Source organism: Aplidium turbinatum, chromosome 11 (genome assembly GCF_918807975.1).
Source record: "Aplidium turbinatum chromosome 11, kaAplTurb1.1, whole genome shotgun sequence".
NCBI lineage: Eukaryota > Metazoa > Chordata > Ascidiacea > Aplousobranchia > Polyclinidae > Aplidium > Aplidium turbinatum.
In genome coordinates this window covers 9,038,618-9,182,796 of record NC_137482.1, presented here as the reverse complement: position 1 = coordinate 9,182,796, position 144,179 = coordinate 9,038,618, and the positions used below count along the sequence as shown (strand labels likewise).

The window sequence follows — 144,179 nt, the reverse complement described above, 5'->3', positions numbered from 1 at the left end:
GTTAGAGACATGACATTCATGATTTCTCTATAATCTTGAGTTTTCTGTAGTGTGTTTGCCAATGACGGTTTTATGATTCACCGAGGTTTGTATATGCTTGTACAAGTCATTATACTATACTTTTTAGTCAAGGGTGGCTCTATAGCTTATTTGACAACACTCTACCTCAACACATAGAAAAAATATTTGTTTAAATTGAAAAGCCCAAATTACTCCACTTTTTCTCGCTTGATTTTCCAATTTATGTCTTTTGGACTTTTTCTATGTTGGTGTTGTTAGGGAGAGTGATGCTATTCTAATGCAGAATGTGCTGCTGTGTTATCGCATCGCGTCATTGCAGCTTATATGTGGATTGGTATACATGGAAAAGTGTTTGGAGCCGATAGCTTACGTGTTTGTTTTCACTTTTAATTTGTTCTGACTCATTGATGTAATAATTCTGGTCAATAGAACTGTTCCTTTACAAATATATTGAAACGCCTTATCAGTTTTTAAGGTTTTCTCTGTTAAATTGTGAATGTGGACCTATATGGTCTGATGCAGAGGTGTTCAGAGTCAAGTTTTCTGGACTCTTGCTCTACACCGACTCCAAAGTCTGAAACTCCGAATTCATTCCTGCCATAAATATTTTGTAAATATTGACTTTAAAGTCCATTACGACTCCAAACGCAAACATAAATCACAATCAATTTTTATTGTCTACAACCTATCACTTCTCCTATCATACTTTCCTATAATTACTATATCACATTTATCTAAACTATATCATTATTATATCCAAATATAACACTTTTTTTTATAATACTTTTCCTATTTCTAGCCATGAAAAGAAAAGTATATTTTTAAATGAAAACTACTGCTTGGAAAGTAAAACCATAGAAGTTCACAAAAATAACAACTAAGCCAAGTGCAGCACAAATATTTGTACTTTAAAAGTATCAACTGGCAAAAAAATCAAGCTTCAGATCCAATCCGACTCCTGTTTTGGTCAAGAATTTCAGACTCCGGCTCCACTTCGACTTCGTAAACCGAGACTTCGGCTCTTAAATACTCTAAAACTCCTGCTCTTGTATACCTCTGGTCTGATGTAAACAAATAATAAACAGCTCACGAACAAATGAATATAAACTTAGGAAAATAGGTGCTTTAACTAAGTCATGCTTATGTTTTGTTTTAACATTGTACTCAAGAATGAAGCTTTGTCCAACTAAAATCTTTGAGAGTTGTATTCTATTCTAAGTAGGCTGCAGGCTACATGTGGCCTCAACTGCTTCTAATAGCACGTCAGCTGACGTATTCTTTGCTACTCTCCTGCCCTGCCCTGTTTGCTAGACGCTATGTTTGCGGGTCTCATTTCTAAGGTATTCTGCTCAACTGACGTTAATTATTGAGCTAAAACCACTTGAGGTAACAAATTGATTAAAGATTATTACATGGCCATTACTGTACACAAACTTTGGTAAGCGATAACCTACTGTAGATAAGTTGTCGACAAAAACCAACTAACTTTCGTTTTACTGTGGCATGTGTAAATAAATTTTGCTCCACGAATAAATCATTTTCAATTCCTACTCCTACTCTGAAATTAATCATATAAAACATGCTAAATATTCTCGTAATTACATAATAGTGTTGTGCTAAGACAAGCCCTGCTTTTGGGTGGAATAAACTTCTTTACAAAAAATCCAATTTGAAACGCAACTACATTGTGACCAGTATTTTGTGTGCGTAAGTAATAGGCGACTCCGACAAATTTTTGTGCTGAAGACTGGCAAGCCCGAATAATAATTTAATCATCAAACCGTTCCTTTTCAAATTCACATAGAAAACAAAACTGCCTTTCTGTCGAAACGATTCCAAGATGAAGAGTTTTGCGTAGAAACTAGACGAAATATTTTTACAGTAAATATTATTATTTCGAGCATCGCCTTGTGCACTATTACGCTATGATGTGTCCATCTTAGCCTAAGTAAGAAAATTTTGGCTACAGTCTGCTTTACTATTCGTTTAACACTTAACGAGGTTTCTTATGTACTAAGAAGATTCTAAAATCAACGTTTGTTGCTTGAGCAGGCCAGACAATGTCAACAAACAATTAAAAAAAATAAGCAAAGTCATTTGTTTTTAGGGTGTAATACTCAAACTTTTTGCTTCGCAAAGCACAGTATTTCTTTGGTCTTGAGACGCACCATCAATGAATTTGTTAAGACTCATATATTGACAAGTGCTACTTATTAAACTACAGCAAAGCAAAGAGCACACTGAAAGGATGCGATGTGTAAGCTCCCTTTGTTGTAATAAAGTTATTAGATCTTAACGGAAGTTGCAAGACTGCCACTCACATTTGCTTTTGAGATACAATTCTTAGCGACTTTTCGCTTCATACACAGCCACAACAAAAGATCCTTCTTTGCATAAATTTTACAAAAGGAAACTATATTTAGCGCTGTTTTAGCCAGAAAGGTCTTAGCGAGTAACTGACTATTGAGTGTGGCGTGCTGTGAAATACTTAAAGTTGGTTTCTGATAATGTTGCTCTACTTCCACCTAGCAGGTGCATATCCCGCGAAGGAATGCTCAAAAAGAAGCCACATTTTGCAACAAACCTTTATGGCTGTATTTTTCGTTTGTCTAGCAACCTAATTAAGAAAGAGGGCAGCATATGATTATTATTGAATATTAATCGTTAAATTGTCTTGACAAAATTACATTTTTATTGACGCAACAGTTTTATTTTTTCTTTAACATCCGATAAAAATGCGTGACGTCTCTAGAAATTTTAAACGACGCACCAGAGCATCGCAACGCACAGTTTGAGAACCACTGCTCAAACAAAAGAGAGTGTCTAGCTAGAAATCAACCTACATAGCTTCATTTTGTTTAAAATGACTTTTTCCTAAATCACTGGTTGACGGTTCTGTGTTTAGTTGTCACCCACTTGGTCTCCACCAAACCGACAACAACTTGCATTTATTCAGGTCTGCACAATTTCTTGCTCTCTCAATCATATTTCATTTATTTCACCATTGACATGAGGAAACGCGTGTTTTCTGTCAGTAGAGTATTTAAGGGGAGGAACAAGACTTTGATTACCTACCCTTCAGACCAGCTCAATGACCGAGTGGTTTCGCCTTCAGCTCAAGTGCTGATAGATCTGAGGTCGATTCCAGGTCGGGTCAAACCGAAGACTTTAAGAAAAGCCCGGTACCGATTGTGTTCTTTTTTGCATATTGCAGTGAGATAAGTGGGGTAATAATGTGATGACATCGTAAACCTGATATAAATTAAAAATGAACCCTGTCGCTAAAAGACCTTAGCTGTTGCAGAGCGACAATAAATAAAACCGTAACATTATTATTACTTGCCCTTCAAAAATCGAGAAAAGATATAAATTTTCTTTATGAAAAACCTTTTTAGCTCATAGCAAAGCAAGAAACAAAAACAGCTGAGCCGTTATTACTTATGCAGGTAAACATAGGTCTACTGCATCCATAGTACAAACAACTTGATCTTAAACAACTTCAGGGCAATTGCGCTGGATTATTATAACTCAGTATCATATTTCTCGGCAGATTGTCAAACTTAGGTGCCCAATTTTATCCTGGCAAAATTTATTATCCCAAATGGATGGTGCAAGCGAGTGAAGCGACACGTTTCGTCAAGCACTGATGTTCCAACTAGACCATCGTACCACTGGCAGACAGCAAACACAGCCCAGAATACCTAGTCGGTTGCTACATATGAACTTTTTTGTGAGGGTTAACAGTAACGACTTGTAGCCTATAGCTGTAATTTATTTATACAAACAGCCTACTTCGTAAGACCTATTGTTTACTAAAGATTTAACGACGTACGCTTTTGTGAGAAGTAGCTCACAGCTTTTAAGGCTTACTCAAGACATCTGTGATGGCACCTGTCCCAGATTCTTTGAAGTTTTGCACTGTTTGCCAGCAGAGTCATTAAAATCTATAAAAGAGGTATAGTTTCATTGTGTAACAAATTATCTTTGATACGAAGATCGTCTCACTAGGCACGCGAGTTATGCTACCTGATGATATTGTTGAGAGAAAGCTGGTAGGTTTTTGCATAATTTGCAACTAAACGATTACAGGGTTCACTATACTTGAACTAGAAAGATGCTTCTTTACCATTTGTGTTAAGAGATGCAAAAAATAATCATAGGAAATACAAAATGTGAGCGTAGGAGATAAAAACTTGGGCATAGGGGACTCAAAACATAGGCATAGATGATACAGAGTATGGGCCTTGGAAATCGAAAACATGGGTATACGACATCCAAAATATAGCATAGATTAAAAGCTTGGGCATAGGGGATTAAAACTATGAGTAAGGGAAATCCAAAGTACGGGCATAGGAAATCCAAACCATGGGCAAAGGAGTTCCACCAAAACTAGGGTATACGAGATCTAAACCATGGGTATAGAAGATCCAAAACATTAGCATTGGAGATTCAAAAATATTGGCATACTAGATCCGAAACATTGGGGATGGGAGATTCAAAACTTGGGACATAGGAGATCCAAAACTAGGGCATAGGAGATTCAAAGCTTGGACAAATGAGTTAGCAATGCCAATTACCTTTAACCAGGTTCCATATACAGTGGTAAGATTTGTTTGTTGTTTTTTACAACATCATTTATCAAAAACTGCATTTTTTCAATTAGCCTACACAAAAATAATCATGATCTTCAGAATCACGTTGTTTTGGTAATATGATCTTGATCTTCAAGATCACATATTCTTGGCGATCCTGAAGACCAATTGATCAAAAGTGGTGATCTTCCCTATCTCTGAGCACGTCTATGATTTTTTTGGATACCGACTTCTCTCCGCATCAAGGTTAAACTCTTGTATGCTTCTTCGAATAATGAAAGATGAACATTTTATGTTTCCATTCTTACAGAAACCATGGACAGAATTTTCTGCAGTGGTTTGCTTTTGTTGCTTTAACTCGCCATCACACAATAAACGATAAAAAATCGGATTCTATTTAAACTCTATTCTAGCTTATAACTACAAATGGACTAACGGTATGTTAGATTAGCTCAGTGCGCACACTGTCACATTGACTTTTTGGTTGGTTTTCAATAAAATATTGACTTACAAAAAATTGACAAGTTTTTGATGCAATCGGTTACCTTTGTACTGTAGGCTACCTCGTGCTTAATTTAATTATATACGATATAATTAAAAAGGAATGCTATTTAGATTCCAATTTAATATTTTATAAAAACTTCTCCATCAGTTATTTTAATAAGTTATTTCGTCTCTAATTGATATTCTAAATTAGAAACAATAAGCTTTCACTTCGAGGATATATGTGTAAATCTTTGCACAATTTTTATTATATGTATGAAAACATGAAAACAGTCTGCGTTTGGATGATGACCAAGCAATGCAATGATGGCACGATACCTTCGTTGACGTTAGGTCTAAGTCTCGACTCCTGTCTTATTGGTGGTAAAAAACAAAGCCCGTCCATTCTTGGACTGGCAACAGCGGGATTAAACGACAACGAAGAAGCAAAAATGTTAAACTACGCTGCATAAATGAAAAATTGAAATATGTGTTAATTTATTTGACAAATTACGGTAAAACCTTAACAACTATGCTGTACATTAGCCACAAGTGTTAACTATTAGCCTACCGAGGCACATCGGTCTATTTTACAAGGTTGTTATGGAGCAGCAGTGCTAAATCTGTGATTGCTGGTTTTATAGAGAGCTGTTAGTTGTACGTATGTTTTGCTCTCAAGCTCTGAATTGAATTCAAAAATAGAACTACAATAAAACCGGAATTTCACGTTAAAATTCAGCCAGATTTGCGTCACCATTTCGATAGGCAACCTATCACAATATAAGCCCATTTCAAGCGCTCCATATTGAATGTTACGTAAAAGAAATCCGTGCAAATTTTAATAATGCTTCGCCGTGAATTTACATACTAAGGAATATGGATTGCACTTAACATTGACTATTTTGCACCAATATGCGTTGAAGCTATATGCTGAAATAAAGCAATCTACTTTCTCTTGAAGATATCGAACTGAACTTTTATCGAACTTAAACAGCTGTGAACATTGCTGGGCACCTTACATACTGGATGATGGCACCCAGTCATGGCGATCTATACTACTGGCCATCCCAACGTGGCAACAGCCAAATAATGTGGGGGCCTATACAAAAATTCAATTTACCAACTGAGATAAGTGTTACAACATATAATTAGCAATTTTCGTTGGTCAAGTAATGTTTTTTAGCCTAAAAATTGATACTGTGTACCTAAATCCATTATTCTATAAATACAGTGCCAAAACGTAATTAAGATGTAATATTATTAAATAAGTGGCAAGAAAGCAGGACAATAGCTACATGTTAAGAATACAATGAGAATCAAGATATCAACAGAATCAAGATACACGAAATCAAAAGTGACCCAATTGCACATGACATGTGGCCCACAATAACCAAATAATGTAATGCGAAATGCACTTGGTTGACAGCAATTTCATAATTTATTTATGACAGCTTTAAAATTTTCAGAGCTGGTTCCTTTGTGGAACGAGGTGTAAAATTTTTGCAGAAGTTATTAAAAAATATGTTGGATAGCGTGTATCCATGGGAGCGTTTCATCTGAAAATCATAATATTCAGAAATAAACATTACTGCATTTGTTAATGATGTACGGCAAACATCTGCCTTAATTGCATTAAACAAAATGAAGGAAAAAATGGTCCATTGCACAACATTATCAGTAGGAATATTTAAACCCCCTCTATCCATGGATTCAGTAGTAGTAGTCCAGTTTTAATCCGGTGATGTCCCCGTTACCGAGGGTGGCCGGATTCACCTCCAAGTGCCGCAATCGTCTTCACACCCTGCCTCCACATCGATCTGTCTAGCGCGTCCTCTCTTGTCAAGCCCACCTTGCTGCTTTCTTCCTCAACTTGCTTTTTCCATGTTTTTCAGTGTATTGGCCATATTTTTCAAAATAAAAGCTTGTTTCGTACATTAACTGCACTTCATCTATGGCTTGGTCATAGCGCGTCACATATCCTGATATATAAATCAAGGCCATGACTGTCTCAATCGGCACTGACTTCTCAAGTTCGGGCAACGAGTCAAATATCTCAACACTATATTCATCAAGATTATAGTTACATTTATCACACAAGTGACCAGAAGCAAAGCTAAACTCCGACATGTCAACGTCCCTTGAAAGTATGAGAGCAGCTTTACTGATGTTGCTTTTTTCGATGATTTGTTGAACTGTGATGAAGTAAGTTCCACCACAGCCTTGGCGAAGTTTTCCGAATTCTTTCTCAAGCGGATCTGTAGTGAACTGACCTAGTGAAACATATGACTTTGAATGAGAACCATTTAACAAAGACTTGCACAATTCCACCAACCCATAGCATGTATGGTGTATGGAAAACGCAGTATCCTTGGTCAGTTGTTTTGTTCTTCTGCCTTGCTTGCCTGCCATCTTAAGAGCCATATCACCAAACTTCAAAATGACGTCGAGTCGTTGATCACAAGCATCCCTAAAAACAGCTTTCATTTCATCATTAGAGCGAACATCGAGATACGGTCCTTTCACATTTACAATGTTCCACCATGTAAGAACAATATAAATAAATTCTGCTGTATCTTCTTTTCCTTCGATTCTATCCATACCGGGATGCTTCAACAGGGCAGTATAAGTTTTTTCACAGAACACCCTTAGACATGTCGAAGTTCTCTGCCGTTCTATTGGTTTGGGGTAGACTGCTGTAGCATTTAAGCTTGATAGTTGGACCAGATTTCCACTTTCAAGTTTATGCAACTCTTGTAAATGGGACCACTTAGCAACTTTTTCTTTTCCATCAACGTAAAATTTGAGCTCAGCAGTTGGTTCAGTAAGCCAGTTGTTTCTGATATTTTTTAACAAATGCACAAAGTCGTACAGCAAAAAAGTTCCAGATTGAGTTAGCCAAGGTTTTTGTGAAACTGTGTCGTATAATTTAAAAAATGCTTGATTATTTCTATTTCCGTCACAAACAATAGCTTTAACATGACCAGAAGATTCTTCGATTGACTTTAAGGTTGGTTCAATTTGGGATTGCAAAAATCGCGAGTTCAACCTGCTGATGGGCAACATTTTTGTGATGAATTTTGGTCCTCCATACAAGCAATTTACCATTATTCCCAACACTGTTTTTGCGAGTGCTGTAGGATCATCCACAGCTTTACCAAACAAGCTACCACCATGATACAGCAGCATTTTCTTCACATAAATCTCATCATGTAATAATATGCAAATCTTTTGGTTTTCATCAAGTGATTCAAATATCTTTTTTATGAAACTTTTTTCATCAACTTTTGACACTTTTGATGTGATACGTGTAAGAGTATTTCTGGAGGGCAACTTATAATCAACGCGCAAACGTTGATACAAAGCTCGTGAAGTTGCAAAATATTCAAACGCTCTTACTGTAGTTTCTGAGGTATACATTGGCAAACCAACTTTTACTGGACCTAGTTCAGCAATGTGTTGGAGGATCACATTTTTGAAATGGTTAGGTTCTAAAGTGCTTAAAAAATTAATCATTTCTTCCAGGAGAGACCATGTCTTCACTTTTCTAACTCGATTTCCGCCTAATGCCGGTACTGCACATTTGATTCCAAAATGGAAGGGTTCAAAAGTGAGATCAGAGTGAAGTTTTATGACGAAATGTGGAACGCCATTTTCAAAACTTTGTGCTTGGATGTATAAATCAAAGTCCTTCATAAAACATGTCAAGGGAACTTTAAACTTTTTATCCCCCTTTGTCAATGTTTCCTTCATAGAGTCAAAAGTCACATCGTCATTGGCAAGAAAAGTAGACATCTGGTCAATATCTGGATTGCGACTAGAGCTTGTAGCCCGTTGAGTACTTCGTGGAGTCGCAACAGCTGTAGGTGTTTGACTTGTCGGTATACCAGGCCATACTGAAGGGGGATGCCTTGGGTGAAGTCTTCCTTTAATAGATTCTGTTTCATAACCAGGCGGCCAGTGCAACTCACAGACAACAGTTTCATTATTAACAGTTAAGTTTGCATTCGGAATGGCTTGTTTCCACCTCTGTCTTTCTTTTGGATTTTTCGGAAACCGAAAAACAGAAACCTTGTTTCTACTTTCTCTTTTTTTTTCAGACAAATAATTAACTTTGCAATGATACACGCAGCACTTTTTACCCATTATTTAATGTTTAACACCTGTTATGTGATTGCAGTAAGATTTATACTTTAGTAGTAATAGGCTAGTAGTAACTTCTTAAAACTTAGCCACTGATTCAGTTACTACTGGTACTACTAGACTTTGCTTTAAGCAAGCACCTTCAATTTTAGTTGCATGAGTTTACAACAAATTTTATACCCTATAGGTTAAGTAAATGTCCATTCGCATAATTTGAAACCTGTTCATTTCTGGATGTTATGTAAAGCCTTTTCCTTAACTTGTATCACAAACTAATCTCAAAACTATCAAGTTTACAATGCTAACTTATCCACACAGCAACTCTTAACACCATACTGCAGTAGTAGCCTATACACAAATGAAACAATGCAAGGCATCTAACAGTTAAACATTTGTGCGAGATCTCTGCTTCAATTCTACACAGTACACAGCCCACCATGTTGAATTGCCAGCGGTACATTTCAGTTCTAAAAAACTAACCTGGCCATGGCCTGTCTAGCAATGCTCACATGGTATGTGCTGACTAAAAATAACTTTGTAGTGTTGCCAGAACAATAAATAAACTTCAAGAAAAAAATATATAACTGACAAAACACTAAACTAACAAATAGAGTAGACAAAAATCATTGTGAATAAATGCAAGCAAAAGTTACCGGTACTTAAAAACTTCAAGCTTGCCATAAACCATTACTTGATTTCTTTAACAACTAATCTGCAACAAAACTTAAGCGAAAGTAAAACTACACAAGTGGCAACACTGAACAGCATCTTTGTAGTTTAATCAGTATGTAACTTTCAAAACACTCAGTATGTTAAAAAATTCATTTTCTAATCCAAAAGTATTTGTTTGTTAGTAATAATTCATGCAAATACACCTTGTTGTGCGCCTAATACCTGTTAGTTGCCAAAATTTAGTAGGCCCCCAGATTATTTGGCTGTTGCCACGTTGGGATGGCCAGTAGTATAGATCGCCATGCACCCAGTGAAATAATAATTTCAAGCTACAGTTTGTCTAGTTATTCAATAATTTTGCAATTTCAAATGTTTTGCGATTTTTGTGTTTCAATTCTCCCATGATTGAACGTGATTTTTCATTGGAAACGTATCGTGAACCGGGCTCAATGATTTTCCTCCCAAGCCTTCTTCGAATGGAGTCGGTGTAATATTCTCCCTAAAAATAAAAACAAAAATGACAGTGCGATTTTTTTCTAAGACTTGTCTTAATATCTGACTAATTGGTCGCACTTGTCATATTGTTCTGATTTATGTAAATGTGGTTCGTTTATCTTAGAAATATTACTAGTAGAGCTTTGGTAGAGAGTTTGTCTTGTTGAACTATAGGCATGCGAAGCCAAGTAACGCAATCACATTTAATATACGTTTATTATACAAAAGTCACATTTACAGAGAACAAACAAAATTACATTGAAACAAATTTCGAACGTTGTCGACATCACATGATATCTTTTTCAGGAATAACATGCAGTAATTTTATCAACATCTAAACAAAATATAGCCTAATAGTTAAATATTAAATTTATCAACAGGAAAAAAAGCAAAAACTGCACAGTGCTTCTGCTGTTTAACGCCGTTTAATGCAGTTACCTTTGAGATTCTCGTGTTTATTGTTGAGCGTTGAGCTAATCAGAACTCAGAAGAACTGTGCACTGTGCAGTTTTTGTTTTTGTCTTGTTGATAGATTTAATATTTAACCATTGTATTTTGATTAGATGTAGAATTATTGTATGTTATTCCTGAAGAGGACATCATATGATGTTGAAAACGTTCGAAATTTGTTTCAATGTAGTTTTTTCTTCTGGTGCAAAATGGTAGCCTACTACTGTAGCCTACGATAAACTTAAATATGTTAAATCTGATTGAGTTACTCGGCTTCGTATGCCTATGATCTTAATAATTACTGAATTCTCACAAGAATTGACTGCTTCCATTTGAGTTTGCACAAGTCAAGATTGGCTCCTATTAATGTGCCGAAGTGAAACAAACCAAAGTGACTAAGTCATTGATGAATGGGCTATTTGACGTATAAGGCATCAAATGCATAGTATATCAGCATTTGACGAAGCTGCCATGACCTGGCTTTCCAACAATCTGACACCTGCTAAAAATGTTTAAAAATTTGTCTCATATGAAAGAAGAGTTTGGATACATATTTTTGTGTTTTCCTGTGTGGCATAACATCTGTGCCGTTTGTTGTTTGACGTTGAGCTGTGCTTGGTAATGTCAAGAGAGTTGGTTAAAATGCTTTGTATGACTAAAATGTATATTTTACAACTGCACTTCATCTTATGCTTCTCTACATTTTTTTATGAATGACGAGGGTTGCATAAAAGCCGACACCATTCTATTTAAACTTAGTGTTTTACAGCGATAATAAAATCCGTGATGTAGTGCTGTCAAGGCTTGGGATTCGCTCTTTTCACCTTTTCACTGAAAATTCGAAAAGAGCCTGACAACACAGATGCTAGTGAAAATTTTGGCATCTTTTACACGTTAAGACTAAATTTTCCAACAAATCTCAGTTGGTGAAACGACAATGTTATGCACAAAAAAATTTCAAAGTCAAGCGGCGCTGGTTCGGCTCTCGGCGTGCGCGCTTGAGGAACGCATTTCAATGACTACTTTCCATTAAGCGGCACTTTGTGGTTGTTAACCAGCCAGTTATTGTTAACCAGCCAGTTTGTATATTGAAGCTATTATCAATCGTCCGTGAACTACAAAAATTTTGTGCTTACAGGTGTTTTCTTTCAAATGTGTAAATTTTTCAATTTTTTTTTAGTTTTTTTTATAGTTTACACACAGTACAGTAGGCTACAACCGAATCCTGGTGTGTTGCTTTTCGTTCTGCACTTTTTGGAAAAAACTTTGTTTTGTCCAAATAAAATGCGCTTCATGCAGGCCGTACCTTGTAGCTACAATTCACAGATTTTAAGCCGAAAACGTTCTACTGTTAAAACTTTTTGTAAATAAGTAAAATATATTGTTATAATGCTCAACCTTGTTGTATTGTTGTGTCTTGCCTGTCTTTGGTACAGGAAAGCAAACTCTCTCCTAAAACTATTTTGTTATGTAAACGTAAATCGTACAACTGGCATTTAAATAGTAAATATTTGTGCAACATAAATGGTCCATACCTGTCGGTTGCCTGGTGTAAACGTTGTTGATTTTTGCTGACAACTCTAATCTCACTCTTCATGTCGTCAACAGGCGGTTTTGGTAATGGCTTCCCGATCACTGTGGTGGATTGTAGCATCCCCGTTGATGTCGTGTTGCTTGAACTAGGGTCTCTGAACACGTATCACATTGGTTGGAAAGCAATGAAACTTAACGCAAGGAAAAATTGCACAAGATAATGACACTTATTGTTTTATTAAATCATATCTTTACCTTGCCCCATATTCAATTAAATGATTAACTTTTGGAATAAGATTAAAGTTCAGAGTAGCAGTAGCGTAGCGTCTAAGGGAGCGGGATTGGGGGGACGTGCCTCCCTATCATTTGATTGGTGAAGTACATTTTTTATTTTTGTTTAAAAAAAATTGCAGTTATAGCCATAGACGACATCCTCATTATATCAAAAAAAGCTTTTAAGAAATTTTCAACTAAAAAACGTAACGTCGATCAAATATCTTGAGCAATCTTGTTCCTCCGATCATGAGCATAGTAATCCTACAAACCTACATTTTGTAAGTATTTTGAGCCCAGTTTGTTTCTGCCATTGAGTAAAACTGGATTAGCATAGCTTCTAGCAGTTTTTTTAACCGCTCCATTAAAATTTTCTGCGTAGGCCTACGCTGCTAGTGATTCAAATAAAAAAATTGTTAAGGTTTATAGTGTAGGCTACATACGACTACCGGTGAGTTTAATGTTCTGTTAGCCTACATAATCTTCATGACTATGTAGCAACAGAACCGTTGAGAAGACAATTTGGGCCCAGTTCCAATGAGATCTCGGGCCCTAAATCAATATACTACGTAGAAAAAACATTCTATGTCCAATATATACAAATTGGTTTCTTCAAAGTCTCTACCAATCGAATGAGTCACGCTGCGCTATTGCAGAGTAATAGCCTACAATTTTTAAATTCATTGATAAAAAGATTTTGAATTTTTCAAGTACTGTTTATATTGCTAAAACTTTAAAGCTTTAGCGAACGAACAATTTTGATGTTTTAAATGTCTCAAGTAAAAAATTATATTTTCAATACCAAGTTAAATTTTGCTATTTTTGGTCCTTGTCCTACATTCAATCCGCAGCTTCAAATGTTACGTAGTATTCTTCCAATGACTAGAAGTAGCGCACTAGGGAATATTATTTCAGTTGGCAGAGGTTTCAGAATTGTGAAAGTTTTCTATTTTACTGTCGTCTCAAAAAAACCAGAAAAACTAGTTTAATATAATCTGTTGTGTGATGCCAGAAAGTTAATACAAAAAAAGTATACTCTCATCTACTGTAATAAGTAAAAGACGTACTTAGGTTTTGTTGTTGGCATCACTGAAGTGACCTTTTGAGTAAAAGTGCTCAGTAATCCTTGTCGTACAATGTACATCAGAAACAAGAGGCAACCTGTGAATAATAACACGATTAGATAAATGCAGCAATTTAAACACGTTTCAGAAAAACAAACATTGCATTTTACTAATATTCTGGGTAGGCTAAGTGCTAGTCCATAAAAATTCTAGAAAATACTAAAATTGCAAGTTTTAGTGCAAATTGAATGTTTTTTACACTTCACATACTTTTGTTGACATATCGACGAACAAGAAAGCTACCACAACCATTGTGTTTACAAAGCAGGCAAATAGCTAAAATACACGCTGCAACAAAATAAAAAGTGATGCTCGGCGTAATTTTTCTTGCTTCTTATTTAAGGTTTTACCTTGCAGTGAATTCAAGACGGTAAACACGTACGAAAATGCCAGTTGTACGTCTGGAGAGACGTCAGCAGCAAACACAGCAAAGCCGAATATCCACGTCCCTCCGACGGTGAGGAAAAGTGTCCAAGTAAATATGACGTTTCGTTTGACGTCAGACCTGTGCGTGGAGCTCTAAGCCAATTTCAACAATAAGATACTAACACTAACAACGCTGTAGCCTACAATACATTAGGCTAGACCAAAACCAAACTTCAAACCTCATTTTCAAAATGCAAATTCAACTTTTCGTGTTCTAAAGCAGGGATCACCAAACTACAGCCCGCAAGCCAGAACCGGCCCGCGAACTGATTTCTTCCGGCCCGCCACGTACTGCGGAAATTACAGCTGCACTACAACTTTGTACATGTGCTTCCCTTGGCATTAGCAACCGTCTTTGGCTTTGCCTTTTTGTGTAATAGAGACTTCTTTCTTTGTTAAAATTTTTCGCTCTTGTAGCTCGTTGTTGTATGTTGAATTTGTACATTTTTCCACCAGGCAGCCTACATGTTGGTGTTCTGTTTTTATCATTAAGCCACCACAAATGGGGACAGCTTAGGCCAAATTTGGAAAAATGTAATGTTTTTTTCAAGAGCACGATGCCCTGTAGTGTATCACAGCAGGGGATAACTTTTCCAGCAACCTTTCAATTTTCATCACAACTTTGCTCTTTGCTATTCCACCGCTGACTTTGTTATTTATTGTGTTCAATTCAAGTCAATGGAGATTCTAAATAGTTGTACATCTTTTCGCAATTTGCATCCGGCCGCAGCTGTTAATCTCGCAGCAATCCGGCCCTCAAATAAAAAAGTTTGGTGACCCCTGTTCTAAAGTAAAGCGAAACTGTTTGTTATTTTTTCAAAACTACCATGTTGCAAAAAATTTTGCAATGTTTACAAGACACGCGTCAGTTCATCCCAAGAAAACTAAATTAATTTAAAGACTACGGTAATGTCACAGGTTTTGACTTTTACTTGTGTTTTTTCGAATTACTTTCATTTTTCAAAAACAACCAATCTATAAAAGCGAGATGCAGACATACTGTTTCTTACTTTTGTAATGCTTGAGCGACCAAATATCACTTTATACGTTGCAAGTACAGAGACAATGAGGTTGACACCCAACAGGATGGAGCTTGGTATAACTATCAAGTACTGAATCAAATCAAGAGACACCCAGCATCTGTCAGAGCACCATTGTTAATTTAATTTCTAACATTTAAACTTAAAGTGTGGTTTTCTGTATGCTCTATGCAGTATGCAAGCTATTTTTATTTATGAAAAATGGTGCAAAAATGTTGAACAGTTGAAAGAGGCAGAAAACACTCTTGTGTTCTTTAGCTGAGGAAGTTCTAAAGTTTGACAGTACGAAGCTCTTGAAAAAATTGTAGTAAGCAACAACAAACCTATAAGTAGGCTGATGCTATATTTCGTCGAACCTTCCTAACCTTCCTAAGTGTTTGAAAACTAATATTGCAATTCATGAAGCTTGTTACAATAATAATAATGTGTCTCATTCTCAATATAGTTCAGTATTCATTCCAGATATGCGTAGCTCTCAGGGCTATGCAAAGCAGACATTGTACGCCCAGGCGCAAACAGGCTCACCCGAGCATATTATTAGCCTAAATCCATTTCTTTGCTGGGTGCCAAGCAAAAATAAAGTGCAATGTTACTTTTGAAATGTCTTTGGTATGGCTCAGAAAGGTATCGAACCCACGTTTACTGATTTCTAAGCGAACACTCTAACCAACATGCCACGGATTTATGTGGCATGGACCAATTGAACACATATTTTTGGAGACCATTTTTTGTTTAGGTTAAGTCTTGTTTTTGTAAATTACAAAATTTAAAAAACTAACGGCTATACTGTATACGTACTGCTCATCCTCTCTTGAATAGTTATCAACATCCACTCCAACTACTATGGAAACGAACACAGCTGGCATTAACCAACCAAACAGAGTAGAGGTGGTCACTACCATCCGATTGGTGACGTTAGCTCTGGTGTAAATCACCTGGAAATACCGTCAAAGGTGACAAAATTTGCTTGCTTATTGTTAGCTAAACCACAGTTACATTTGATATCACGAGAAAAAATGTAAGTGTAAGCTAAATAACCAAATAGAAATTTGAATGTGGTTTTGAGCTAAATCAAGAAAATGAAATATCTTCTGAGAGGTGTCTAGACCACTACAATGCTTGATATGAACGACTCGGTTACATGTCTTCTAATACAAACGAATTTATATTCACACGAGTCAGTTAAATCATAAGCAGCTAAAAATTGATTTCGATCTGCTAGTAGCTAGATGCTAGATCAGTGGTTCTCAACCTTTTTGTTTTGGCGGACCCCTTTTGGTACCTTCGAAGCGGTCGCGGACCCCCAAAAAAATTTTATCTGAAATTTTGGTATATCGCTTTTCCTGTAATTATAATGAAATCAAATATTTTATGAGTTTCAAAACGACTTAAAAGAATTTGGTGAACTCGCGACACACTTATGACGATTGATGACATTAGAGAAATTATGTTATGAGCTTTATGTTGGCACATTAAAAATCAGTAGGCTATATAATCTATAATGATGTTGATTTGATGTTTCTCTATAAATTTTATCAAAAACCAATAGAATTTTGCGACCGTTACAAACAATTTCTTCCTTTTTTCGTTTCTAATCAATATTAATTCGTTATAATCTTTGTCATCGCAAAACTGTGAGTGGTGATAGACTGCTGACCAACGTTTGTATTTCTAAGTTAAGCATTGACCAATAGACTACTGTCTCAAAAAAATTAAGTTGAACATAGCCTTATTAAAAAATTAATTCATTTATATATATGATATTTTTTTAGTTAGAAACCAAACCTTTGAACTTTCAAAGGACATCGCACCGGTTCGTTGGGAAGTACAGTTTGAAAATCAAGGTAGCCTAATACACAAATAAAGTACAACCAACCTGTTGTATTTCCAGACGTTTAATATAAAATAAACAATAATAATTGTAGCGATAGCCAACCAAGTGAGAAAACCATTTACCTCTTGTTACTTACTCATTCAGTGTATAAAATCAACGCAATATATAGTAAGAAAGAAACGCAAAACAATCAACTAAGGAACGTGGTACAGAACGCTCAATTGATTACACGCGCAGTGCGGTGGTAATCAATTCCAACGTCTGTACCAGAAAACGCTGAACGGTGATTATGTAGTGACGCTGGTCACGAGTTACATATATTCAACGTAGATGACGACTATAACACCTCCCCGATAATTTTTATACACAAACATAAAAAATGAACAAGACACCGAATTAACAATAAAACTCAAAGTCCGAAACGAGCCGGAGGTCTGCGGCGACGGCTCGACCTTCGTGGGTTGTGTGGCCCGAATTCCGGTACAGTCGGTGTGTCGTCCGAATTCGTTCGGGCTGAGGTGGGGACAGCGGAAGAGTCGATTGTTGGTGCAGGAGTATCTCCCGGCTCCTGGTCCTCCGATGATGCATAGCGAGGTTGCAGTTGGTCCATATGGCGCCTCCACGTCGGACCATGTGGCAGCAGACGTACCAGGAAGATTCGGCTACCCTGTCGCTTGATCACCTCGGCTGGAACCCAACGAGGATCCTGGCTCCGTCGTGGAGTGAATGATAGCGCGTAACAGGGATCTCCCGGTTTGAAATGTCGTTTGGTACCTTCGGAGGCGTCGGTGTTGTGAGGGTTTTGTCGGGGTACCACTTGAGACGGTGTAGGGAGAAGCGTGTCGATCTTGGTTCGAATCTGACGATTGTTGAGTAATTGGCTTGGAGAGTAGCCACTCGGAGTGGGCGTGCGTCGATATTGCTGTAGGAATTCCAAGACGGCCTGCTTCGGGGGTAGGGAAGATTTGCGAAGTGCTTGCTTGAACGTACGTACGAGGCGCTCCGCCGCTCCATTGGTTTCCGGATGGTAGGGTGCACCCGTGATGTGTACCATACCCCTCTCCTTACAGAAAGTTTGAAATTCTGTGGATTTAAAAGTAGTAGCATTATCGGTAACTATAGTATGGGGATAGCCGAAATGAGCAAAATCTTCTTCTAGCAGGTTGATAGTAGCTGTTGAAGATAAGGAAGTAGTAGCATGAATACAAGGGTATTTAGAAAAAGCATCAATGCTGAGTAACCAATGGTAACCCATGAATTCTACCGCATGATCTATGTGCAAGCGACTCCACGGTGCTTCTGGAACCGTCCATGATTGGACCTGGGTTTTAGATTGCGGTTGATATTCGCCACAGGTACTGCACTTGTGACAAAGTTCCGCTATGTCTCGGTCAATGTTTGGCCAGTAGACGGACGTTCTTGCCAACTGCTTCATTCTCTCAATGCCGAAATGTCCTTCATGAAGCAATTGAAGGACGGAAGGACGAAGTTTGGACGGGATGACCACTCCGGAACCGTAAAGTAGACATCCGTAACAAGTAGAAAGAGAGTCTGCGTACTTACGAAACGGTTCGACCGGGTCTTGTGGAGAAGACTTGGCCGGCCATCCTTCATGAATGAAACGCATTACCGTGGAAATGGTAGGATCTTTAGAAGATTCTTTACGCAGTGAGGCAGCATTTGGGGTCTGGACCTGTAAATCCAAAGCATCGATAGCGCAGACGATATCAATGTCATCCGCACTTTCCTCTTCATCGAAGACTTTATCCCCTCCTGCTGGTAAGCGACTCAAAGCATCAGCGTTTTGATGATCCTTCGTCTTCCTGTACTCAATAGTGTATGTAAATAGCGACAAAAAGAGTGCCCAACGAGCCAAACGATTTGCTGCCAAAGAAGGTGTCGATTTAGTCGGGCCAAAAAGACTAAGCAATGGTTTATGATCTGTGACCAAAATGAATGATCTACCAAAAAGATATTGATAGAATTTCTTTAGCGCAAAAATTATCGACAAAGCCTCTTTCTGAATTTGACTATAGTTTCTCTGCGAAGCTGTTAATATCTTTGAAACGTTTGCTATAGGCCGTTCTGTGCCATCTGGGTAACGGTGAAACAAAGTAGCACCGATGCCCACACTAGAAGCATCACATGCGATACCTACCGGAAGTGACGCATTGAAATGTGTAAGAACCTCATCAGTAGATAGATGATGCTTCAGCTGAGCAAAAGAGTTTTCCTCTTGTTTTCCCCATCTCCAAGGAATGTCCTTTTTCGTGAGATGGTATAGTGGTTCTGCTACAGTAGAAGCGTTCAACGGTAGAAACTTCGAATAAAATTGTAAGGAACCTAAAAACGAACGAAGAGAAGATACGTCAGTGGGGGCAGACATCTCCAGTACGGCGTTTACCTTGGGACCTTTGGAGATGCCCTGCCTGGACAAAATGTGTCCGAGATACTCTACCTGAGGTTGTGCAAACTTACACTTGTCTTTCCTACACCTCAGGCCTTTTGAGTGAAGTCGATCGAGGAGCCGTCTAAGATTCTGGAGATGCTCCTCAGCAGTAGTGCCACTGACAAGAATGTCGTCTAGGTAGACTGCGACCCCTGGAAGGTCGGCTGTAAGGTCGTCCATGATCTTCTGAAAATAACCTGGAGCAGAAGATATGCCAAAAGGTAAAACATTTTGTAAAAGTACGCCACGGTGAGTGCTTAATGCGAGTCGTTTTCGACTGTCAGGACCAAGTCGAATCTGATTGTAGGCATCAGCCAAGTCTATCTTGCTGAAACCATACCCACCACCCAACTTTTGCATTAAGTCTTCTGGTAAGGGTAACGGGTGACGATGGGTCTCCAGGGAAGGGTTCACCGTGACTGAATAATCGCCACATATGCGTAACTTGGCCTTCGCTTCTGAAGAGTTTGAAGGCTTACGGACTGGAACAACCGGTGTGCCCCAATCGCAAAACTGAACTGGTGTCCATACACCACGTGCAATTCCCGAATCATAGGCTTGCGCTAAGTCCTCCTTTAGCGCGAAAGGTACAGGCCTAGGTTTGAGAAAAACAGGTTTAGCATCAGACTTAAAATCTATGTCTAGTTCATAATCTCGTAAGCACCCGAGTTCAGGCTTAAAAACATCTTTGAACTCGTCACATAAGAGGGAGCATGCTTTCTCCAGACTCTTATCAGGCTTGTCGTATGACTGGATACTCTGTAAAGTAGAATAGTTAGACAGAAGGAATTTATCGATAGAAATTCCTAAAGACGAGATTGCATCACGACCTAGCAAGTTCAGTCCTTTGACTGTCGTGACTACAAAAGGAATATTATCTGACCTTCCCGTGGAAGGACAAGTTACCTGGGCCGTGAAAGAACCCGTGATTGGTACTAGATGCTTGGTAGCAGATTGGAACTGCGACACTGGTGCTTGCAATTGAGGTGCGCCTACCCGAGTCCAGACGTCGCTGGAAAGGAAATTTCCATTTGTAGCAGTGTCCAGTTCTAAGTGTGTGGTTACCGAATTAATGGAGATCGGTACTTCCAACTTTGAATTTTGAGGTTTTCTGCAAGAACTAGAAAGCATGTTAATTTCCTTAATACAATTTACCTTAGAAGGTTTGAACTGTCTAGCTTTCTTTCGACAAACACTCTGTAAGTGTCCCGTAATATTGCAGAAATGGCAAGTGGCTTTCTTAAACCTACAGTCATTGGCGTTGTGGTTGGAATTACCACAGCGATAGCATTCTTTATTTTTAGAAGAAAAGAAAGTACCTGTAAGTTGCCTAGTTTTTGGAGGTTTGCTGATGGTCCTTACTTTCGCAACTGGTGCTGGTGGAGTGCCGTAAACAGTTTCTTTGGCCACCTTGGCTGCCTCTTCGGTTTCTGATGCAACCTCCACCGCACGTTTGAAAGTAAGTTCATCAGCTCTGATTTTGAATAACGCCTTAAGCACCGCCTCGTTACCTATTGAACAAATAAAACGAGTACGTAAAGCTTCGTCCAATGGATTTGAAATGGACGAGAAGTCACAGGTGGCAGCTGCCTGGCGTATGCGGATGGCTAGTTCTTGAGCTGTTTCACCGGGCTTGCGCTTCATTTCGCTCCAGAAACGGAATCGCTCCCTCACGATGAAGCGTTTTGGGTCGAATTGTTGAGCCATGTAATTTGTAATTTCCGTCATGGTGAGATCGTTGACTTCTTTTGGGTTTGTTTCCTGCGCAGCCAAATTTGTTAACATTTTGTAGATTGTAGGTGATTGATTGGTGAGAAAAACCTGCGGCATTTTGTCTTGTGCGACTGAATGTGCTGCCACAAAGGTGTTAAACCTCTTCCAATAGTCTGCCCACAGTTCAGTGGTGGCATCGAACGTTACGAACTTAGGTAAAGATACCTGTTGTTGTATTGTTGTTGGTTGTGGTCTTGAAGTTTGGGCTCGTATTTCTCGTAGTTGTTCAAGGTGGCGCTTTTCTTGGTTGGCAATTTGATCTTGATGACGTTGTTCTTGTTCTTGGTGACGTTGTACTTGTTCTTGGTGACGTTGTACTTGTTCTTGGTGACGTTCTTCTTGCCTGGCAATTTGCTCCTTCGTCTGGGGTTCTTGGTTGGCAATTTGTTGTTGCAGGACTTCGATCAGTTTCTCCATGTTTCTAAAATCCTGTAGAAATTCTGTAAAGATCCTGCCGACGACGCCAGTTAAATGTCTGTTGTATTTCCAGACGTTTAATATAAAATAAACAATAATAATTGTAGCGATAGCCAACCAAGTGAGAAAACCATTTACCTCTTGTTACTTACTCATTCAGTGTATAAAATCAACGCAATATATAGTAAGAAAGAAACGCAAAACAATCAACTAAGGAACGTGGTACAGAACGCTCAATTGATTACACGCGCAGTGCGGTGGTAATCAATTCCAACGTCTGTACCAGAAAACGCTAAACGGTGATTATGTAGTGACGCTGGTCACGAGTTACATATATTCAACGTAGATGACGACTATAACACAACCAATTTTTACATTTCGTAACTTATCAATCATGCTGCAAACTCGCAAGCTTTCACGGACCCCCTGAAATCGCTTCGCGGACCCCAAGGGGTCCGCGGACCCCCAGTTGAGAACCACTGTGCTAGATCATCATCAGTTATAGAATATTCCATATCAAAAAGCTTAATTAAAGATGATTTAGCTGCTAATCTAGCTGCTGATCTAGCTGACAGATCAAAATCAAGTTTTAAGTGTTTATGATTAAACTGACTTGAGTGAAAATAAATTTTTATGTGGTTTTGAGTACATCAACAAGTTTCTCTTCACTTGTTTTAATCCTTCCTTTTACGACCTAGGTTACGGTCACAACATGTTATCTCAATGCTTTTCTGAGAATATGGATTCACAATTATTTGAAGGAGAATGGGAAATTTTATCTAGTAGTTACCTCAAAAATAAGATAGCCTACACATTTACAAGTAGACTACAATAAACTTACGTGAGCAATTGCCATGTAGATGTTTAGCGCTTCAACTGTCATCCAAGCCATCACGCTGAGAAAAAAGAAATGCAACAGTACAGCGACCGCAATGCAGCCACCTTCAGAAGACACAACAAAACCTTGCTCACTAATAATGAGAAGGATGTTGAGGCAAAGCAACGCCAAGCATAAATTGGCCAGCAAGAAAGATGATCGAAACTTTGGTCCAGAGGATGATGACCTGAAAATTTTATCATTATAATATGTCATGATTGAGGTATAACTCATTTAGTATGGTAAAGAATAGAAAAAAAACCTGCAGAATTTTTCAAGGGTGAAAATGTATTGACTGTTTTGGGTGATGAACGCAACAGCCGTAAACCATGAGAGCAGAGACGTAGTCACGGAGAGGGAGCTCGGCCCCCAAAATTCTATCATATCTGTCCCAAAAAATGTGTCTTAATATTATTACAACGTTTTAATACCATTATAATTCATGTTGAATGACGTTTGCTCCAGCAACCGTTGCTTTTGCCTCCCTAATATTTTCTTTCTAGCAACGTCTTTGCATGAAAATTTAATTATTTACTCATATGCAATTATGCAATGACTATATTTCTTACCTTACAAAAATGTATATGATCAGAGTCAACACTAAGCAAGCGATTGATATTGAAGAACCAATCAAAGTAATCCAGTTCAATGTGGAGGTATTGACAGCATCACCTGGTGACTGAGTGAAAAATATAGAGACTAACATTTACTTGGTTCGTTTACCTCACGTCACGATGTATTCCATAATTGCACCACGAAAACAGATCTTTTATGATAACGTGAAAACGTATCTTGCCATCCTAATGAATGTTGAAGAAAAATATTTCTCACTATCGACCTTGAAATAGCATTAGCCTACCGTAGCACAATTCACACATGAACTAGTCCAAGATGGATAGGGATAAAAGTCTAAAGATACAGCAGCTCCAAATGGGTTAAACTTCTAAAGAAGAAGACTGTAATACAATCGAATTGCAATGAGATACGTTTGTGTCACTCATTAATATTTGCCACAGTGTTCCGTGGCGTACGCAAGGAAGACATTGAGCAATGCTCCGATTTCCCAATGTTTTTTAAACGGTATGAGTTTCAATTTACGATTAGTTTGGTTTTTGGGTAGCAGCAGTGAAAATACTGATTACAAAATCATAACAAAAGCTAAAGTCATGACCCAATAGGCTACTATGGAGCACTATATGACAGGCATATAAACTGGAGTGAGTGTTTTTTAATCACATTTGATGTGTAACTGGTTAAGGTCAATCATTTTACTGTTTCCAACCATGTTACGGTACACTTCTGATAGTCAAACCTACCACTTCTGCACTGAATAAATGTTGTTAGATATTGAAATAACGTAAAAATAGCTGATTTTACTATAGGTTGTGTAATGCTCAAAAAGCATGCGATATTGCAATTTATCAGCCAAATGTAAATGAAAAAACTTAAAGTTTACCAACACGAAAAGAAATGACCTGAACACAATTTAACAATATTCATTAACAGATAGTTAGTGATATGCTGTATGAGAATGGAATTTCAGCAACATATATTTGAATTCTACATTGCCAAATAATAAATTGTCACAACTCGCAATCTACCCAAGTGAAGTCACCTAGCAAGCAATAATTCATTTTCATTCAAAGTTTGACTTGGAAATACAATAGGCTTATCATTAAAATGAATATTAATCAACCCTTGATAACAGAAACAATGCCCATTTTTTGTATCCCTCATGTTGTTGAAAAACAAATTCAAAATCTACTTACAAATAATGTAGCAAAGTTAGTGAGATGATCAAAACTGCAACGAACGCCTGTTTTAGAAGCAGTTGTTTCTCCTCCTTCGGTCAACCACATTTGCTTTGCTTCATTCCAAAACACGCATTTTGTATCGGAAATCTCATCATAACTGTCGTTCTGACAAAATTTTAAATAATACTAAAATTTTCTCCAAGTGGTAAAAAGTCTATCGTTACATCACCAAGATGGGCCACAACCATCACTTTATTGCCGCAAAATTTGAAATTAAAAGGCTAGCAGTTGAAACAAGTTTCGTTTCCCAGGTTGGTACTTGCTGGGACGACAACGTGGAGGTAGCTACTTGCTTTAGTCCCACTAAACTTATTAAGAATTAAAAAATTTGATTCCTACGCATTTGAATTTAGTGTTAAAACGAATTTGAAATTCAGAGTGTACCTTACCTGAAGTAAGAAATATAGCTCGATGGGGGTTTCAAGATTATTTACATTATCATTTCCAACCACTGATGCTGCCAGTATAACTTTGGAGTTTACAGTTTTGTTTTCAGACTGCTGGATTTCCGAATCGAAAAGAGAATCGTCAGCAAAAGCGTGAAAACTGACTCGACCTTCTGTTGATCAAAGAAAAGGTGTAAGTTATCATCGGTTTAGCGATTGCCAAAGCTGGAGTGTTGCTGTGTGAGCAGTGCGGCGATACACTACGGTGCTTGATAACCATAATGTACATATTTGCCCGTTGTTACATTTGACAGATGTTGCATCAAAAACAACAGCATTTGCATGAAAATACTATCTGATTGAAAATATTTCAGATACGTTTACTCTCCCAACACAAAGTTACAGCTACGCCGCAGATTAACAAATTATTCGAAAATGAACACAAGATTTGAGCAAAACTCTTCTTCTACATTATCAAACTGCAAAAAAATGCTTTTTCTTTGTACATTACTACATATCACAATCACTACATAATAATCAGTATGCGTGAATCTTAGTTTAGACACTGAGAAAACAGTTTAGGAGCATATATATGACGCTGTACTAGAAAGCACTTCATCAAAATAATACCTGGACTTTTTTTGACAGCCTCTTCTGGTAAAAATAGAAACGAAGTCAAATTTCCGGTTGCAGATATATTTGTGAAAGTTTCCAACTGATCCTGACGGAAACCAAGGTCATTTGGTGTCAACAAAGCATTGTACATGTAGCCTATACCCGTGGGAGATTCTGCAACATGTCAAACACAAATGTAGGCAACATACAACTTAGTGAATTTGGAGCCTAAAATGATGAAAGTTGTCGGATTAGATTGGACTCTGGTTTCATGGAGTAGGAGTGGAGCGGGAGTCTCAAAAATCACACTTCGCCCAACACTGCTCGGCCGCAACAATAAAGGGCGCCACACTAAGAGTCAGTGACCACGAAACCTCATATACCCATACGGTATGACAAAAAAGTGTTCGATGTAACAAAAATAATCGTGCATGAAAATTTGTATCACCAACAATGACTTCGACACAACCATTTAAAAACCGATAAAATTGAATGTGAGAAATAGCTCGCGACATCCCAGAGAATTATAAATGGCACCCGGGTTGGGAACCACTGGGCTGCGCAATAGAATACGTTGTTACAGGTGCAATAGGTAATTTTGTGCAAAATTCAAAGCCGGGCTATCGTCGATTTGTTTATATTTTATTCAAATGTTCAAGTAGCCTGAAGTTGTTTATGAAGACGACGACGGTAAAATGATTTCTCTAAAATATTATGGCTACTGTGTGGTTGTTCATGCCTCTTATTTTGATTAGGATAGGACGCCAACAAATATATATTATTCTGATGGCATTTATTCATGCCATCTGGTAGGGTTGGAGAAGACGAGATCTGCCAACCGTAAATCTTCCCAGATGATGTGGAGCCACAGCATTTTTATTTTTATAAACCTTGAAATTCTGAATTTTCTTGGACTACTCGACTTTTTCCATGCGTAACAGGTATCCACATCAACGCAACTCTTCTTGAGGATAATTTCATTAAAGTTATGGTATATATTGCTTTGTTCTACCTGTCAAATCGAATTGCACAACTGCGACGCCAACTGTGGTTGCAACCTCTTCGAATTCTTCTCCGTTGTCTAACTTCACGTTTTCTTCAACGGCATCAAGTATTTCCAGTATACTAAACAATGGAATGAATTAATAGTGTATCTCTAGGAAAGTCATGTAGCCTAAGCTTATATGTCAGATTTGGATTTGTAAAATGGAATTAGGGCACTCAACTGGTACAATCGAAGCTTAAGATTACAAAAACCAAAAAAGATTCTTGTTAAATATCAGCATTGATAACATTACTTTCTAGTGTAGACTGTTAATTACATGATCACTTGAATATTTTTCTCTTGGGATATCTCTAACTCAACCTACACGTTAGACTAACAAAACACCTATCTGTTGGATCAATGAATGATATTCACTCTATGCTTACAGGCAAAGCAAAATTTAAATTGTTATTCATTGGTTTCAAATAGTCAGGTCGTATAACACTACCCAAGCTAGAGTGAATCCTTCAAAAGATTGTTAGGTGGTTTAGGCCCAACATTGCACTCACTTCATGAATAATCTGAGATCAAGGCGAACTTTACTACTTAAGTTCGTAACTTTACTAGTAAAGTTCGCCTTGGCTAAGATATAACGGTTTACTTTTTTGAGTGCTGCTCCAAAAGCGTTTAAATTTATATTGTTTCTTGGTTTCGTTGTTTAATTCACCAAATAGGATACAAGAGTTTGTGCAGAACTTTGTGATTGATTAGTTTCACTGCCTTTACAAGCTTTTTCATACAGTTATCAGGGCAGGATTTCCCGAACTGTGTGCCGTGGCGCACTGGCGTGCCGCAGGAAGGTCGAAGGTTTGCCGCCAAAGTCCGGTGATTTGAAAGTTGTAGCCGTAGCGCAAAGGTGCGAAATGTCAAATTAGTAATGTTTAGAAAAGAGCATTTGCTTTAATGTTACAGAAGACCGAAATTAGCTGCGTCAATCGCTTGATCATCAAACAACTCCCACCTGACGTGAAGCCACAAATCAAGACTATTTGTGAGCGAAAACAGGCACAGCCTTTACATTGCATCAGTGAAAGAAGATGACTACTGGTTTATGTGTTCATTAAAGTAAACCTAACTTTAAATACTGTAACTTTTATCGTGTATAGTTTATTCAACCTAGCAGTTTCAATGAAAAAGCTAGTGAAAAGCAACATTTCGAAAAATAATTGACGGAGTAATTAAGTCAAAGTGTGGCGATAGATTCTGAAATTCTTTGATGTGCCGTGGTTCAAGAAAGTTGAAACCACTGCCTGTGCGATGACTTTTGATGGCATACCTTATTATATTGCAATGCAATGGAATAGTTTAGTTTTTATTCAAAACAAAATAATAAAATAATGTGTACTTGCTGGATTCTTGGCTTGTTTGCAATTCCTGTTCAGGTACTTGGAGCAAATTTCCCACCGTTTGCACTACAGAGGAAGCAGTCTAAGAAAAAATAACGGTTTAAACAAATCTAATTGTTTTCCAAACTTTTTTGTCAAACATAGATCTACAACTACATTTAAAGATTTACTGCTGCTTGTGATCAAGCCCATAGATTTACACACGAGTTATCATACGCTGCATATCATAGCCTTATATACAGAGAAAGACTGTTCATCAGGAATTTGCATTCTTGTGGTGAGTTAGACGTAGGTATAGTCACCAGAAGAACGAAAGTCATTTTGTTTGTCAAGGTGCATATCATGTTACGTTTCAGATTTTTATTTAATATAATCTATTTTTTCGGTAGGCATTTAATCATTCATTAATTTCAATATTGTTCTTGCTGTTATGTGGCTCAATTTGCCTGATTCGAAAACACTGATCATAATTTTGCAAAAATTACATTTTCTCTTCTTCCTATATCTGATAGTCTAATATTGTAAAAACAGATTATGCTGCGCGGGAGAGACAAGAAAAGATTAAGAAATGTAATTTATAGAAAATTCAATCAGACTGTGAGCAAGTGGTTAGCAATCTGGCCGAAGTTTTCTAAAAATCAATTTCTATTTATATCTCTCATCTCTTGGATATTGAATATCACCGTATGTCATCTACGGGAGGGAGTAAAGGATGACAAAACAAGATTTTTAGACAAGTTTAGACAGATTGGTTGCATCTTTATCCTCGGACTTCGAACATCTCATTGAAGGCTCAATTTTCGCAATTTTGCGATCTAGTAAAATATTTAATCAATGACATAAGGCCAGTTATTGAAATTAAAACCATAAAGTTTCACTTATCGTTGAAGTGTTTCTGCTTGTGAGTTACTTCATTTACTGTCTCACTGAATAAAAAGTTGTTCTTGAAATGCGTTGCTCAAACGCGCACCCTAAGAATTTAATTTCCGTTTGATCCTTCAATTTTTTTTCTATGCACTGTCTGTTGCATATCCAACAGCTATTGCGGCGTTTTATTTATTTGTTTATTTTTAATTGCGGCGAACAACTACCCAGACAGCAAAGCAACCGTTAGTAAAAATCAATGAATCAATGTAAAAACTGTTCATTTGCTGTCTGGCTATACGCAACATATTGTCTAACTCTGTAAAAAGTTACACAACAAGCCGTATTTCCAGAGAGACAGGAAAATAAGCTACTGTATAGCTTACTAAAACACATAATAACTAATAAAACTTAGAAATTGAAGTTAATCAGCTCAAGGAGATTGTGACACCCTCCCCACTTGTGTACGTCACTTATGTTTGTAAACTTTCCTATTTAGAGTGGTTTTCTAGTTCTGGTTCCGGTTCTTCACTCCTTGAATTATGTTTTGCTTTTACAATTTCGCAAAACGCAACCTTGGTTGACTTTCCCCAAAAAGTAGCCTACCTCTTGCTGCAAATTAGACGTATTGACGATTACTTCCAGTGCACGCACAACTGAAGATATATTCTCTGCGGTTAGAGATTTTGGTTCAGATGTGAGAATTTGTAAATCGTTTGCCAGCTCCAGGCGATCTTCCGGAGTTGATATTGTGACGTTTTCAAAATCCTGTTTCAATTTAAAAAAAGCTATTTTTGTTATTTATTTACAGAAAGAAAAGGAAGTTGTAGAAATGTTGAAATATGGACAGTAGCTGAATAATATTTAGTTGAGCCGATGATCCAATTAGATGAAATCCAATCGTATTAGTTGATGGGAATTTTAGAATCACAAAGAAGTTCAAAGTGCAGCTCTCCATAGCTGAAAATCTCATTAAAAAAATTGGTGTATATTGGAATTATGATGTTAGGCAGAATGAAGAATAAAAAACTGGCTATGCCTTGAGAGAAAGATTACAAGCGACAAGGTACTTCTGTTAAACCAACTCGTTTTAGACATTAACATTGATGCATTATATTATAAGAACACCTGTAATGTTGCTGTGCAAGATGATAGCCAAACAGGATCACCCCAACTTCTGTTTAGAAAGCACGTCCGTGACCCATAGGGCGTTCCAGCTGCAATCAAATTGTAATACAACATTGAATTCTACGTTCAAAATGATAACAATGCCTACCATACTTTTTTTGTATGAAAACTATAGGCCTACTGTGGTAAAGAAATTTGTTACCGTATACGATTAATTTTCCAAACGGTTTATCAAAGCTAGAGTAGGCTATATGGCATCTCAAGGAAGGTAAGAAAAAAATTTGTGTTAGTTCTTCAAAGGCTACTAAATAATAGCTACTGGTTCAGGCAGACTTGTGGTATCAGATCAAGTATGGGTGCGTTTATCATTTTGTCAGAAAAGCTACATCTTTTTTTACATAAGAATAGCCTAGAAGAGACATATCGCAACTGCACTATCGTATGTAAAATAGTTTTCATAGTCAACCTACATTTTTCTCTCTAAACAACTTGTTTTGTACTGTACAGTAGATTTAGGCTATGTCTTTAACCATGGAATGCAAGCATCAAGCTGTTTTGCATGGTTTCTCTCCATCATGCAAACAGTTGGCAAATAACTAAAGTCATTTCTGTTGGCTCACAATGAAACAACAACTTCTAGCTCAACAAACTAAGGATTTGCAGTAGACTTAGGCCATTGCGAGAGACTACGGTCCAGCTTTTCACATATTGGAGATGAAACGTAGATGCTTCTAAAAAATGAAACTGGTTTGCAAATTACCAAACTGCTAAGACATTTGTCTTTATCGTGCCAACGATCGCAATCTAATTTATCTGACAAATTTTGAATCTTTATCTTCTACACCAGGGGTGTGCAACGTGCGGCCCGCGGGCCAAATGTGGCCCGCGAAGAAAAATTGTGCGGCCCGCGAAGATGTACCAATTTTGAATTGTGTGCGGCCCGCAAAACGTGTTTATAATTTAGTTTAGTCTGGTACATGTGAACAATTCATTGTGGAGTGGATTATTGTAATTTCGCACCTTCTGTTAACCATTTTAGAAATTTCCCACCGGCCACCGCTAATCCGTTGTATTTAATTATTTGGAACGTCAGAAGATCAGAGGTGGAGCCCTGCTATTGTCTCTGGCTTTGTGGCGTTTTTATTTGATCTCTTGCTTTAGACCTTTTGTAGAGCCGGCTTGCGTCAAATTTAGCAGTTGCCTAATGTAGGCCTAGCCTATAGGCCTACAAGCAGTTGGATCAGAACAACTTCAGCCTAGCGGCCCATTCCTTGCCAAATTTGTTGAACCAGTCAAAATAGAAAATTTGTTAAAATTAGAAGTAAAAAAGTAGAAAAAAAAATTGAAAAAGTGGCAATTGAAAAGGGCAAAACAAAACAATTGAATGAACTCAATGCAAGACTGCAGCAAAAAAACAGTATGCGAATGAGATGTATGGTCACATAAAAGGCTTTATGAACAAATTACGACTTTGGAAAGCCACATACAGACAGGAAATCTTTTTCAACTTTCCAACTTTGAGAGACCATGGAATGCATCCTGAGAAGAGAACTGAATTTGCAGACCAACTTGAAAAATTGTTGTAGGCCTATGAATTTTTGCCTCGTTTCAAGGACTTTAAATCTCATGAACATTTGTTTGGTATATTCTCTTCGGCATTCAACACAGACATTGACAAAGCACCAGGTGATATCCAACTTGAACTGATTGATCTTCAAGAGAAAACGGATTTGAAAGCAAAGTATTTAGAAATGAATCTTGGCGATTTTTACCGAAAACATCTCAACCAAGATGACTTTCCACATTTGAAAAAGTGCATGGCTTCAAAAATGGCTCTTTTTAGCTCAACGTATTTGTGCGAACAATTTTTTCTAAAATGGGCGTCATAAAATCTCCCTATCGATCGGTTCTGACAGACGAACACTTGGAAAATGGACCAGGGCCTCCGAGAGAAGTCAGCACTGGTCGGGAAACAATACGAAAAATGGGCTCCATGATATTTTTTAGCAAATATTGCGCTGCATGTTCGTGTTAAGCTGAAATTAGCCTACTTTCCTCATGAAACGAAGATGAACTTCGCATGAAAAGAACTTCGTTCAATGTAAAATCATAATAATTACTGGATTACACTTGCAGCAAAAACGCCATTGTGGCTAACCATTTTGTCTAGAAAGCTTTGTAAACACACAATAGGCCTACAGGCAACGAAAATAGTTCAACCAAGCATTTAATTCAGAAGTGTCCAAGCTTTTTCCCACGCGAGCCAGATTTGATAACAAGTGTTCGCTGGCCAACAGCCACAATAATTTTTCTGAAAAGTGCAAGTTGAATTTATATGATTTTTGTGTGTCTGCAGGCCAAAAATAACACATTGGACAACAACAGGCGCGGGCCATAAAAAAACGTCTCGTGGGCTGGAGTTGGCCCGCGGGCCAGACTTTGGGCATCCCTGATTTAATTCAACCCTTTTTGGACTTTTTGCAATGCAAAGTTACGGATCACAGCATCAAATGATAAAATTTTGCGGCGTCTGAATTGATGCACAACATGTATAGTTAGGCTTTTCAATCGGTTTTGAGTCATAGGCCTACTGGAGCGCAAACAAATTTGTGGCAGAATACGGTGCGATACTGATGAGCCCAGCCTCATGGGCGAAACACGTGTCTATCGCTGTCAATTCTTGCTACAAATCGGCTGCCGAGAAACATATTGTTGATTGGAAAGTCTGAATGGCTAGCGTGGAAGCTACACCGTTATGGTTGGCGAATCGCAGTTGCTCGCTGTACTAGTGAGTGCTCAGCCTTGTGCTGATAGCCGGGAAGAACGCCCCTTTCTTCACAATGTCCTCTGCCCTGGCGCCTGCTGGTTTTGTTAGCTCTTTCTTTGTTTCCACAAAGATAAGAGTTAAACTGACTGCTAAAGCGGTGGTCGAATAAATTTGTGGCAGAATACGGTGCGATACTGATAAGCCCAGCCTCATGGGCGAAACACGTGTCTATCGCTGTCAATTCTTGCTACAAATCGGCTGCCGAGAAACATATTGTTGATTGGAAAGTCTGAATGGCTAGCGTGGAAGCTACACCGTTATGGTTGGCGAATCGCAGTTGCTCGCTGTACTAGTGAGTGCTCAGCCTTGTGCTGATAGCCGGGAAGAACGCCCCTTTCTTCACAATGTCCTCTGCCCTGGCGCCTGCTGGTTTTGTTAGCTCTTTCTTTGTTTCCACAAAGATAAGAGTTAAACTGACTGCTAAAGCGGTGGTCGAATAAATTTGTGGCAGAATACGGTGCGATACTGATAAGCCCAGCCTCATGGGCGAAACACGTGTCTATCGCTGTCAATTCTTGCTACAAATCGGCTGCCGAGAAACAAATTCTTTACAAATTTCAGTAATTGCTAAAACCACGTTCTCAAAGCGCAACCGTTGGAGGTAGCTACCGGAACACAAAAAAATCATAACAAAATTATTTGGAAAAACCTTTCGAAAGTTGCAATCAATGATCCCTTGCGTAGAGATTATGGGGTGGTTCGTTCTGCTTTGCAGCTGAAGTTTTCTGTGTGGCTTTCTGTCAAAAGTACCAACTCATCCAAAATGTCTTGAAAAATGTCATTGTTGTAGCCTACAAATGGTTTAAATTTGTCCCACATGCCCGCAACTGCACAACAGACATACGATGAAATTTTCATGGAACTTTAAACTCATCGACGATATGTTTGAGTTTGTTGATACATTTGTCAATTCCAACAACTATCGAATCCTTTGCAATGTACGGTAGAATACATTTCCTTCGAATGATTCAGCTAGTTACAGTAAGTGGAGTTATAAAAACGTTCTGTCTTCAGGAAAAGAAAATCATTTTCTTTTAAATTTATATTTGCCACTGCAACTTTAGCTTGCGAGTAGTAGCCTACTCTTCTCAGCTTTCTCTTACTTAGATTACATCTTCCTTTAATTTCATTAAATTCATCAGTGAATCTTGTTTAGGACCGTAATCCACATAATGCAAAGCAGTTACAAATTTAAAACTGCTAGTTGTAGGCTACTTTAGCATTGACTCAGCTTCCGATCAAGCTCTTGTTGGTTCCAACTTGATGCATTTAAGAAACGTCTTTAGAGCTTCAATTGCAAAAGGGTAATGTAAAGCATTGGGTTTGACTGCACCACGCCTTGATTACCCTCTCGAAGTCAATTTTCTTTGCAAGATGATAGGACAGCTTTTAGATTTTTCAGAATTTTTCCTCTGACTGGGCTATAACTTTACAGATGCCACAAGCTTACAGATAATCAATTACTCCAAAAATGATAAGACATTTGAACAACGCTGTCTGTAGGCAACATTATGAATTCCAACTAGATTTAAGCAACAACATCCATAAACAAAAAACTCAAATAAAGAAAAAACTCACTACCTTCCAAAATCACATCATGAGAAGCATGACCAACAAAAGGCTACTTGGCCACACGAAAACAGATCTTTTAAAACTATGACAAAATTACATCCAATTGCAGCAATAAGTTAATAAAATCAAAAGTTTTAAAACTGTTCGGCCACACTAAAAGATCACAATTCGGAATCAGCAAAGTTTGCACAGAAGGCAAAGTAGAAGGAAAAAGAAAACGTGGCAGACAACCAATACGATGACAAGACAACATCCAATCATGGACCGGACTCAACTTGACGACACTGGGCTAGCTGGCTCAAAATCGCCTCTCTTGGAAGCAAATAACTCACGTTGATGCGCAATGTGCTGCAGGCGGAGATGATGACTGATGATGATGATGATCCATAAACAAAAAATATACAGGATTTACTTTCTTTAATCGTGCTTGGACTGATACCTTTAACTTTTCCAGATAACTTATGTTGGATACAACATCCTATGCCTGGCCAACGCAGATTTTGAAGTTAAGGTTCAGTTGTCAAGCAAAAATAGTTCCCGCTTAGCTAAAACAGCACCAGTTTTCAAGTTGACACTATCAATACAATCGAAACCGTTCAGTGACACAGAAATCATTTCAGCTTCAGATTTTACGTCTTGAAGCTGTTCAACATCGCCTACCTTAACACGAAAATGATTTGTTCTTGATGAGAAGCATCGAGAGTGACATTTACAATGATTGAGAAATACTTGAAACTACGCACTTCATTTAAGAATTTGTTGATTATTTAGTTGGTACATTTTTACTTTAGTACTAAAAATGGGCCCCCCTCAAAAGTGCAAAAACAAAAAACTACTCGTTTTTCCTTTACAATGTTTTGCTAGGGGGGAAACTGGCCCGACTTCCCCCCCCTCTCGGAGCCACTGAAATGGACTTCGAATAATTCGCTTTATTGCTAGCACTTCCATTGAAGTAAATTTGGAAAAATCCGTGGGGAAAAGAAGCCAGCTGCAAACTTCTCAATGAACTCGTTTTAAAGACTGTGTGACAATAGATTTAAATTGCAGTTTTCTTCAGAAATTTATACGTCTTAACTTATTATTTCTGCAAGGAGATCCCCTAATAATACCATATGAATAACAAAAAACTACTTTTTTGTGCCTTCAACTACTAGAAATCATATGTCAAATAAACATGCGGCCCGCGGTTTCACCCAGTTGTTTATATCTGGCCCTCCTGTAAAAAAGGTTGCACACCCCTGTTCTACACTGACTGAATAGGTTGTTCATGGCAGTTTCGCATACTTGTAGAGGCTTTTCACGCAAGGCCGGATACCGAGTGAAATTTTCGATTGTTGAAATGTTGTTGTCCGTAAATTGTTGCATTCACTAGATCCCTCTGAATGGAGAGCAGTCCTGAAATGCGTTGCACAAGTGCACACCCCGAGAGCCGAACCAGCGCCGCTTGATCTTGAGTCGGGCGCTTAACCATTGAGCTTACGGGGCGGACTTACAAATTCTTTTGTTAAAGTTAATTCCTAAAAAAATTGTGGGCTTACTGTGGCATTAGTAAGCTAATTAGCACATCTGCTGATAGTCAAACTGTTGGGTTTGTATGAAATAGATTTAGATACAGTATACAAATTTAGCACTCACCCCTAGGTGTGTCAGTTCCACAAGTCGTCACAGATTTTGCTGAATATCCTAATTGTGTTGTTGGAAAGACAACTAAGATCGAATTGTTGAAGAGATATGGCACAGTGTCTTCAGGGCACGCAGCTATGTCAACAAAGTAGGTTTAAGCTTCAAAGTTTGTCTATTTGAGTATTTTCATTAGGAAAACGAATCTTTCATAATACCCAAATGTCGTTAATCAGCAAACATAAAGTTAAGAGAGTTTACTGTTTATTTTGCTTGATCATAAATGTCTTTAGCAAACAACCACAAGAGTATGATGCACTGCTATGGTTTACTTTCAGCCAGGGAGTCGAACCGTTTGATTTTTCCGGTTCGGGTCCGGTTCTGGTTCAAAGACTGTTTCAAAATTTGGTTCAGTTCCGGTTCAGGTTCGAAGAAACTTAAAACCGGTTTTATAAGTTCCGGTTCGGGTCCGATAAAATTAGGCCTAGGCCTACTATTGCCCAACTACTAACTAGCCCAATTGGGCGTGAAAACCGCAAGGTTGGCAACACTGATCTCAACACTGCTTAGCTCAATTAACTTGCCTTTGTTGTTTGTTGCACAAGTTACAATCAAACTATATTGTCTATGATGTCACAGAACAGAAGTTGTTTACCTCAAGAAATTCCTCTCCAAAGCATCGATGATAGTGGATCTTGTATTACGGAATAGGCTATAATTCATCCGTACAATGTGGCCTCCAAGATAACAACATGCTACGTACAACTTCACTTACCACAATGCGAACAATGACGTAATGCTGGAGTGAACCGCTTTTTTCAACCGGTTCGGGTTCGGTTAGGGTTTAAGCTAACTCAAATTTTCGGTTCAGTTCCGGTTAAGGTTCAGACAAAATCGCACCAAAACCGGTTTACAAAAATCCGGTTCGGGTTCGGTTCGACTCCCTGCTTTCAGCACAGAAAGAGAAACAGTTTTTCTCTTAAAGCGAAAAAGTACAGCATTGCTCCTATCATAATTGGTTCTGGTTATACTGATGATGGAAATTGACAATCATTTCCAATATCAAAGCAATTTGAAATTACAATTCCACAACTAAAAGCATCTAGCTGGTCATGTGTTATCCTCACTGTACTCACAATAAGACTGAAGTTGTGAGAACAGTGTCGATGAATAGCAAACACGCCATAGCCTACTAAAAATTATTGTTAAACATTTAGAGACATGATTTACTTCCTCTGATTTGAACCATAGGCATACGAAGCCGAGCAACGTTATCAAGTTTAACATCTTCAAGTTTATTACATACAGAAACACAAAACTACGCAACAAATTAAGTATCGAACGTTTTCGACATCATAAGATGTTCTCTTCAGGAATAATATACATATAACTTAGGCCTAACTACATCTGAATAAAATACAATGATTAACTAAATCTATAAACAGGAAAAGACAAAAACTGCACAGTACATCTGACTAGCTCAAACTCAACGATAGGCTCCACGAGAATCAAAGGTAACTGCGTCAAAAGGTGTTAAACAGATCACATGATATGGTAAAAAGGCAAGGTGCGAAAAAAATAATTTTAAAATACAGAGAGCAAGAAAGACGAGCCGCAAGCATACAATTGTCTGTTCAAAAGTTTGTGTTTCTATATGTAATAAACTTGAAGATGTTAAACTTGATCACGTTACTCGGCTTCGCATGCCTATGGACGGTTTAACAAGACAAACTCTTTACCGAAGCTCTATCATTCCTCTGATTTATCGAGTAAATGCTTTTCAGATAGCCTTTCTTTGAAAAATTTTTAACCACCAGCACTAATTTGAACACTTGAATATTACAACTTTATTCACTGTACTGTAGAAAACTATAAACATGAAGTAAAAGCAACACACCTGGAAAACAAAACAACTTATCCTGATCCTGCCATTGAGCATTGAATAAACAAGTAGTCTCTTTGGACGTTGGCTGGCTTGAGTCTTCATAAAACAATGTTTCTCCGTTGACACATGAAAAGGTTCCTGTGTCATTGTATTTGGATGATTCAGATAGCACCGTAAGGTTGTTATGAAGTGTCTTTCCACAGTCTAAAGAGAAGATAATAATTTTTTATTAAAAAATTACTGAAAGAATGGTGTAAGTATTGAAAAATCCGAGAAAACTTAAAATGTTAAAAGCTTTTAATGATAAGAAAATATGAGCTATTCAGCTATCTATAACACTCGTCGTCGTCGTGTGAGCCTCTGGGGCCGAATGTCTATCCTTTTACCACCCCAGATTCACGATGTTCCCGGATTACACTGGAAAGCTACTGGAGAGCAGCCAGTCTTTGGTTTCATCATTAATGACACGCAGACCTTCTACTTCATTAGGTGGCTTGAACTAGTACAGTCATTGATGATGTGGTCTGCGGCCTGTTCCTCGGTACTACATTCACAGGAGGAGGAAGAGGCCATTCCCCATTGGTGCATGGTTGAGCGAAAAGCCCGACGCCCGTACGAAGACGGTTGAGGCGCGCCCATGCCTGTCTTGGTAGTGTCAACCCGATGGGGCGTGTGTCGTCGTTGGAGACGAACGAATGGAGTCTGGTGGTACTTGACTTCCATTCAGAATTCTATTTAAGATCCGCCCAAGTAGCCGCAGAGCTGTCTTGTTCATCAGCTTCGTTTATCACAAGTTGAGCGGCTGGCACGAATGGGTGTTTTTATTTCAATCGACGGGGGTGCTCGTTTGGGAGAGCAGAGATCTTGTGTTGGAGAAGGTGGTTAGGCTCCAATGCCCGTCGACCGAGGGACAGAGTGGCTTCTTCTCGACGAAGCTCAGAGGGTTGGATGCCAGCGAAAATGGGAAGATTGTCTAATGATGTGGGACGCAGGCATCCGGTCACTGTGCGCAGGGCGCTGTTTATGGCAGTGTCGATGTTATGGCAGTGAGCACTGTGGCACCAAACAGGTGCACAATACTCTGCTGAAGAGTTGACAAGGGCTAAGGCTGCTATACGCAAAGGGTCAGCCCTCGCTCCCCCCAGCTAAAGCCTGCCAGGCGCTTGAGTAGAGCAATGCGCGGGATGTCAGTTTCTTGCGCAGTGACACCAAATCTATAACACTGATGAACACAAAATTTGTTGCCTAGGATTTTAGGCCTTTGTTGGGGTACATTCGTGCCGCTGATTCCGAAAACGCAATATACGTTTTTCCATTGGCTCTAGTTTTCAAATATGGTATACCTACTGGGACACCAATTTTTATCTAATTACCATGTACATCAACGAGACCAGCATTCTTTTAAACTTTTTAAAGGTATGTTGTTTGCAATGGATCAAAGTAGTTATGTGACAGAAGCAGGCTACTTTAGACAATAATAACCAATCGAAGACATTATAGTGTAAATGTAATAATGCAAGAAATTTGTAAAAATATCAGTTCTTAAAAGTCTATACAACATCAAAGCTGTTTTTTTTAGACTTGTTTGAGGACATAGGATCAGAGAAATTTATTTGCTTCTTTAACAGTAACTAGCCATCATTATGACATTGAACTTTTCCTGGTACCTTCCCAGAAAACTACATTATATGGTCCAGACCTTTACCAGATCATGTACGGATCTGACCAGATCTTTACGATCTAAACCAGATAAAGTGGCTGTCTGAGTTCCTTTTACGTTGATATCCTGAAAATAAAACTTTTACCTTGTTCTTCACTCAATCTTTAACTTATCAAAAATCTTTTAAAAGTGATGATGATGGCGTATGAGCGATCTTTCCAGGCTAGATTGGAGGGCAGGAAATCTTCAGCCACTCAGTAGTCTCGTCGTCCAGGACTCTCAGACCACGCGCGCATCGTGTGGAGGCCGGTGGGTTAGGCAGTGGTGGATGACATGGTCTGCGGTTTGTTCCGTAGCACCACACTCGCATTCTGATGAAGGAGCCAGGCCCCACTTGTGCATGTCCGAACGAAAGCGGCCGACGCCAGTTCGCAGGCGGTTAAGTCTGACCCACGCAAGCCTTGCGAAGGACATTACTGGTGGACGGGGATCGGCGTCGGGTATGAAGTCACGGAGCGTGGAGGTGAGCCATTTTGCCACTTCGTGTTCCACATGTGGTTTGTCCGGTACCCGGTCAGTTGGTCGACAGGACGTTAGGTCGACAGAACGATTCATTTTAGGGTTAAGGTTAGTTAACTAACCTTAACCCTAACCTAACCCTAACCCTAAAATAAATCGTTCTGTCCACCTAACGTCCTGTCGACCAAACGTCCTGTCGACCCAATGTCTGTCGACCAATCGACCGTTCACCGTTCGTCCAGTGTGCTGCACTTAAACCAAGTTCTTCTGCGTTCTTAAGTAGTTGTTGTGCGGCAGGCACAAAGGGGCGTCTTGATGTCAGCCGCTGCTTTATATGTGGTGGTCGCTTGAATGTTGCATGGAGGAGATGGTCGGGGTCCAGAGCGCGGCGAGCGAGAGAAATTGTGGCTCTTTTATGGCATAGCTCAGCGGGTTTGGATGCCTGCTAGGATGGGTAGGCAGTCCGTTGGAGTGGGACGCAGGCATCCAGTCACAGTACGCAGTGCGTCGTTGATGGCGGTATCAATCTGGTGGGTGTGAGAAATACGACACCAGACCAGCGCGCAGTAGGCTACTCAGCGGTGGAATGAAAAAGGGCTAGGGTAGCTGTACAAAGAGTTTTAGCACCAGCTCCCCAGCCGGAACCCGCCAATCGCCTCAAAAGTGCGACGCGTGTAGATAGTTTTTTACGCAGTGCCTTCAAGTGCCGGTGGTACGTGAGTGACGTGTCCAGGGTTATGCCGAGGTATGTAGGTTCGGCACAGTAGGGCAGGCGTTCCCCATCAATGTTGATGTTTATCTCACGCTGTGCCTTCCGGCTGTTAAAGTGGAAGGCCGCCGACACTGTCGTTGACTTGCTGAGCTGTAGCTTTCATTTCTGGAGGTATGCTGATAGTGTTTGCATGTCTTGGCTGAGGTTTCACTCCACTGACTGCCAGTTTCCTGCTGAGTGCAGGAGTGCCAGGTCGTCTGCGTAAGCATATTTCCTGGAGATGATGGGGGCAAGTCGTAGGTGTGTATGTCGAACAGGAGAGGAGCCAAGACTAAGCCCTGTGGGACGCCTTCAATCACCTACTGTCCTAGCTGATCCTTTGCTTGTTCAACACAATTGGCTGAACAGATGTCAAAAGCATGAATTTCCGCTCTGTTAACTCAGCGGTTAAGTCGGGGACTTAGAGAGCTTTAAGTCGGGGACTTAGAGTAACGCTCTCTATGTCCCCGGGTTAAGTGCACGACTCAAGATCACTCGGCGGTGGTTCAGTTTTGGGGGTGTGCGCTTGAGCAACGCATTTCAGTACTGCTCTCGATTCAGCGGCACTTAGTGGATAGAATAATTCCCTGGCAACAACATTTTAACAACTATCGGAAACTTCATTCTTTCAATCTCGGTGTCCAGCTGTGCATCAGTAGTTCAGAGTTTCTACAAGCATGCTAAATTAACTGCCAGGAATACCCTACTGCATTAAGGCTTTGTCAGTCCGAGGATAAAAATTCAAAACCAAACAATCAACCCTGTTTTTCGAATTGAAATATTTCTTTTAAGGCTATTATCAAGTTTGACATGGAGTGAGAGTGAAATGTTGACGATTTTTTCTCTTGATGAACAAAGTCTTACTTGTCTACTTTCGTTTCTAAAGACTCACCGTTTTGCTGTGCCTTATTTACATTATATGGTTAGCTACGGCAAAAAAAAAACAGAAAACGCAGCATGAGTAATTTGTGTTTTCGTGTTGATTAGGAATAACCAAAATAAGGTCTACCATTATTTTTTGAATTTACACATATTCTCCACCTGTCGCCTACTCATTGTTCGGTGTAATAACTTTTCAAAAATTTGCGTTATTGATTATATTCTTTCTTTATACTGTCTTGTTTAATGGTTGTTGTCCTCTAAATTTCATATTTACAGCTACCCCTCCACGTTTTTAAATTAAAAAAGGCAGGTTTATCAGATACTGTTGTTAGTTCTGGCAGGTTGTTAAAAATATAAAAACAGAAACTTCAACTGAATGAGCAAGAGGACCTCTTGCCGATTCTACGCCAGGGTATGCACATTTTTCTAGTAATTGCGATTGATTGCATTTTGCATTGACCAAACATAACTACTAGTCGCCATAATGGATTTTCGATCCAATAATAGCCGCTTATTGCTGAGGCTTTATAGATAGCAATTGACCTAAATCTATATACGCGAAAATGCCTCCTAAAATACTTTTTTGGTGACGTACGGTACGCCTACAGACCTTATAAAACTGATACTTTTACATATTTCTTGCGTTAATGAATTCCTTCACTGCTTTGAGTTGTTAATATGTTATTGCTGTAAGATGTTGACATTACGCCAATAACCTGCCTGAAAAGCTTAAATGCATTCTGGTGTTGTTGAGATGAATGAAAACAAGGCAAACAGGGCAGGCGCGGATTTAGGAGTTTTTTTCGGGGGGGGAGGGGGCAGAAAGTTGGAAAATCAATTAAAAAGAAAGAAAAAGATGAAACAAATATGAACAATGATAACTTACTACGACATTATACGATATGCTGTAAAATAGACATTAAAATAGCCATTTTTATGAATAGTGAATGTTTAAAAAATAAATTTTGATTGAATAAAAATTGCTAAGCATGCAAAGTAAACTTGAAATCTGATTTAAAACCCAGTATGCAGTGTCCATGACCAATTGAATATTTGTATGTTTGCAGGCATATACGGTAATTGATTGAAATTAGCCTATAATGAAGACTAAAAAAACGGAGTCTGATCGATGGATAATTTAAACCATAATAATAACAAAAAATTATTCTCCCCCCCTCCCCCAGGATAAGTTAAGTCCGCCGTGGGAGTAATATCAGCTGTTTAGAAGCATATCAAATCATTTGATGCGGAAAAAGGCAATTTCAACAATTCCTCACAAAATTTCGGGGAGGAGGGCCGGGCCCCCTGGGCCCCTCCCATAAATCCGCGCCTGACACAGGGGTATATCATATCTGAAAAACTGGAGGACGTAAGAAAAAAATTGACGACATTTTGCAATCAGCGTCCCAAATATACCCTAAAATAGGTCTAACATTCCAGGCACTAAAGAAAACTGTTTTTGTTGACCAGTGTAATCAATAAATCGCTAAGCTAAAGTGTGCATATTTTGTAATTAATTTAAGCACAAAATCTTCTCATTTGTTAAACCAACTTCTCTTGCAGTGATGTGGCGTTAACTTCTCAACAACTGGACCGTGTTTTGTCCAATGTCGACAAATAGAGTGTTATTTGGACAAGTTTAACTGTTCTCTAGTAGCCGTTTACAATATTTTAAGACCTTATTAACGGCTTCTTATACTTTATGTCGAAAAATGGGAAGGATCTTCATTCGTGAACTTGCATACGCTGCAACAAATAAAATTCTGTAGAAGAAATTGTAATCATTAACAGCTGGATTAAGCAAGGTTTATTTTATGACTAAAAGTAAGTTTTATCTCTAAAATAATGTTTTCAAAAGTAGTTTACCATGTTTACCTTGGACCGTTTGATGTGGAAGATCTATTATCGGAAACTCTTCAAAACGTGGCAAACCAGTTATGACTAAAAATCGAGTTGCATTTATCAAAGGTGGAAGCAACTTGAAGGTTGTTTTGATGCGAGTGCTGTTTGCTCTTGGAATTTCAACACAAGTGATAACTCCTTCATTAAATGTTGTGTTAACACATCCAGAATAATAGATGTAGTAATAAGAAACATAATATTGATTGAATTCATATTTCCAGAAATAGTTCGCAAAAAGGGCATCTGTATCAATCACAGCTTCAACAACAAGTCCGGAGTAATTGGTGGCTATGACATTGTTTGGTGATGGTGGAATGGTATCAACTGTTGAAAAAATAATTGCGTAAGAAACACATAGCAGTAATACTAAACAATGAAAACTATTCATACTACAAAAAGTGCTCAATGCCAAGCAAAAAGCCAAGCAGAGCGAATTAAATCAAATATAGTTATTACTTTCTAAACCTATAGCAGTAATACAGTGTAGGCTATATGTATATGTAGCAGTAATACTAGTAATAAATAGCGGCTCCAGGATTTCTTTTATTTTTCAAAATTTTCCCATTTGCTCAATCCCTTTTAATCGGCGACATTGGAAACGTTGAACTTCAGTGGTGGCTTTTAAAGAAGTAAAAATTTTTATGTAGTTTCAAAATTTTTTTAGAAATAATTTAATATTTAAGCTTCTACTTATTACCGTAAATTTGAAAAAATAACACCAACAAAGTTACACTGTGCAACGCAGAACCGTAAACATTATGATCAGAAATAGTAAAACGACTTGAGGCATTAGAAATGTGGATTTACAAAACAATGCTAAAAATTTTATAAATGGAAAAAATCACAAACGAAAATGTACTGAAAATTCTACAAACAACCAAGCAAGAGAACTAAAAATTTTTGCCTATATGATTCACAGTAATTTCACTCAAGGACAACTCACAAAAGAAAAATTAAATGGAAACGGAATATGGGCAAGCTATCAGCGATTTGGACTGATGATATTCAAGACAAGAAAAAATTTGACTACAAAACTGCAATCGAAAAATCTCACAACAGAAAAAATTGGCGCTTTATTGGCTCGAGCACTCGATGAGAGAAAGGAATGCGCTGATGATGATGGTGATGGTCTTATAAAGTGAGACGGCAATTAGTGCAAATATCCAAACCCGGCAGATGGTGCTGTTTCGTCACAGGTGAAAAAACTTACTTTCAGCTTTGATAGGTTCTTGAGCTTGTATCCAACTGGCTGATGCAATGAGGAAAACACACAAAAAAATAGTCTCCTTCATTTTTTTTAGAGTTTGTTGTTAAATAGTTTAGCCGATATCAAACCTGTATTCCCAAAATAACCATTCTACAAAAGAAAACGCGGTAGGTTACAGAAAGTGCAGTATCTTGATAGCTGACAATCCTGACATTCATATGACACCATAGCTGAAATCAGGGGTTCCGAGAGGGGGGGGGGGGGGGAAGTCGGGAAAGTTTCCTCCCTAGCAAAAAATTGTAAAGGAAAAACGAGTAGTTTTTTGTGTTTGTACTTTTAAGGGGGGCCCATTTTTACTACTAAAATAAAAATGCACCAACTCAATAATAAACAAATTCTTAAATGAAGTACGTAGTTCCAAGTATTTCTCGATCACTGTAAATATCACTCCAGATGCTTCTCATCAAGAACAAATCATTTTCGTGTTAAGGTAGGCGATGTTGAACAGCTTCAAGACGTAAAATCGAAAGCTGAAATGATTTCTGTATTACTGAACGGTTTCGATTGTATTGATAGTTTCAACTTGAAAACTGGTGCTGCTTTGGCTAAGCGTGAACTATTTTTGCTTGACAACTGAACTTTTACTTCAAAATCTGCGTTGACCAGGCATATGATGTTGTATCCAACATATCTGGGAAGGGGAAAAGTATCAGTCCAAGCACGATTAAAGAAAGTAAACCCTGTCTATTTTTTTGTTTATGGATGTTGTTGCTGCTTAAATCTAGTTGGAGTTCATAGTGCTGCCTAAAGCGTTGTTCAAAATGTTATATATATCATTTTTTGGAGTAATTGAATGACTGTAAGCTAGTGACATCTTTAAAGTTATAGCCCAGTCAGAGGAAAAATTCTGAAAAATCAAAAGAAAGCTGTGCTATCATCTTTGCAAAGAAAATTGACTTCGAGAAGGTAATCAAGGCGTGATGATGTAGTCAAACCCAATGCTTTACATCACCCTTTTGCAATTGAAGCTCTAAAGACGTTACTTTAATGCATCAAGTTGGAACCAACAATAGCTTGATCGGAAGCTGAGTCAATGTTAAAGTAGCCTACAACTAGCAGTTATTTGTGACTGCTTTGCATTATGTGGATTACGGTCCTAAACAAGATTCACTGATGAATTTAATGAAATTAATAAAGGAAGATGTAGTCTAGGTAAGAGAAAGCTGAGCAGAGAAGGCAGCAACAACTTTAGCTTTTAACAACAACTCGCAAGCTTTGTTGTTACAAGCTAAAGTTGTTGTTGCAATTATAAATTTAAAAGAAAATGATTTTCTTTTCCTGAGAACAGAACGCTTTTATAACTCCACGTAACTAGCTCAATGGTTTTTAACCAGGGTTCCACGGAACCCTAGGGATCCACGGAACCCTAGGGTTTCGCCAGTAAGTCTTGGGGTTCCGCAAGTTTACATTCAAATCCGAGAGTCTATTTTATTATTATATGCATATTTTTTAAATATAATCAAACATTGATTATATGCATATTTTTTAAATATAATCAAACATTGATTAGGTTTGCCACTATATTAATAAATTTGCTACACCGACACGTTCGCTGCGATCCCGAATTTTCGTTGTTTTGTTGTGGTGCGATTACCTTTAACTTTCTGCTTTCGCGCCAAGTTTCGTAGACATGTTTTCTTCGCTTCAAGGAGTTCTTTCAGACAGTTTAATCGTTTATACACCACCAGTGGGTCAAATCGCCGTGAACATGTTAGAGATCATTTTGTTTGGCCAGTATTAGGTTTGTTTTTATATTTATATTTATAGTTTCTAAAATTCTGCTTACAGCCTTACTAGTACGGATAGATTTCTGAAAAAACGTGAAAATTTTTTTATTCTACTTAAATAAATCTGAACATGAGTATTTTAATTTTATTTTATTAATCAAACGATCTTTTTTGCATAAGGCAATTAAATCATTGAACAGGGGTTCCTCGAGCTTTTGGAATGTTTCATTGGTTTCCGTTCCACCAAAAAGGTTTAAAACCACTGAACTAGTTGAATCATTCGAACGAAATGTATTTTATACCTACCGTGAGCTACATTGCAAAGGATTCGATAGTTGTCGGAATTGGCAAACGTATCAACAAACTCAAACATATCGTCGATGAGTTTGAAGTTCCCTGAAAATTTCATCGTATGTCTGATGTGCAGTTGCGGGCATGTAGGACAAATTTAAGCCATTTGTACAACGGTGAGATTTTGGATGAGTTGATACTTTTGACAGAAAGCTACACAGCAAACTTCAGCTGCAAACCAGAACGAACCAGCCCATGATCTCTATACAAAGAAACCATTGATTGCAACTTTCGAAACGTTTTTCCAAATAGTTTTGTTAAGAATTTTTTTTTTTTCCCGGTAGCTATACCTCCAACGGTTGCGATTTGAGAACGCGGTTTCACCAATTACTGAAATTTGTAAAGAATTGTTTGCGCTTCACTATCACTCAAAACCGATTGAAAAGCCTAACTAGTAACTACATGCTGTGCATCAATTCGCAAAATTTTATCATTTGATGTTGTGATCCGTAACTTTGCATTGCAAAAAGTTCGGAAAGGGTTAAATTACAGTAAATCAGGGATGTCCAAATTCCAGCCAGCGAGACGTTTTTGTACGGCCCGCGCCTGTTGTTGTACAATGTGTTATTTTTGGCTTGCAGACACACAAAAATCATATAAATTCAACTTGCATTTTTTAGAAAATTAATGTAGCTGTTGGCCCGCAAACACTTCAGTATAATCAAATCTGGCTCGCGTAGGAAAAATTTTGCACACTCCTGAATTAAATGCTTGGTTGAACTATTTTCGTTGCCTGTATTGTGTGTTTACAAAGCTTTCTATACAAAATAGTTTGCCTCAAAGACATTTTTGCTGCGAGTGTAATCCAGTGATTATTGTTGATTTTTACATTGAAGGAAGTTCTTTTCATGCTGAGGAAAGTAGGCTAACTTCAGCTTAACACGAACAACGAACATGCAACGCAAGATACAAATTAGTTGTATATTTGCCCAAAAATATTGTGGGGCCCATTTTTCGCGTTGTTTCCGACCAGTGCTGAGTTCTCTCGGAGGCCCTGGCTGAAATAACGGAATTTAAACGGAAAATTTTTCATTATTTGAAAACTTTTTGTGGCTATCGCATCCTATTTTGCACATACCGTATCCTATTTTGCACAAGCGACTTCAGCCTAGCTCGGTGGTTTCCAACCTTTTGGATATACAGTAGAACTCGGTTAATCCGGATTCGATTTGACCGGCGATTCCATCCGGATTAGGCGAAGATCCGGATTAACCGATGACGGTTCTATCAAGCCTGACGTTACCTAGATAGAAGGGAATCGGTAAAAATCACCGAAATTGAACGCATTAGTGTGGTCATCTGCCAATTCCGAGACGCGCGATCACCATATTAGCGATAGAATTCTTTTGAAATGCAGTAGCCTATGCATGTAAAACGATTGTATTTGTAGACTCTGCGTCTAACGCAAGAACACACTGGCAAAAGTTATATCTTCAGACATGCGTGTAGGAATAATCTGTAGTCACTCAAAATTTTTGAAAACAGTTACGGAAGACGAGTTTCTTTGGAAAACTTACAAAAAATCAAACAAAGTCTTTTATTGGAAAAACATCACCGACATACCGCCGAAAATTCCACCGACATCTTTTCAAGTTACAGTACGAGTTTGGGCATCTGTGCAGGAATTTTGCGTTAGGAGGGATTACTGTTCATGAAAAGAAGAAATCCGCAATAATTTATTGCGTCACATTAACGGAACAATAGATAAGAAATTTCTCGCAATAAGCCACGTTACGTTTTAGCATAAAATGGCAAAACTGTCTGGAAAATCCGGATAAAGCGATAGAAAAAGCGCAACTTTTGTCCGGAATAGGCGAAGATCCGGATTAAATAATCCGGATAATCCGAAGCTGTTTCTTAAGAAAAAGATTACAAATCATTTGTACTTCCAGTTTCATCCGGATTAGGCGAAGATCCGGATTAACCGAATCCGGATTAACCGAGTTCTACTGTATTCCTCTTTTTGCTTACGTTGATAAAATAGGCTGCAGATGAAAAAATCGAAGAGTTCTTGTCAAGATCCTTCACCAAGACAGCAAATCAACCGTTCTTTTTTACGTCGAATAAAGGTCTGCAGATGTTGAATCGAGATAAAAAATCACTGATTTGTTGTCTGGGCTGTTTGCATGTTCTGTGTTAATCGTTGTGGTCAAGTTATTGCGTATTTGGAGAGAAGTGATCAAGTCAAAGATGTTCTATTGGCACAGCTGAGAGTGGGGAGCGTCTCCTTGACGTCAGAAGAACGCCGTTTTAACGTCACCTTATCACTCAATTGTATGATGCTGCGTTATTTTCGTATCTGAAATTGGATGCGAAGATTGTTCTTGTCTGCATAACCAAACATCATCAACCGCCAAACATAAATTAGGACGATAAATAAGCTCAAAAACTTTCCAAATTATTCAATTTTAAATGGTTTAAGTAATTGATTAAACCAAATGTCAACTAAAAAATCAGAAGTATCTAAAGAAGGGGATACGAAGGCTTTTATTACATATAACAATGTAATAAAATTGCCTGTCAGTTCAACTACCCAGACAGCAAAATCCGCCATTTTTACATTGATTCAACGTCTGCAGACTAACAGCTTACTGATAAACTTTCAACTGTTTTTCCAAAAAAGTATTCTTTAAATATACTCTACTGTACATAACATTTCCTAACTGTCTTCTGTATCTGACTGTAGGCCTACTAGCTGCATTACAAAACCTTTTGAAATTTTAACGCAGAACCAACTACCGCCCCTTTAGTATCGTGAGAATATGTGAGTATTCCCTTCTTTAGATATCCCTGTAGAAAATATAGTCACTTATATGAAATATCTTAATTTTACAGTAAAAATTCTCTTCTTGAACTCACAAAATTTCTCCCTGGGGAGGATCTTTAAGCACGTTGTGAACAACTGACTTGAAGATTTAAAATTCTACCCAATTATAGGTTTGTGTGTTGCGACATACAAAAATAGTACTGTAGGCCTAAGATGTAACTCAAAATGTCAAGAATTTTCGTATAGGCCTAATCTTAGCAATCGTTTTCGTTGCGTTCTTTAAAGAAGTGTTTTGTTTGTTTTTTCATTTTAATAGCGCTTGTTTTTACTTACCTAAAAAATTTATTGACTTAAACTAACGATTGACCTAAAGTAAGTTGTTAATTTATTGACCCAAAGCAACAATTGACCAAAAGTAAGCTGTAAATTTATGGACTTAAAATAACGGTTGACCAAAGTAGGATGTAAAGTTGTTGACCTAAAGTAAGTTGTAAAAGTAGGCTGCCGTTGTTAAAAATTATCAAAAGTCATTGTTGGCACCAGTTGGTAGTGAAAACCATATCCCAGCAGATCAGCTGTCGACAAAAAGCAGTTAGCTTGAGTTAGGCTACATCGCTGGTAGGCTACCCAAGACATTAAATGATACTTCAAAATAAGTCGCTTTTCCGTGGTTTTGCAAAGAATAACAACATAACACAAAAATATAAAAGAACTCATTAGGCTACACATTTTCAATGTCTGCCTACAGTATCAGGGTGCATCAGATCTCTCATGATTCTGTCCATTTCAATATTTCACTCATAGTGTGATATAAGTGTTTCACCCCTTGAAAAGCAATTCAGTTGAAAAATTTATACATTTTCTGTGACATCCCCTTGGGCTACGTCAAAATTGAAAAAAAGAAAACAACAAGAAATTAATTTTTTGTATTAGATTATTATTAGGAAAGATATTTCAAGTTGTTAATACATCTTTGTACAACTCGTATAATATATGGGCAAAGGAGATCCAAACCATGGTCTTAGGAGATTCACAACGTGTGCATAGATTTAAGCATAAGAGCTTATGATGTAACCATGAGCAAGCATAAAATTTCCAAGATTTGAGAATAGGAGATACAAAGTATGGGCATAAAAGATCTAAAACAAGGTTGGCATAAGAGATCTAAAACATAGGCCTACGCATAAAATATCCAAAACATAAGCGGCATAGCAAATCCAACATTAAGTCGCTGATAAAATGATATGTAATCAAGAAAAGTCGATTTAAATTTTCAACCTAATTTGATTAGTGGTGCCATTTCAAAATTTAAAAAAAGTTTGTGTTGGTCATAATAAATAAGTCAACTTCCGTAAATACTTTATGTTGACGTATGATAAAAAATGATTCAAATGTGTCACAATTCTGTTTGTGAATTCTAAAAAATGGTTGCTTTTTTTGACCCAATTTTATATGTTTAAAAAGTTTAACTTACAGCAGAATGGCGGTGCTAAAAAAGCTGGACTATAGCCAAATTTGAGCATTTAAACTGAATTATTGTAGAAAATCAATCAGACCAAGAATTGTTTACGGTCTAACTATAAGCAAATGTATTAAATGTAAAAGTATGTGCTGACTCTTTTTTGAATAGTTTTAGTATTTTTATTTGGATCGGTTTATCTGCCCGCAGACCTCTGAAAGGTTTTGATAGCAGACAACAGTATCAAAGTTGCCAGCTAAATGGATACAATAAAAATTTATATAATCCAGTGAAAGTTGAAAATACTTATTAACACAAATAAAAGCTTCCCATTTGAACCAGATAAAAAATTTCTGAAAAACTATGCAGGTCAAAAAATTTTTGAAATAAAAAGCATAAAACTAATTGCAAATTTTATGACTTTTTTAGTACTGTATAGTTACTCTCGACCTTGGGTGTGATGTTGCGATACTACGCCAACTACGAAAACGATTGATGAGCCTGATAGTGAGTAACAGCAACAGTCATTAACTTACTACAATATTTAGGCCAGCGATCGAGTAGTTAAAAGCAACAGTTAGCAATTACCTTTAACCATGTTGCTTGTAGAGTAGTAAGATTTGTTGGTTGTTTTTGCAACATCGTTTATCAAAAACTGCATTGTTCATTTTTTCAAGTACACAAAAATAATCATGATCTTCAAGATTGCGATCTTGATTTTCCAGATCACGTTGTTTTGGTGATATGATCTTGATATTCAAGATCACATATTCTTGGGGATCTTGAAGAACAATTGATCAAAAGTGGTGATCTTACCCATTTATGAGCACGTCTATGATTTCTTTGGATACCGACTTCTCTCCGTATCAAGGTAAAACTTTTGTATGCTGTTACGAATAATGAAAGATGAACATTTTATGTTTTTATTCTTACAGACACCATGGACAGAATTTTCTGCAATGGTTTGCTTTTGTTGCTTTAAAGTGTCTCTGACAGGAAAATAAATTTGCTAAATTTACCTAAGATACCAAAGAGATGACGCTAACAAACTTCCCTGACCAACAAATCGTAAAAAAATATCAACAGGCTACTAAGTTACACGCTTGCAAACGCTCGTTCACTTTCGGCAAATCTGGCACTCATTCAATTGCGAAAATAAAAACGGCAACCTCGCTGTGACGTCACCGTGGGTGGGAAGGATACATTCTTTCTCTGTGGTGAGTTGGTAAGGTATGGTACGACTGCTCCAAAACGCCAATGTGTGGGGCTCTATTGGTCTAAAGCATGTGCAAAATGAGAATTACCGAAATGAAAAAGTCAACTTATTATTATTATTATCAGGTTTAGATCAAATAGATTGAGTTTATTTTTATCAAACAACATCTCAATTCAATTGAAATTGCAGTTTTTCTAAACTCTTGTAGGGCTACAATTTGGATAATTTTTTATTTGTCCTAATCTGCGGCTATAGCCATTTGCAGTGTAACAGCAGTATCTCACAGACAGTACCCTTAATTTATGGTTGAGATAATGCCTGGAAATTGCTGTTTATGTGACAGAGTCAGTGACAAAGACGTGTGCTATCTTTTCATGCTTTCAAACAAAACAAGGTGCTGAAAAGAAAATAGTCAAAGTTTTCTTCAAGTGTTCGAAAGTGGGATGGACCATACAAAACTAGTCGTATATTCTTCACTTCAATGGAGATGATTTTGTTAACACCACCAACCCGATTTGGATCTTCTCAGCAATGAGTGGCATGCTGGGAACTGTAGGTCGTGCGTTTGCCACAAGTGCGAGTCTATGTCCCAGCCTAATGAATGTGTATGTTGCCAGGAAGTGCCACAGACGAAAGAACTTTTGAAGAAAGACGCATCTAGCTGTGTTACCAATTTGACCAATTTTGAGGCACACTTAGATCCTGCAGTTCTGAGGACTTTTTTAATGAGGAGCAGGAAGAACTGGAGAAAAAGCAATTAACCGAAAGGAGAAAACGGAGACCTATCAAAAGAGTAAGGATGCTACATTAGGCTAAAAATACCCTCAACGTTAAAGAATGCACACTAAACGAAGTGATTTTATTTCCTTGCAGGCAGTATCGGTAATTAATCGCTTACAGGCATGTATTGGAGTGGATACTACAAGGTGGTGCTCTCGGAAGCAACAATCGGATTGTGCTGCCGTCATGCATTGTTTGGCGAATCCGAAACAATTTTCAAGTCCAGATGGTGTAGAGCGTGTTGTTGTCAGATCTCGCATTCTTTGTGATGTTTTAGACGTTGCTAAATGTTTCTGCGGCACCTTAATTCTCGCAACACAACGGTTTTCTGGCACAGCAGCCTTGAGCTCTAATTGTAAGAATAATGGCAACGATTGATTGACAAGTCACAGCGGCTAGAAGTGCAGCAGTATTCCGAACTCTACAACAGTACCATGCGTAAGGTTTTTTTTTCACATTGATTTAATTAGGTTTATTTATAATGGCATTGCATGGAAAGACAGGAAACCAGCCAAATGGATACGACAACAAACACAAATCAGAGATATCATTCAAACAGTAAAAAGTTTAAAGTGGAATTGGGCAGGACATATCATGCGAACAACTGACAACAACTGACACAGATGGACAAGAAGAGCTACTGACTGGATACCGCTTCACAATAAACGCAAAAGAGGGAAACAGAAAACAAGATGGCGAGACGAACTCTACCAATTCGACAAACACTGGACACAAGCTTGAAAAGACAGACAAAATTATAAAGATATGGGGAAGGCCTTCATCCTGCAGTGGAACAACAATGGCTGACAATGATGATGATGATGATGATTTGTTTTATTTGTCGTATCCAGGCTTACACCCGGTGGTTGAAGATTTAGATTAAGTGGACGGGAAGGCAAGGAAGCCAATCTTCGTATCCATGATGATGATGATGATTTATAACTAATCAATTCTATTGACATAAAATGAGTCGAAAAAAGAGACAGTATCACAAAAATTATCTGAATTTTGACTTTATAGATGCCATAGTAAATAAGTAAATTACCAAGTTATACCACAATTCATCATATGTTTTCAAAATCTGAGCAACGACGCTTTGAGACCAACTCGTTCGCAGCGTCATCTTAAAAAAAAAAAAAACACCTTGACCACCAAAATAAACCTTTAGCTTTTTTCCAATGCAAGAAAGACTCAAGAGTCTTTCTAAAAGATTTTAAAAAAATGAAAATTGCAGGTAGCGAGTGCTTTCGCTAATTGTCGTCGGTAGAAGTCGTAGAAGCGTATTTCGGAATTGCTCACATGATAGCTCGAGACAAGAAACCCCACAGACAATTTACAAGAGGAATTTTTGTAGCTAACATGAAGTTCTACTGAAAGGGACGACTTTGAAGCAATGCCACCAACTGAGTTCTGGGTGAAACATGATTGTACAGACATTTACAAGAGTGTGGGTGCTGTGGCTATACGCACACTTCTTCCATTTTCATCCACTTACTTGTGCGGAAATGTTTTTTTTACTCTCATGAACATAAAGACAAAATCTGGACACAAACTTGACCGTGAAGCCGATCTGAGATGTGCATTTTCTGCTACTAATCCTCGAATTAAACATTTAGTATCCAAAAAACAGTTACATCCTTGCATCAATGCAACTTAGCCTACCCGGAAACGAATTGCTTGGTATACCTAATGTTTTTTTATTTTGAAACAAGGTGGGGCGCGAATTTTGTTAGAATTGTAAAAGGGAGGCGTGTCTCAAAACGTTTAAGAACCACTGCACTAGACGGAGGGCGGTGGCGAATTCCTCTGGAGTGAAATCTCCAGAAATTGTTTCGTCTTGTGATGTTTCCACTCGCCACAGGGCAGATATTTCCTTGGCAATACGGCGGGATGCCTTGCGGTTCTTTGTCTTGTAGACCCCGTTCTGCACTAGTTGGGGAAGCGATGGCACTTGCAGATACGGGGCACTGGCAAGGGGAGTTTGCTGAGAGCCCAGTGAGGTTGTGATGATCCTCCATGCTTTGCGGCTTGAGTGTGAGAAGTGGATGATTTGGACAGCTTCGTTCTATCACTCAAGCTTTTTTGTGTCCAGCCGCTCAAGTAGTCTGGTGGCGGCGGTGCTAGAAGTAGTACCAGGTGTGGTGTTTAGGTAGGAGCGATAGAGCCTCACACTCAGAGTCCCAGCATTTAAACTCTATTCTAGCTTATAACTACAAATGGACTACCGCTATATTAGATAAACTCAGTGCGTACACTGTCACATGGACTTTTTGGTAAGTTTTCAATAAAATATTGAATTACAAAAAATTGACAAGTGTTTGAGGAAATCGGTTAACTTTGTAGCCTATACTGTACCTTGTGCTTAATTCAATTATAGCCTATGCGATATAATTAAAAAGGAATGGCGTTTCGATTCCAATTTAATATTTTATAAAAACTTCTCGATCAGTTGTTTTAATATTTCTTCTCTAATCGATATTCTAAGCTAGAAATGATAAGCTTTCACTTCGAGGACATGTGTGTAAATCTTTGCACAATTTTTATTATATGTATAAAAACATGAAAACAGTCTGTGTTAATTGGATGATGACCATTGACCAAGCAATGCAATGATGGCACGACACCTTCGTTGATGTTAGGTCTAAGTCTCTATACTCCTGTCTTATTGGTGGTAAAAAACAAAGCCGGTCCATTCTTGGACTGGCAACAGAAGGTTTAAACGACAACGAAGAAGCAAAAATGTTAAACCACGCTGCATAAATGAAAAATTGAAATATGTATTAATTTATTTGCCAAATTACGGTAAAACCTTTCATAACTGGTAGGCACTTTAACATTACCCCCTCGTCGAAAAGCGTACTCGCGATTCAGCTGATTTCAGTCATGTGACTCGACACGTGATATTCTGATCGAAAAATTTTTATACAAAAAATTTAACTGAATGCTTCGCTACGACCAGCGTTCCTTAATGGTTAGGGAAGAGGAGTAGTAATTTCGATTTCGTGGGTTCGATTCCCACCCTCTGCTAATACTATTTTTTCTTCTGCAACTGAACTGAGTGCAAGAAGGATCTTAATGACTGCAATCAATGGAGTTTATAAGGAAAATTGTGACTAAAACACAAAGCAATTTCACATTAAAAAGCAGGCACTCTTCGACGAGTGGGTAATGTTAAAGTGTTTACCTTCATAACTATGCTGTACATTTGCCACAAGTGTTGACTATTAGCATACTAACGCACATCGGTCTATTTCACAAGGTTTTTATGGAGCAGCAGTGCCAAATCTGTGACTGCTGGTTTTTGGTTTGGCTTTGAATCTTTATCCTCGGACTGACAAAGCCTTGATAGGTTATTCCTGGTAATTTTGCATACTTGTAGAGGCTTTTGACGCAGGGTCGGTTACCGAGATTGACAGAGTGAAGTTTCCGATTGGTGAAGTGTTATTGCCTGAGAATTATTCCATCCATTATGTGCCACTGAATGGAGAGCTGTCCTTAGAATGCGTTGCTTAAACGCACACCCCGAGAGTCGAACCCGCGCCGCTTGATGTTGAAGCTTCTTCGTTCACGAAGTCACGCGCCAACCAACTGAGCTATCGGGGCGGACTATCTGAGCTATCGGTGTTGGTTTTATAGAGAACTGCTAGTTGTACGTAGGTTTTGCTTTCAAGCTCTGAATTGAATACAAACATAGAGCTATACCTTAAAATTGGAATTCACGTTAAAATTCCGCCAGGTTTGTGTCACCATTTCGATAGGCAACCTATCACAATATAAGCCCATTTCGAGCGCTCCATATTGAATGTTACGTAAAAGAAATCCGTGCAAATTTTAATAATGCTTTTCCATGACTTGACATACTAGCGAATATGGATTGCACTTAACATTGTCCATTTTGCACCAATATGCGTTGAAGCTATATGCTGAAATAAAGCAATGTACTTTCTCTTGAATATATCGAACTGAAAACTTAAAACAGCTGTGAACATTGCTGGGCACCTTACATACTGGATGGTGGCACCCAGTGAAATAGTAATTTCAAGCTACAACTTGTCTAGTTATTTCAATAATTTTGCATTTTCAAATGTTTTGCAATTTTTGTGTTTCAATTCTCCCATGATTGAACGTGATTTTTCATTGGAAACGCTTCGTGAACTGGACTCAATGATTTTCCTGCCAAGCCTTCTTCGAATGGAGTCGGTGTAATATTCTCCCTAAACATAAAAACAAAAATGACCGCTAGAATTTTTCTAAGACTTGTCTTAATATTCAAGTAATTGGTGGTACTTGTCATATTGTTTTGATTTATTCAAATGTGATTCGTTTATCTTAGAAATATTACTAGTAGAGCTTTGGTAGAGAGTTTGTCTTGTTGAACTATAGGCATGCGAAGCCAAGTAACGCAATGACATTTAATATACGTTTATTATACAAAAGTAACACGTTTATTATACAAAAGTAACATTAATATACGTTTATTATACAAAAGTAACATTCAAAGAAAACAAACAAAATTACATTGAAACAAATTTCGAAAGTTTTCGACATCACATGATATCCTCTTCAGGAATAACATACAATAATTTTATTAACATCTAAACAAAATATAATGGTTAAATATCAAATTTATCAACAGGAAAAAAAGCAAAAACTGCACAGTGCTTCGTCTGCTGTTTAACGCCGTTGCAGTTACCTTTGAGATTCTCGTGTTTGTTGTTGAGCGTTGAGCTAAACAGAACTCAGAAGCACTGTGCAGTTTTTGTTTTTGTCTTGTTGATGAATTTAATATTTAACCATTGTATTTTGTTTAGATGTAAAAGTACTGTATGTTATTCCTGAAGAGGACATCACATGATGTTGAAACGTTCGAAATTTGTTTCAATGTAGTTTTTTTTAGTTTTCTGCAAAATGTTACCACGGTATGATAAACTTAAATATGTTAAATCTGATTGCTTTACTAAGGTTCGTATGCCTATGATTCTAATATTACTGAATTCTCACAAGAGTCGACTGCTTCCATTTGAGTTTGCACAAGTGAAGGTTGCTCCTATAATGTGGCGGAGTGAAACAAACTAAAGTGACAAAGTCATTATTGAATGCGCTATTTGACGCATAAGGCACCAAATGCATAATGTAGCAGCATTTAACGAAACTGCCATGACCTGGCTTTCTAACAATGTAACACCTGTTATAAACGTTTAAAAATTTGTCTCATATGAAAGAAGAGTATGGGTACATATTTTTGTGTTTTGTTGTATGGTATAACATTTGTGACGTTTGTTCTTTGACGTTGCGCTGTGCTTGGTAATGTCAAGAGAGTTGGGTAAAATGCTTTGTATGACTAAAATGTATGTTTTATAATTGCACTGCATCCTATGCTTCTCTACATTGTTTAATGGATGACGAGGGTTGCATAGAAGCCGACACCCTTCTATTTAAACTTAACGTTTTAAAGTGATAATAAAATTAGTGATGTAGTGCTGCCAAAGCGAGAGATTCACTCTGTCACCTGTCCACTGAAAATTCGAAAAGAGCCCGGCAACACAGATGCTAGTGAAAATTTTTGGCATATTTTACACGTTAAGACTAAAGTTTCCAACAAATCTCAGGTACACATAAAGTTGCTATTGTAGCATATCCGCCCAGATAACTCAGTCGATGAAGCGCCCGACGTTATGAACTAAAAAATTTAAAATCAAGCGGCGCTGGTTCTGCGATCGGCGTGTGCGGTTGAGCAACGCATTTCAAGGACTATTTTCCATTCAGCGGCAGTTTGTGGTTGTTATCCAGCGAGCTAACTTGTATGTTGAAGCTATTTATCAATCGGCCGTGCACTACAAACTTTTTTTGCTTACAGGTATTTAAAAGAAAAATCTTTCAATTTTGTTTTTGTTTTTTATAGTTTACGGTACAGTACAACCGAATCTTGGTGTGTTGCTTTTCATTCTGCACTTTTTTGTAAAAACTCTGTTTTGCCCAAATAAAATGCGTTTCATGCAGGCCGTACCTTGTAGCTACAATTCACATACTTTAAGCCGAAAACGTTCGACTGTTAAAACTTTTTGTAAATAAGTAAAATATATTGTTATAATGCTCAATCCTGTTTTATTGTTGTGTCTTACCTGTCTTTGGTAAAAGAAAGCAAACTCTTTCCCGAAATTATATTATTCAAATGTAAACCTAAATCGTACAACTGGCATTTAAATAGTAAATATTTGTGCAACATAAATGGTAGGCTACATACCTGTCGGTTGCCTGGTGCAAACGTTGTTGATTTTTGCTGACAACTCTAATCTCACTCTTCATGTCGTCAACAGGCGGTTTTGGCAATGGCTTCCCGATCACTGTGGTGGATTGTAGCATCCCCGTTGATGTTGTGTTGCTTGAACTAGGGTCTCTGAACACGCATCACATTGGTTGGAAAGCAATGAAACTTAACGTAAGGAAAAATTGCACAAGATAATGACACTTATTGTTTTATTAAATCATATCTTTACCTTGCCCCATATTCAATTAAACGATTAACTTTTGGAATAAGATTAAAGTTCAGAGTAGCAGTAGCGTAGCGTCTAAGGGAACGGGATTGGGGGACGTGCCTCCCTATCATTTGATTGGTGAAGTACATGTTTTTATTTTTGTTTAAAAAAAAATTGCAGTTACAGCCATAGACGACATCCTCATTATATCAAAAAAAGTTTTAAGAAATTTTCAACTAAAAAGCGTAACGTCGATCAAATATCTTGAGCAATCTTGTTCCTCGGATCATGAGCATAGTAATCCTACAAACTTACATTTTGTAAGCATTTTGAGCCCATTTTGTTTCTGCCATTGAGTAAAACTGGATTAGCATAGCTTCAAGCAGTTTTTTTTTAACCGCTCCACTAAAATTTTCTGCGCAGACCTACGCTAGTGATTCAAATAAAAAATTGTTAAGGTTTATGGTGTAGGCTACATACGACTACCGGTGAGTTTAATGTTCTGTTAGCCTACATAATCTTCATGACTATGTAGCAACATAACCGTTGAGAAGACAACTTGGGCCCAGTTCCAATGAGATCTCGGGCCCTAAATCAAGATACTACGTAGAAAAAACATTCTATGTCCAATATATACGAATTGGTTTCTTCGAAGTCTCTATCAATCGAATGAGTCACGCTGCGCCATTGCAGAGTAATAGCCTACAATTTTTAAATTCATTGATAAAAAGATTTTGAATTTTTCAAGTACTGTTTATATTACTAAAACTTTAAAGCTTTAGAGAACGAACAATTTTGATGTTTTAAATGTCTCAAATAAAAAATTAAATTTTCAATACCAAGTTAAATTTTGCGATTTTTGGTCCTTGTCCTACATTCAATCCGTAGCCTCAAATGATACGTAGTAGCTTATTCTTCCAATGACTAGAAGTAGCGCACTAGGGAATATTGTTTCAGTTGGCAGAGGTTTCAGAATTGAGGAAGTTTTCTATTTTACTGTCGTCTCAAAATAACCAGAAAAACTAGTTTAATATAATCTGTTGTGTGATACCAGAAAGTTCATACAAAAAAGTATATTCTCATCTACTGTAATAAGTAAAAGACGTACTTAGGTTTTGTTATTGGCATCACTGAAGTGACCTTTTGAGTAAAAGTGCTCAGTAATCCTTGTCGTACAATGTACATCAGAAACAAGAGGCAACCTGTGAATAATAACACGATTAGATAAATGCAGCAATTTAAAACACGTTTCAGCAAAAACAAAAATTGCATTTTACTAATATTCTGGGCAGGTTGGTGCTAGAAAATAATAAAGTGCAAGTTTTAGTGAAACTTGAATATTTTTTTACACTTCACATAGTTTTGTTGACATGTCGACGAACAAGAAAACTATCACAACCATTGTGTTTGCAAAGCAGGCAAATAGCTAAAATACACGCTGCAACAAAATAAAAAGTGATGCTCGGCGTAATTTTTCTTGCTTCTTATTTAAGGTTTTACCTTGCAGTGAATTCAAGACGGTAAACACGTACGAAAATGCCAGTTGTACGTCTGGAGAGACGTCAGCAGCAAACACAGCAAAGCCGAATATCCACGTCCCTCCGACGGTGAGGAAAAGTGTCCAAGTAAATATGACGTTTCGTTTGACGTCAGACCTTTGCGTGGAGCTCTAAGCCAATTTCAACAATAAGATACTAACACTAACAACGCTGTAGCCTACAATACATTAGGCTAGACCAAAACCAAACTTCAAGCCTCATTTTCAAAATGCAAATTCAACTTTTCGTGTTCTAAAGCAGGGATCACCAAACTACAGCCCGCGGGCCAGAACCGGCCCGCGAACTGATTTCTTCCGGCCCACCACGTACTGGGGAAATTACAGCTGCACTACAACTCTGTACATGTGCTTCCCTTGGCATTAGCAACCGTCTTTGGCTTTGCCTTTTTGTGTAATAGAGACTTCTTTCTTTGTTAAAATATTTCGCTCTTGTAGTTCGTTGTTGTATGTTGAATTTGTACATTTTTCCACCAGGCAGCCTACATGTTGGTGTTCTGTTTTTATCATTAAGCCACCACAAATGGGGACAGCTTAGGCCAAATTTGGAAAAATGTAATGTTTTTTTCAAGAGCACGATGCCCTGTAGTGTATCACAGCAGAGGATAACTTTTCCAGCAACCTTTCAATTTTCATCACAACTTTGCTCTTTGCTATTCCACCGCTGACGTTGTTATTTATTGTGTTCAATTCAAGTCAATGGAGATTCTAAATAGTTGTACATCTTTTCGCAATTTGCATCCGGCCGCAGCTGTTAATCTCGCAGCAATCCGGCCCTCAAATAAAAAAGTTTGGTGACCCTGTTCTAAAGTAAAGCGAAACTGTTTGTTATTTTTTCAAAACTACCATGTTGCAAAAAATTTTGCAATGTTTACAAGACACGCGTCAGTTCATCCCAAGAAAACTAAATTAATTTAAAGACTACGGTATGTCACAGGTTTTGACTTTTACTTGTGTTTTTTTCGAATTACTTTCATTTTTCAAAAACAACCAATCTATAAAAGCAAGATGCAGACATACTGTTTCTTACTTTTGTAATGCTTGAGCGACCAAATATCACTTTATACGTTGCAAGTACAGAGACAATGAGGTTGACACCCAACAGGATGGAGCTTGGTATAACTATCAAGTACTGAATCAAATCAAGAGACACCCAGCATCTGTCAGAGCACCATTGTTAATTTAATTTCTAACATTTAAACTTAAAGTGTGGTTTTCTGTATGCTCTATGCAGTATGCAAGCTATTTTTATTTATGAAAAATGGTGCAAAAATGTTGAACAGTTAAACGAGACAGAAAACACTCTTGTGTTCTTTAGCTGAGGAAGTTTTAAAGTTTGACAGTACGAAGCTCTTGAAAAATTGTAGTAAGCAACAACAAACCTATAAGCAGAGATGGGCAAGATCACCAGTATTGGTGATCTTAAAGATCAAGATCAAGATCACCAAAAATAGGTGATCCTCAAGATCAAGATCACCAAACTATGTGATCTTGAAGATCAAGATCAAGATCGTGATCTTGAAGATCAAGATCACTTTCAAGATCACTTTTGTGCACTTGAAAAAAATGAAGTTTTTGATCAATGATGTTGCAAAAAATAATTGCTATAAGCAACCTGGGTAAAGGTATATAGTTGATATTGCTAACTTTTACTTTTAACTACTCGATCGCTGGCCTAAGAATTGCAGTACGTAGTTTGCGTAGAATCGCAACGTCACACCCAAGGCCGAGTTACACCAGTACTGAAAAAGTCGCAAAATTTGCAATTAGTTTTATACATTTTATTTATAATAAATAAATAAATATAAAGTTTGAACTGCATCATTTTTTACCAAATTTTTGTCTGGTTCATGTGGGAGTTTTTATTCGTGTTACCGTACTAAGTAGTTTTAACTTTAACTGTGTCAATGTTTATTGCACAATTTACCCATCTGACAATCTTGATAGGCTACTGTTGTCTGCTATCAAAAAAGTTTAGAGGTTTGCGGTCCGACAAACTGCTCCATACCCAGACACTAAACAAGTCTTAGTCTGGTTGATTTGCTGCAATAAACTACTTTAGGCTACATGTCCAAAGTCGGCTAGAGTCCAGATTTTTTAACACCGCCATTCTAGACTTTTGAAACAACTAAATTGGATCAAAGAAAACAAACATTTCTTTAAAATTCATACATGGAAAAAATTGTGAACAAAGTTAAATCATTTTTTATGATACGTCAACATAAAGTACACGGAAGTTGACTTCTTTATTCTGACCAACACAGAAAACTTTTTCAATTTTGAAATGGCAACACTGACCAGATTAGATGGAGACTCTTAAAGTCTAAATCGTCATTTGTTGGACACATATTAAAAGTGGCTTAATGTTAGTAGTTGCCACTAACTACTTTGTACAGCACGAGTTCTAAAAAAATGCCTCTATCTAGTAAGTAAATTTTAATTTTAAAGTGATCTTGATCTTATTGTTCTTCAAGATCAAGATCACACAAAAAAAAGTGATCTTAGATCAAGATCAAGATCACCTAAAAAAAAGTGATCTTGAAGATCAAGATCAAGATCACGCCCATCTCTGCCTATAAGTAGGCTGATGCTATATTTCGTCGAACCTTCCTAAGGTTTTACTGAGATCTAAGTGTTTGAAAACTAATACTGCAATTCATGAAGCTTGTTGCAATAATAATAATGTGTCTCATTCTCAATATAGTTCAGTATTCATTCCAGATATGCGTAGCTCTCGGGGCTATGCAAAGCAGACAGTGTACGCCCAGGCGCAAACAGGCTCTCCCGAGCATATTATTAGCCTAAATCCATTTCTTTGCTGGGTGCCAAGCAGAAATAAAGTGCAATGTTACTTTTGAATTGTCTTTGGTATGACTCGAAAAGGTATCGAACCCACGTTTACTGATTCCTAAGCAAACACTCTAACCAACATGCCAGGGATTTATGTGGCCTTGACCAATTGAACACATATTTTCGGAGACCATTTTTTGTTTAGGTTAAGTCTTGTTTTTGTAAATTACAAAATTTAAAAAACTAACGGCTATACTGTATACGTACTGCTCATCCTCTCTTGAATAGTTATCAACATCCACTCCAACTACTATGGAAACGAACACAGCTGGCATTAACCAACCAAACAGAGTAGAGGTGGTCACTACCATCCGATTGGTGACGTTAGCTCTGGTGTAAATCACCTGGAAATACCGTCAAAGGTGACAAGATTTGCTTGCTTACTGTTAGCTAAACCACAGTTACATTTGATATCACGAGAAAAAATGTAAGCGTAAGCTAAATAACCAAATAGAAATTTGAATGTGGTTTTGAGCTAAATCAAGAAAATGAAATATCTTCTGAGAGGTATCTAGCCCACTACAATGCTTGATATGAACGACTCGGTTACATGTCTTCTAATACAAACGAATTTATATTCACACGAGTCAGTTAAATCATAAGCAGCTAAAAATTGATTTCGATCTGCTAGTAGCTAGTTGCTAGATCATCATCAGTTATAGAATATTCCATATCAATAAGCTTAATTAAAGATGATTTAGCTGCTAATCTAGCTGCTGATCTAGCTGACAGATCAAAATCAAGTTTTAAGTGTTTATGATTAAACTGACTTGAGTGAAAATAAATTTTTATGTGGTTTTGAGTACATCGACAAGTTTCTCTTCAGTTGTTTTAATCCTTCCATTTACGACCTAGGTTACGGTCACAACATTGGTATGACTTATCTCAATGCTTTTCTGAGAATATGGATTCACAATTATTTGAAGGAGAATGGGAAAGTTTATCTAGTAGTTACCTCAAAAATAAGATAGCCTACACATTTACAAGTAGACTACAATAAACTTACGTGAGCAATTGCCATGTAGATGTTTAGCGCTTCAACTGTCATCCAAGCCATCACGCTGAGAAAAAAGAAATGCAACAGTACAGCGACCGCAATGCAGCCACCTTCAGAAGACACAACAAAACCTTGCTCACTAATAATGAGAAGGATGTTGAGGCAAAGTAACGCCAAGCATAAATTGGCCAGCAAGAAAGATGATCGAAACTTTGGTCCAGAGGATGATGACCTGAAAATTTTATCATTATAATATGTCATGATTGAGATATAACTCATTTAGTATGGTAAAGAATAGAAAAAAAACCTGCAGAATTTTTCAAGGGTGAAAAATGTATTGACTGTTTTGGGTGATGAACGCAACAGCCGTAAACCATGAGAGCAGAGACGTAGTCACGGAGAGGGAGCTCGGCCCCCAAAATTCTATCTTATCTCTCCCAAAAAATGTGTCTTAATGAATAATGTAATAATAAAAATGAATAATGTAAATAATAATAATGAAATAATGTCTTAATGAAAAATGTGTCTTCTGAATATTATTACAACGTTTTAATACCATTATAATTCATGTTGAATGACGTTTGCTTCAGCAACAGTTGCTTTTGCCTCTCTAATATTTTCTTTCTAGCTACGTCTTTGCATGAAAATTTAATTATTTACTCATATGAAATTATGCAATGACTATATTTCTTACCTTACAAAAATGTAGATGATCAGAGTCAACACTAAGCAAGCGATTGATATTGAAGAACCAATCAAAGTAATCCAGTTCAATGTGGAGGTATTGACAGCATCACCTGGTGACTGAGTGAAAAATATAGAGACTAACATTTACTTGGTTCGTTTACCTCACGTCACGATGTATTCCATAATTGCACCACGAAAACAGATCTTTTATGATAACGTGAAAACGTATCTTGCCATCCTAATGAATGTTGAGGAAAAATATTTCTCACTATCGACCTTGAAATAGCATTAGCCTACCGTAGCACAATTCACACATGAACTAGTCCAAGATGGATAGGGATAAAAGTCTAAAGATACAGCAGCTCCAAGTGGATTAAACTTCTAAAGAAGAAGACTGTACTGTAATACAATCGAATTGCAATGAGATACGTTTGTGTCACTCATTAATATTTGCCACAGTGTTCCGTGGCGTACGCAAGGAAGACATTGAGCAATGCTCCGATTTTCCAATGTTTTTTAAACGGTATGAGTTTCAATTTACGATTAGTTTGGTTTTTGGGTAGCAGCAGTGAAAATACTGATCACAAAATCATAACAAAAGCTAAAGTCATGACCCAATAGGCTACTATGGAGCACTATATGACAGGCCTATAAACTGGAGTGAGTGTTTTTTAATCACATTTGATGTGTAACTGGTTAAGGCCAATCATTTTACTGTTTCCAACCATGTTACGGTACATTTCTGATAGTCAAACCTACCACTTCTGCACTGAATAAATGTTGTTAGATATTGAAACAACATAAAATAGCTGATTTTGCTATAGGTTGTGTAATGCTCAAAAAGCATGCGATATTGCAATTTATCAGCCAAGTGTAAATGAAAAAACTTAAAGTTTACCAACACGAAAAGAAATGACCTGAACACAATTTAACAATATTCATAAACAGATAATTAGTGATATGCTGTATGAGCATGGAATTTCAACAACATATAATTGAATTCTATATTGCCAAATAAAAAATTGTCACAACTCGCATAATCTACCCAAGTGAAGTCACCTAGCAAGCAATAATATTCATTTCCATTCAAAGTTTGACTTGGAAGTACAATAGGCCTATCATTAAAATGAATATTAATCAACCCTTGATAACAGAAACAATGCCCATTTTTTGTATCCCTCATGTTGTTGAAAAACAAATTCAAAATCTACTTACAAATAATGTAGCAAAGTTTGTGAGATGATCAAAACTGCAACGAACGCCTGTTTTAGAAGCAGTTGTTTCTCCTCCTTCGGTCAACCACATTTGCTTTGTTTCATTCCAAAACACGCATTTTGTATCGGAAATTTCATCGTAACTGTCGTTCTGACAAAATTGCAAATAATACTAAAATTTTCTCCAAGTAGTAAAACGTCTATCGTTACATCACCAAGATAGGCGACAAGCCGACAACCATCACTTTATTGCCACAAAACGTGAAATTAAAAAGCTAGCAGTTGTAGCAAGTTTCGTTTCCCAGGTTGGTACTTGCTGGGACGACAACGTGGAGGTAGCTACTTGCTTTAGTCCCACTAAACTTATTAAGAATTAAAAAAAAAATTGATTTTTACGCATTTGAATTTAGTCTTGAAACGAATTTGAAATTCAGAGTGTACCTTACCTGAAGTAAGAAATATAGCTCGATGGGAGTTTCAAGATTATTTACATTATCATTTCCAACCACTGTTGCTGCCAGTATAACTTCGGAGTTTACAGTTTTGTTTTCAGACTGCGGGATTTCCGAATCGAAAAGAAAATCGTCAGCAAAAGCATGAAAACTGACTCGACCGTCTGTTGATCAAAGAAAAGGTGTAAGTTATCATCGGTTTAGCGATTGCCAAAGCTGGAGTGTTGCTGTGTGAGCAGTGCGGCGATACGCCACAGTGCTTGATAACCATAATGTACATATTTGCCCGTTGTTACATATGACAGATGTTGCATCAAAAACAACAGCATTTACGTGAAAATACTATCTGCTTAAAATGTTTCAGACACGTTTCTCTCCCAACACAAACTTACAGCTACTCCGCAGAGTAACAAATTGTTCGAAAATGGGCACAAGATTTGAGCAAAACTCTTCTTCCACACTATCAAAATGCAAAAAACTGTTTTTGTTTTGTACATTAGGCCTACTACATATCACAATCACTACATAATAATCACTATGCGTGAATCTTAGTTTAGACACAGAGAAAACAGTTTAGGAGCATATATATGACGCTGTACTAGAAAGCACATCATCAAAAAATACCTGGGCTTTTTTTGACAGCCTCTTCTGGTAAAAATACAAACGAAGTCAAATTTCCCGTTGCAGATATATTTGTGAACGTTTCCAACTGATCCTGACGGAAACCAAGGTCATTTGGTGTCAACAAAGCATTGAACATGTAACCTATACCCGTGGGAGATTCTGCAACATGTTAAACACAAATGTAGGCAACGTACAACTTGGTGAATTTGGAGTCTAAAAGGATAAAAGTTGTCGGATTCGATTAGAGTCTGGTTTCATGGAGTAGAAATGGAGCAAGAGTCACAAAAATTACACTGCTCGGCCACAATAGAAGGTGCCACACTAAGAGTTAGTGACCACGAAACATCATATACGCATACGGTATGGTAAAAAGTGTCCGATGTAACAAAAAACAATCGTGCATGAAAAATTTTATCACCCAACAATGACCCCGCATAACCATTTGAAGACCGATAAAATTGAATGTGAGAAATAGCTCGCGGCATCCCAGAGAATTGTAAATGGCACCCGGGTTGGGAACCACTGGGCCACGCAACAGAATACGTTGTAACAGGTGCAATATTGGGGCTACTGTGTGCCTGTGTGGTTGTTCATAGTGGCGGCTGGTAAGTCCTAGAAATGGGAGTGCTGCGGACGAGCGAAGCTTGGCTGCATGTCCGCCGAAGGCGAATACCTCAGAAAAATACCTCAGAAACATTACGTTTGATTTGGTGTATTCTGAGCATATTTTAGCTCTAAATTGTGACGAAAGTTTAAGGTAAAACTTGGCTTATATAAGAGTTTCGTAAATGTGTATTATTTTGAAGAGGACGATCAACAAACATAATGTGAAAACACGTTCTAAATGATAAAAGAGAAAACGCGTGTTTTTTTTTCTTTAATTATTCGACAAAAAATTCTCCCGTGGCCTATGTCACTTTATATTTTGGATGTAGATACGTTACTTATTGCATGACATAAGTTCAAGCAATTTTTTCAAAGGATGGGAAGTAGACCTAGGCCTAAAAGTATCAGTTTTACTAGTGCCTCCCTATTCGCGTTCTTCTGTAACTAAGACTACTGTAATACTAATCTGCGAAAATGTAAACTACTAATTGGTTGATTACGTAACACTTAACAATGCATAATTTCACAATGTAACGGTGGATTCACACTGGCGTCGCTAATGCGCCGTAAGCTTCATTTGACGCCACCACGACGCCGGACACTCATCGACTTTACACACACTGACTTTTTTCTCCGCTCGCTTTCTGCTCATGTGCTTCGTTTTGCTGTAAGTTTGTATTGGCAATTCAAGAAAACTCGCGGCTCTACGCCGTCACAATCGAGTGTCTCTTTGGTTGTAACCTTGCGCAAAATATTTCTCATACACAGAGTTTCCAAATATAATTTATACTTATAACAGTCAGCAATTCTGTTGACAGAGAACATAAAATACATTTTGGGCAGAGGAAACGATAAGATACTTGAGAAACTTTTTGTGAAAACTTTCATGGGAGTGCTGCAGCACCGCAGCACACACTAGCGAGCCGCCCCTGGTTGTTCATGCCCCTTATTTTGACTAGGAATGGACGCCAACAAAATAATCTATGTTATGTCTGATGGCGTTTATTCATGCCATCTGGTAGGACCATAGGCATGCGAAGCCGAGCAACGTTATCAAGTTTAACATATTAAAGATTGTTATATTTACAAAAAACACAAAACTACGCAACAATTAAATATCGAACGTTTTCGACATCACACGATGTCCTCTTCAGGAATAATATATAAACAATTTTTACTACATCCGAATAAAATACAATGGTTATTATAACTATAAACAGGAAAAAACAAAAATTGCACAGTACTTCTGACTAGCGCAAACTCAACGATATAGGCTTTGCGAGAATCAAAGGTAACTGCATCAAAAGGTGTTGAACAGATCACATGATGTCGTAGAAAGGCAAGGTGCAAAAAAACTAATTTTAAAATACAGAGAGCAAGAAAGATGAGCCGCAAGCATACAATTGTCTGTTCAAAGGTGGATTGTTACGTTTTGTGTACAAGGCTTCTAAGATTTTATACTCAGACCTGCCTCTGGACATGATCTCAAATTGTTTTATAGAAACGTTGTTTTTGCATACTGTACACGAGAAAATGTTATCTTTGTGAAGTGAAGACGAGACAAAAATGTGAAGACGAGATCTGCCGACCGCAAATCTTTCCTGATGGTGTGGGGCCACACCATTTTTATTTTCATAAACCTTAGGCAAAGTCTGAATTTTTTAGACTGCTCGACTTCTTCCATGCGTAACAGGTATTCATATCAACGCAGCCCTTCTTGAACATAATTTCATAATGGTTATGCTATATAATGCTTTGTTCTACCCCATGGTTCTACCTGTTAAATTGAATTGCACAACTGCGACGCCAACTGTAGTCGCAACTTCTTCAAATTCTTCTCCGTTGTCCAACTCGACATTTTTTTCAACGGCATCAAGTATTTCCAGTATACTAAACAATGAAATGGACTAATTGTGTACCTTTAGGAAAGTCATGTAAGCCTACAGTAGACCTACTGTATGTCAGATTTAGATTAGTAAAATGGAATTAGGACACTAAACTGGTATAATCGAAGCTTAAGATAAAAGAAAAGAAAAAAAAGGTTCTCGTTAAATGTTAGCATTTATGACATTACTTTCTTGTGTAGACTACGTGATCACTTGAATACTTTTCTCTTAGTCTAGCGTTTAGGTTAGAGATATCCTAACAAAACACCTATCTGATGGATCAATGAATGATATTTGCTCTATGTTCATAGGCAAAGCAAAATTTAAAATATTATTTATTGGCTTCAAATAATTAGGTCGTATAACTCCACCCAAGCTAGAGCGAATCCTTCAAAAGATTGTTGGGTGCTTTAGGCCCAACATTGCGCTCACTTCATGAATAGGCTAAGATTTAACGATTTACTTTTTTGAGTGCTGCTCCAAAAGCGTTTACATTGACACTGTTTGTTGGTTTCGTTGTTTAATTCAACAAATAGGGCACAAGTGTTTGTGTAGAACTTTGTGATTGATTAGTTTCACTGCCTTTACAAGCTTTTTCATACGTAGTTAACTATTTATCAGGACAGGGTATCACAAACTGTATGCCGTGGCACACTGGTGTGCCGCAGAAGGGTCGCAAGTTTGCCACCAAAGTCCAGTGATTTGAAAGTTGTAGCCGTAGCGCAAAGGTGAGAAATGTCAAATTAGTAATGTTTAGAAAAGAGCATTTGCTTTAATGTTTCAGGAGACTGAAATTAGCTGCGTCAATCGTTTGATCATCAAACAACTCCCACCTGATGTGAAGTCGCGAATCAAGACTATTTGTGAGCGAAAACAGGCACAGCCTTTACATTGCAGTGAAAGAAGATGACTTTACTGGTTTATGTGTACATTAAAGTAAACCTAACTTTAACTACTGTAACTTATATCGCGTATAGTTTATTCAACGTAGCAGTTTCAATGAAAAAGTTAGTCAAAAGCAATATTTCGAAAAACAATTGAAGGAGTAAGTCAAAGTGCGGCGATAGATTCCGAAATTCTTTGATGTGAGGTAGTTCAAAAAAGTTTGAAAACCACTGCGTTGGAATAGTTTAGTTTTAATTCATGTTTACTTGCTTGATTCTTGACTTGTTTGCAATTCCTCTTCAGGTACTTGAAGCAAATTTCCCACCGTTTGCACTACAGAGGAAGCAGTCTAAGAAAAAATTACGGCTCAAACAAATCAAGTTGTTTTCCAACCTTTTTTGTCAAACATAGATCTGCAACTATACAGTATTTAAAGACTTATTGCTGCTTGTGATCAAGCCCATAGATTTACACACGAGTTATCATAAGCTGCATATCATAGCCTTATATACAGAGAAAAACTGTTCACCAGGCATTTGCGTTCTTGTGGTGAGTAAGACGTATAGTCACCAGAAGAACGCAAGTCATTTTGTTTTATCACGCTGCATATCATGTTACGTTTCAGATTTTTATCTAATATAATCTATTTTTTAGGTAGGCTTTTAATCATTCATTAATTTCAATACGGTTCTTGCTGTTATGTGGCTCAATTTGCCTAATTCAAAAACACTGATCATGATTTTGCAAAAATTGCATTTTCTCTTCTTCCTATATCTGATAGTCTAATATTGTGAAAACAGATTTTGCTGCGCGGGAGAGACAAGAAAACATTAAGAAATATAATTTATAAAAAATTCAATCAGACTGTGAGCAAGTGGTTAGCAATCTAGCCGAAGTTTTCTAAAAATCAATTTCTATTTATATCTCTCATCTCTTGGATATTTTATATCACCGTATGTCATCTACGGGAGGGAGTAAAGGATGACAAAACAAGATTTTTAGACAAGTTTAAACACATTGGTTGCATCTTTATCCTCGGACTTCGAACATCTAATTGAAGGCTCAATTTTCGCCATTTTGCGATCTAGTAAAAGCTTTTAATCAATGACATAAGGCTGGTTATCGAAATTAAAACCATAAAGTTTCACTTATCGATGAAGTGTTGCTGCTTGTGAGTTATACTTCATTTACTGTCTCACTGAATAAAAAGTTGTTCTTGAAATGCGTTGCTTAAACGCCCACCCTGAGAGTTTAATCTCCGTTTGATCCTTCAATTTTTTTTTGTATGCACTGTCTTTTGCATATCCAATAGCTATTGCGGCGTTTTTTGATTTATTTATTTATTTTTAATTGCGGCGAACAACTACCCAGACAGCAAAGCAACCGTTTGTAAAAAATCAATGCATCAATAAATCAATGCAAAAACTGTTGATTTGCTGGCTGGCTATACACAACATATTGTCTAACTCTATAAAAAGTTACACAACAAGCCGTACTTCTAGAGAGACAGGAAGATAATATCTACTGTATAGCTTACTAAAAGACACAATAACTAATAAAACTTAGAAATTGAAGTTAATCAGCTCAAAGGAGATTGTGACACTCTCCCACCTTGTGTACGTCATTTATGTTGTAAACTTTTCTATATTGAGTGGTTTTCTAGTTCTGGTTCCGGTTTTTCTCTCCTTGAATTATGTTTTGCTTTTACACTTTCGCCAAACGCAACCTTGGTTGACTTTCCTCAAAAGTAGCTTACCTCTTGCTGCAAATTAGACGTATTGACAATTACTTCCAATGCACGCACAACTGAAGATACATTCTCTGCGGTTAGAGATTTTGGTTCAGATGTGATAAGTTGTAAATCGTTTGCCAGCTCCAGGCGATCCTCCGGAGTTGATATTGTGATGTTTTCAAAATCCTGTTTCAATTGAAAAAAACTATTTCGTTATTTATTTATTGAAAGAAAAGGAAAGTGTAGAAATGTTGAAATAAGGGCAGTAGATAGCCGATGAACCAGTCAGATGAAGTCCTATTGTCACGCTTTCTTTCTATCTCTTACCAGAAAAGAGACTTGGAAAGAAAGCGTGACATTCTAGTGACTCGTCCGGGAACCAGAATGTCACGCTTTCTTACTATCTCTTACCAGAAAAGAGACTTGGAAAGGTTCAATGACGTAGTTTAATGGTTTATAAACGAAAAGCAGTCAATTAAATGTCGAATAGTTCTACTAGTGAAATGATATATATGAAAACGCTTGAAGGACTCCAACCAATGGTTCACCACTTCCAGCAATTAATCAAAGTAACAGTAAACAGCAATAGATTCCAACGCTTGCGGCTTTTGATCGAGTTTAACGTGATCCACTCACAGCTTCTCATACGATTCTAATTTCAATCAGAAATTATATTAGCATCAACTTTCCTTTACTCGTATTCAATACTTCAACTCGCTCATACGCCATCATCATCAATACTTCAACTCTCGATCAACAATAATCTTTGCGTCTATTAACAACTGCTACTACTACAACAATGATCTCTCATCACCAACTCATCATAATAATCAACTCATCATAATATCGACTGATAATAATCATTACGCAAATTACACCACTATTTATAGAAGGTTTTTCGGTATAGTAACTTTGAGAAGGTTACGTAATGTGACATCATAGGACTCATGGTTCTGTCAAGTTGCATTAAGTCGTAAACAAGCCGAAGTTTCTAGATTGTCACGTAGGGAAAACGATTCTAGAAAATACATTGCATAATAATGATTTCGCAATCAGAGATCTATTGGTAAATATCCTTGTGACATCATGACAAACGATAGTGGCAATTGTGAAAACAACAGAATGTCCCAGAACTACGTTACATAACAACGATTCGCGATCAAAAGTTACTTCAAGTCATAACTGATAATAACACATCGCACCAGAATTTTACAATCAAAACGACACGCTCGTTGAAGACACAAAGCAGTCCATCGCGAGGCCTTGCACATTGATTGTGACACCTATCGTATTAGTTAATGTGAATTTTGGAACCACAAAGAAGTTAAAAGTGCAGCTCTCCGTAGCTGAAACTTTCTTTAAAAAAAATGGTGTATATTAGAATTATGATGTTGGATAGGATGAAGAATGAAAACTTAGTGCCTTGAGCTTATACTTACAAGGTACTTCAGTTAGACCAACTCGTTTTGGACATTAACATTAATGCTTTGTATTATAAGATTACCTGTAATGTTGGTGTGCAAGATGATAGCCAAATAGGATCAGCCCAACTTCCGTTCAGAAAGCACATCCGTGACCCATAGGGCGTTCCAGCTGCAATCAGATTGTTATACAACACTGAATTCTACGTTCAAAATGATAAGAAGGCCTACCACACATTTTTGTATGAAAAGTATAGGCCTACTGTTGTAAAGAAATTTGTGAGACGATTGATTTTCCAAGCGGTTTGTCGAAGCTGGTGTAGGATACATGGCATTTCAAAGAAGGTACGAAATAAATTTGTGTCAGTTATACAAAGGCTAATAAATAAAAGCTGCTTGTCTAGAAATATCCTACTTGTGGTATCAGATTAAATATGGGTGCGTTTATCGTTTAGTCAGAAAAGCTACACCAGTGGTTCTCAACTTTTTAGTCTTGGTGGACCCCTTTTGGTGCCTTCGAAGCGGTCGCGGACCCCTAAAAATTTATATTTGAAATTTTGGTATATCTCGTCTCCTTATGGAATAATATGTTACATAAGTTTCGAAGCAACACACTTAGAAAAATTTGCTGAATTCACAACGCACTTGACGATTAATGAAATTGACGAAGTTATGTTATGAGCTATATCCTAATATGTTGGCACACACGATCAAATATCAGTACGTAATCTATATGCTCATTTGATGTTTTTCTACAAATTTTATCAACAGTTAATAGAAATTTTGCCACCGTTACAAAGACTTTCACTGTTTTTCATTTGTAATCAATATTAATTCGTTATAATCACAGTTATTGCAAAACTGTGCATGGTGATAAACTGCTGACTAACGTTTGCGTTTTCAAGTTAAGCATTGATCAACACTCTGCTGTCTCAAAGAATCACTGTAGGCTAATGCAGGGGTCACCAAACTTTTTTCTCTGAGGGCCGGATTGCTGCGAGATTAACAGCTGCGGGCCGGATGCAAATTGCGAAAAGATATACAACTATTTAGAATCTCCATTGACTTGAATTGAGCACAATAAATAACAAAGTCAGCGGTGGAATAGCAAAGCTGTGATGAAAATCGAAAGGTTGCTGGAAAAGTTATCTCCTGCTGTGATGCACTACAGGGCATCGTGCTCTTGACAAAAACATTACATCTTTCCAAATTTGGCCTGGGCTGTCCTCATTTGTGATGGCCTAATGATAAACAGTAACGTCAGTCCTTTACAAAAGTTTGGTAACTTTTTTCCTTAACAGTTGTAGTGCAGCTGTTATTTCCGCAGCACGTGGCGGGCCGGATGAAATCAGTTCGCGGGCCGGTTCTGGCCCGCGGGCCGTAGTTTGGTGACCCCTGGGCTAATGCATAAACAAAGCATAAACAATTTTTTAATTTTGCAATTTATCAATCATGCTGAAAACTCAGAAACCGTCACGGACTCCCTGAAATCGCTTCACGGACCCCTTGGGGCCCGCGGACCCTCGGTTAAGAACCACACCTTTCTTACATAAGAATAGAAGAGACATACCGCAACTGCACTATCGTATGTAAGTTAGTTTTCACAGTCAACCCACATTTTTCTTTATCTCTAAACAACTTGTTTTGTACGGTAGGCTTACACAGTATCTATGTCTCCATGGAAAGCAAGCATCAATCTGTTTTGTATAGTTTCTCTTCATCATGCAAACTGTTGGCAAATAACTAAAGTCGTTCCTGTTGGCTCACAATGAAAAACAACTTCTAGCTCAACAAACTAAGGATTTGCAGTGGACTTAGGCATTGCGAGAAACTATGGTCCAGCTTTTTACATATTGGAGATGAAACGTAGGTGCTTCTAAAAAATGAAGCTGGTTTATCAATTCGAAAACATTTGTTCGAAAATTAACAAACTGCTAAGACATTTGTCTTTATTCTTTCTCCTGCCAATGATCGTAATCTAATTTATCTGACAACCTTTGGATCTTTGCCTTCTGACTGACAAAGTTTTGATAGGTTTTCCTGGTAGTTTCGCATAGGCTACTTGTAGAGGTTTTTGACGCAAGGCGGCTACCGAGTGAAGTTTTAGATTGTTGAAATGTTGTTGTCTGCAAATTGTTCCATTCACTAGATCCCGCTGAATGGAGAGCAGTCCTGAAATGCGTTGCTCAAGTGCACACCCCAAGAGCCGAACCAGCACCGCTTGATCTTGAGTCGAGCGCCTAACCACTGAGCTTACGGAGTGGACTAACGAGTTCTTTTGTTCAAGCTTACTGGAGAAAAATTCGTGGGTTCACTGTGGCATTAGTAGCAACTAGCACATCTGTTGATAGTCAGGGCCTCTGATAGAAATTTCACTAGGAGTACGAAGAGTCATTCCGGGCCCCCCTCTCACTCCGGGCCTCCTTTGTCTTGGGCAAAAAGTGTGATGTTTGCTTAGGCGTATTGCACACCATACAACATATTACTGCAGAATTGGACATCTGTGCACAATAATAGTATCAGGCTGCAATAAAACTATTATTTAGTGTTTTTGTGTTGTGCATATCATGTGATCTGTCCCTCGCCAATTTGTGTATCCTATTCTGAATTCGTGTGTCAGTTGTTGATGGTGCTGTTGAGAGGTGTCGCTTGTAGGCTACAGCTTTAATGTAAAATTTTTAAATTCATTTATTTATTTCTCTTAGATGTAGCCTATAATTATTCTTGATGAGGACACTATGTGGTGTCGAAAACGGTGGATTTAGTAGTCTTTTTTTGCTTGTTTTTTTTGTGCTAAAATGTTAACCTTACTGAGTGTTATATGTATCTGGTACAAGCCAACCTCTCTACCAAGGCTCAAACAGAACATCTTGTTAAAACATAATCAAATTAATTATTTGACCAATAAACTTTCTTCATTGGCTTTTGCATTCACCACATGCCTAGCAGAGGTCAACGACAGAAGTCACTTTTTTTTACTCCGGCTCCGCTCCTGCTCCGAAAGTATTCTCAGGCTCCCGCTCTAACTCCAAAATTTTCATTTTAAAGTGAAATAAGCGTAAAACTACTTTTTCCAAATAGTTTTTAAAAAACACAAAAAAAACAAAAAAACACCCGGGCTTTTTCTCAAACCTGCTTTTTCTACACTATGCCCCCCTCCCCCACAAACAGGAGAAGAACTAAATTTTATGATTTAATTTAGGATGCTTTTAACAGAACATTTTTGCACGTAAAGCATTAAATTAATACTTTGGGCCCCTAATTTGCTCGCAATGCGCTCAATTACCTTTCCGGGCCCTTTCCTCCCAGGACTAAAGAATAACAATTTTTATGCTTGGATTTAGTCGTTTAGGATGGTTTTAACCAAATATTTTTGAGCTTAAACTATAAAATCACAATTTTGGGCAGCCCAAAAAATACAGGCCTGGGCCCTCAAGGTACGCCGTACCCTCCGTACTCTCCTCTCATAGGCCTTGTTGATAGTCAAACTGTTGGGTCAGTATGAACTAGATTTAAATATACAAACTCACTCACCCCTAGGTGTGTCAGCTCCACAGGTCGTTACAGACTTTGCTGAATATCCTGATTGTGTTGTTGGAAAGACAACTGAGACCGAATTGTTGAAGAAATATGGCAAAGCGTCTTCAGGGCACATAGCTATACACACAAAGTAGGTTTAAGCTTCAAAGTTTGTCTATTTAAGTATTTTCATTTTAAGGAAAACGAATCATTTCAGAATACCCGAATGTCATGCATCACCAAACATAAAGTTTAAGAGAATTTACTGTTTATTTTGCTAGATTGTAAATGTCTTTAGCAAACAACCACAAGAGTATGATGCTCTTCTGTGGTTTACTTTCAACACAGGAAGAGAAACAGTTTTTCTCGTAAAGCGAACAAGACTTAGCAAGTATAGGCTACAGTAATTCTTTTAACATAATTGGTTCTAGTAATAGTGATGATGGAAATTGACAATCACTTGCTAATATCAAAGCATTTTAAAATTACAATTCCACAACTAAAAGCATCTATAGCTGGTCATGTGTTATCCTCACTGTACTCACAATAAGACTGGAGTTGTGACAACAAGGTCGATGAATAGCAAACACGCCATAGCCTACTAAAAAATATTGTTAAACATTTGGAGACATGACTGACTTGGTTGGTTTTAAATCTTTATCCTCAGACTGACAAAGCCTTGATTGGTTATTCCTGGTAGTTTTGCATACTTGTAGTTGTAGATGCTCTTGACACAGGGCCGGTTACCGAGGTTGGTAGTGTGAAGTTTTCCGATTGTTGAAGTGTTGTTGCCAGGGAATTATTCCATTCACTAGATGCCGCTGAAAGGAGAACAGTCCTGAAACGCGTTGCTCAAGCGCACACCCCGAGAGTCGAACTTGCGCCGCGTGATCTTGAGCCGGACGCGTAACCACTGAGCTGACGGGCGAACAATTTACTTTTACATTTACTTTCTCTGGTTTATCAAATAAATTATTTTGTGATAGTCTTTCTTTAAAAGTTTTTTTTACTACCAGTACTAATTTGAACGCTTAAATATTAAAATTTTATTTACTGTACTGTAGAATATTATAAACATGAAGTAAAAGCAACACACCTGAAAAACAAAACAACTTATCCTGATCCTGCCATTTAGCGTTGAATAAACAAGTAGTTTCTTTGGACGTTGGCTGGCTTAAGTCTTCATAAAACAATGTTTCTCCGTTGATACATGAAAAGGTTCCAGTGTCTTTGTATTTAGATGATTCAGATAGCACCGTAAGGTTGTTATTAAGTGTCTTTCCACAGTCTAAAGAGAAGATAATAGCTTTTTTATAAAAAAATTACTGAATAAACACTGTTAATCAAAAGGGTGGAAACCTTGGGGTGGAAATTTCCATGGGTGGAAATCTCTCGCGGCAAGGGTGGAAAGCGAAAAGAATGGTGGATATTTCCACCATCTAGAATTTAATCCACCCTAAACTGTGGAAATACACACGTTGTTAACAAGGAGGGTGGAAAGGTTGAGTTGGAAATTATTGAGGGTGGTTATTTCTCGCGGCAAGGGTGGAACGAAGGAAAGGGTGGATTGTTCCACCCATCTCAAATTTGTTCAAATCTCAAAATAGAGATAATTAGCGTATAGCATCAGTAGCTTTGCGGTATGGTAGGAAGAGAAGCTTTCTACACTGTTTAATTTGAAAAAGTTGCAAAAGCTTTTTCAATTGCCTTTGTAGCCAAATTCAGTGCATTGTTTCTGCAATAAGCTAAACCAGCTCATTAACCCAAAGATAAATACAGATGGTACTGTAGGTTAAAGATTATTTACTTGTAGCGTCTGTGGCATAACATGTGTGTTGTTAAAAATGCTTAGATTGCTGGTGTAGGCTATAGCTTATAAGCTTAAAGCGTATTTGAAATGAATTTCTTTGAATGAAAAGAAGCTTTATTCCATAATCTGCAGTTTGAATTGAAATATCTGTAAACATTAGGCTAATACCAAAGAATAAAGGGAAAAAATAAAATTAGAAATTTATTTTAAAACAAAGTTTGATTATGAAAGACCTTATAGACTATTCATTCATTGAGCGACGTACTTTTCAACGGTGCTGATGAGTTCCACTAATAATTCAAGCTAATACAAATAACAAAAGTAGGCCTACCCAACCAGCAAAACTGGTTCTATTCACATTGATTCAATGTCTGCAGATGTTGAATTAATGTAAAAAAGACCAGTTTTGTGGGCTGGGGCATGGATTTCAAAAAAAGGATTTTTTTCCAGAAAGTTAAAAACGATGTACAAACAATATCAACTTATTTTTCATTTCGACGTCCTAATCAGAACGTCACCCCATAAAATATTGTGTTAACAATAGCTAAGTGGTAAAACACTATGAATAATGGCATATACCGCACCAAACTCTTTTTGCATTGCTTAAACAAAATATTAGTTCTTGTTTACTGCTTTGCAGTTGAGACTGAACTAATATTTTAAAAAAAACAAGCATGTTTATCGAAATTACCGTTTTGGAAATACGATTCAATGAGAAAGAACTTGCTAAAAGTAATCAAAATGAAAAATTAGTGGGCATGCAATGTAATCATATCCAATCAAAATGTTGGCAAAAACAAATACAAGCAATAATTTCATTGAAAATCTTATCTGAGTGAGAAAACTTGTTGGAAACTCCTTCCTAGCAGTACTTCACAGTTACAAATATTTTCAATCACAAAGACAGGACGTCACCAGGGTCAAAAGTATGAATTGCCACTTTTATTGTGTTGTTGCCTGTAAATTATTTCATCCTCTTGGTGCCGCTAAAGAAAGCTGTTCGTGTAGCGCAATGCTCAAAGACGTGTTCCGACAGCTGAATCATCGCTCTTTGATTTCGAGAAATTTGAGTTTGCTGAACTATTTCCAAAGTATTGTCGGAGCAAACAAACGAGTTCAACTATAACAAATTTATGAGAAATGTTCAAAACAAATTTTATTCGATGAAAAAACTTTTTTTCACTGGAATGTCTTTTTAAAATAACTTTGTTTTAAGCAGTACTCAAATTTACTGTACGTTTGTGAACAATTGTAGAAACTGGGCAGCTTAATAGTTTTAGAAATGAGGAGTGATCGAAACGAACTTAGTGAAACAAATATAAGGATTGTGAATTTATGTAAATATCGAATGACTAACTTTGAAATTACAGAATCAAGACTAAAACAAATATTGATTACCAAAGCCTATTGCTCAGTTGCTCACCATCCCTATGGAAAACCATGTTCTGCTGAAACACATCAGCTCAAATCTTACAAAATGTTGTCAGTAATCTTTTTTGCCCCAGAGCCCGTGATTTTTATCACAGAACAACATAACAGCTGTTAAACATTTACCTTGACATTTAATCCAAGCAACAAAGATGAAAAGAAGCAGACCTCCGACCTTTAGACTGGGGAAGAAAGTTTTTACAAAGAAAATAATATACATTTGTTATAACGATTTCCCCATAGGACATGCACGACATGAAGAATGATGTTGCGAACAATTTTTCATTTGCAAAATGACGATCAGCGATTACAAACTCCGAAACACGAGATCTCTCGTAAATTTGAAAGAATCGAAAAAAAAACGACTCTAAACGTTAATCCATACCCAAGAATTTATTAGGTTTACTAATTGCAAAAAGAAGAAGGTCATGACTAGGGCCATTTAAAGTCATTAAAGTCATATTTTTCAAATAGTTTTCCAAATAGTTTTTAAAAAACACAAAAAAAACAAAAAAACACCCGGGCTTTTTCTCAAACCTGCTTTTTCTACACTATGCCCCCCTCCCCCACAAACAGGAGAAGAACTAAATTTTATGATTTAATTTAGGATGCTTTTAACAGAACATTTTTGCACGTAAAGCATTAAATTAATACTTTGGGCCCCTAATTTGCTCGCAATGCGCTCAATTACCTTTCCGGGCCCTTTCCTCCCAGGACTAAAGAATAACAATTTTTATGCTTGGATTTAGTCGTTTAGGATGGTTTTAACCAAATATTTTTGAGCTTAAACTATAAAATCACAATTTTGGGCAGCCCAAAAAATACAGGCCTGGGCCCTCAAGGTACGCCGTACCCTCCGTACTCTCCTCTCATAGGCCTTGTTGATAGTCAAACTGTTGGGTCAGTATGAACTAGATTTAAATATACAAACTCACTCACCCCTAGGTGTGTCAGCTCCACAGGTCGTTACAGACTTTGCTGAATATCCTGATTGTGTTGTTGGAAAGACAACTGAGACCGAATTGTTGAAGAAATATGGCAAAGCGTCTTCAGGGCACATAGCTATACACACAAAGTAGGTTTAAGCTTCAAAGTTTGTCTATTTAAGTATTTTCATTTTAAGGAAAACGAATCATTTCAGAATACCCGAATGTCATGCATCACCAAACATAAAGTTTAAGAGAATTTACTGTTTATTTTGCTAGATTGTAAATGTCTTTAGCAAACAACCACAAGAGTATGATGCTCTTCTGTGGTTTACTTTCAACACAGGAAGAGAAACAGTTTTTCTCGTAAAGCGAACAAGACTTAGCAAGTATAGGCTACAGTAATTCTTTTAACATAATTGGTTCTAGTAATAGTGATGATGGAAATTGACAATCACTTGCTAATATCAAAGCATTTTAAAATTACAATTCCACAACTAAAAGCATCTATAGCTGGTCATGTGTTATCCTCACTGTACTCACAATAAGACTGGAGTTGTGACAACAAGGTCGATGAATAGCAAACACGCCATAGCCTACTAAAAAATATTGTTAAACATTTGGAGACATGACTGACTTGGTTGGTTTTAAATCTTTATCCTCAGACTGACAAAGCCTTGATTGGTTATTCCTGGTAGTTTTGCATACTTGTAGTTGTAGATGCTCTTGACACAGGGCCGGTTACCGAGGTTGGTAGTGTGAAGTTTTCCGATTGTTGAAGTGTTGTTGCCAGGGAATTATTCCATTCACTAGATGCCGCTGAAAGGAGAACAGTCCTGAAACGCGTTGCTCAAGCGCACACCCCGAGAGTCGAACTTGCGCCGCGTGATCTTGAGCCGGACGCGTAACCACTGAGCTGACGGGCGAACAATTTACTTTTACATTTACTTTCTCTGGTTTATCAAATAAATTATTTTGTGATAGTCTTTCTTTAAAAGTTTTTTTTACTACCAGTACTAATTTGAACGCTTAAATATTAAAATTTTATTTACTGTACTGTAGAATATTATAAACATGAAGTAAAAGCAACACACCTGAAAAACAAAACAACTTATCCTGATCCTGCCATTTAGCGTTGAATAAACAAGTAGTTTCTTTGGACGTTGGCTGGCTTAAGTCTTCATAAAACAATGTTTCTCCGTTGATACATGAAAAGGTTCCAGTGTCTTTGTATTTAGATGATTCAGATAGCACCGTAAGGTTGTTATTAAGTGTCTTTCCACAGTCTAAAGAGAAGATAATAGCTTTTTTATAAAAAAATTACTGAATAAACACTGTTAATCAAAAGGGTGGAAACCTTGGGGTGGAAATTTCCATGGGTGGAAATCTCTCGCGGCAAGGGTGGAAAGCGAAAAGAATGGTGGATATTTCCACCATCTAGAATTTAATCCACCCTAAACTGTGGAAATACACACGTTGTTAACAAGGAGGGTGGAAAGGTTGAGTTGGAAATTATTGAGGGTGGTTATTTCTCGCGGCAAGGGTGGAACGAAGGAAAGGGTGGATTGTTCCACCCATCTCAAATTTGTTCAAATCTCAAAATAGAGATAATTAGCGTATAGCATCAGTAGCTTTGCGGTATGGTAGGAAGAGAAGCTTTCTACACTGTTTAATTTGAAAAAGTTGCAAAAGCTTTTTCAATTGCCTTTGTAGCCAAATTCAGTGCATTGTTTCTGCAATAAGCTAAACCAGCTCATTAACCCAAAGATAAATACAGATGGTACTGTAGGTTAAAGATTATTTACTTGTAGCGTCTGTGGCATAACATGTGTGTTGTTAAAAATGCTTAGATTGCTGGTGTAGGCTATAGCTTATAAGCTTAAAGCGTATTTGAAATGAATTTCTTTGAATGAAAAGAAGCTTTATTCCATAATCTGCAGTTTGAATTGAAATATCTGTAAACATTAGGCTAATACCAAAGAATAAAGGGAAAAAATAAAATTAGAAATTTATTTTAAAACAAAGTTTGATTATGAAAGACCTTATAGACTATTCATTCATTGAGCGACGTACTTTTCAACGGTGCTGATGAGTTCCACTAATAATTCAAGCTAATACAAATAACAAAAGTAGGCCTACCCAACCAGCAAAACTGGTTCTATTCACATTGATTCAATGTCTGCAGATGTTGAATTAATGTAAAAAAGACCAGTTTTGTGGGCTGGGGCATGGATTTCAAAAAAAGGATTTTTTTCCAGAAAGTTAAAAACGATGTACAAACAATATCAACTTATTTTTCATTTCGACGTCCTAATCAGAACGTCACCCCATAAAATATTGTGTTAACAATAGCTAAGTGGTAAAACACTATGAATAATGGCATATACCGCACCAAACTCTTTTTGCATTGCTTAAACAAAATATTAGTTCTTGTTTACTGCTTTGCAGTTGAGACTGAACTAATATTTTAAAAAAAACAAGCATGTTTATCGAAATTACCGTTTTGGAAATACGATTCAATGAGAAAGAACTTGCTAAAAGTAATCAAAATGAAAAATTAGTGGGCATGCAATGTAATCATATCCAATCAAAATGTTGGCAAAAACAAATACAAGCAATAATTTCATTGAAAATCTTATCTGAGTGAGAAAACTTGTTGGAAACTCCTTCCTAGCAGTACTTCACAGTTACAAATATTTTCAATCACAAAGACAGGACGTCACCAGGGTCAAAAGTATGAATTGCCACTTTTATTGTGTTGTTGCCTGTAAATTATTTCATCCTCTTGGTGCCGCTAAAGAAAGCTGTTCGTGTAGCGCAATGCTCAAAGACGTGTTCCGACAGCTGAATCATCGCTCTTTGATTTCGAGAAATTTGAGTTTGCTGAACTATTTCCAAAGTATTGTCGGAGCAAACAAACGAGTTCAACTATAACAAATTTATGAGAAATGTTCAAAACAAATTTTATTCGATGAAAAAACTTTTTTTCACTGGAATGTCTTTTTAAAATAACTTTGTTTTAAGCAGTACTCAAATTTACTGTACGTTTGTGAACAATTGTAGAAACTGGGCAGCTTAATAGTTTTAGAAATGAGGAGTGATCGAAACGAACTTAGTGAAACAAATATAAGGATTGTGAATTTATGTAAATATCGAATGACTAACTTTGAAATTACAGAATCAAGACTAAAACAAATATTGATTACCAAAGCCTATTGCTCAGTTGCTCACCATCCCTATGGAAAACCATGTTCTGCTGAAACACATCAGCTCAAATCTTACAAAATGTTGTCAGTAATCTTTTTTGCCCCAGAGCCCGTGATTTTTATCACAGAACAACATAACAGCTGTTAAACATTTACCTTGACATTTAATCCAAGCAACAAAGATGAAAAGAAGCAGACCTCCGACCTTTAGACTGGGGAAGAAAGTTTTTACAAAGAAAATAATATACATTTGTTATAACGATTTCCCCATAGGACATGCACGAGATGAAGAATGATGTTGCGAACAATTTTTCATTTGCAAAATGACGATCAGCGATTACAAACTCCGAAACACGAGATCTCTCGTAAATTTGAAAGAATCGAAAAAAAAACGACTCTAAACGTTAATCCATACCCAAGAATTTATTAGGTTTACTAATTGCAAAAAGAAGAAGGTCATGACTAGGGCCATTTAAAGTCATTAAAGTCATATTTTTTTCTATGCATCAGTAAGTCGTGTAATCAAATTTAACGCAAAAACCGCATCCCTATGAGGTATATTAAAAAAGTTATGAAGTCATATAAAGTCATATTTTCCTGGTTAGGTCATATATCAGCTTTTTAAGTTATATAGTCATATTTTTGAGTTATAAAGTCATACCGTTGTATACTTTAAATAAAAAATACCAATTTAAGCGGTGAAGCAATTAAGCACTAAGAAAGTAAGGCAATTTCTGATTGAACGAAGGCAAACTGTAGGATTAGCCTACATAACACTTACAGTCACAGACCTATATTTTATGAGGTCACACATTGAGGTCAACTTAATACTCAAAATGGAAAGTTGTACGTACACCATCAAAGAGGCCCATGCTGATCTAAATGCCCTTGATTTCGGAAAAGATCCGCTTGAGCTCAAAAATTACATTAAGAAGCAATTAGACAAAAACGATGTGAAACAAATTATGGAGCTACAAAGACAAGATAATTCACCAGCGCTTTATGCAAAACTGCAGAAGTGTCAACCCACCTCAGCGTCTGTGGAGCGCTCATTTTCCTTACTAAAGTCATTTTTACATCCAAATCGTAACTTTAAAGACTCTAATATTCCACACTACATGAAACTGTACTACAACAGTGGTTTAAAATAAAAATGGATGTGTATTACTGTTATGTTGCGTATGTTTTACTCTTTAGTTCCGTGAGTGACGTTGTTCGTATGTAAAAATAAACGATTTTTACATAAAGTCATATAAAGTCATATTTTCCAAAAAATAAAGTCATATTATTGATTTTTTAAGGTCATATAAAAATGGCCCTAGTCATGACATATCACCTTATTGAATTCTTCACGCACACTGCATAAGATACAATCAGACTGAAACAGATTTATGTTAGTCGAGCTTTATGTGTTGCGAGAAATACTACAAGTTAAATGTTTCTATCTGCGACATGAAAATTTTGATTTGAACCATCAACACTTTGATAAACATCGCTTCAAAGAATTGATTTTGAACAGAGTATTTTCAGAATACCTGAAAACGACATTCTTCTAAAACGAAATGAAATTTCGAAAAAAGGAATAACGATTAAGTTTTCAATGAGACGAAATCCTACAAAGCATGCCAAAAGCGTCACGATTAACTTTAATAATACCTCCTACCCTACTTTTCATTCAAAAGTGGACCTCATTTCTTTTTCGATATTTGACTACTGGATTCTTTTCATGTTTTTACAAAGGATTGGTAGACTTTGTAATCATTTTAGCTAATTCATTGTTTTCATAACACACTGAGAACCCTCCCAGAGCGAATCGATCTATCAGCTTTCCGCCGAAACAGCTCTTGCCACAGACAGCAAAATCCGTCGTTTTTACATTGATTCAAAGTCTGTAAACGTGGAATGTAAAAACGACGGATTTGGCTATCTGGGGCGTGATCATTATAATCTCTTTTGCTTTCTGCTTTTCCTTATTTTCTGTTCGCTCGTATACAGAGTAAGGCTCGTATACAAAGTAATTACGTTTTATAACGTGTTTTAATTGTATCGTCGTATTGAGCTAGCTGGTAATCACAGATGGCTTGGAAGGCTGTTGTTTTACAGTTCTGTTCAGTTGTTTTTACTTACTTCGACATCAGGGGTCTCCAAAAACAACAAATCACAATTTACAACGATTTCGTATTTTTCAGACCTTTCTCATGATTTGCATTATCGTTTCGAACTGATAACTTGACAAAACGAAATAGCTTGGTTGGACTTGTTTGCGTTTTTTGTACATAATATAGTAGGGGAGAGGAAACAAATTTTGCTTGATCTAACGTTTCTTGAAATGTTGTAGTTTTGTTTCTAATAGCCCCAGTTAGCTTACAAACAACAAATTGTGAAGCTAATATAGGTAATATTGCATTATATGGGTAGTATTGGATAATATTTGTAATATAACTGCATTCACAAATATAAGTAATAGCCTGCGACAGAACAACACATCGCATGCAAAACAAAAAGTAGAAATAAAACAAAAACTGACATCAACTGCAGGGCCGTTGAGAGGATAATTGAGGCCTGGTACCAATGAGATCCTTAATCCCCAAATCAGGACACTTCTAAGAAACAAAATGCACTGTATCCGAACAAATCTCGGTGGTTTCTTCAAGATCTCAGGCCCTTAGGTAGGTTACAGGCCCCTAAAATCATCTCGGGCGTCCAAAAGTATTTTCTGGACCCCCCTGTCAATGCTATTGTCAACATGCAATAAGCTTGTTACACATATCTTTCATAAAGTTAAGAGTTGGACTTTGTTGTCTCATGGCCATGGTTGTCTCTGGAAATTCTTTATGGACCCATTGCTTCTAATTCATGAATCTAAGCGTTGGATCCGATCCTCATCTTTACTTTCATCACAGACCAAAGCAGTATAAACTTTGTTGAAATATTTTTGAAAACGTGTTTTCCATCGAAGGAGGGGTTGGCGGTTGCTAATAATACTTCGTCCGTTATCGCCAGAAAAAATAATCCTTCAGCAATTTCAGTCGGAGTTGAAGGCTATTCCAGATAATATCGGTGCTGACAATGCTGTCATCGAAAAGTGCAAGTTCTTGTCTAGTATCCTCTGTTACACCTTTATCATTACCTAAGCGTTCACAACCGCTTTCTGGAGAGTATATGACAGATCTGTCATGTCTCCTGGTCAAAACTAATCGGTTTCAAACACAAATCAAAAAAGCGTTGATAAAAAAAATAATGAAATTTCATAAGCCTTTTCACTTCTGTGTCAACAGTAACAGCTTTCTCAATGCTTAGGCCTACTTAGTTTGGTGACTGTATGTCCTTAGAAGTGTAAAAATGTAGCCTCAAAGGCAATGGTTGCATCTTGTGTATGATTGACATGATTTTGGTATATACATTGCAATGCAGAAATAGCCTACGGTAAATTTTGAGGTCGTGGCTATCTAGTCTAAGGACAATCTTGTGTTTTTACTCGACTTAAAATTTTAGATAACATTTTCACACAATATGCAAATACTGTACAGTATCCTATATATATTTCTTGCGTGTTTAGTTGATTTCAGCAACATGGTCCTGTGTTTTGCCGTGTTAGACAGGTAGCCACTACCTGGTCTCGCTCCCTAAAGAAGTCAGTCGTGTCTGATTGACGAAACGTCGGAAGAAAAGCAGATTGTCACTTTATACATCGTCATCGTGTGGTAGTTTATCTTAACTTGCACCACTAGAACGCATCATGTTATCTAAATGCCTGGTGAACGGACTCATTCAATTTTCAACAGCAGCCTATACTTCGCAGTTGGCCCATTTCTTTTTTCAAGCATTGATAAAGATATTAACCACATAACAAGCAATCAGACGTTCAAGAGGAACAATATCCTGCAGAACAGCTTTGGTAGCTACTGTAATATATAGTCGAAAAATTGGTTTTGTACACGATTTCTTTGTGTATTCAGGAAAAATCGAATCATTGCCTGATCAGCCAGACTTTGGAGCCAGCTCCAATGTGGTAATAAATTTATGCAGATCTGTTTCAAGGGGTCTTGACCATTTGCTTTACTTTGACAGATGGTTTACATCTATTCCTTTTGTGACCCATCTGGAAAAATCAAAAATACACTGTTTAGGGACTTGTGGCAGTGAATCGGCGGCCAGGGATCACATTTTCCGGTGACAAAATCTTTTGAAGTCTGGAAGGGGTGCTCATGAAGAAAAGAAAGTTGTGGTTGATGGCACGGAAGTGCGTGCGGTAAAATGGATGGGCAACAGATCTGTCATTTCATTGTCCACCTTTGCCTCTGCTCAATCAATAGGAGATTGCAAACGGTGATTGTGAAGGAGTACAATCAGTTTATGGGAGGCGTTGATTTTCAATGTATGACGATTATCCAGCTTTGGTGAAGAAAGCACTACGAACTATTATCCCATTCGCCATGTCGTATTTATGTGAAGCAGGATTTTCTGTCTTGGTGGTGATGAAAACCAAATATCGATCACGAATAAACACCGAAAGAGAAATGCGAATGGCAATTTCAAACATTCTCCCAAGATTCAATGAACTTTGTAAAAACAAACCAGCCAACAAGTCACATTGAATAATATGCATTGCTTTATGTTGTTGTATCAATAAACACAACTTCAAAAATAAGTTTTCTCGTTAGCTTTTATTTGCTTGTACGCCGCAAGTCCAGAAAACTTATCCAGAGGCGTCGCAACAAAAAAACGTTTGAGAACCACTGTCATAGACATTTTTGGAGTCTTTTAAACTTAACATCGATGGTGGGGTTGGCGGGTTGCTAATAATACTTCGTCCGTTATCGCCAGAAAAAATAATCCTTCAGCAACTTCAGTCGGAGTTGAAGGCTATTCCAGATAATATCGGTGCTGACAATGCTGTCATCGAAAAGTGCAAGTTCTTGTCTAGTATCCTCTGTTACACCTTTATCATTACCTAAGCGTTCACAACCGCTTTCTGGAGAGTATATGACAGATCTGTCATCATTGTCATGTCTCCTGAGCAAAACTAAACGGTTTCAAACACAAATCAGCAAAGCGTTGATAAAAAAAAATAATGAAACTTCACAAGCCTTTTCACTTCTATGTCAACAGTAACAGCTTTCTCAATGCTTAGGCCTACTTAGTTTGGTGACTGTATGTCCTTAGAAGTGTAAAAATGTAGCCTTAAAGGCAATGGTTGCATCTTGTGTATGATTGACATGATTTTACTTTTAGTATATACGTTGCAATGCAGAAATAGCCTACGGTAAATTTTGATGTTGTGGCTATCTAGTCTAACGACAATCTTGTGTTTTTACTCGACTTAAAATTCTAGATAACATTTTCACACAATATGCAAATACAGATCCTATATATATTTCTTGCATGTATAGTTGATTTCAGCAACATGGTCCTGTGTTTTGCCGTGTTAGACAGGTAGCCACTACCTGGTCTCGCTCCTTGAAGAAGTCAATCGTGTCTGATTGACGAAACGTCGGAAGAAAAGCAGATTGTCACTTTATACATCGTGTGATAGTTTATCTTAATTTGCACCACTAGAACGCATCATGTTATTTAACTAAATGCCTGGTGAACGGACTCATTCAATTTTCAACAGTAGCCTATACTTCGCAGTTGGCCCATTTCTTTTTTCAAGCATTGATAAAGATATTAACCACATAACAAGCAATCAGACGTCCAAGAGGAACAACATCCTGCAGAACAGCTTTGGTAGCTACTGTATAGTCGAAAAATTGGATTTGTACACGATTTCTTTGTGTATTCAGGAAAAATCGAATCATTGCCTGATCAGCCAGACTTTGGAGCCAGCTCCAATGTGGTAATAAATTTATGCAGATCTGTTTCAAGGGGTCTTGACCATTTGCTTTACTTTGACAGATGGTTTACATCTATTCCTTTTGTGACCCATCTGGAAAAATCAAATATACACTGTTTAGGGACTGTGGCAGTTAATCGGCTACCAGGGATCACATTTTCCGGTGACAAAAGAGGTGCTCATAATAATAATAATAATAATGTTAGTTTTTATATAGCGCTGTATCCATCGCAGAATGCGTTGCTCCTCAGCGCTTTACAAAGCAGACAGTGTCAATGCAGCCGTATAGAGGCGCAACTGAGTACATTATTACCCGAATCCACTCCATTACTCAGTGCCAAGCAGAAATTAGATTCAGTACCATTTTTAAAAAGTCTTTGGTATGACCCGACAAGGTATCGAACCCATGCCTACCGATGATGCTCATGATGAAAAGAAAGTTGTGGTTGATGGCACGGAAGTGCGTGCGGTATAATGGATAGGCAACAGATCTGTCGCTTTATTGTCCACCTTTGCTGCTGCTCAACCAATGGGAGAGTGTAAACGGTTTGACAAAAAGAAAAAATGTTTTAAAACGGTACCTTACCCTGCAATTGTGAAGAAGTACAATCAGTTTATGGGAGGCGTTGATCTCATGGACTCTCTCATGGCTCTATATCGAATCAAAATAAATCATTTTTTAGATCTAACTATAATAATCTGCTGGCTGTTGTATAGAAAGGACTCTTTCGCTGTCAGTGGTTCTGAGAAAACAATGATGCTTCAAGAATTCAAGCTTTGTATTGCTGAAGCTCTGCCTCTTGAAGGAAAACCTACGACACCTCGTAAAAGAGAGCTGCTATCACAGACAACGACTTCAAAATTCATAAAAAAATAAATTAGGTGCTGCTACCAAAGCAATACCTCCTGTTGAAATCCGAACTGATGGGTACCATCACTTTCCAGTAGTGATGACAAGAGGAAGATGCAAGAACCCCAATTGTAAGGCAGCCCCTGTGTTTTACTGCGAAAAATGCAAAGTGCATTTTGCATTACCAAGGACAAAAATTGCATTGTTGATTTTCACCGAAATTACACTGTTGACAACTGGTATTTCTAATATGTTTCAAATGTGGCTTCTAATTTTTTATTGTGCTTTTACTTGGAGATTTCCGTGCGTTTGAGGTGGTGCTTCTTATGACGATGTCATGTGGCGTTGGCTACGCAGGAGCCGTGGTGCACCGTCTCGACAACACTCCTCAACTCAATAATCACCTACGCAAGTCAATAATGGGATTGCTGGGGAGAAGTAGCCTACTGCTAGTTAGCCTACAATACAACCACAACCAAATTATCAGCCACAGCCATTCAAAAAGCGTTGTGCCATATGTGTAGACGACATCAGAGGAACGGGATATTCCAAAAAATGAAATAATCTCATCAAAGTTTCTCATCGTTTCTTCAAATGCAATATGCCTTTGTACTCAGCTGGTCATACAGGCAAATGTTAAAAATTTCATGGAATCAAAAGATCACTAACGATGAAGTATTATCCAAATTCAATTCAAGTAAATTCTCTTACAAATAGTCAAAAGAATAAAATTGAAGTATTTCGGACACACAATAAGGCAAAACTCGTTACAAAGATCATTAATAGAAGGGAAGATAAACGGTAAAAGAAACAAAGGCAGACCAAGAATGATTTGGACATCAAACATCACTAAATGGACAAAATTAACTTATGAAAATGCAGTACGAACAGCTCATGGTCGAGAACAATGGCGCATTGTATCCAACCCTCAATACAAGGAAGAAACATAATGATGATGATGATGATGATTTGTGCTCAAAGCACACGTTGAAATTATGTACCGTATTTTCTTGAATAGAAACCGCGGCTACTTTTATTTTTATTTTTTGAACGTTTTGTGCGGCTTCTATTTGAAGGCGGCTTCTATTATGTTTATATGAACGTTTTTGTCTTCTAATTGGTGCTCACTGCTCTGTGGGCATTCGAGTTTCGAGTAACAAGAAAACGTAAACAGTAAGTCAGCTGCAATTTTAATGTACCGGTATCTTTTGTGAAACCGCTAATCCGACAGCTGCTATTATGTTCGCATCTGTGTGAAGCAAACAAAACCAAAAGGAAATACCTTTTGCTTTACCTGCCGCTTTTTAATTACAGTACCGTGCTCATCCAACTTTATGCAAAGCACTGAAAAACAATGAGCCGGCTCCAACGCAATGTGTAGTGTGTGTGCTGGTGTATTATATTATATAGCTTTACGTGCGAATCTTACATCGTGCTTTACTTCTGAAATCTTCGATGCTAGAAGCCCATAGATATTTTACTGGTTGGAAAATCTGGCATTGTTACATTATGTTACAATGTAAACAATGACTAAAATTTTCAGTAAACAATGACGGTTTACATTGTTGTGCAATGCAAAAATGACTAATTATATCGGCCGGATATCAATGGTTTCTATCGTTTTCAACATCAAATTGAAACAAAAATTGCATTTGCTTTTCACAAGCCAATGCTTTCCGAAACTCATAATGTCTAGTTTTCATGGAAACAAGCATCCCTTATCAATAGTACCTAAAGTATTGCCTTTTTTGTTTGTGTTGTTTTGCCTTACAATCGCATGTAAATATTTCGATGTGAGAAGAGCAGCCTACTATTGAAATTATATGAAATTTCTCATTTGCAAACTTGTTGTTGTTTAAATTATTGATTTTCACGACAGCGTCTAACATAGAAGCAAAAGCCATTCCAGTTGCACTGTAGCACGTTTATGACTAACCATGTGGGATACTCACTAAAATACAATTATAAATAACGCTAGGTTGGATTACTTCTTTTATTGTCTATTTCTACCAGACAGTTTACTTGCTCCGTCGTAAGTAACAACTAACAAAGACAACATAAAAGACACAAAAAGAAAATACAGTTGGACAGAAACTATTACCTGAAAGTGGTAAAACAATGAGTACAAGCAAAGCAGCCATTATCTCAGACACAAGATCCATCCTTTACGTTGATCGTCTTCAGACGTTAAAAAACGTAAAAATGACAAAGTTTTCTTTCTAGGAATAGTTTTTAACAAGAACAAAGAAATTGTCATATGGTTTCAACAAAAGAAGTGATTTCACCGTAGTTTCAAAGTTTATGGTAATAGTTGACATGGAGCTACAATAAAAAAACAATTAATTTGTAGGCTACCCGATTATTACCCTTCTTCAAATTTTTCAAACCTTTAGATACCGCACAGGATTGATAGAATAAAGCTGTCACCGTTTATTAGTCATGTTGTAAAGAAGTAATTTTGCTGTACCATAGACAGAAGCAAAACAAATCAATTGGGTTTGAATGACGCTATTAAAACCCAATTACCCATCGGTCTATCATCTGTGTGAGGTGTAATCTGTGTATTGTAGTCTCTTGTTAGTCTCTTGTTATAAAAGCTGAAAATTACGTTTTGTTGGTTACTTGAAAGAGAAGTTATTTTGTTGTACCATAGAGTAGACAACTAATCAATCTCAATTATGAGTGACAGTGTGGTCCAAGTGCAGGCCCGCGAGCCAAATTTGGCCGCAAGCTCCTTTTTTTTGCCCAGAGAACTGATAGTCAGCTTTGCTTCAATGTAGCAATATCACTTCAATTTTTGTTTCTTTGTTATTGTAATTGACAAAAAACTTTGTGAACGATCCTTTGTGATGCATAACAATGTTTTTAGTTACTCGCCTTGCTGTCCTAGCCTAAAACTTACCAGTTTCGCAAAACCTAAGGGTCAAGATAATGAGTAGACTACTTGTAAAAAAAAGAAAGGTGGAAAAAAGATCATTTTAAAATAAAGAGGAAGAAGATTATTTATTTGCAGAAAATTCAGGAAAACCACTCTGTCTAGTTTGCCAAAAAAAAAAAAACAGTTTCAGCTGCTAAAGAGTATAACGTCAAGCGCCATTATGAGTCTTTTCACAAAAATAAGTTTAAACTGACGACATCCAAGTGGTTCTCTGTGGCCTTTGGCTATGCGATTATGCAAGCTAGATCAGGCCGCAGGATCAAAGTGTTAAACGTAGTAGCATATTTTGGGTGGAAGGTAGAATATTTTTAACATTTTTGTTTGTGCTGTATTTTGTGTGCGACAGCATCGCTGGTCAGATAAATGAAGCGTGAATTGGATGGCGAAAGAATTGTTTTCGCTTCGTCGACGAAGAGACGCTGACCTAATTTACTGGTATCTCTGTGCGGTCGAGTGTGGCGAGGATTGACAGATGCCTCAGATTCAGAACTGTGGTGTTAAACGAAAGCGTTGTTTGAATGTTGTAAATTCTTTTCGCTGACCAAGTTTTTATGTGCAGTAGGCTACTTGTTTTGTTTAGTATAGTTCCAATGGCAGAGCTAGAGGTAGTCATAATGCAGAGAAAAGCACGATTTAAAATGAAGTTATGTTATTTGTTTAATTCACAGTAAAACTTTGTATGAAACCTACTGTAGGGGATAGTGGTATTGTTTTGTTTGTCATTGTGACTTCATCGTGGATTATCAACAACTAGTGAACTAAGTTGTTCATATACATGAATTTCCCCTTGAAGTAGAATATTGAAATCAACTACGTAATTGCGTTACTTTGGACGATCTGCACCTTGGACACGAAATAGTTTGGTAAGTAACATTGTGACTTTTTTCTAGTACCGTACTATAATTGTCAAACTAATTAAACCAAACTTATTGACTTTTTGTCTATCTACAGTAGTATTCTTTATGTTGTGTATATATGCTGTAACACCAGTCTAAATTGTAACAACAAAAAACATGTAGGTCGTAGCAGATTATTATATATATTCTGTAATCTGTGTATTTTTTGTTTACACTGTTTGTTTTTGTCACAACTTATAAAACCAAATGCTGTCAAGGTTATAGACCGAGAGCCTACGACAGAAGATTTCACCCCATAAGGTACAAAAGATTTGACCCCTTGAAGTTACTGGGGTCAACCATGTCACTCACAAAAAGTATGGAAGATTGACCGCACCGGGTGGATCTGGACCCTAGAGCCCCCTAAAAAGCCCAAAAAGGGGGTTAATTTCACCCCATAAGGTACATGGACCAAACTTGGTGAAAACGAAGTTCTATGTCAGGACATCACAAAAATATCAAATCTAACAATATTTTCGAGTGGAAAGGTGATGTAAGACTCCCCCCAAAGTGACCCCCCAGGGGGTTAATTTCACCCCATAAGGTACATGGACCAAAGTTGGTCAAAACGAAGTCTTATGTCAGGACATCACAAAAATATCAAATCTAACAATATTTTCGGATGGAAAGGTGATGTAAGATGCCTTCAAAGTGACTTCCCTTAATGTGACCCCCTCGGAAGGTTTATTCCACCCCATAAGGTACATGGACCAAACTTGGTCAAAATGAAGTCTTATGTCAGGACATCACAAAAATATCAAATCTAACAATATTTTCGGGTGGAAAGGTGATGTAAGATGCCTTCAAAGTGACTTCCCTTAATGTGACCCCCTCGGAAGGTTTAATCCACCCCATAAGGTACATGGACCAAACTTGGTCAAAATGAAGTCTTATGTCAGGACATCACAAAAATATCAAATCTAACAATATTTTCGGGTGGAAAGGTGGTGTAAGATGACTTCAAAGTGACTTTCCTTAATGTGACCCCCTCGGAAGGTGTATTTCACCCCGTAAAGTACATGGACCAAACTTGGTCAAAACGAAGTCTTATGTCAGGACATCACAAAAATATCAAATCTAACAATATTTTCGGGTGGAAAGGTGATGTAAGATGTCATCAAAGTGACCCCCAGAGGGTTTATTTCACCATAGAGTACATGGACCAAACGTGGTCAAAACGAAGTCTTCTAGGGCACCACAAAATATCAAATCTAACAATACTCTCAGTTGGAAAGGTGATAAAAGACCTACCCAAAAGTGAATCTCCTCCTATAGTTTAATTTACTTCATCCCTTTCTCGAACCAACCTTGGTGTAACGAAAGTGCTATGCCAGGATAGTACGAATGGATTAAATTTAAAAATATTTTTATATTATATAGGTTTTGATGAAATACATTCACAAGCTGTCCCATGATGCATGAAATGGAACTATAGCCTACTTTACAAAAAGTTTTTGTATAAATCATATTAAGTCAATCGAAAAAAGGCAACAGGACATGACAATACATGGCTTTGTAACACCAAAAACAGAAAGTACGTAAGAAGCATATAGGCTACAGTAGCCAGAAAATTGATCCAAGATCTTGATACCACCACTAAATGTGGACTTAATCGAACAACTGACTATTCAAATCAAAACGTTTCGAAATGAATCATTTGGAACGTTAATTTAGGCAGTAATGAACATTTTCCAGCTGCTACAATAAATAACCCAATAAACCCAATGTAGTAAATTTTTGTTTAATGCCATTTGCTTCATGTCTCCAATCAGTTATTGTAACTGTTCATTCATAAACAGAGATTGTTTGTGTAAATGTAAACGGTAACTCAATTGGTTAGCGCGTCACTTCTGGAACGAAGAAGCTTCAAGATCAATAGCGGCGCTGGTTCGACTCTCGGGGTGTGCGCTTGAGCAACGCACGTTAAGGGCTGCTCTCCATTCAGCGGCATCTAATGGATGGAATAATTCCCCGACAACAAGCCTTCAACAATCGGAAACTTCACTCTGTCAATCTCGGTGACCGGGCCTGCGCCAGTGATTCAAAGCCTCTACAAGTATGCGAAACTGCCAGGATTAAGCTCTGCAAGAAGCTTTCCCAGTCCGAGGATAAAGATTCAATCAATCAATCAATCACTGGTGTCGCTTTTACTTTCTTCGTCTTATTCTTCAGATTCATACAATTCTCCTGTTATATACAGAGAAATAAAGACTGTACGAAACAATTGCTATTATGCACTACAGATATGCGTAACATACAATAGTAATTTTATTATCTTTTACAGACGTCTATTTTTCTTCGAATAATGCAACATTGCAACTTACTATTAACTGGAAAAAGTTCAACATTTATTTGTTATTTAGTGCACCCAGGCATTTTTCTCAAGATTGCAGAAACTATTGGTTATAGGTTCCTAAAACGAAACTTTACAGCCAGTTATTGGCTAATGTTTACAGTAAGAAAGTAAACGACTGATAGACCAGGAGAAAGTTTTATATTTATAAAGGGTAACCCAAGCGACATCCAATGCTGTTTACCTTCTTCTTGACTTTCCTGGATGAGATCAGATTCCACGCAGAGACATCTAAAGATGCTTTATACCTTTACCTTCAAACCACACCACTTTATAAGAACCTCCTTCTTCTTTCCAGCCATACTCTAGCAGCAACGTTGCTGCTTGTTCACTTCTAGTTGAAGATAACCACCATCTTGTGATGAGATGTGTGCGCCTTGTCTTCTGGAGAAGTACTCGTAAACAAAGTGGTAGAGTACTACTATCTACAGTAGCTTCTGGTATGCATGATATCCTTTCATTTTCTTTTTTGGGTTTGTAGCCGTCTAAAAACATTTGTAAACGGACTTCGTTGACATAATTAATTTTCTTGTTTTTGTACATGTTACACACAAAGTTCTCTATGGCGATGATAGTGTCTTCACTAATTTCTTTGTCGTGTCCGAGTTGGCTAAAAGCTGCCTGCGCTTCGTGGTTTCCTTGGAGTAATTTCAGCGGCCGCACTTTCCCTTTCCTGCTAAATGACGAGGTGTAATCAGAATCTGTAAAGGCATGATATGCAGGTAAACACTTGCAAATCGTCACTCCAAGTGCGGTAGGCCTATGCAGCTGGTTGATGTTGATGTACCGCTGCGTGTTATTGCTTTGCAAGCCAGCTTCTATCCATATCTTTAATGAAGGATCAAAAGTTCCATAGCAACCTAAGCCAATTACAAGACAGTCAGTGTCAGACGTGCGGATAACCACATTGCTTGGGGCTGGTACATCGCAGACAGCTTGCTTTATCTCTGTATATAACAGGAGAATTGTATGAATCTGAAGAATAAGATGAAGAAAGTGAAAGCGACAGCAGTGACAATGAAGAATAAAGAAACGACCATTTACATTTACACGAACAATCTCTGTTTATGAATGAACAGTTACGATAACTGATTGGAGACATGAAGCAAATGGCATTAAATAAAAATTTACTGCATTGGGTTTATTGGGTTATTTATTGTAGCAGCTGGAAAATGTTCATTACTGCCTAAATTAACGTTCCAAATGATTCATTTCGAAACGTTTTGATTTGGATAGTCAGCTGTTCGATTAAGTCCACATTTAGTGGTGGTATCAAGATCTTGGATCAATTTTCTGGCTACTGTAGCCTATATGCTTCTTTCTGTTTTTGGTGTTATGTGGTATATGTACTTTCTGTTTTTGGTGTTACAAAGCCATGTATTGTCATGTCCTGTTGCCTTTTTTCGATTGACTTAATATGATTTATACAAAAACTTTTTGTAAAGTAGGCTATAGTTCCATTTCATGCATCATGGGACAGCTTGTGAATGTATTTCATCAAAACCTATATAAAAATATTTTTAAATTTAATCCATTCGTACTGTCCTGGCATAGCACTTTCGTTACACCAAGGTTGGTTCGAGAAAGGGATGAAGTAAATTAAACTATAGGAGGAGATTCACTTTTGGGTAGGTCTTTTATCACCTTTCCAACTGAGAGTATTGTTAGATTTGATATTTTGTGGTGCCCTAGAAGACTTCGTTTTGACCACGTTTGGTCCATGTACTCTATGGTGAAATAAACCCTCTGGGGGTCACTTTGATGACATCTTACATCACCTTTCCACCCGAAAATATTGTTAGATTTGATATTTTTGTGATGTCCTGACATAAGACTTCGTTTTGACCAAGTTTGGTCCATGTACTTTATGGGGTGAAATACACCTTCCGAGGGGGTCACATTAAGGAAAGTCACTTTGAAGTCATCTTACATCACCTTTCCACCCGAAAATATTGTTAGATTTGATATTTTTGTGATGTCCTGACATAAGACTTCATTTTGACCAAGTTTGGTCCATGTACCTTATGGGGTGGAATAAACCTTCCGAGGGGGTCACATTAAGGGAAGTCACTTTGAAGGCATCTTACATCACCTTTCCATCCGAAAATATTGTTAGATTTGATATTTTTGTGATGTCCTGACATAGAACTTCGTTTTCACCAAGTTTGGTCCATGTACCTTATGGGGTGAAATTAACCCCCTTTTTGGGCTTTTTAGGGGGCTCTAGGGTCCAGATCAACCCGGTGCGGTCAATCTTCCATACTTTTTGTGAGTGACATGGTTGACCCCAGTAACTTCAAGGGGTCAAACCTTTTGTACCTTATGGGGTGAAATCTTCTGTCGTAGGCTCCCAGACTATTAGGTCTAAAACATTTGACCAGTTATCCATTTAAACCAGTGGTTTCCAAAGTGGGCGCCAGCGCCCCCCTGTGGGCGTTTGCAATCATGAAGGGGGCGCTGGCTATAAAGTGGGCGATTGGGGAGCGCTGAGAGTAAATCGGGGCAGTTGCAAGAAGATGATAGCAACGCATTTTTTGTCATGTTTCGCTTCAAGGAAATACAAAAGAAGACGGTGACTATAAGAGCTCTGTGGCAGATTTTGTGGCAATTATGTTGGCAAAGTCGCTTCACAGTGCCTTACAAGTTTGTTGAGGTCGTGACACGTGACTTACTTTGAAGCACTGCGATTACGCAAATCCGATCTTTCAATCCGAGAGTATTTTGATCTAGCGTTCGTCTTAATCTATCTTTGAAGACTGTCATCAAAGCAGTGAGCGCACGCTCTGAATACACGCTTATTCAAATGATTGTGCAATGAGAATGATGAAGCTTTTGAGCGCATACTACTCCACACCGAAGTACATTGGCTTTCCCAGAGAAATTGATTCACGATTTTATTCGCTGTTTGAAACTATCAAGGAATTTCTGCAGAGTTGTGATCCTGCCCTTGCAAATGACGTCCTGGTTGTGAAAAGTGATATCGCCTACTTGTCAAACATAAGCTATTTTCCTAATTTAATGAATTGAATTTATCCCTTCAGCGTAACGAAATAAGCTCGTGTTGTATCAGCGAAATTTAGCTAGACGAGAATTTTTCCACTTCTCAAGCTTGCATCAACTTGATACCAGTGGCAAAGGCATATCTAATCATCTTCAAGAAGTACGCAAAGACATGGGAGTTCGATTCCAGGATGTATTCCAGTTAGAAATCTATGATTGAATAATCGACCTATTCTGTGATATTTCCGAACATTGAATTTTTAAGGAGGAACTAATAACATTGTAAAACGATTTTGCACTCAAACCGAAGTTCAACATCTCGTATCAATCGTTCTGGCTGCAGAACCAAATCAAAGAGACATACTCTCACGTGTGGAATCGGGTCAAAGTTTTTATTATTGCCTTTCCCAGCTCATACTTGATGGAGCGTGCTTTCAGATAGCCCAATGTTTAGAAAATTCTGGGTATTTTTTTTCGCTGAGACTTTTTGGTAATTTGTCCGAAATGACTTGAAAAAATTCGGTCATTTTTTATTTATTTCGGTCATTTTTTCTGATGAAAATATTTCCTTTCAAGTAGCTGCTCCAAACCAAAATTTGCATTTCCTGACTAGCTACAACATTAAGTTTCGCTGAGAAACGTTGTCGTGTTTTATCTGAGAAAAGTTAGAACAGACAAACGTTTCTTCAACGTTCATCAGCGAAACTCAACCTTGCAACATCCGGCCGCAATTGACCGAATTGACTATATTTTTTTCGGACATTTTGCTAAATAATAGGTCAATGACCGATAAATGACCGAAAAAAAAAACAGGACTCTAGTTTTGTCATTTGACTAGAAGAAGCAGTTAAACCACGAACCCATACCGCTAACTCTTTATTTAATTTGATTAAATAGGTGAAGCAACTTACATTGCATAGAATTGTCTGATAATATTCTATTGTGAATTATTTAGCGTGAGAATATTTAATATTTTCTGGCAACTTGTCATGTCTTGCACGATGGTTTTGTTGTGTCTACTGTTCTAAGTACATATCAAAGCCAAGAGAAAGTAACTGGCCACTCTCCTTTCGTTAGTGCCGAAGGCATAGTGTGATGACAACCTTATCTTCTCATTCCCGAAACTTAGTAACTGAGGTGGCACCACATTTACCTTATCTATTAATTATGCACAGCTCATAGTTATTTTGTATTTGCAGATCGCTGGAGAGCTCTGCTGTGCTTACCACTTGTATTCAAAGAGGGAATGCAGCATTTTGTGATAATTGGCGCTGTAAGTCATCAGTCTACCGCTAGCTACAATTGATTACAATTACATTTTTTACTTAAACGATTTGATGCTGTTACCTCGCAGTGTCCGTATCATAATGCACGTAAGCACTATGTAAGGTAGGAGACACTACTTCACCTATTAGAATGTATCAAAATAAAAACAAAATGGAAAAATGATGATCATCGTAGAATGTGTATGACTGTCTTGCAATATTAGTAAAAGTTATATCTCATTTTATATCCCGCATTCACATTAAGCGCTTGCTTAATGAAACAAAATTTGTCGGAAAATGCCTCACAACTCATTACTCACACCTAGTGGTCAAAATTGTTAAACCGTACATCAGCGGAATCATCATCATTTACAGATGATGATTCCGCTAATTCCGCACCTAGTGGTCAAAATTGTTAAACCGTATATCAGCGGAATGCCAACTCTATTTTCTTCGCAATAGTGCACTCTCCAAGACAGAGCGTTAAAAAAGAGGTGAGATCACGGGCTCTAAGTCCACTGACGTCACAAATAAAAGAGAGAGAATTTTTTTTTCCATTTTTTTTGCGTGCAAAAATGCGCATGGTTTTTATCGGGGCTCTGGAATAGGAGTTTTTTAAAAAAAAGGCAAGACTGCAACTCCGGCTGCATACAAAACGATAAACAATGTTTGCAATTTTAAACTGCATGCAAATAGATATATAAGACCAAGCACGGCCTACTAGAACACGGCCAAATATGTTGCTATTTGAGGAAATTTCTAAGAGTCTGAATTGTTACAATTATAGCTATGACAAACCTGTGATCTTCCCATTTCCAGAAGTAAGTAAAATAAGCAATATTTGTACCTAGACATATGTTTGGCTTGTTTAACCGGAGATTAGGTATGTATGTTAAGCACAACTTATGCAATAACAATGTAAAATATGTAAGATTTTCCATCTGCAACCTGGAGGTAATATCGTTTGGTGTGTCGCTTTTGGTAAAATTGCATGTTCCATTCAAAATATGAAGGATTTTTTGTGAATTCTATGTTGTAAGCGGTTCATTTGATGTGTTAATTTAAATTTTAGTTCGTTTTGTTTTCCACCAAGTTTAATTTTGCAAGCAAAATGTGGCTATTGGCAAAAAATCCTGCTATACAAAACCTAACGACTGTATGATGAGACTACCTCCAGGATGTAGTTGGAAATTTTTTACATATTTTACATTATTATTGCACAAGTTGTGCTTAACATACATATCTAATCTCTGGAAAAACAAGCCAAAAATATGTCTAGATGCAAATATTGCTCATTTTACTTACTTTTAAAAATGGGAAGATGATAGGTTTGTCATAGCTATGATTGTAACAATTCAGACTCTTAGAAATTTCCTCAAATAGCAACATATTTGGCCGTGTTCTAGTAGGCCGTGGACCAAGCTTCTATTACTTACAACAACACAACTTTAACGCACAACGTTTCATAGAACCACTGATTATATTATTCTTTTTGTATTCTTTTTGAATACTCCAAAAAACAATCTGGAGGCCCTAAAAAACCTTACAACACTGAAGCCGGAGTCAGCCAGTTATAAACCGAGGAGTCGAAGTCGTATATTTTTTGCCCAACTCCACAGCTCTCGTTTTGACACATTAAAGCTTTGGATGTTTTAAAAGAATTTTATTTGAGCAAAATGAAATTTCAAGAAACGTGGTGAGAAGCAAAACTAAATAAAAGAATTGAAACTGAAACGAACCAATAATTTCAAGTAGCTTTAAGATTAATTTAAAAAAAGCAATTTATTTTTATGTTCTTTTACTTCTTTGTCTTAGTTTCGTTTCGAAATCCGCCAATGTTGCAATTCGAAGTGTTCGGTTTGCCCTATTTTCTAGAAACGTAAGTGCGTTTGAAAACAAAACCGTGTCATGACGAATTTTTGTTTTGTTTTATTATGCACAAATTCTGCAAAAAAGTCAAAGTGTTCATGTTAAAGGAGTTTTTTTTAACCATAAATAGACATAACTAAGCAACGAGACAACATTTAACATCGTGAAAACAAAAACGACATAACAATCGTTCTCGGTTATGCAATTTGCATCTAGCAGTCTTCATCAAGCCTTTAAAACACCTTATACCTTGAATAAGAAATACTAAAGATTAGACAAAAATATACAGGATAACAACAAAACTATGGTCTAATCTAAACAATTGAGAAACTGGTATATCTTGCACACATACGAAATGAGAACTAAAGTTACAGCTCTTAAAAAAAGCGTTTTGTTTTGCCTGATCGAAGATGAAATTAAAAGTGAAATGAAATGCAGATGAGATGATCAAAATTGAATTGAAATTTGAATTCTATTGGATAAATATTTTATTAATCAGATCATAAACAGTTTTTCGAGGGTCACATTTTGCTGCTGAATATTTCATTTGCCTGCCATTTTTATATTGGTACGAAATTGTTACATTGCCAATAACTCTGTATAGCTTATTTGTGTGCCATAGAGATGGTAGTGTGTCACAACAACACAATTCGTTAGCATCGTATAAATCTATACCTTTTCCAAGTATAATCAGTTTTACCATAGGCCTATAATTCTTATAAGGTTGGATCAATGCTAATGTTACATATTGTTTTACAGGATGACAGTTTCAGCTTGACAAAAGTCACGACTCCTTATCTGGAGCACATCCGAGGGATTTTCTCTACACGTGCAAAGGCAACTGCTATGCCACATCGAGGAGCCTGAAACTGCACTGCTTCTGCTTTTGCACACGTATTGGATATTTGATATTAACTTTCCCCAAGAAGTCGCCGAAACGCTACAACTATTAAATTACCTGTGTGACATTTCCCGGTTTCCGTTGATATTAGCACACCTGTGCAAGCTTTAATAAATCAGTTTTGAATAACAATTTGGTAGTGCTGGTGTAAGGCAGTGATTTTTAACATGATTGTGTTCCTCGGTACACTATATCGTTCCGTAAAAGATCGTCAGGTGTTTCGCAAGAAATTGTTAAAATGGACTAGCGTTCTATGGAACACAGGTCGAAAATTAAAATCACAACTGCTTTGCGTTTGCCTTTCTGCAATTCCTGCCCGTATATCAACTTTGTGCAATTGTGCTCATCCAAACAGGCCAAGATATCGCATTGAGAAAAGCTGAAAGTGAATAAACTGTTGTTGTATTGTTTATTTTATTGCATTATGGATTAGCCCATATTGTAAAATCCGATTTGGTGTTCCGCAACATTATTTTAATGCATAAAGTGTTCCGTGGCTCAAGAAAGGTTGAAAAACACTTGTGCAAGGAACAATTTTTACGCAACCTGACGGATAGGGAGGCAGAAAGTGCAACAAAAATACAAGAACACGAATTAATGCGATAAAAAACAGTTTGAATTGTAGAGTGGACATTTCCAACTCAAGCAAAAGGAATGAGGTAAAAATTAGGACCATCTTAAAGGGTGGAAATTTAGACAGCCTGAGAGTAAATGCTACTGAGGTGGAAATTTCCACCTCAGATGAAGGGTGGAATTTTACACTTTTTGTGGTGAAAAAATCCACCCTATGAGTGTATAAGCCTAGGGTGGAAAACAGAGACTAGGGTGGAAATTTCCACAGTTTAGGGTGGATTTTGCTGGGGGTGGAAATTTCCACCATTGCTCAAGGGTGGAAATATCCACCATTTTTGGTGGAAAAATCCACCCTACAGAAGCATAGGGTGGAAAACAGAGACCACCCTTAGGGGTGGAAATTTATATACCTTTTACTTAACAGTGAATGGTGTAAGTATTGAAAAAGCAGAAAAAAAATGAAAATATTAAAAGGTTTTAATGATTTCCGCTCTGTTAGCTCAACGGTTAAGTGCACGACTCAAGATCACGCGGCGGTGGTTCGGTTCTTGGGGTGTGCGCTTGAGCAACGCATTTCTATACTGCTCTCCATTCAGCGCCACCTAGTGGATAGAATAATTCCCCGGCAACAACATTTTAACAACTATCGGAAACTTCATACTGTCAATCTCGGTAACCATTTCTGTGTCAGTGGTTCAAAGTTTCTAAAAATATGCGAAACTGCCAGGAACTACTGCATCAAGAGTTTGTCAGCCCGAGGATAAAAATTCAAAACCAACCAACCTTTGTTTTTCGAATTGAAATATTTTCTTTTAAGGCTATTATCAAGTTTTACATGGAGTGAGAGTGAAAGGTTGACGATTTTTTCTCTGGCAACCAGCGGTTGATGAACAAAGTTTTACTCAATAGTCTACTTTCATTTCTAAAGACTCACCGTTTTGTTGTGCAATATTTACATTATGGTTAGCTACCACAGAAAACAGTAAACGCATGAGTGATTTGTGTATTGGTATTGATTGCCAAAAATAAGTTTACCATTTTCGAATTTACACATAGTCTCCACCTGTCGCCTACTCATTTATCGGTGTAGTAATTTTGCAAAAATTTGCGTTCTTGATTCATATTCTTTCTTTATACTGCCTTGTTTAATGGCTGTTGTCCTCTCAGTTTCATATTTACAGCTATACCACCACGTTTTTAAATTAAAAAAGGCTGGTTTATCAGACACTGTTGTTAGTTCTGGGAGGTTGTTAAATGTATAAAAACAGGAACTTCAACTGAATGAGCAAGAGGACCTCTTGCCGATTCTACGCCAGGGTATGCACATTTTTGTAGTTATTGCGATTGATTGCATTTTGCATTGACCAAACATAACTACTAGTCACCATAATGGATTTAGGATCCAATAATAGCCGCTTATTGCTGAGGCCTACATTGCAGAAACTGACCTAAATCTATATACACGAAAATGGCTCCTAAAATACTTTTTTGGTGTCGTATGGTAGGCCTACAGACCTTATAAAACTGATGCTTTTACATGTTTTTTGTGTCAGTAACGTAGCCAGGAATTTTGAAAGAGGGGGTTTTGACCACCAAGCGGCGGGGGGTCTGGGGGGCCTCCCCCAGAAAATTTTGAAAAATTACTTTAAATTTGGTGCAATTCAGAGAGCATTTTCAACAAAAATGTGGGTACGAATATTCCTGTAAAATGGTGCTGTCCGGTAGCATAGCAAAAGGATAAGATCATGTTTTCTTCGGTATTTTTTGGAAATAAAGCTAAGTCTCTGTGTTTTCTTGTTGCTAATTCTTGGCTGAGATGTTTGAATGTTTGGTATTGGCAAAACTCGCTCTTTTAATGTAATTTTGTTTAAAATTAGGCAATTTTTTTTAGACTGAAAGCATCATTCTCAGTATCGTGACGTCACACGCGTGCCAAAGGGGGGGGGGGGGGTTGTAACCCCCAACCCCCCCCCCCCCCTCTTGGCTACGCCACTGTTTTGTGTTACTGATGTCTTTGACTGGTTTGAGTTGTTAAGATATTATTACTGGTTTGAGTTGTTAAGATATTATTACTGTAAGATATTGACATTACGCCAAAAAGCTGCCTGAAAAGTTTAAATACATTCTGGTCTTGTTGAGATAAATGGAACTACTGTAGGCACACAGGGGTATCTGAAAAACTGGAAGACGTAAGAAGAAACTTGGTGACATTTTGCAATCAGCGTCCCAAATATACTCTAAAATAGGTCTAACATTCCAGGCACAAATGAAAACCGTTTTTTTTTTTGACCAGTGTAATTAATCAATTGCTGAGCTTACGTGTGCATATTTTGCAACTAATTTAAACACAAAATTTTCTCATTTGTTAAACCAACTTCTCTTGCAGTGATGTAGAGCCGTTTACAGTATTTTAAGACTTTATTAACGGCTTTATGTAGTAAATGGAAAAGATCTTCTGAACTTGCATACGCTGCAACAAATAAAGTTCCTAGAAAAAAATGTAATCATTAACAGCTAGATTAAGCAAGGTTTATTTTATGACTAAAAGTAAGTGTTATCTCTAAAGTAATGTTTCAAAAATAGTTTAACATGTTTACCTTGGACCGTTTTATGTGGAAGATCTATTTCAATAATTTCATTAACATTCTGCACACCGCTTGTGACTGAAAATCGAGTTTCATTTATCAAAGGTGGAAGCAACTTGAAGGTTGATATGATGCGAGTTTTGTTTTCACTTGGAATTTCAATACAAGTGATAACTCCTTCATCAAATGTTGTGTTAACACATCCGGAAAAATAGAGATAGTAATAGGAAATAGTGTGATTGGATTCATATCTCCAGAAATAGTCCAAAGAAATGACATCTGATTCAATCGAAGCTTTAACAATAAATCCGGAATAATTGGTTGCTATGACATTGTTTGGTGATGGTGGAATGGTATCAACTGTTGAAAAAATAGTTGCGTAAGAAACACATGGCAGTAATACTAGCAATAAGTAGCGGCTCCAGGATTTTTTCATTTTGCAAAATTTTTCCGTTTGCTTGATGCCATTTTATCAGCCTGCCTTAATCGGCGGCATTGGAAACGTAGAACTTCAGTAGTGGGTTTTAAAAAAGTAAAAAAAAATTAGAAATAATTTAATATTCAAGCTTCTACTTATTACTGTAATTTAAAAAAATAACATCAACAAAGTGACACTGTGCAAAGCAAAGCGTAAACATTATGATCAGAAATAGTAAAACAACTTGAGACATTAGAAATGTGGATTTACAAAACAATGATGTTATGAATGGAAAAAATCAAAAACAAAAATGTGCTGAAAATTCTACAAACAAATAAGCAAGAGAACGGAAAAATTTTGCCTACATGATTCACAGTAATTTCATTCAAGGACAACTCACAAAAGAAAAATTGAATGGAAAACGGAATATGGGAAAGCTATCATCGATTTGGATTGATGATATTCAAGGCAGGAAAAGATTTGACCACAAAACTGCAATCGAAGAATTTTACAACAAAAAACTTAGCGCTCCATTGGCTCCAGCGCTCGATGAGAGAAAGGAACGTGGTGATGATGAGGATGACGATGATGAAAGTCTTATAAAGTGGGACGGCAATGAGTGCAAATATCCAAAGGCGGCAGATGGTGCTGCTTCGCAACAGGTGAAAAAAACTTACTTCCAAATAGAATAGATTGCTGAGCTTGTATCCAACTGGCTGATGTAATGAGGAAAACACACAAAAAAACAGTCTCCTTCATTTTTTTTAGAGTTTGTTGTTGAATAGTTTAGCCGATATCAAACCTGTATCCCCAAAATAACCATTCTACAAGAGAAAACACAGTAGGTTATTTTAAGCGCACTATCTTGATAGCTGACATTCATATGGCAGCACAGATGAAATAACAGGGTTTAAACAGAACTTTTTTTGTTATTTGAAAACTTTTAGTCGCTATCGCAAAAAAATTGATCTCTTCCCATATGTGATTCGACAAGATCTTGATAGGTTATTCCTGGTAGTTTCGCATACTTGTATACTGTAGAGGATCTTGACACAGGGCCGGTTACCGAGATTGGCAGAGTGAAATTTCCGATTGTTGAAGTCATGTTGTCGGAATTATTCCATTCACTAAGTGCCGATTCCAATCAACTCCAACTCTAAAGTGCCGACTCCATTTCAATTCCATTCACTAAGTATTTTATTGCCTCAACTTTAACTTACCGTAGTCTACCACATGCAGTGCCGCATGCATGCAGTCTACCACATGCAGTACCACATGCATGCAGTCTACTACATGCAGTAGCCTATCTTTATTGATCTTGCCAAAGCATTTGACACAGTTGATCATGAAATCCTTTTAAAAGGAACCGCATTACTAACTAACCGCAGTAGGCCTACCAACTACCGCCCTTTTAGTATCGTGAGAATAAGGCAATCGCTGTGAACCTTCGTATTTCCTTCTTTACATATCCCTGTAGAAAATTATCTTAATTTTACAGCTAAAACTCTTTTCCTAAACTCACAAAATTTTCCCCTGGAGAGGACCTCATAGCAGATTGGAAACAACTAGCCTAGCTAATAGTTTACTCCTGCCTATACTTGAAGATTTACAATTCTATCCAATTATAGCTTTGTGTGTTGCAATATAGCCTACAAGAATAGCACTGTAGGCCTAAGATGTAACTAAAAATGTCAAGGATTTTCGTATCGGCCTAATGTTAGCAATCGTTTTTGTTGCGTTCTTTAAACAAGTGTATTGTTTGCTTTTTCATTTTAGTAGCGCTCGTTTCCACTTACCTAGGATATTTATTGACTTAAACTAACGATTGACAAAAGTAATTTGTAAATTTATGGAAATAAAAGAATGATTGACCAAAAGCATGCTGTAAATTTATGGAATTAAAATAACGGTTGACCACAAGTAGGCTACGTTTTAAAGTTATTGACCTAAAGTAAGTTTGTCACAATCAATGTGCAAAGCCTCGCGTCGGGCTGCTTTGCGTCTTGACAGAGTGTGCTGTTTTCATTGTGGAGTTCTTGAGCGGTATGTTGTTATCGGTTGTGACCTGAAGTAGCCTCTGATTGAGAAATTTGTAACGTATTTCTAGAATCATCTGTAAGCATGCAAATCTAGAAGGTTCTGTTGTTTTTCATGATTTCTGAGCGTCGTTTGTCATGACGTCATAAGGTTGTTTATCAGTAAATGTCCGATTGCGAAATCGTTATTATGTAAGAATCTTCTTGCGAACGTGACATTCTTTAGACTTCTATAAGCTTCTGCTTGTTGACATTTATTGCAACCTGACAGAACAATGTGACATTACGTGGCCTTCTCGATGTTGCCGGACCGAAGCCACCTACTATAGGTGGTGGTGTGGTTTGTATTCTAATTATTCTGATTATTCTGAGATTATTATTATGGTGATTATTATGATGATTATTATTGAGTTGGTTATGAGAGTTGTGCTATGAGTTGTAGATTGGTAGTTGATGCAGAAATTAGAGTTATTTGAGAAGCCGTTCGTTAAAGTTCTTCAAGAAGTCAGATTATCATTTCGCTAGTAGAATTATTCGACATTTAATTGACTTCTTTTCGGTTGACCCATTAAACTACGTCATTGAACCTTTCCAAGTCTTTTTCCTGGTAAGAGATAGAAAGAAATCGTGACATTCTGGGGGCTCGTCCGGGAATAACCGAAAAGGATTTAACCGAAAAACCGAAGAATACCGAAGATTTATTGAAAGAATAATAAATTAATGTCAAGATGGCGGATACTGTCAAACATGAGATGATTGAAGACTTAGGGAGCATGGCTGAACGAATGGGGCTGACTGGTAATGAGAAGTCTCAGTTTGTGATGGAAGAGTATCACAAGATAATGGAACAAAAAGCTCAGCGAGAAGCTGACGAAAGAGAAGATAGAAGAGCTGCTCGTGAAATAAGGAAAGCAGAACTTGAAGCTGAGGAAAAGCGAGCACAACTTGAAGCTGAGGAAAAGCGAGCACAACTTGAAGCTGAAGCAGAGGAGAAGCGGGCGCAGCGCGAAGCTGAAGAAAAACAAGCTCAACGAGAAGCTGAAGAGAAACAAGCGCAGCGCGAAGCTGAAGAAAAACAAGCTCAACGAGAAGCTGAAGAGAAACAAGCGCAGCGCGAAGCAGAAGCTGAAGAAAGAAGAGCGCAATATGAATTGGAAAAGTTAAAACTTGAATTAGAAAGACAAAAGCTGGACATTGGTGAGCGATCTAATTCTACTAATGATAATGCTCGAGATGTTATTGTGGCGCAAGTTAGACGTCCAGATTTGCCATCATTTGTTGAAGAAAAAGATGAGTTGGATAGTTATTTGTTAAGATTTGAAAGATATGCTACAATAGCCAAATTGGAGAAGTCGACGTGGGCTACCCAGCTAAGCATGTTATTATCGGGACAAGCTCTTGATGTATATTCAAGACTTTCGCAAGAAGAAGCCATGAACTACGACAGATTGAAGTTAGCTCTGTTAAAGCGATACAATTTTACCGAGCATGGATACCGTCAAAGATTCCGTGAGGCAAAGCCTGAAAAACACGAAAGCCCAGGTCAATTTATTGAACGTTTAAGAAACCTTTTGTTAAAATGGTTTGAGCTTTCGGGGGCCGATCAATCATTGGACGGATTGGCAAACCTTATAGTTAAGGAACAATTCACAGATTCATGTTCAAAAGATCTGTCTGTTTATCTAATGGAGAGAAGTCCAAAGACTCTAGAAGAAATAGCCAGTGTGGCAGAACAGTACTTAGTTGCTCATGATGAGAAGTTGTCGACTGAAGAAACGTTGTCATGCGATAATGACGAAGAGCAAACAAATAATTTTAAAGGAGGTGCGGTTCCAAGAGAAGTACGTTGTTTTAATTGTAATGGCTTAGGTCATAAGTCTGTTAACTGCCGGAGGAAGACTAACAGAAATCATCAGGAATCGAGGAAGTGGTGCAATCGTTGCAATAGGCAAGGACACGAAGCGAAGGAATGCAAGGACAAGTCGTTTTCCTTATCCAATCAGTCTGGAAAAGATAAAGACACGGACGTTTATCGATGCGGTTGTGCGTTAATGATTCCTGAACCCACGCTTGACGAGGAGAATCCGGATGAAGATGTTTGCGGAAAAATAATACCTGAAGATCACCTGCCAGTAGTGGATGGAAAAGTTGGAGACAAAAAGGTAAAAGTTTTACGTGATTCTGGTTCTACTGGTATAATAGTGAGGAGAGATTTGGTTAAAGACAGTCAATTAACGGGAAAAACTGGCCATGTGACAAAAACAGATACCACTTCAATCCAAGGACCGTTAGCGATGATATCTATCGAAACTCCGTATTGTAGTGGGACTGTGAAAGCGTTATGTTTACAAAACTCTTTAGTTGATCTGATAATCGGAAATGTTTTTGAGAGAGATTCTGAAGTTACTTGTTATTCTTGTGGCAAGAATGGTCACTTTGCTCGAGATTGTTCTGCAGATAATCAGCAACGATCTCACGATGACGGATATTACGAGTGCGAAGAACCGAGGAGAAGAGGCAGGCGACGACCATTTGGAGTTTGCTATAGATGCGGTAGACGCGGACACTTCGCCAGGGAGTGCGTTGCTGACGGCGGACATTCGGAAAATAGACGATGCCGTGACAACCACTGCTACCGATGTGGGGAGATTGGACACATAGCCAGGAGCTGCTCTTTTGATGAAAAGTCTTGCTACAACTGTCACAGAGAAGGTCATCTCGCCAAGGACTGTCGGGAGAGGAGGTGTTTCCGATGTAAGAAGATGGGTCATCTTGCTCGCCGGTGCATTGAAAACATTGCGGACGTTGGAAACTTTCACAGTAAACGTGACTATTGTTTTGAGAAAAGTTATCGTTGGTAGATCATGCAACGATGGACTTATGAGAATTGATTTATTGAGTAATTAATTGTTTTGTGGTGTGTTTTGTATTGATTGTGTTGTCATATTGTTTGCAACAATATTCTAAGGGGGGGCGTATGTCACAATCAATGTGCAAAGCCTCGCGTCGGGCTGCTTTGCGTCTTGACAAAGTGTGCTGTTTTCATTGTGGAGTTCTTGAGCGGTATGTTGTTATCGGTTGTGACCTGAAGTAGCCTCTGATTGAGAAATTTGTAACGTATTTCTAGAATCATCTGTAAGCATGCAAATCTAGAAGGTTCTGTTGTTTTTCATGATTTCTGAGCGTCGTTTGTCATGACGTCATAAGGTTGTTTATCAGTAAATGTCCGATTGCGAAATCGTTATTATGTAAGAATCTTCTTGCGAACGTGACATTCTTTAGACTTCTATAAGCTTCTGCTTGTTGACATTTATTGCAACCTGACAGAACAATGTGACATTACGTGGCCTTCTCGATGTTGCCGGACCGAAGCCACCTACTATAGGTGGTGGTGTGGTTTGTATTCTGATTATTCTGATTATTCTGAGATTATTATTATGGTGATTATTATGATGATTATTATTGAGTTGGTTATGAGAGTTGTGCTATGAGTTGTAGATTGGTAGTTGATGCAGAAATTAGAGTTATTTGAGAAGCCGTTCGTTAAAGTTCTTCAAGAAGTCAGATTATCATTTCGCTAGTAGAATTATTCGACATTTAATTGACTGCTTTTCGGTTGACCCATTAAACTACGTCATTGAACCTTTCCAAGTCTTTTTCCTGGTAAGAGATAGAAAGAAATCGTGACAAAGTTGTAAAAGTAGGCTGCCGTTGTTAAAAATCATCAAAAGTCATTGTTAGCACCAGTTGGTAGTAAAAGCCATATTTCAGCAGATCAACTGTCGACAAAAACCAGTCAGCTTGAGTTAGGCTACATCGCTGGTACCCAAGACTGGCCACTTTCCGTAGTTACTTTTAATAATGTCTTTTTAGACATTTATCTTTAGACATTCTTTTTTCTTTTTAGACATTCTTTTATTTTGCTTTGTATTAGGGTGCATCAGATCTCCCGTGATTTTGTCCATTTCAATATTTTCGCTCATAGTATGATATAAGTGTTTCACCCCTTGAAAAACAATTCAGTTGAAAAATTTATACATTTCCTGTGACATCCATTTGGGCTACGTCGGAATTGAAAAAAAGAAAAACATCAAGAATATAATTTTTTTGTATTAGATTATTAGTAGGAACAATATCTCAAGTTGTTAATACATGTTTGCGCAACTCGTCTAATATATGAAAGTAGTTAATCTATAACAACGTTAGCTTGCTACAAAAACTGTTTTGAAAATTACTTTTTGGAGTCTAAGAGCTCCATCTTGGATCCTGCTATCTAAATAAGCTCAGCACACATGACAAAAATTATAAAGAGATTGCACTGTCTTCATTAAGTTGTTAACTTTTTTAAAAAAAACATTTTAGTTTTTTTTTCCAAAATCCATATTATGCTGGTGCCAAGCAAATCCCAAAAAATAGTTTTGCATTTTCTTGGGGGGTGGGGTAGGCTACAAAAGATGCGCATACTCTTCATGCACTTAAAATTTCTTGTGATGAAACATTTAATAACTCAATTGAGGCTTTTATTCACTGAAATATAGAAACACAAAGCAATAAGAACTAAAGACAAATTAGTAGAAAAAGGTAACGTAGTAGGCATACAACACAAACTTCTACTGTAACATTTGGTTTCAAACATAAGACTGCGACGCTTTGGCAAAGCAGTTGAAAGGAAGGTTGCTCGCGGTGCCAGAGGCATCGCGCTTCTTAATCAAGCAGCAGATGACGTAACTACTAAACACAAATTCCAGACGTTGTCAAGACGTAAATACCACCTTCCTATAATTCATAACGCACAGCAGCTAGAAAATGGGACCTGGGTCAAATTTGCAAACTTCTTATATTTATATTCACAAAAGCTGTAAATCAAATAACTTTCAATGAAAATAAAAAAAAATTCTCCATGCTGACCATGAATGCGCTTGGTCAGCTATTTAGGCCGACCAACACAACGATTTCTGTTTTGTTTGTTTGTTTATGTCGCCTTTTTTCGAACGTGGATTTTGAGATATCTTTTTCAGTTTTAAATTTCTCAAGCAGTCACGACTATGCTAAATTTTTGTACTGTGTGGGCTATAGGCTACTATTTCGATATAAAACATGTTTTAACATTTGCGTTTGCCACTCCGCCATTTTCTAGAGTTGGCCCTTGTTATAAAATGTTATGGCAGGTATTTTTTTCGCTTTGGTGGTAAGGAATTAAAATTAATTGATGGTGTTTTTGTTAAATGCTTTACTCAACACTGAGTTACCTGTCTTGATCGCAAAGCAAATAATGAAATAACATGAAAATATCTAGAAAAATTTGGTAAAGTGACACGTTTAAAAGCTGATTTCAAGCAATAAATTGCAAATCTCAACAAATCAAATAATATTAAATTTGAAGACATCTACAATATGGTTGACTTTCTGTATACAAGCTATTACCGCCATGTTCCTCAGAGCGTCACGTCCCAACTCCGACGAGCGGGTGGAAAATTGTAATTAGGCTACAGCATGTTAGGCTACAAGCTTGGCGATTCAATCAACTCAGTGGCCGAATAGTGATCGCCTTTGGCACTAGTGCTGGTAGCGGTGGGGATGAGATCTATTCTAGGTCGGGCCATACCAAAGACTTTGAAAACAATACCGATTGTGTCCTTCATTGCATAACACAGTAAGGATAATTTTAGTACCGTTATAATGTGTCGACATCATGGACCTGATACAAAATCAAAGTTGAGCCCTGTGACTCAAAGGCCTTCGCGCTGCGGTTGTAAAACGATAACAAATAACCCATGACATTATTTGCACCAATAACAGCGCTTCCAAGCATCCTGAAAACACCTCATTGATCTCACTTAGCCGGCCAGGCTAATAAGTTTTTCATGATATTGTCAACTTCTTGGATCTTTCTTCTTCCTCTTCTTCAACAGAATAATTTCATTTGTTTTTCTTTCCATTCAGATGATACGTAATTCAAAACTTCTTAACTTTTTAAAATCATGTTTTTGCATGTCCAAATCTCACATTCATACGTGGCAATTGGGAAAACGAGAGTTTGCTGTAATCTTAACTTTGTGTTCTTACCAACTAACCTCTGTTTCCATACCGTTGTAAGTGATGTCACAGCTGTTTTTGCCACTGCAATTTGCCTAATTTCTGTGATATCATCGTAACTGTCAGTTGTATGACACTGCCCATATAGCGGAAACTACTTACATTTTCAACAGTATTTCCACCAATGTAGGCTATATAAGAGTGGACAAATTTCATTTGTTTTATTTATGGCCAGGGCTGGATTTCAGCCGGAACGGTCCGGAGCGCCGCTCCGGAAGTTCGATCAAAAAGTTGACTTGTCCGGAACGGCGTTCCGGAAGCTCGAATATTTTATACTCTTATTATGCTTTGCCCTGTTCAGTAAAAGTATATGTATAATTCTTGATGAGTCGACCACGTTAAATCGCGTATTCACTCTGATAATTCTTCGCACCAGTCTTGACGGAAGCCAACCTGTGAATGTATTTGTAGATCTTGTTGAGCTCGCTAGTCTTACGGCGAATAGCATCGTTGATTCCCTGATGAGCTGCCTAAAATCAAATGGCATGTCTACAACATTTTTATCTTCTTGTTTGACTGGTGTTGTATGTGATGGGGCGGCTGTGATGTTGGGTTGCAAAAATGGTGTGGCAAAATTACTTCGTGATGAATTTCCAGACATTGTGGTGTGGTATTGACTCAGAAGTGATGGGCATTATCGGCGATAATTCATCGGCGATAATTATCGGCGATAAATTTTTATCGCTTATCGTTATCGCTCAATTATTTTTTCAGTTATCGTTTATCGTTATCGCCAAAGGCAATATTTGATTATCGCCGATAATTAATCGCCGATAAATTTTATGTTGGATCAACACACAAGTGGAAAGATCATGAAAAGTAATATTTTTACTAGCCACCTAGTTAATAAAACTAAAATTAAAACCAGTTCTTCTTCTTTAGTGCCTGAAGTGTGTGTGCACAGGTCGTTATCAGGGGAGGGGGCACGCCCCCCTGCAGCGACGGCCCTGACAACACAATAATTTTAGAGTTGCAAATTGCAATGCAATAAAATGCATGCAAAAAGTCTCTTGTTGTTTTGCTGCAATGGGCAATCGCGAGTGAATTTCACAATTAAAATGTAAGCGCACAGGTGACACAACTTTCTTTGAAGCGAAGCGAAAGAAATTGGCAAGTGGTTTGTGAAAGTGTCGCAATACGAGGCCGCTTTTACATCGAAAACATGGTCTTTCGCGCCACCTCACGATCAACTATTTTATTCTTGTGTTTTCTTTTTTCGTTGGAAGTGTTAGTTTTTAGTAATTGTCGTAAAAAAATAAAACCTCTCTCGTCAAAACATGAAACTTACTGTTTTAAGCGCATTAAATCTTTAGATGAGTAGATTAACTAAAATTGCAAGAACTTGCCTTGAGACGTGCGGTTACGTTACAAACTCAGATTAAAAGACAAAATTCACACACAATAACAACACAAGATCGGTTATAGACTGTAAGATCGATTTTTTTCTAGCTTGGCGATATAACTTTAATCCAAAAATAATAACCGAATGCATAAGTGCCATTTAACTTAAAAAGTTAACCCATTTGTGCCGAAAGTGAAAGTACTTAAAAAAATTTTCGGAAAATTTAAATATTGCATAATTATGACCTAAAAAACATACCACGATTATTTTTTTCCTAATTGTGTTTGTACATTTTGAGAAAAAAGCCGTCCTATATATAAGACGCTAGGCAAATCCGTTATCAAATTTCACAAGTTTCTTGTGCGTGATGCTTAAGCGTTATTACATTTTACTTATCGCTCAAAGTGATAAATGGGAAATGTCTTGTTCATGTCTTGTCATGTCATTATTGTTATCGAGCATTTTATTGCAATGAAAGTTCAAAAAATATGAAGATGAAAATTAGCAAAGTAATACAACATCACTGAAACAAGTCATTGCGGAATATGATATTGCTTGAAGCATTTAACATGCAGACCAACATCACATTTTTTGCATCTTGTAACTTAGTAGTTTTTGCATGACAATAGGCGGATCGAGTTACGTGGTAAAATTATGCTACATACAGTATAACCTTTCTCATTTACTGTAGCCTACCTATGCGACATAGCCTACCTCAATCAAATATTTTTATTCCCACGAATACAGTGCCTACATTGTAATTCTTATCTCAACAACTCAGCGTTCTGCCATTGCGTTAATGATGGTGTTCACAAAGAAAAAAAAATTATCTGAAATTATCAGTAAATTACGATAATTATGTTCTTGTTCTTAAACAAACACGACTAATTTGACAAGCTTGATGGATTTCACAGTATGCACATTTTTACTACCAATAACGCTTAAGATTACTGATAAATTTTTAAGCATTTTGCGTTTTTGGAAATTTTTTCAATTATTGCTGACTTTGCTGTAAACAGCCCTTTAAGCAGAAAGCAATATAACCTACAAAGTTTGGAATTTTTTATGGTATTTTCATTTGATTTAATTATTTTGCCTACTGCACGTAAGCGGCAGTGTAACTCAATTGATAAAAGCATCCAACTGGTAACTGAAGGTATAATTATAAGCACGGCGGTTACCTCAGTGGTTTGATTCTGGATCAAGAAGTTGAAGATTCGATACCCACTGCCGCTATTGCGATTCTATTTATGCATAACTTACAAAAAGTTTTGTCCCTTTTTACAGTATATTATGTTCGATTTTTCGGCATGTTGATGAAAACAGTTCGTGCTGCATGGGATGGGGCAGCGCTAATCAAGAAAAAAAAATTATCGTTATCGGACATTATCGGCGATAATTTATCGTTTATCGTTATCGCTTAACTTTTTTTGATTTATCGTTTATCGTTATCGCTTTAGGCATTTTTTGTTTATCGATTATCGTCATCGCTTAACTGAAAAATGATTTATCACGCCCAACACTGGGTATTGTGCAAACCATAGATTGGAACTATCGGTTGGTGATGTTGTAAAATCAGTCAGTAATGTGAATCGATTTCGATCTTTTATGGACAAGCGCTATAGCCTTTACCACGCTTCTCCTAACAATAGCGGAAAAAATGTGCAGCGGCTGTTGAAGTGCAGTTGTTGACAATCGGAAGGGTACTGGACGCACGTTGGGTAGCCTCGAGTTTCCGCACAATTAATGCCATCTGAAATGATTTTCCAGCACTTGTCGAACATTTCAAAAAAGGAGCTAGTAGCGACACAAGAAATTCTCCGGAACGTGCGAAATATCAAGGACTCTTGTCGAAGATAACATCCACGGATTTCTTGTTGAACTTTGCTTTGACGTACGAATCCTCCCAAGAATTAGCCGAAGTAGCCTAAGCCTCGTATTGCAAAACAGAGCATGTAGCCTACTATTTGGAATGCAGATAACAAAATTAATAATCTTGCAAAATTATTTGAAACACGCAGGAACAAACCCCGGACGACATTATCGCATTGCCATGGATGCTGAAGAAAACTTAGAGTTCAAAGGGGTGGAATTGCATGTAAGCAATTGCAGAAATAGCCCGCTAACCAATCCCGCATCTTCTATCATCACTTAGGAAATTCCATCCAAGATCGCTTGTTGAATTCAACAGACTTGTCATTTATTAACAGCTGAAAAATACTTGATTCAACTACTTGGCCAGAGGACACAGTAATGACACACGGAGAAAACGAAATCATTGAAGTGGCAAAGAGATTGCGCTTAGATGAACGCGAAGCTGTGAGAGGACTTCGTGAATATATAACTACGAAAAGAAGATCTCAGAGTCTTCGAAATTTGATAAAGTCACTAAAATCTCTTCCACTTTTATCGAGCGAGTGTGAACGCGGATTTTCACAAATGAACCTCATACTGACATCTGACCGTGTTTCTCTACGCACTGTAACTGTTTCAACTTTACTCTTTATACGAATGGTCTGTCCTCCACTGAGAAAGTTTCAACCAGCGAAGTATGTTGGATCCTGGTAGCGTCAGGGACGTAACCCGGCAATTGAGACCCGAAGTCGCCAGAGGTTTTATGGTTTTGAATACGATAAATGTCTTAAAAAATTGTAGGCTATAACTTGTATTTTTTGTGCTATTGTTTTACTAAAATACGAATATTTGCATTGAACAACGCTATAGCCTATCATCTATAGACCATGATAGGCTACTTACTTTAGCAACATTTTACGTACATTAAGTGTGTTGTTTCAAAGTCGTATAAGGGCATATTTTTGAATCTCTTCTTCGGCACCTAGCGCATTTGGAAAGTAAAAAACTACCGTTCCGGAAGCTAATCTTCTGGAAATCCACCACTGCTTATGGCCATCATTTTTGTTTTTGTGGGATGTAATTGCAAACCATAGGCTATTCTTCACTTCCTGGCTTGACACAATTCAAAAGTTTTTGCAGTTCCGTTACACATCCACCGACCAACACCACTATGTCGTCAGCATGTCGAAAGTTTGTTACCATTTTTCCTCCAATTTTCACAGAGCCATCAAAATTGTCCGAGCTTTTCTCATTATGTGTTCAGTAAACAGATTGAAAAGATATTGTGACAGTGTCAGTATGCATCCCTGTCTGACACCTTTTCCAATGGAAAACCATTCGGTGAGTTCATTTCCAGTTCTTACTGTTGCATTTTGAGCAGTATACAGGCTACGGATTAAATTGATCAGATGTGTGGGAAAGCCATAATAATCTTTTACAATTGTCCACAATTGTTGGTGCTTCACTGAGTCAATAGCCTTTCGATAGTCTAGAACAGGGGTCCGCAAATACTTTTTGGTGCGACCCAAAAAGCAATCGTTTGACATCTTTGCGACCCAAACGTTTCGGAAGAATATAATTTTGCGCAAAACACTTTGCAAATTAATATCAATTCCAATACGGTCGTCCCCGCTTATTAAGGCCACATCGGGACCGGACGATTTTGGCTTATTAAGCGGGGGACAATTTTCTACCAGTAATTCCGAAATGGACCAAATTGGGCTTATTAAGCGGGTGGACCTATTAACCGTGTGCGTCGTCGTCGTGCAAGCCTCTGGGGCCGAGGGTCTACTTTATCCTTTTACCACCCCAGACTCAAGATGTTCCCGGACTACACTGGAAGGCTACTAAAGATCAGCCAGTCTTTAGTTTCATCATCCATGACATGCTGACCTTCCACTCCGTTAGGTGGCTTGAAGATGGTACAGTTATTGATGATGTGGTCTGCGATCTGTTCCTCGGCACCACATTCACAGGAGGAGGAAGAGGCCAATTCCCCAATGGCGCATGGTTGGGCGGAAAAGCCCGACACCCGTACGAAGACGGTTGAGGCGCACCCATGCCTGTCTTGGTAGTGTCAGGCCGATGGGGCATGTGTCGGGGATGAACGAATGGAGTTTGGTGGTACATGACTTCCCTTCAGAATTCCATTTATAGTTCGCCCAAGTAGCCGAAGAGATAAAGTTCATCTGCTTCGTTGATAAGAAGTTGAGCGGCTGGCACGAATGGGTGTCTTGATTTCAGTCGACGGGGGGGCAGAGATCTTGTGGTGGAGAAGATGGTTAGGCTCTAGTGCCCGTCGGCCAAGAAACAAAGTGGCTTCTTTGCGACGAAACTCAGCAGGTTGGATGCCAGCGAGAATGGCAAAATTGTCCAATGGTGTGGGACGCAGGCATGCGGTAATTGTGCGCAGGGCGCTGTTTATGGCAGTGTCGATGTTATGGCAGTGAGCACTGCAGCACCAAACAGGTGCACAGTAGCCTATTCTGCTGAAGAGTAGACAAGGGCTAAGGCTGCTATACGCAAAGTGTCAGCCCTCGCCCCCCAGCTGGAGCCTGCCAGGTGCTTGAATAGCTCAGCGCGGGATGTCAGTTTCTTGCACAGTGACACCAAATGGTGGCGGTATGTGAGCGATCTGTCTAGTGTCACCCCAAGATACTTTGGTGCGGGGCAGAAGGACAGAGGTTTTCTATTGTTCTGAACATGTAGCTCACGATCAGCTTCCCGATTGTGTAGATGGAAAGCTGCCGCCAAAGTTTTGGTTTCGCTGAGTTTCAGTCGCCAGTTCTGGAGATAAGCTGAGAGAGTTTTCATGCCCTGGCTCAAGCTGTCTTCCAGGCTATATAGCCGTGGGCTTAACTACTGTAAGTTACTAGCCTACAATCAAAAGTATAATGTTTTCCCCTTCAAATTGTACGAAACTCAGCACATCAAAGACTATACAATTGTATTTATTTTTGCCATACAAGTTATATTTATGGTAAGTTTAAACCGTTTTGCGACCCACCGTGGATGGTTTCGCGACCCAAATTTGGGTCGCGACCCACTATTTGCGGACCCCTGGTCTAGAAAACATAACTGAGTAGAAAAGTTGCGTTCTCTTCGTTTCTCTATCAGCATTTTAAGATTGAAGATTGCGTCTTTTGTTCTTTTGCAGCGTCTATCACCAGCCTGCTCTTGAGCAAATTCATGTTCAATTCTGTACTTCAGTCTTTTCGATTAATTATTATTAATATTACTTTGCTTACGTGATTAATTAAGGCAATTGTTCTGTTGTTGCTGCATTCCGTTGTATCGCCGTTTTTTTGGTAAGAGAACAAATATTGATTTTACCCCATCATCTGGCCAAACGTTGGTTTCCCATATTTTGATACAAAGTTTACGAATAATTTTCACTGCGTTTTCTCCAATATTTTTCAATAGTTCGATGGGTATAACCTATCATCAAATCCAGGACTTTTTTGTTTTTAATAGTTTTTAGAGCATTTTGTATTTCACTTAGCAGTGGTCGTGGCTCTGTATCCTTTTTCATCTTTACATTGTTTATTTGGACTTGTCAGTAAAATATCGATGGGATCTTTGTTTTTGTATAGTTCTTCGCAATATTCCTTCAATCTCTTTTTTACCTCATCTTTCTGTCACAAAACTTCACCATCATTATCTTTCATGTTGTTTAGCTTTGGTTTAAACTTGTTGGTTATGCTTCTTACTGCTTGATATAAATCGTGACATGAGTTATCTGATGCGTGTTTTTCGATTTTACAACACTGTTGTTCTATATCAGTGGTGTTCAAATGGCGAATCTCGATCCGGTTCGGATCTTTTCAACTTTTTGTGTGGATCTTCCAATGTCACCGGAAAAGATGGGATACCAGTGGATGACAGTGAAGCATTTTGGTTTGGTGTGCTTCAGCATCCTGCATTCAAAGACTTGTCGACTCATAACATCTCATGTTTATTGCCATGTTTATCAGCTCAGTTATAGAGCTAATCTCTCATCCACGGTCTGATGATGTTGATGGCACGTGGAAAATCAAACATTCTACTGAATATGCATTGCTGGTGTCTAAATGCAGATTGAACCGTGTAATCTTAAAAGACATGAGATGTGTATCGCAGATCTAAATGGGTTTTGATTAATGGTTATCACTTGTAACCTTGGGAAGGTACCCAGTTATAACCAGGCTGGCTAGAAGGATCCTTACTTGCTTCGCTTCTACGTAGATACCTTTATGAGTCGTTGTTTTCATCAATGAAGTTTGTAAAAAAACAAGCATAGAACGAAACTCACACATGACCTGACAGAAAGCCCCGTATCGATGTTATTGTGAGATCTAAACCAACTCATCATTTTTCTCACTGAAACAATCTTGCAGCTGTAGTACACTTCACTTTTGACTTTTACAAAGTTGTTAATATGTTGTAGGGTACATTTACATAAATAAAGCACCATCAAAATTAAAGCATGTCCAATATGTTTAATATTCGTATTTAGTGGATCATCATCCGGGATCATCATATTGTCAGGTTTGGCTGTGGTGGATCATGGCAGAAAGCATTTGAACACCCCTGTTCTATATTGTCTTGTTTGTGTTTCCTTATGACCTTTGTACCTCTCTATTGAGCTGAGCGTACTCTTGTCTGGCCTCTTATTGGAATTGGGATGTAACCCACCTTTAATGAGTAACTAGCTTTCTTGTGTTTGGTCATATAAAAATTGATCAGTTTTCCGTAAAATACACAAAAACATATTTGATTAAAGTTTCTAAGAAAAATACTGAAGTGCTTGATTACAAGAAAAAGATTGTCACGAACACCGCCACGGATGCGGATAAGAAACCAGCCAAACTATTGGTGATTGATAAACTGAACAAATTAAAAAAAAATGCAAGTTTCTAATACTGCAAACAAGTGAAAGAATTACTTAAACCAGTGGTTCCCAACCTCTTTATCCCTACGGCACCCTTCAGAAGATAAAAATATTTTGTAGCACCCCGTGGCAGACCAACGATTTTTTACCTCGAATGCATCCAGTTGTTGAAGTATACTTTCACCGTTTCATATCAAAGACTTTTAAAAGTGGTATCATATAACTTCTCTGCATCTGCATGAGTTTCAGCTTTAATGCAATGTGGAGAAAAATAAACAAGTTTGCTTGTTGTGCCCTTGGGAAAGGCAATTAACAATAACAGCTTCAGAAATCTTGAAATTTAATTGGAAATAGATTGCCACTTAGAAACGACATTTTAATAAAAAATAAAACTTTCTTTTCAAAGTCAGTGTGAAATTTAATATACTGCTCTTCTCATAGCAGACAAGATGGGCAAAAACCTTTCAATGCACAGCACTCGCCGAACTACAGTAGACAATCAGCACAACTTGTACAGACGCCGACGTCACAAAGCCACAACAATCTAAGAATGCCACATTATAAATTTATGATGAGTGACTGATGACGAAACTTCATTAGGCTATTATACGTTATGATATGGTATTGGTATGGCAAAAAATTTTCCTTAATTTTGGACCGGTGGCACAGATGCAATTGTAACTTTTGCGTTTTTAAGTTGCAATAACTTTTTTACTGGAAGCCGTAGCCTACTAACCTGAAATTTCTGACATACCGGTATCTACATTTTTAAATTTAGATTGCGTATAGGCGAAATTTCAGAATTTTTTGTATACGTTACCGGGATAGGGGGCCAAGTTGTTTTTACTTCCTCAACAGGCGGCATAGGTAGCTACAATTGTACCGTCGCATGGGTATTTTGCATGAAATTAACAATTAATGTAAGAAAAAAGATACTTAAGTTTTAATTTTGAAAGAATAATTCTTTGTTATTGCAAACGAGCACATAACACAATATTTACAACTTCAATGATAATTTAGGGAGTTTTTTATTCATTTTCACAAATAACAAACGTTGTTTTTGCATGTGAATGTTCGTCACAAACAGATGGGCCTCAAACCACACAGCCTTTCTTAGTTTTACGTTGTTTCCGCTTCTGGTCTCGACAGACACAGCCAGAGCCAAAAATCGTAATAGGATATGTCTAATTAGTGTATTGAAACGTTTGGACCAATAAAAACCATACAGAAAGCATACCTACGCTGATTTCCATGCAACATGAATGAAGGTAGTACTACCTATGCCGCCTATTAGCGTTGCAAAATTACTGCGCCTGATGAAGGTTAATGATGTAACAAAACAATCGTGTATGAAAACTTTTTATCAGCAACAATGATCCTATCTAGCTGAACATTTGAAGACAGATAAAAATGAATATAAGAAATAGCTTGCGGCACCTCAAAGTATTTGAAGTGGCACCTCAGTTGGGAACCACTGACTTAAACATTACTAGATGAATTCACATTTATTCATATCCAACAAACAAAAATTGTTTTCTTACTTGGCTGGTTGCAGGCTAAGCGACTAAAAAGTACCAATCACAAAAAGCTTTTTTGTCAAGAATTATTGTCGATCACACTTTTCCAATTCAGATACTAACAAGAAAACAACATGATGTGTTTGCCAAGCAAGTGTGGCAAGAGTGAAAAGCGATGGATATCACTTTTCAGTAGCGTTGACTGGAAGGTCCAGGGGATACTTTTGGATTCAGCCCTGGATCAATTTAAGTGCCTGAAACCTTTTCAGAAGATTTGACTTCTCTCCATCGCGATTTCTCCCCTCAGCATTTCAGTAGTTAAAACATTTCAAGAATACGACCAAATTTCGAAATAACAAGCTGCAAAATGGAGTTTTAAAAATATTGAAAGGGGAGCGGTAACTGAAACCAACGTAGTCCAAGCGCTGTGTCCAAAATATTCAAGTTGATAGCCGTAAATTTTGAATAGTGTGCCGTTGAGAGACAAAAAGATCCACAGACAGGTGTTTGATAGCACCAGAAACATGATGGTTTCACGTAGCACCAAACGTATTTGATTTGGTGGCAACAGTGTTTTTCTTCTCTCGTGATGAGAACAATTGCCACAAGTCGCTTGACTGGTCTGGACCGTTCTCAAAGAAGTCTGTTGCTCAAGAGAGACACCTGCCGGCTCTTCATATTTTAGTTCTTCAACGACTCTTTGTACTTGAGTGCCATTTGATGCAATCGTGGCTTCCTTGTTTTCAGAGAGCGACGTTTCTTTCATTTGCTTGTTATCAGCATCATTTGGTTGCGGAAAACGCATTGTTGACTGAAATAGACAAAACATGAGAATCTACTTTTAATCTTTAAGGAAAAGCTTGGATAAGAAAAAAGCAATTAAAGGCAAATGAAGCAAACTTTAATCCTGCCAACATAGCCTAAAAATAATGCCTTAAAAAATAATACTTGCAATCACCTGATACACACAAATATCGAAAAATATCGCAACTTGCAGTTTTGTTAAAAAAATTTAACTTTTGTAAACTGTTTACACTTTATGATACAACGACACAATGAGAAATGTTCGTGCCAAGACAAGAATGAGCTGAAGGGAACCCATTGATCACATATTGCATATTAACACCGTATTTGTAAAGTAAGGCTACAAAGACGGCCCAAGTTTGTAAATTAACCTTGCCAAGAATTTCGTCCTTCTGTCAGTGCAAGTTAACAAGTTATCTTATTTTTTATGGCAACCACAAGCATTGCACTGATTGAAAGTAAGTCACAAAAATGCAGCAATCAAAAAAAGTTATGTTACCGGTGCTTGTTTTGTGTTAGGCCTGCTTTGACTGTCAGAACTTAAAGTTCTGTCTCGATTTGGGTTTGTGCGTACATAAGGTTGATCAATGTTTCTGTAACAATAATGTATCTTTAGCACTATAGAAAAGCAATCTACAATCAAAAACCAATGGATTAGTAGTCTAACTATTTATTCTTCTTGAATATGCGAGTTCTCCTTGAACCAGCTTGATGGCTTAGTGGTTAGCGTGTCAGCCACTGATATGGTTCGATACCCTGTCGGGTCATGCCAAAGATTTTTTTAAAGTTGTAATGACTCTAATTCCTGCTTGGTACTCGGCAATTCGGGTAATAATGTACTGCAGTCTACTCAGTTGCGCCTCTGCAGCTGCATTGACACTGTCCGTTTTGTAAAGCGCTGAGGAGCAACGCATTCTGTGATGGATACAGCGCTATATAAAGAAGCACATTATTATTATTATTAAAGCAGCGATGCAGAAATGGTAAAATCATGCAAAACTTTTGATGCTCTTTATAAAGCAACATAAATATTTTATTTTGGTACTCTGCCAAGGTTTTAAATATCATCACTCAGTAACGCAGTCAAGTTTTGAAAATTTTAAAAGTTAATTTGAAATAAAGTACTGCAAAAATGCAGTCATTTTTAAGACTATGACTCACGCCAAAAGTTCGTCGCCGGTGGCTTTTCCATGATGTAAACCGTAAACGATAAGCTGAACCTGAAAACAGATGATGAGAAATTGTAAAACGGCCAAGCTAGCTAACGCTTCAAGCACAGATAGCTCGTATAGAAGATATGACTCACATGAAACCATTTTGGCAAGGCTGGAAATAACGAGTAAGTAAAACAATTCCGTATTTCGGGCATCAAGAGAAGAAGGCACTACAGAAAATTTGCACCGCGGAATTTTCAATGGTGACCACTAACTGGAATAGTTAAGCGAGTATATCTTTTTAATTTTATTCTTTTGTATCCAAGCGTAATCTACCCCTTCAATGCAACCATAAACTAATAATAGAAAAGTGATACTGGCAAAAGTATCAAAATGCTATAACATGAACCTATGCCAGAATGGGACGTAGTATCTCACCTGCACAATACTCGTTACCACATCTGTGATGGAATAAGCCAATGATACGACCCAAGTGTATGCTTTCGAAGTGCTGGATCCCGCACAGAGGGAGAGTACGGAAAAGAGTCCTACCATGAGAGGACCGACAAGGCAAATGAAGAGGAGGACACTATCCAGACTAACGGACGCGTTCTTGCGACTTGCGAACGAAATTGAATAAATGTAAAACGCGAAACCGCAAGCAATCAATATCGCAATGTCACAGGAAAGCTGAAACACAAAATCGTTAGAAATTGACCACGTGGACTAAATAGTTTTCTTACTTTTTATTTATCTATTTTTTAAGATCGCTGTGGTATGAACGTTTTGTCTCAGGCTGAAATAGTAGTTACATAAAGTTTTAAGAATTTCTTCGCAGTAAATTCGAAGAGGGTTTTTCGGTACGAAGATAAAGATTCAATTCAACCAAACCCTTAGTAGCCTATGGCACAAGCAACAGTAACTGAAACTTGTCACTAATCAAAAAAAAAAGAATTATTGTGGCAATAAAATGAATCTCTTTTTTTTCAAGGTTTACACTAAATTTCAAAAAAATTGAAAGTCAGCCTTAATGTTGTTTTAAATGATTTTTGACAAATCCAATTGCTTCAGCTTTCACGAAGTTTCCGAATTTATCGATTACGTTGTACTCGCCCAAGAACATCTTTTTTTTAGTAACAAAGTTAACATTTCATGAAAAATTAAAACAAGCATGGAACAAGTAAATAAATTAACAAGTAGTGCATGGTGTAACTATTTTATCTCAATAAAGTTTATAAAAATTTGGGCAAAAAGACTGTAAGTTTGTTCCATACAAGCCGTAGCCGTACTTTTTATGAACTTGATTCATTCAAACTACAAACTGTTTCAATAATTGTCGCTATTACTGAATGACTGCCGATAAAGAGCCCAGTTTGTTGTCAGCTGTTGTACAATATGGTCATCGCGTGTTTAGTTGGTGGGAAAGTTGAGAGGATAGTTTGGGTCCGATACTGATGATATCCTCGAGCCCCAAACTAAGACACTTATAAAAAGATGCACTAAGGTGGTTTCTTTAAGTTCCCCACACCTCGCAAAGGTTACGGGCCCCTAAAATCATCCCGGGTCAGGGTTCAACAGTACCCCCTGGACTTCCCCTGTCAACACTATTGGTGTTTGAGTGTGGTGACAGCAAGTAGATAGCCAGAAAATTTAACATTTGAGCTAATGTGAAGAAAGGCGTTCTTCCCGGCTATCAGCACAAGGCTGATTACTCACTAGCACAGCGAGCTGCAGTGACGCTTCGCTAACCAGAACGGTGTAGCTTCCACGCCAGCCATTGAGACCTCCAATTAAACATTTAAGTTATTTTGGCAGCCGATTGTAGCATCGAATAGACAGCGATAGACACGTGTTTCGCCCATGAGGCTGGGCTCATCAGTATCGCACCGTATTCTTGCCACTTGAGTAATCGACCGCCGCTTTACCAGTTAAACTGACTGGTAAAGCGGCGGTCGATTACTCAAGTGGCAAGAATACGGTGCGATACTGATGAGCCCAGCCTCATGGGCGAAACACGTGTCTATCGCTGTCTATTCGATGCTACAATCGGCTGCCAAAATAACTTAAACATTTGAGCTAATGTTATGCTGTAAGTTTTCGAGTTCTGGGCTAATCTGCATTGAAGTTATGTAGTCAAACGACCTTTTCAATTGTTCCCCTACAATTATATTTTTCAAATGACTTTATTGTCAGTAATGTTAAACCACGCAAGGTCAGCATACCAAAAATATCTCATAGCAAAGAAGATACTGAACTTCTGTGTAGTAAGACTTAAGTGCAGGAATTGTTCCAGAATCCAGTGTTCCCAATAACGTGATCACAATTACTGTGGCAACCAAGACAAGGCCTCCTAACATTACTCCTGAGAAAATAACGCAAGTATCAATAGAAAAGTAAGCTACAGCAGTCCTTTCATTATAGATCAGAAGTTAATTTTTTTCGGAAGCACACAGATGAAAACTTATGCAGGCATGCAGCAGATAAATCCTCGTCACGCGCAGCAAATTTTTGGTAGCGCACCATACCTGCATTTTTCAACTCCAGAGGTGGTCACCGGCAGTATATATTTTTATCCATTTCAACATTAGGTATTGACAAATATTCAGATCAGAGATACGGCCTCGGACTAGAGTGCGGCTCGCGGTAATTATTTATGTGGTTCATTATTGTTGTCGCTTCCTCTATCAAAGTGAACATGAACAAAATGTCTAGATCTAACATCAGATACCTCACTGATCACTTACTCAATACGTACACTGTTTGTGTGAACAATACATAAATTATTATTCCTAGAGTTTGTTTTTATATGTGCTTTAATTTTTGGCCAAAAGTGCCATAACAATTGAACCTTGTGGCCCATTGTGATGAATAGTTGGAAGCCCATGAGTTTGACAAACCTTTATACGACTTGTAAAACTTGTGGCTGGGTTTTGCAACTTCTTTATGGTGCGCAGTTTCTTTTCCTATATGATTCCACACACAATACAACAAACAACTTGACACTAAACAAAATTCAATGAGCAAGGGTGAGAGAAAGGCTTCCGCCCGAGATATGACGTGACAAACTGGTGTTTGGCAACTGCACGCTCCACTAAACAATGCTCCTGTAATTAAAAATTTTAATAAAACAAGGAAAAAATGACTACTTTATGCAACGGTTTATCACTTTATCACTTATTAAACCTTGAAAAATTAATATTAGTCGGCCTATAACTTAAAAGCTATTTTCATCACCAGAATACTCCGGACTTTAATAAAACGTATTCGATTATTCAACAAACATGAAATAAGGTTTAAAAAATTTATGTGACACTAATCCGTGCTAGTCGTAATCCGATAAAACCAACTTTTGTAGGAACATACGGTAGAGGTTCAAAATACCACTATTGAACAATCGCTTTTCAAGCTGTATCTAGATGTAGCATAAGACACTATAAACAAGCCCCTGCAGACATTCTTAATCTGACGAAAGTTTTCTTGGTGAATGTTAACGATGCAGTATGTTTCACATTTCAAACATTTAAATCAGCAGCCGCAGGGTAAGATTAATAACTTACAGCTGAAGATTACAGGTGAATTCAATTATTACATAACTTCATCATACGACTGTTGCTGTATTGAGACATTTAGCTAAGTTTGACTCTTCTCCAAGCTACAAAATAGGCTGCAAACGCGATGTGTTCAGCTCAGTGAACGACTGGATGCGTACCTACCATTTCGTCTGGTAGGTCTGCATTTAATTTCGAGTCACTTATGTATCAAGCAGTGAGTCTAAAAATCGGGATATTAATTAGTAACTCTTACTATAACAGTAAACTTTGCAGCGAAATATATATTCGTTTTAAACATGGGGCTGGTTAAACTTTATTTTAATTCTCAACTTATAACAGTAAATTGATAAAAAAAACTGGTTGCTAAAGGATCAGAACTGTTTAAAATACTGTCGCAGGCTGTACAAAGTGTTGGGGGGTTACTCTCGGTTTTAAAATTGAACCTGTTTTTTGCTGGTGTTCGGACCGGCGTTTCGTGTCGTGCCGGTTTCGGGTTCAATAAATTCAAAACAACTTTACGCCATAGTTTGGCCCAGATTTCACAGATTCTATAAAATCTGCATTTATAAGCCATTTTCCTTTCTACTTTATTATATTTAAGCCATTCCTTCTCACATCTCGTGAAACAGGTTAAATGTGTATATCATACACTGTATAATGTGTATATCATACACTGTATAATGTGTATATCAAACACAGTTGCTGTGTTGTCAAACATAAGTTTATGATACACTACAGAAAAGTTTAACTTTTGGGCCTATAGTTAGTCTTCTAACTAATTTTGGGTTTAGGGGGAACCTGACCTAAAATAAAAGCCATAAATTTAATTCTGTGGTGCGGTTGTCAAGCCGCAGTTAATCCATAAAACAGCTACCGGTAACCCACAAGAATAACAGTACTCACGTGTCTGCAGAGCGGCTTCAACGGTGTCCATTTGCAACAAAGTGGAAAGCTGCGATGTGTTGTCGCAGAGAGATTGGATCGAATCAACAAATACAGAAGTGTTGGACTTGTACAGATCTTTGAGGAACGGATGCACACGTGGACTGTCGTGAGTAATCTCGATCTGTATTGCGTGACTGGTTTCGTCAGCAACCACACCGATCCAGACAGCTAGGTTGGTAGCCATCGCGTGCATGACACCAAATCTGCACACCAATATAAATACATTTTGATACAAGTCCAGTGAAATTCGTCTAATTCTTCAACATTTAATTCGTAAATTTGCCTTATTCTTCACATTTTTGTCGGTCCAGCAGAAGTCGTTATAGTCGTTTTGACCTGTTTGCATAATTCGTCAGTTTGCCTAATTTGTCACTTTTTTTCTAATCCACTTGAGGTGACAAATTAGGTCAATTCTACTGTATATACATCTGAATTTTTATGGTTCACGTCAGCTAAACGTATCCTACATGTTCAATGCAGAGAAACCAACGATTTTTTTAAAAGGTTGCTAACTAGAATGTTGCACAAAATTATACACACCATGGCTTACTGCACTTACCGAGAACAAACTTGAAACTCGTGAATGTGAATTTTCGAATAGAAAAAAAGAAATACCACTTGACCAAGCACAAATAAAGCGTGAAGAATGAACTTGAAAAAGTATAGAACCCGGTATTTACACGCTTTGTTGGTAATCTCGGCTACACCGATGACTTCTAAGCTGTCTTTGATCACAATAGCAAATCCAAAAACTACTATAACTCCTGAAAGTAACAACAAAGCAAAGTATTCATATGGGGCTTGAAAAAGACAGTCAATAGACCTAGTTTAGTCATATTTAGCAGGTTAAAGCTATGGTGCAGTACACTTCATAAACAGAAAAAAATTTAAAAGGTATGTAGCATCAAGAATATTTAAATATAAGCTGTCGTAACGATTCTTTGATAGAGTATTAAAGCATGCAGCAAGCCTAAAAGCATTTGCAATAAAAGCAGTTTTAAAAATCTAAACTATCTTTTGTATCACATCTTACGCTAAAATAGCTTCCACGAATTAATAATAATGTTATGAATTATTTTCTGTTAATGCGCAGCAGATAACTTCAGCTTTTTTTTTGTTTTTTTTCAGAAGATTTTATAAGTTTAACTTTTTCTACCGTATATGCTTGTCTATTACGTGGTCGTTCATTTGTTTGACCTAAAATGGGTTTCATGAAAAATAATACTTAAGTCATAGGTTTTCCAACTGGGATATGTGTACCCTAAAGATATGCAAAAGGTATCGTGAGAACAGGGAAGTAGATTTCTCATATTGGCACGTAGACGAGTTATCGTGTCAGGCTTTCTTTTGAACATGACTTAGCGCGCGTTTTTGAAAAGAACTTTCTAAATTAGTTCAAGCTGCTTATGAAGAGACGTTGAACTCATCCATCATATACTGAAGCGTACCGTAGCTTATAGATGAAAGGATAAAACAATTAAAAGATACTTTGTAGATTCATTCACATTCAATTTTGGTCCATACAGTAGGCTACTTTGACTTCCAAATACCCAATATGTAAAGGGTAAACAATTGAGATTTTCAAAAAAGCAGGCCAATTCACAATAGCACAGCTGTGGTATTTAATAAAACGTTGTCAACAGAAATCCGTTAGTGATGAGGGACAAACTTTGCTTCATCGTTTATCTAATTGATTATCCTGAACTTGAACTTTATAACTTCTCAGAACGCAAGCACTGCGTTACAGCTTGCTATGTGTTACCTCTGCCGTTGTCTATAAAGCAACCTAGTTCATGATAAGTTTAAACCAAACAGTATGATTAAAAATAGTCTAAACTTCATTATTATCCTGGTACGAATTGTTTATTCATAAGTGTTATGTTAATGCCACAAGCTAAGACCTATCAAAAGTATGACATGTGCTTTTGAGGATGTCACAACAGTCTACGTGACGTGTGTGTTCATTTGGATTAAATTTGAATCATTTCAGTACACGATAAACTGTGATTAATTACAGTTTCGGTTGGATGTAGATGACATGGGAAGGCTGTATTTAGAATAAAAGGGCATTAAAATGTGTAAAAATTGTTTACAACATTGAGTTTCCGCATTGCACGTCATCAATAGTAATCTATTGCAGAGTTTCTCAAAGTTTGCGCCGCGGGCACACTGTTTTGCCGTGAAGGAGTCACAACTCACAAGTGTGCCACGAAAATGTGTTGATTTGAATGTTGCGCAGTAGCGCAAAACTACGGAGTGTCAAACTAATCTTGAAGGGATTATTAGCTTTCGTGTTACATTTTCTGCAAACCGACAATTACCAGGGTAAATCGTTTGAGCATCAGACCATTTCCAATGCCTAGCCTTGAATCAAGATTATTTGTGCACAACACCTTTTACCTTGCAGTAAAAACAAACTTTTCACCGATGAACATTGATTAGAATAAAGATAACTTGTAGTGAATACTAAAAAGTTTCGGTGTTCATCAGGACAATTATCGTTTTTAGCACTAGTTGCAACGTTCATCTGAAAAAAGGGAAAGTAAAAGCAACAACAAGCAGGTTGAGTTATTGCTTCACTGACGTTTCGCGCACCATCACAATGCGCACCTTTAGTTTCAGAGCGAACAACATACAAAAAAATAAATATACAAAAAACAATACAAAATTTATTCGCTCTGAGGATGCGCATTGTCATGGTGAGCGAAACGTCAGTGAAGCAATAAATCAACCTGTTTGTTGTTGCTTTTACTTTCATTTTCATCCGATGAACGTTGCAACTACTGCTAGATACGATAACTTGTAGTAGTAAGCTATATCAAATGAGAAGAGTCCAAATTTTTTGGTATACCGCAGTCCGATAAGTTTGAAGAGCACTGTATCGCATGTACCTTTCAGCCATCGGTTTGATGCGTGAGGACTTCTGGTAAACTTTGATCTTCCTTTAACCCGACGATGCCACATTGAGTATGCTTTGAAGGCTACCAGCCATAAGATAGCAATGGAAAACAACACACATTGATATTCTTTCGAAGCCAACTGAGCCTAAAGAAGTAAAACAACGAATAGTTGGTTGTACGCTTTATTGCAGTTCGAGTTAGACAACAGTGATACTTTTTCATCTAAGTTTACTTTTAACAAATATAATGTAGCCAACCATGGCTACCAGGTGGCCATGAGCCAACCTATATTTCAACCAATAGTTCATCTATAAAAACAAATAGGCTAACCCGCTGGTGCTGAGCCTTACAAGTTGCCTATATACCGTACAGTTTCACTGTTCGCACTTCGCATTTTTTAACGAAAAGAATGAACTAAGTTTTTAAAAAAGCTTTCATTTTTACAAACACTTAGTAATATTTATCACATTTACGAAAATAAATTAAGAGCTAGATTTTCCAGATGTTCTCAACTGGTCAAAAATATCGTATTTCGATGTTATTGTATGCATACGTATGGAAGCCAACTATAATTTTTTTGTGTTCTGGTTTTAATCGTCTCCTAGCGGTGTTTTCGTATTTTATATGGGTCTGCCTTCACATCAACATCAGTGAGCTTCAAATTTCTTGTCGTATAACTACATTTGAGACCTTGCTAAGGCTCTTTTTGCGTTTATTAAGCCCTACGAAATCTTAGCTAATAGTTTAATTAAGTCGCTCATGAAATTGGATTGTTTCTTTTTATCATCGTTTTTTGAACACTACAAACAAACAATGCATCTCGTAAGTATTCTGAATGAGTTTACTTGTTTATGCTGGCATAGCCCATGTGAGTGCATATTGCATGCTGCAAGTGAATTTGTTGAATTGTTTTCTTCTCTTTACATGGCTCGCAAGGTCTGAAATAAGCATTTAATAATACACTACTTGCAACTCTTACATCATCAGTGATGTATTCAGCGACTTTGAAGACGATGGCAAGAATGACCACCATAATGCCATAAAGGATAGATAGAACAATTGAAACTTCGTCTTTAGTGGTGACTTCGACGCTATCTTCAAATTCTTCAGATGTGTTGTCATTGTCGTTCGAGTATTGTTGTGTACCGCGCATGTCTTCAGTTTGCCTGAGAAATAACAGTCATTTAACACAAACAATATTGGAGGTAATTTTTCATACGCTAGGCCAGCAGTTCTCTATCTTGATCGTGTCGACCTGAATCAAAAAATGATAAAGGAAAACATTGCATTTAATTGGCATCCAATGCTCTGCGTAAAATTATATTACAACTGGTATCCCACTATATTGGACAACTGTACGAGACTACTTTCATACTTACCATACTTAAAATGGAAGGTATACTACAATGTCACAGAAGGTATGGCGTTAAGCGAAACGAAGCGACATTAAACGCACTCGAAAACCTCTTTAGTGTACAGTTTACACCTCAGCAATATACTGTACATGGTTAACAATATTTAGTGAGCCATAACAAAACAGAACGATAACTGAAATTACCCTTTGAAAAATGTCCTTATTACCCTTTTTGGGGATAATTTTCCATAAGTTAAGAACTCTTGGGCTGGGTAGTAAAAACATCATAATTTGAAAATGTAACAGTAAGACGAAAGAAATTAATTTAGGCCTCAGGCTAAGCGGGTATTACATAAATTTAATGGACCGACTGTTGAGACGTAATTCCTTGCTTTAGTAATGGCTACTTAATGAAAAAAATCGCTAACTTTGAAAATAGCACAGGAAAAACATACCATCTTCTATGATAATTGCATAATTTGAAATCAATTGCAACCAACGTTTCTATTTCGGTGAGGGAAACGAGGCAACATCTGTCAGACAAACCAGTTTATCAATTTGTTCGGGAACAAAGACAGGATATGGCTCATCAGATCAATTCTTTAAATTGCCTTTCAGTAGCAGACACCGTGATAGACGCGACTACTGACAATACGTTAATTAAGACAAATAAACAAAAATTCCTGTTCTTGATGCTTAGCATATTGTGTAATTTTCATAGAAGAGACAATTCTTAAGATATTGTTTTTAACACTGCTTAAGGCTATATTGTCAGCTCCTCGTTTTAACTAGTAATGCTTAAGAGATAAGTAATGTGAAAATCATAGAGAACCTGATTACCTTGTAACGATGATTTTATCTGATGTGGTTTGTTGATCATTGTTTCCGTTGTTAAGACGAGAAATGCTTTCAGTGGTAACCAAAGCAGCAGGACTGAATTGTGTTGCCATATTAGCCTAAGCACGCTTTTCTAAACAAAAGTTTATATTTGAGAAAGCAACAGTATGAGAATTGTGATTCTGCTTCGTGCAACACGTATAGAATATAAATATACATAATCACGTAAAATTAAATATAAAGTTTATTATTATACGATTTTGATTGAGGAAACATTTATCTCCGGATTGAGAGCGCCTCCTCCAAAGGCAGAGTAGACCCGATTTGAAAATTCATTGTCACCAGTTATGAGCTGTCAATTTCAATTTCCACATTGCCCCTGAGACCCTGCAAATCCACAGTGGTGTTATCGATAACTGCTTTGATTAAATCACTTTTAGCTTGAGTTTTGAAATAGAACTTGAACAATCACCACCAGGCGAGTTCACGAAACTCATATTAAAAACGAAAAAGTTCAGTGAGCATCTGAATGTACTTTGATGTCATGAGACAAATCCGTCATTAATTTGTTTAAAAAGTAATCAAGCGTACTTTTGAAAAAAAAAAAACTATGCCATAGTTGAAGGGTTATTTGAGTGTTAAAAATCTTTCATATGTCACAGACGGCTACACTACACAGTGACATTACAAACCCTTCTTAATTTTCGTTTGCCACTGTAAATCAAATTGAAGAACATTTCAGTGCTCACCCTCCAGCGTTTATGTGTTTGACAGATAAAAATCTTTAGAACTACGATCTTATTATCCTGTGCAAGGTTTGACCACAAGCAGTAGCTATACGTCTGCAGACATTGCATCGATATAAAATTAGCCGATTTGCAAGCTGGGTTAGATCACATGAAAATACATTTAGATTGTCTCACAACAATGCCGCTTCCCAGAAGCAGCGGCAGCATATGTCCAAGTTTTTCAAAATTGATTTTACAGTAGATAAGATCATTTTTTCAACTATATTCACAATATTTTCAGTCCGTATCTGCTGTTTGTCGCAAAAATATCAAAATAATACATTTTCTACATGTAGCAACATCATTAACTGTATAAATGTTAGTTAAAACATTCAATCACTTTACTACTTGGTATTAATCAACACTGGAGATGAAATCAACTAAAAGAAGGTTTCTGTTCAGTAGTGAGTAGACCATCATCAAAGTTCATTGCTGGGCTTCGTGTGTACTTTTGGCTTCGCTATGTCAACTAGTTTTTCGGCTTTTGCAAACGAGTGGTCAGTCTGACGGCTAGCCAATTCAAACTAAGGCTAACCGTATGCAGCAACATCGCTGACCAGTTGCTAAACCCACAGCTGGTTTAAACGAGTGACTACAATTTTTGACAATATATTAACGACTTCGCTGGGGCGAATTTTTACATGTGGCAATAGTTTCATATGAATGCGACTTACATTTAAGATAAATTGCATTCCTCGGATCAATAACCAAAGTAACCAAACCTTTAAAAGCTTTTCAAAAATTAAAGTTGAACTAAAAGCTAATTGGGCATAAGCGCGTACACGTTAAGTTACCTATTTTTCTTACCAAAACGCTTTACCAGTACGAGTGTAGGCCTTCGTCTGGCCTAAAAGATAAATCATATCAACGGGGATTGAGAAGATAAAGTTCTCAATACAAAGTAATAAACTTAGACTTAACACTAATGAGTGTGGGGTGGCGAGTTCCTTTCTCTTGGGTGCCTTTTCTTCAGTAGCTCCACCCAACCAATCTATTACACACCCTTTTGCAGAAGTGGGTGGTGTGTTTCAACAACCAGCTTAAGCCAGGTTCACACTATTCGAACGTCAGCGCCATTTGACACGTGGTCTACTGTTAAGGCGTTAGATTTGTTCTTTTTTTAATGTTTTTCAGACACATTTCGCCCACTTGTAATCAGGTGGCGTGTCACTGTCAACTGCAAGTTCAAAGTTGGAAATCTGCCACACATCGCAATAAAATGATTATACAATAAACATAGATCATAATGAATCTAGCAGATTACGATAATTTAACTCAGCATCGGCTTTTACAGCTATGCTTTAGACGCCACTGCACAAGAACTAGTTGAAATCAAAAATGTGTAGCTCATAGTCCAATTTTAAACCTCGTACCCTGCCTGATACTGTTTGTTTTCATGCTAAGTTTTAATCTTTTCTTCTGATGTTAGACTTTCTTTAACACAGGTCTACTGCAATTCCAAGCATCAAATGATAAAACGCTACTAACTAGCTTACAGAACATGAAGGTGCTGAAAACAAAGCATCATCGCATGTCTGCTGATGCTGCCCGCGCCCGGCGGTGATGACCTACACGCAGTGTCAGACAGCTCAACACAAGCCTTTCGAAAAACAGCCTTTTGTTTTGAAGCCTTTTTTTAATCGATGTCATGCTTGACTGGCGCTGTTGTAACCTGAAAAACTTAACAAACCCTGAATTTCTGAACCCTCATTTTGTCTGTTCAAAAAAACTACATCTGAAAGGTCTAAAAAAGCCGTTTAACCAACTGATAGCGCAAGTTAACGCCATTCTAGCCATTAATCGTGTGATTCCGGATCCACGTGTAGGGAAAGAAATACTGTAGAGCAGGGGTGGGGAACCTGCGGCCCGCGGGCCAAATGCGGCCCGCGTGACTGTTCCATGTGGCCCGCGTCAAAATTTCTTTACCCAAAATATATTGAAACAAAAGCTCAAAAAAAGAGTAGGCTCTGCAATGTCCGTATATTGCGAATGGCCTTCTATGTTCTATGACTTTAGTGGTATGCCACTGTCTCATTCACCAAGAAAACTTGTGCGGGAAGTCAGTTCAGCTTAGTAATGTCATGCCAATAGTGATAAAATTCATCAATTTCATCAAAAGCAGAGGTTTGAACAGCCGCTTGTTTAAGCAACTACTGGAAGATCTGAATACTGATTTCCACGACCTTGTCTACCACTGTGCAGTGTGCAGTTCGTTGGCTGAGTCGTAGCGACATGCTTACACGCTTTTACTTGTTGCGAAACGAAGTCGATCAGTTCATGAATAATCGGGGAGACCATGTCGTTTTGAGTGATAGCCAATGGTTGTGTGACCTAGCGTTTATGGTTGACATTAGCAAGCACGTCTCCGAGCTTAACCTCAAGTTGCAGGGCCCGAGCCAGCTTTTGAACTCCTTGTTTGCAAAAGTGAAATCATTTGAAACTAAACTACATCTGCGGAAAGTACAACTTGAAAACAATAACACCGCACATTTCCCTACCTTGCAAGATCAAAAGCCTTCTACAACAGCCAAATATGCCGATGTATGCGTCAATCTTATGGAGACATTTAGTGCAAGATTTTTGGACAAAAAGAGTAAAGAAATGGAGTTAGATATTTTTGCCTCTCCTTTCAATGTGGTTGCAACTGATGTTCCTAGTAATTTTCAACATGAAATAGTAGAGCTCCAGAGTGACCGGTAGCCTACGTTGAAAGCGATGTACCAAAACATTCCGCTGCTCAACTTTTATCAACGCTACATAAATGCTGATGATTTTTCAGTCATGCGGAAACATGCTTTGAAATATGTGTCTCTGTTTGGAAGCACCTAGCGTTGCGAACAGTTTTTTTCCAAATTGAATCTTACAAAAAGTCGGCTTCACTCCAGACTGACTGATAAAAACGTGGAGATGCAGTTAAGAGTTGCAACATTTTCCGTGTCAGCAGACTCACACGACTCACCAAAAAAAAAAACTTTCAGCCATCCTACTAGCTGTGAAAGTGAAATAAATCATTGTCTACTTCGCTGCATTTTTTATCTGTAAATAAAATTTCGAAATTTTTAGTGGCCCGCCTGTGTTATTTCTCATTTTATGTGGCCCGCAATACTAAAAAGGTTCCCCACCCCTGCTGTAGAGCTATCAAGAGTTGCCCTTTTTTACATCGTTTACATGTAACTGCACGTTAATTGGCAACGTTTGCTTGGTAGCCAACTTCTACGATTGGACGGCATGGGTACTTCATTATGCCAAACAAGATTTAACATGACGGCTTTTGTGTTGTTGAAATGCTTTATAAGAGTCCAACTTGCAAAAATCAGACAATACATGTATGAAAAAGGTAAAAAGATTGCTTGTGAGTTTGTTTCTAGTTAGGTAAATCCCCAAATTCGTTTCAATGGCTTAAACGTATACAGAACCTTTCTAACTACTCGAATAAAAACTTCAAACCATTTTCATACCGTAGGCTACTTGCAAAGTCGCTTTATGAGGAAAAAGCAAAGCGTGAAGTAAAATATTTAAAATTTAGCATTAAACTTTTCTATCAATCCCTGTTTTTAACCTTCATTGATATTAGCCTACTGAAATTTACAGGCGTTGTCTAATGTCTGTCAATAATTTGTTGACAGTATCTTTTTAGAATTTGCTATCAAACCCTGTGTAATTATTTTATAACAATTTCGAAAATATGTTTTATGTAATCACTTGTAGCAAACGAAAATAAGTATTTTTGAGGGCAAGCCCAAGCGACCCTCTGTTAAAACCACTTGCTTCTTCAGCTTAATTTTTGCTTTGTCTGATAGGCTATAGGTTATGATACGCTAAATATTTTTTCTAGATCCGCTACTGCGCTGTTGCAAGCAATGCACCAGCTACCATGTAATTGGAGAATGACCCACGTGTCCCACATAGAACTCTACTTTCATCTGCTAGTAATTAAAAGCATTTTGTTTTAGTAAACTTTATTGAGTTTTCACAAATGGAAAAAGACATAGCCTACTGTAGAAAAAAACCAAGGGTTCTTTCGTCTATAGTAGGCCAGTAGCAGTGATACAGCTTTGTTCTGAATCCATATTAACATTTAAAAAAATAATTGTTTGCAAAAACAAACACAAATTTCTAAGGTAATTCAGTGTGATAATTTATTTAGATTCCGTTGTGGCTCGGTTATCTATACAAGATTAAAACATATGTCTTCTGCAAAAAAATCGCAATTTAATGAAAGACTAAATGAACAACGGAGTTTTGTGCTTGTTATCACGTCGTGTTAGCTTGTGTGCTCAAGAATTAGACCACAATGAATGTCCAAACTTGCGAAAAACAAATGCACACGAACGACGCAGGAGCAAACAAGGGTCTACGTATGATAGTCAGTTTAAAGCTTACATAAAAGTAAGCATAGACCATAGAGGTTAACTTAATGGATATTCTAATAAAAATATTGACAAAGTTACTTACAAATGAAAAAACGGTAGACCTAAAAAATATTTAGGTGAACGTCCGCGAGTTTGAAGATTGCAGACGTTGAATCTAGGGATGGTAGAAGTAGGGGATTGCTCACTCAAAAAGAAGGTGGACAACTGGGGGGGTCAAAGTGTTTTGACAAAATTTGGTGTAACTACAGCTTGATGTCTACCGCGATATGTCGAATATCCAGGTGCAGCGTAAGTGATCTGGCTGCGTGTGCACAAAGTGTGTATTGCCAAAATAAATGCATGAAAATATGTGATACCATGCTTATGTAATGCTATACTAGTCATAATAATGCAGCAATAGATTTCACGCTCAGTGGTAACAGTAGTTAACCTCGCACTGCTGTAGCAAGGTTCTGTCTATGTTATAGCATCCTAAACCCCGCGCAAAATATAGCATTTTATTTGTTAAAACTTAGTTTACGCAAAAGCACACAAAACTTTTTGCAGTTCTGCCAATTTTTAAATTTTTCAGTGACCCTCCAGCTGTCCATATCGCAAGAAAAATCAATAAAGCGAGTCGTCCCGTTATTCCACTGGTGTTCAACTGTTTTATTTGCATCAACAACGCACGGGTACAAAGGATTGACACGGCGAGAGAGCACAAACAAACATAGCCAGGTCGAAGACTTTAGGAAACCGGCCTGCCACACTCCGCGGCGGCGGGGAGCGGCGTGATTTAGGGGTGACGATGTACCCGGAGGGGTAAGTCTACCAGCTTAGGTCGCGGGGGCCAGGCTGGGGAGTCGAGGTACCTGTGGAGGGAGAGTGTGGATCGAAAACGTTACATGACCCGTCCGCAAATTTAGAATGGCGGAGCAGGCCAGGGAGACAGGCTCTTTCTGCATAGCCCAGAAGAATGGCCTGCAACGGGCCAGGCGACCCGTCGCGTGTGGACGCTGGAACCGGCAGTAATTGACCG

General features: G+C 37.6%; 3 protein-coding genes and 1 long non-coding RNA gene across 4 annotated transcripts; 1 reads left to right on the top strand and 3 right to left on the bottom strand.

The window, feature by feature from the left end:
* Positions 1-10,267: 10,267 nt before the first annotated feature.
* On the bottom strand, positions 10,268-16,147 carry LOC145779278 (adhesion G-protein coupled receptor G7-like). The gene is made up of 6 exons (XM_082590820.1): positions 16,048-16,147; positions 15,220-15,349; positions 14,134-14,302; positions 13,727-13,820; positions 12,389-12,541; positions 10,268-10,407 (listed from the first exon to the last, which is right to left on the bottom strand). Exons 1-6 carry the CDS (start codon positions 16,113-16,115, stop codon positions 10,299-10,301), a joined length of 723 nt encoding a protein of 240 aa, XP_082446946.1. The 5' UTR covers positions 16,116-16,147; the 3' UTR covers positions 10,268-10,298.
* Positions 16,148-55,510: 39,363 nt separating this feature from the next.
* LOC145779976 (adhesion G-protein coupled receptor G6-like) lies at positions 55,511-71,662 on the bottom strand. Its single transcript, XM_082591668.1, has 13 exons — positions 71,481-71,662; positions 70,221-70,333; positions 67,838-67,996; positions 67,208-67,377; positions 66,763-66,912; positions 65,555-65,664; positions 64,870-65,092; positions 64,071-64,207; positions 62,044-62,173; positions 60,959-61,127; positions 60,567-60,660; positions 59,227-59,379; positions 55,511-57,196 (listed from the first exon to the last, which is right to left on the bottom strand). Exons 3-13 carry the CDS (start codon positions 67,971-67,973, stop codon positions 57,088-57,090), a joined length of 1,581 nt encoding a protein of 526 aa, XP_082447794.1. The 5' UTR covers positions 67,974-67,996; positions 70,221-70,333; positions 71,481-71,662; the 3' UTR covers positions 55,511-57,087.
* Positions 71,663-95,554: 23,892 nt separating this feature from the next.
* On the top strand, positions 95,555-105,317 carry LOC145779207 (uncharacterized). The gene is made up of 3 exons (XR_014290539.1): positions 95,555-95,743; positions 102,329-102,402; positions 105,023-105,317. It is a non-coding gene; the product is annotated as an uncharacterized LOC145779207 (long non-coding RNA).
* A 21,193-nt stretch (positions 105,318-126,510) lies between these two features.
* On the bottom strand, positions 126,511-138,135 carry LOC145779669 (proton channel OTOP1-like). The gene is made up of 11 exons (XM_082591307.1): positions 138,004-138,135; positions 136,789-136,975; positions 135,801-135,954; positions 133,469-133,673; positions 132,868-133,112; positions 131,311-131,517; positions 130,636-130,775; positions 128,852-129,103; positions 128,421-128,479; positions 127,759-127,852; positions 126,511-127,266 (listed from the first exon to the last, which is right to left on the bottom strand). The coding sequence occupies exons 1-11, from the start codon at positions 138,111-138,113 to the stop codon at positions 126,784-126,786; spliced, it is 2,136 nt and encodes a 711-aa protein (XP_082447433.1). The 5' UTR covers positions 138,114-138,135; the 3' UTR covers positions 126,511-126,783.
* Between the last annotated feature and the right edge of the window lie 6,044 nt (positions 138,136-144,179).

Bases quoted from the DNA above. Each gene is read 5' to 3' on its own strand.
- LOC145779278 (XM_082590820.1), bottom strand. From the start codon at position 16,115: ATGCCAGCTGTGTTCGTTTCCATAGTAGTTGGAGTGGATGTTGATAAC. The intron at 14,303-15,219 runs GTAAGAAACAGT...AAATTGGCTTAG, and splicing joins GTCGCTCAAGCATTACAAAA to AGCTCCACGCACAGGTCTGA. The intron at 13,821-14,133 runs GTAAAACCTTAA...TATTATTCACAG, and splicing joins CGTCTTGAATTCACTGCAAG to GTTGCCTCTTGTTTCTGATG.
- LOC145779976 (XM_082591668.1), bottom strand. From the start codon at position 67,973: ATGTTCAATGCTTTGTTGACACCAAATGACCTTGGTTTCCGTCAGGAT. The intron at 64,208-64,869 runs GTAAGTTTATTG...CGGTATTTCCAG, and splicing joins TCTACATGGCAATTGCTCAC to GTGATTTACACCAGAGCTAA. The intron at 57,197-59,226 runs GTATGTAGCCTA...TTTTATGTTTAG, and splicing joins TTGCACCAGGCAACCGACAG to GGAGAATATTACACCGACTC.
- LOC145779669 (XM_082591307.1), bottom strand. From the start codon at position 138,113: ATGGCAACACAATTCAGTCCTGCTGCTTTGGTTACCACTGAAAGCATT. The intron at 129,104-130,635 runs GTATGCTGACCT...TTTGTGTTTCAG, and splicing joins TTTGCTATGAGATATTTTTG to CTTTCCTGTGACATTGCGAT. The intron at 128,480-128,851 runs GTGAGATACTAC...ATCTGTTTTCAG, and splicing joins TGGTAACGAGTATTGTGCAG to GTTCAGCTTATCGTTTACGG.